Below are 144179 nucleotides of genomic sequence, written 5' to 3'. Positions count from 1 at the left end.
ACTTACTCACGTAATCTACCGCTACCAATATGTACTCATACCCGAAAGAGGATGGATATGGGCCTTGATAGTCAATTCCCCAAACATCAAAGATTTCTACTTTAAGAACATAGTTCATGGGCATTTCATTTCTCTTAGAGATCTTTCCCATCCTTTGACATCTATCACACCCCTTCACATAAAGAGTAGCATCATTGAACAAGGAGGGCCAAAAGAAACCGCATTGCAACACTTTAGCCGCGGTCTTCCTAGCACTAGCATGCCCTCCATAAGGCATATCATGGCAATGAGACATTATAGAATTCATTTCTTCATTGGGAACACACCTCCTTATCATTCCATCCCTACATGACTTATAAAGGTAAGGTTCATCCCAAAAGTATTGTTTAATATCATGGAAGAACTTCTTCTTCTTATGGGAGTCATAGTCATGTGGGATAACGCCGGATACCAAGTAGTTGACATAATCCGCGTACCAAGGGACATCCATTAGAGCAAGCGCGAACAATTGATCATCCGGCAAGGAGTCATCAATCGGTAGCCCATCCTTCACATTCTCATGGAATAGCCGAGAGAGATGGTCGGCTACTACATTCTCCACACCCTTCTTGTCTCTTATTTCGATGTCAAACTCTTGAAGCAAAAGTATCCACAGGATCAAGCGGGGTTTTGATTCCTTCTTGATTAGCAAATGGCTCAACGCCGTATGATCGATATGTACTATTACTTTAGAGCCCACCAAGTAAGAACGGAACTTGTTCATAGCGTAAATGACCGCCAAAAGCTCTTTTTCGGTGGTGGTGTAGTGTGCTTGAGCTTCATCCAAGGTTTTGCTTGCATAATATATGGCATGAAGTTTGCCATTCTTCCTTTGTCCAAGCACCGCTCCCACCGCTACATCACTAGCATCGCACATCAACTCAAAAGGTTCTCCCCAAGTGGGAGGTTGCATAATTGGAGCGGTTATGAGAGCTTCTTTCAACCTATTAAAAGCATTCAAACATTCATTAGTAAACTCAAAGGGCACATCTTTGCCAAGTAACAATGTTAAAGGTCGGGCAATCAAGGAAAAATCTTTGATAAATCTCCGGTAAAAACCGGCATGCCCAAGAAAACTTCTAACTCCTTTGACATTCGTGGGAGGGGATAAAGTTTTAATCACTTCAATCTTGGCTTGATCAACTTCCAAGCCTTTACTTGACACAACATGACCCAAAACAACCCCGGATGTCACCATAAAGTGACATTTCTCCCAATTCAAGACTAGACCGGTTTCTTGACACCTTTTCAAGACCTTACTCAAATTAGCTAGACATCCATCAAATAAGGTGCCTACGACGGAGAAATCGTCCATAAACACCTCCATTATATCCTCAACATATTCGGAAAATATAGCTAGCATGCATCTTTGAAATGTGGCCGGCGCATTGCATAGCCCAAAGGGCATGCGCCTATAAGAAAAGGTGCCAAACGGGCACGTGAAGGTGGTCTTTTCTTGGTCATTAGGGTGAATCGGGATTTGAAAAAACCCCGAAAACGCATCAAGGTAGCAAAAGTGAGAGTGGTGGGCAAGTCTTTCCAACATTTGGTCAAGGAAAGGGAGGGGGAAATGGTCTTTCCTAGTCGCCTTGTTGAGGCGTCTATAGTCTATACACATTCTCCACCCGATTGTGATTCTTGTTGGAATTAGCTCATTCTTGTCATTGGTGACTACCGTGACACCGCCCTTCTTTGGCACAACATGCACCGGGCTCACCCATGCACTATCGGAGATAGGGTAAATTATACTTGCATCATAGAGCTTCAACACCTCCTTCCTAACCACTTCTTTCATTGCGGGGTTAAGGCGACGTTGAGGCTCAATGGAAGATGCACCCTCATCCTCCAAATAAATGCGGTGAGTGGAAAAAGAAGTCCTTGGATAAATTCACCGTGGTTGTCGGGCTCAAGGAGTTTTTGTTTGAGATTATCTCCTTCAAGAATTTCTCATAGCTTGGTATCTCCTTGACGGCATCAATGAAGGGCATGGTAATGTTGATACCCTTCATCATGTCCATGAACTTTCCATATTTTTGTTCAAGTTTAGCTCTTGCCAACCTTTGTGGGAAAGGAATTGGTGGAACATAAGTCCTCACAACTTGTTGCTTTGGCTCTTCAACAACTTTTGTTGGTTCATCAATCACCTTTGGAGTCTCCACAACAATTTCCACAAGTTCATCCTCAACCCCTTTTTCTTCAACTACCTTAGGAGGTTCAACTACAATTTGAGGTTCAACCACAGCACCCGGTCTACTACTCTTCCTCTTCTTGACAAATGCCCGTTCCTCCAACTCTCTACCACTCCTCAAGTGGATAGCATTCACGGTTTTCGGGTGCTCCTCGGTTTTACCCGGAAATTTTCCATGAAAGGCTTGTAGTTGGCTCATTTGGGAAGCCAATTGGGAGATTTGATTGTCCGTCATCCGTTGAGAAGCTTGCACTTGGGTTCTAAGTTGGTTGATGGATGAGGTTGTCTCTTCTTGTTATTGAGTGGAATGGTTGATGAATTGTGTTTGAGTATTGACAAGTTGGTTTTGGGAAGTCATCAATTGTTCCATCATGAGTTCCATGTTTGACTTTGGTTGGGTGGATTGTTGGAAGGGTGGGTTATTTGGTTGGAAAGGTGGGTTATTTGGTTGGAAAGGTGGGTTATTTGGTGGGTTGAGTGATTGGAATTGTTGTCTTGGTTGGAAGGTTCTTCCTTGGAAACCCGGTGGACCTTGATTGAATGTGGTGTTTGATTTTTGAGCTTGAAAGTTTGGTTGTTGTGATTTTTGTTGGAAGGTTGGGGTTTGGACATTTTGAGAGCCATAAGAGAAGTTTGGGTGGGCTCTCATTCCGGAGTGATATTGGTTGTTGTTAAATGCTTGCTTGGCCGGACTAGACTCCCATATCCCATTCACTTGCTCCATGGAATTGCCCTCTCCCACCATCAAAGGACACTCATTGGGTGGGTGTCCTTGGTCCCACAAATCTCACAACTATAAACTTGGTTCCTCATAGAAGATGTGTTGCTAGATGTGTTGCTTGAACTCATCAAGGCAACTTGTTGTTTAAGCTCTTATATCATCTCTTTTACCTCAACATTGTTGGCCGATTCAACCGTTGACTTTCCTTTCCTCTTGTGCCTATCATTGTTCCAATGAAAGGTACGAGAAGCCATCTCTTCAATAATCTCTTTGGCCGTCTTGTGATCTATCTTATCCAATGCTCCCTTTCCCGAGCCGGAATCAAGGTTCATCTTCATTTCATTGTTCAACCCTTCATAAAAGTTGTTGATTATCTCATCATCCCCAATCCCGTGGTGAGGACATAGCCTTTGGAGGCCCTTGTACCTCTCCCATGCTTCGTAAAGGGTCTCATCTTCTTGTTGAGTGAAGCCTTGAAGCTCACTCTTGATTCTTGCGGTTCGTTATGGTGGGAAATACTTGTTTAGGAAAGCCTTAGAGACATCATCCCAAGTCCGAAGAGAGTCGGGTTCACAACTTTTAAGCCATTCCTTGGCACTTCCCCTCAAGGAGTAAGGGAAAAGCCTAAGGCATACGGCATTCTCCGACACTCCGTTGGCCTTGAACATGTCACAACTATCCAAGAACTCGTTGAGATGCTCGTTGGGGTTTTCGGTGGCTCCCCCACCGAATTGATTCCCTTGGAAAAGTTGTAGCAAGGTGGCTTTCACATCAAAGTTGTTGGCTTGAATAGGTGGCTTGACTATACTCGGATTCACCACCTTTTTCGGAGCCAAGTTATCTCGCATAGGAACCGCGGCCATTGTCACTTTTTCTCCCGGAGTTGCAAAGGGATTCTCAAAAGTTTCAAAAGCACTTGGTTCTTCTTGAAAGTCTTCAACTACTAAATTTTCTTGGGAAGTTAGTGTTTCTATAAGCCCTTTTCTACGGAGTGAATTTAGTCTTCTTGCGGTAGCTTCAATCTCGTGGTCAATCGGATCAATTGGTTGACCTCTTCGAGTTCTCCTACTCATGCAAAAAGTCCTACACACTCAAGAGAAGGATTAGTAACACAAAAGACTTAGTCTAAAATAGAACGAAAACAATTAATATCTAGCCGAACTCCCCGGCAACGGCGCCAAAAACTTGATGGTTATCAAATTAAACCTTGCAAGTGCACGGTTGTCGTCGCGCAAAATTGAGGGTCGATCCCACGAGGAGCTAGGAAGATTACTAATTGTTTATAGTCTCTTGTTTAGCTAAGTCGATAGAAATTAGAGTTTGATATTTTAACTAAACAACTAAACTAGTCAAATTAAAGTGCTAATAAACTAATTATGAAAATTGAGCAAGTGAGATTGTAAAAGATGTAATCAAGGTTAAGGAAGGCCTAGTATCCGATCAAGCCCTTAGCAATGAGTCATAGTGGCAATTAGTCAATCAACAAGTAATGGGTTCATGGGGTCAAGAGGGATAATGCTAGGTAAACTAACCACCCAACCCTCCCGAGTATAGATAGTCTCTTGAGTCGGGTAAAGGTCCCACTTCCATGGATGACCAAGGCCGAGCCCAAGGAATTAAGGTCAACAATAAGTCCCAACTAAGTCCTTCCCCACTCCCATGGATGGAATTCCTTAGTCAATTGGTTAAGTCTCTTTAGATGGGTCTCACTCCCGTGTATAACCCGCCTAGAGTCGATTTCCGAAGTATACCGGTACCTGCTACCATAAGTCCAACTCCCATTGATTGGCTAGGTAGCCCAAAATTGGCCCAACTTCCATTGATAGCCTCAAAAGGTTGGACAAGAGTAAAACAAAGGGTCAATTCAAATCACCCAACCAAAATCAATTACCCATAACACCACAACTTGTCAAAAGCGACTAATCACCAAAATAAACTCATCATTTAGGCTTAATCGGACCCTAGAAGGGTTAGTACTCACTAATCATGCTAATTAAACTAAGACAAATGATAAAGATTGACACTTTAGCAATTGACATGTTATAAAATCGATTTCTACTATTAATCATGCAATTAATAACTAAGATAATGATAATTAACTAATTAAATTATAATTGAGATGAAATTAAGCTTAATGGTGGTAACTTTAACTACAAGAAATGTAAAAATTCAAACTAAGAAATAAATAAAAAGCAAACAAGTAACTAATAAAGATGAAGGAAAGAGAAAAATACCAACACTTAAAGAACAAGGAACAAGGAACAAGGAAGAACAAAATTGAATAAGAAACTTGAACTTGAATTATATGAAGAATGGATGAAGATTTGATCTCCAAAATACAAAGGAAATTTCTTGTGTTTCTCTCTCTACTTTGCATAAAATGAAGCTTAGGGTTTTAAGATATGGATTTGGGGTATTTATATGACCCCATAATAGTCCATTACAAATTTCAGCCCAAAAAGGAAGAGAGATGAGGGGGGAAAACGAGTAAGATGAGGTACGTACCTCATCTTACGTTCCTCATCTTCTTCTTATACATCAAAAGTTGGTACAAAACTCAGTAAGATAAGGTACGTTATGGGCAGATGAGGTACATCCCTTGTCTTACGCTCCACATCTTCTTCAATAGTACCAAAGAATAGGTCCAAATCAGCCGGATGAGGTACGTTCTGGGAAGATGAGGTACATCCCTCATCTTATGCACCATATCTTACAATCTAACTAATGTTCCTAGCTTATAAACTTCATGTCCGACTTCCAAATCGCTTCGTTCTTCTTTTCCCTTGTCCAAAACTTGGTCCACCAAGGTACCTACATAAAGAAAGCACCAAGAGGAGTACCATTGACTCGAAATATGCACATAACAAACCGGGAAAATAGCCAAAAAGAGAACAGAGAACAAGATTTGCAAAAGTGGCCGAAAGTTAAGCTTTTTGGCAATGTAAGCACTCAAAATTGGGACTAACAAGAGTCTAGAAGGTAGATAAAACACGTGAAAATATAGAATTAGGATCACATGAGTCCACTCTATCTTTTTGAGTCCGTGAGTCCATGATACAATATCACACGTCATATTAAACAATATCACAGTTTATACTACACAAAAAAAAAAAATTCGTGATATTTTTTGTAATACTATATCACATGTTATGCTAAACAATATCACAGCTTACAATATCGTACGTTATACTAAACAATATCAAAGCTTACACTGAAAAAAAAAGTTTTCGAAAAAAAAAAATCGTGATATTGTTTTGTACTACAATATCACATGTTATGCTAAACAATATCACACATTATACTAAACAATATCACAACTTACACTAAAAAAAATGATAGTTGAAACAGTAGAGTAAGTAAAATGATAATAATATTAAAGGCACAAAGGGTTAGTACAAAGCTGTGAATACAGTAACAAAATTATATAATCAACCATTGATGTTGTTATATACGGAGTAGTATTCATTTTCCTTGTAGTATTTTATACTCGTGCGTTTTTCCAACAATACGTACCTTCAATGCAAGCACCACCAAGATCACCAGCCAGCGCTAGGGCGCTAGCAATCATTAACCTCACCATTGGCAACTTAACACCGACTAGCCTATATGTATTACTCTAGACAATCCGTATTTGACACAACAGAGGCAAGAGTCAATCCCCGGCGAAGTTTCAGGTATGATCCCTTCTTATGGCTGGCGAGCTTATATACGCAAGTCTAATGGACTATAAACGACCCGCAGAATCCTCAGGTCGAAAGGGACCTGGGGTATACTTTGACTTTCGCCTTGTCCAAGCCTCAGTCAAAGTGGGGGCTCTGTAGATACCCGTATCCGTCAATATTGGAATTTATAGAGAACCCGACAAACACCCGATGATGATAGGACACATGTATTCTTTAGTTGTCATTGTCATTATTTGGGTTCGTTTTACGATGTAGAATGAGCGTTGTCGACGGAGTATTTTATTAATTTAAATGATATTTAAATTAAAGCTTTTTTAAGGTGAATTCATTTTATTTTATTTTGAATTTATTTTCTCAAGTTTATTTTATTGAAAATAAAATAAATATTTGATTTGAAAAATCATTTTATGAGTATATTTGATTTGAAAAATCATTTATTTTAATGTGTTAATCGATTTAAAAAATCGATTTAAAAATCGAAAAAAACTCGTTTTAACCACGCGTTTTGGAGCTCGATTATAGCTCGGTTTTTGAGCCCGTTTTCTTTACGAGTTGGCACGAATCTCGAGTACACTAACCAACCTAGGCCTCTACCCATCCAACCCCAGTTCGAACCCCCATAACCACGGCCCAAATCCGTCCCAAATACTCCCCAACAGCCCGCATAACAAGCAACCCCCCCTGTTTTGCGTGCCAAATCCCGAGCCCAAAACCCGCTCCAAATACCACCAAAACCCGTGCCCATTAACCCTAACCCATACCCTAGTATCCTACCCATATTTCCTTAGCTTAATCACCAAGAAAACCCCTCACAAAACCTCTCAAACCCTCACAAAAGCTGCTGGAGAGCAGCTATGTGCAAACCGAGCCCGTCTGCCTCTCCCCTCTAAAACCCTACCTTAACTCCTTATAAATACCCCCCCTTCACCATACATTCATTCCTCTAAGTTCTCCATACATACTACCGTCACTTACAAGCTTTAAACTCCAGAAACAAACCCTAATTGCCTCTCAAAAACCCTCGACAAAACCGACTTACAAACCGAGAATCAGTTTGTGTCCTCTTTGAAATCGTTCGTTCAACCATCAAACCTCCATTAAAATTCGAGTTTCTTGTTCCTAATTAACCATACAACATCCATCTACACATTAGACAAAGATTTACGAGCCAAATTGCCCTTGAGAGTACACGAATTCCCTCGAAAAACAGAGTGTTATACACTCTTTTTTGACTTTTCTGTCTGTCCATTCTGTTTGTGCTCGTTTTTCGTGCCCAATAACTCAAAACGAGAAGGGATTGTTTTAAGATCTCTGTTCTCCTCTCTTTCTAGTTTTCAAAACATCTTTTAAATAGAATTTTCACCGTGAAACGAGAGAGAAATCGCAGTTTGAAAGTTGATGTCCAGATTCGCAAAAAAACGTGTTGTTTGCTTTGTTTCTTCGTCGACGACGGCCTCTCGAGATAAAATCTACCATCGATTACGACCCAAGACGGTGTCAACAATACATGTAGGTTGAGGGTGCATCAAATCCTCCTCTTTCTCCCTTTTATTTCGTTTTTTTATGTTTGTTTTTTTATTGTTTCGTTTTATTTTGTTTATCGATTGTTATCATTAACTACGAAACTAGTTTAGTCCGAGTATGAGTTAAAGTACCACCATGAACACCCGCGTTGACTTGAGATGGGAAAGAAATCCGCTACATCAGTCGGTCGTATCCCCCGTCTCATTTACATATCCTCGTGTTCAAGGTAGGGCATTAATAAAACGAATTCTAACTTCGCTCTTCGCTTTTGACCCCTCTCTTGTTTCGTGTAATTCGACCCACCCTAGGACCCTTCGCTTGTTAGTATGACCTCTGATTGTTAACATATAACTCGTTTAGATGACATTAGATCAATTTAATAACCTAATTAGACACGTTAGGTGGCTTCGACATAAGCATTAAAATCGATCAACAATTCTCTAATCTAATTGAACGCATCTCTCTTTTCACATGGTTTCTCGCTAGTATAAGAGTGCGTGATTAGCACCTTCTTATTAACACTCGATGAGTTAAATTAATTAGCGAACTTGACCTAATTCGACCCTTTAGGCCGTGTAGAGCATTCGGTTTTAGGCGAAGCTTTCTGACTTATTTTATCATCGTTTTCTAATGTGCATCCCGCATCGCTTTGCAAATCTATCTAACCTAATGAATCTAACCTAGGAACTAGGGTGGCCGTGGCTTTAGGCCGTGAGGGTGGCCGTGCCTCTTCTTGTTTCGTTTGTTTTATATCATTTGTTCTTTGTCGTTTCGTAGCTTGTAATTTATAGTTTGTTCATCGAGTTGTAACTTTCAAGTTTGTTTTACTTTTATCGAGTCAAAAGCTTCTTCAAAAACCTTAGTCTTATTTGGGTAGATGGTTGTGCTCCAATTCATGTAAGAGCGTAGTAAATCGCATGTTGTTTAAAGCGACATGGCCCGATTTATGCTAATGCATGCTTTGGTGTGTGGCCCTATGTCTAATTCGATAAGATTAAGTGAAAGCACGCATTACGAGGAGTGACCCAAGGCCATGAGTCATGTAAGCCGTGGGCCACCTCCCCTTGTGCACGTTTCCCTAGGCCGAATTGGCCGTGTAGTGTGTCGTGTATGTTTTTGTGTATAGCGTTGTATTTTAGATCGAGTTGTATCTTTAATTTCTCGTCGTGTCGGCATGAAATGCCTGGGTTGTAATAGGGTAGATCCCAACGGCTCCCCCATTCCCCTTAAGCCTTGTTTGCTTTGTATGTTGTTAGATCAATCAACCCACATGCTAAATTACAACTTTGACAAAGTTAGTTTAGTTGCATCTAAATCGACATAGGAACTTCACATGTTAGGGTTTTCGAAAACGATGTTTGCATATCATATATCGTAGTAGCTATGACCTTGTTTGAAATCCGATACTTGACTTAGTAGAGGCCGTTATCGACGGGCGGGGTTAGGTGTCCTTATGGGCTTCCTAACACGTACCCTCACCCCTTACTCAAGATCTATGGTTTGTGGATCCGTCTAAATACCATTGGATTACGAGAGTCATTCAAATCGAGTGATATAGGGTACAAGTCTTTATCTTTAATCACTCGTAGTCGTTTGGCTTTATGCTTTTCGACGAAAGGTGTAAAGTTGACTTGAACGGTTCCAAGTTCCCAAAAAACTTGGTGGCGACTCTAATTTGTCTTAATTCGATTTGAAAGAACCTCGAGTCGATTATGCCTAGTGTGGATCCCGCGGACGCAGCGATTCCCGCGGCGTTGTCCACGATTTGGCGACTCTCATTGGAAAAGAGGACTAGTTACACTTTGTTTCTAGGGTCTTTTCCTCCGAGGTGAAACTTGAAAAGAAAGTGTTGGAAAGTAAAACATTACTCATAGTGCTACGATTCATGCATAAACCCTTAAGGACTTTCCCGGGCCGTCCCAGCGTTTCTTTGTGATGCGTGGGGGGCGACGTCCCACTATGCTAGGAACTCGCACATTGCTTGCTTCCGCTCCGCCTCGCGTGGTTCTTGATGGTGGGGATGCTCTTCTAGGTACTCTACCTAAAGGCCCTTGCTCTATAAGACCGCAAAAGTATGGAGGGCATAGACCTTCTTGTAGAAGACTTGCCGAGACTTAGAGATGTCTAGGAGCATACATCCTTATAACATGAGAATGACAATGTGCAAGGTGTTTTCCCGAGTCTTTTCAAAATTTTCCATATTGATTTCAAAACCGAACTTTTGAACAACTTACTTTCAAAATAGCATGGTTTTAAAAACGCGGAATGCTGCCCAAATAGGACTAGATTTTTCGGTCCAAAATGATCTTTTATAGCCGGCATGCTGCCCATTTCAAAACTCACTTTCAAATCAATCCTTCGTTTTTCAAAATCAATCCAAAATGCCTCTCGAACCTTAACCAAGCATGAAATGCGTCGAGTCGTGTCCAGGTCCTGGCCGTGTTTGGCTAGTTGTGTCTCGTCTCAAGTGTCTAGAACACGACCTTGTCGGGTCGCCCAAGCTCACCTCTTGGGCTTCGAGTCATGTGGGTCGACCAATTGGTCTAGGATAGTCCACAGAAACGTCCAAGCTAGGCCATTTAGGGCATTTTCACTCGAACCTAAGGACTATGTTGGTCCAACCACGGGTTTAGTCACACCAAGTCCGGTTTAGAATCGAGTCATGATGGTTTGGGTCGTGTCGTTTTGTCGATCCCAAAATGAATCAAGGTCTAAATCCAACCGTGAGTCGAACCTTTTGGTTAGTCAGTCATAAGTCGAGTCTTTGTTTGAGTCAAGTTGGTGTCGTGTCCTTAAGTGTGCAGGGGCTCTTACTTTAAATATTGACTCGGTTCGGGGTTTTCTTGTAGAAAGGCCGCCAAAAACCCGACGTCAAGCAATGGAAGATGTTGTTAACAAGCTCACTGAGGCCGTGAACCTCATGATGACCCGCATGGATGCAATCGAATCTAAGCTGGGTGAAGATTCCCCTCTATCTACCCCACCTCTGACTGATCTGGAGAAACGGTTCAAGTTCATTGAAGACCGTCTGAAACTCTCCCAGGGGAAGAACATCCACTACGAGAATGCTAGGGCCTATGCCCCAGTACAGGATAATTTGCCTACAAACATGGTACTCACTGATATCCCAAAGTTTAAGGGCACAGACGATCCAGTCCACCATGTTAAGGCCTATAATGGGTACTTAGCACTGAAGGGAGTACCTGCTGACATGCTCTCTGAAATTTTCGCTCAATCTCTGGATGAACACCCGAAGGCGTGGTTCTACAATCTGGACCTTAAGAACTTCCCTACTTTCGAAGATATCACGGTGGAGTTCTGCAAGCACTATGCTAATAATGTCGAGATTCAAACCAATATAAGAACATTGGAGGTGATGACACAGAAAGACAAAGAAGGCTTTACTGAATTCCTTGCAAGATGGCGCGCTGAAAGCGTGAAATTAGCCAAGAAGCCTGATGAAGTTGAAATGGTAGATAAGTTCGTAAAGAATCTACGACCTATTTACCGCAATGCTTTGAAATACCAGAATTTTGGCTCTTTCAAAGAATTGATAAGAATCGGGATAAAGGTAGAAGATGATGTCATAAGGGCAGAGGCTGAAAAGCCGAAAGGATACCAAGGGGCCTCATCGTCTAAGGGCAAGGCCCCAGCAATGGCCCATATTGATGAAGCCATCAATCTATTAGAAGGGCAATCGAAGAAGTCGCAGCGCCAAACGCCTAGGGCATTCACCGATATCGGATGCACTTATACATATGCTCTCCAAAGGCTCATAGCCCAAGGAAAGCTGAAGCCTATTGGTCCAACTCCGGACCCTCCCGCTGATCAACAAGGTAAATGGTATAAACCAAATGCCTCATCGTGCCTTTCATCAAGGGAAAGGCCATGATACTTGAAAGGTGCTATCGATCAAGCATGAAATCCAAGACATGATTGAGAGTGGAACACTCCCGATCCCAACTGTTAAACCCAATAACATCACCAATCCATTTGGCGATCACGCTAACTTTGTTTCTGTCGAAGACAATGTCGATTATTCCCATCTTATCCGCCCATGTCACTTGAAAGGGGTGTTTATCGGGAAAATATTTTTGGATTGCTCTGAATTCTTGCCAAACCCGAAGAATGAAATTCAAGTCGGGAGTCTTGCTCTAGAATGTACTCCTCTCGTTAACGAAGTTAATAAAAGACAATTCGATTCACCAACCTTCATCACTGGCATAGGTCCTCAGAGGACTATCTCGGGATGGAGGCCGACCATCAAAGGGATCAAGGACAAGAGCCGAGCATCTAGGCTGACAGCTGAACAAGAGAAAGCTCAAGACCAGATTTGAAAATTATGAGCCGGGATCTGTTTTCTTATCTTAGTCGAGTCGAGTCTAGGACTTTCTTTTCTTGAAGTTGAGTCGTTTGTTCCACGATGACCTAGGGTGTGTCCTAGGAATCGTTCCTTTGAGTCTCTTAAGCATGTGTCATTCCAATAAAAGTTGCAGTTCGTTTCCAAATATGTCTTGTTTCCAATCCTCAATCATTCCAAAACATGATAAAATGCACAACACACTCAAAGGCATCCCTGGGGTAGAAATATGTCCCGTTTCAAAACGTAAGGTACAATAGGATTCCGTGTTTGATTCCTTTACCTATTCCATGTCTGGTGGTAGAAAACCTCCATCTGAACCAATGTTTATGACAAGCTTTTAGATGATTCTATAACGAACCCGGACTAGCTCCTTGTTTCCCCTATCGATGACGGAAGGCAAGCCTTTTCCCCAACAAAATCATCCCATCTCGAAGAGAGAAGAGACCAACCCATTTTAACAAGGAATTGTTAGTTCTAACCCAATTTAGTTGGCGAAGCCCAGTTTTCAGTGTGAATTCAATGGTAATAAGCAGTATGGGTGGAAGATCATTTTCAGAAAGAAAACGAAAAAAAAGAAAAAAAAGAAAGAAAAGGAAAAAGAGAAAAAAAAAGAAAGAAGAAAAAGGAAAAAAAGAAGAAGAAAAGAAAAAGAAATGTCTGGATGTTGATCGAATTTCAAAGGCGAAGCCAAAATGGTCAGGTAGTGCCATTTCCAGTCATCCATACCCCTAAGTCCTTCCCGAGGCATTTACGAGGGAATAGTTAGGGATTCTGAGAATCAGTCAGCTTGTGTTAGTACACCCAAGCCTTTAGGGTCCAGACATGGAAATTTGAAACCACATCGTTTCCCGACTCATTTGCACTCGGGTTTCATCAAACCTGAGACAACATTTCCAACCACGTTATAAGCCATAGCCCTTGGCCTTAACACCACAAAACAAACCTTCAGAATGATGGTTTACCTTACGTACCTATTTTTACCACATCCCAAAGAATCAAAACCTTTTGTACCAACTCTAGACACGGGATACAACGGTACCTTACAGGCTAGAATGGGATACGACATGATACCTTAGGTGAAACCTTTGAGTGTGTACACACAATCAAAATGCCATGTTTATGCACCATGATCGAACTACGTCGGATTTGATTTCGCTCCACGCGAATACGTAGGCAGTCCTTCAGAATAAGGGATTCAATCCACTCATCAACCAAGTTGTCATCTTGTCGGTTTATTACGGGTCTTAACCAAGTCCAAATGAAGCCACCTTTGTTTGAGTCGGTCTTAGCAGTCGATGTAGGCTAGGATAAGGATATAGGTTCAGATGAGTAGTGTCAAGTCTCATAATAAGCTTTATCTAACGGTGTAAGAAAAGATGCTGAGTCGATGTGAGTTTGTGTTGGGAACAGAAAATATGAAAAACCCGCTGAAAAGAAAGAAGGCGTGGAAGAAAAACAGTAAAAGCCCGCTGAAAAGAAAGAAGGCGGTGGCAAGAAATGATGAAAACTCGCTGAAAAGAAAGGAGGCGAGGAGAAGAGTCACAGAATGTTCCCAACAAGAGTGATGTGTGATGTCTAAGTGTTCTCGTAAAGTCAGTCTGTGTTTAGTGTCTGGGCGAAGCCAACGTTGTTGCTCTGTGAGTTTAATCCTCCTTGTCAATGCCAAGTGATCTTGATTCCCATGTGCCCTCGGGAGCACGCCCATGACATACGATATCTTCGTCCCAAGTTCGACGACCTTGTGATTCCCGTTTGCCATCTTTTGGCGCCGGAATGGCCAATTTACATTTCTACCCCTCAACAAGTCAATAATTGAATTAAAACCCGTGCACACTTACGGTTTTATTTTCCTTTTTTGTTTTACGGTAGCGGGCTACGCCCACGTTGTTTACGGGTCATATAGGGTGTCTGAGTCGTATTTCCTGCTCACCTATCAAGGTTCGATTTCAACATGCTAAATATTTCAAAATTTCAAAATTCCAAAAACTTTTTGCGAATTGTGGATAGATGGTCCAAGTAGTAGAAACTTCGGGTCGATGGCCCAATTATTCAAAATTTTCAAATTCAATTTTCGGGTCGATGGCCCAATCATTCAAAATTTCAAATTCAATTTCGAAGGGTAGATGGCCCAACACACCAAGTGATGTCAAATTTAAACTTCGGGTCGATGGCCCAATTATTCAAAATTTTCAAATTCAATTTTCGGGTCGATGACCCAGTATTTCAAATGATCCAATTTCAAGATCGATGATCCAAATGTGCTTATTTGATGATTATTGCTAGTACGTTTTTGTGTTTCAAATGTAGCAGGATATGCTTCAACTGGGGGCTCTAAAGTCTTCGACTTTAGAGCCATTACAAACTGGGGGCTCTAAAGCCGTTGGCTTCAGAGACCATTATCAAGATGAAATGGATGACATCCACTCAGAATTCAATTCAATACCAGAGTATGAAACGGAAGAATTCCGCAGCTGAAAGCAAATGATGAAAGTGGCGGCAACCTCATCGGAAAGTCCCGTCCCATTCGGACAAGCGCCAGCAGATGATAAATTTTGGGCAAATGTCAGCAGATGACGAATTTTGGACATACGCCAGCAGATGATAAACTTTGGGCATGTGTCGCGAGCTGCCGAACTACGACGCGGGTTTGATTCCGTCAGAAACGGATACGTAGGCGCCTAAGGATAAGGCTCAATCCACCATATATGCAATTTTATGGGTCGATGACCAACAATGATAATTTGACACAACAGAGGCAAGAGTCAATCCCCTGCGAAGTTTCAGGTATGATCTCTTCTTATGGCTGGCGAGCTTATATACGCAAGTCTAATGGACTATAAACGACCCGCAGAATCCTTAGGTCGAAAGGGACCTGGGGTATACTTTGACTTTCGCCTTGTCCAAGCCTCGGTCAAAGTGGGGCTCAGATACCCGTATCCGTCGATATTGGAATTTATAGAGAACCCGACAAACACCCGATGATGATAGGACACATGTATTCTTTAGTTGTCATTGTCATTATTTGGGTTCGTTTTACGATGTAGAATGAGCGTTGTCGACGGAGTATTTTATTAATTTAAATGATATTTAAATTAAAGCTTTTTTAAGGTGAATTCATTTTATTTTATTTTGAATTTATTTTCTCAAGTTTATTTTATTGAAAATAAAATAAATATTTGATTTGAAAAATCATTTTATGAGTATATTTGATTTGAAAAATCATTTATTTTGATGTGTTAATCGATTTGAAAAATCGATTTAAAAATCGAAAAAAACCCGTTTTAACCACGCGTTTTGGAGCTCGATTATAGCTCGGTTTTTGAGCCCGTTTTCTTTACGAGTTGGCACGAATCTCGAGTACACTAACCAACCTAGGCCTCTACCCATCCAACCCCAGTTCGAACCCCCATAACCACGGCCCAAATCCGTCCCAAATACTCCCCAACAGCCCGCATAACAAGCAGCCCCCCCCCCCTGTTTTGCGTGCCAAATCCCGAGCCCAAAACCCGCTCCAACTACCACCAAAACCCGTGCCCATTAACCCTAACCCATACCCTAGTATCCTACCCATATTACCTTAGCTTAACCACCAAGAAAACCCCTCACAAAACCTCTCAAACCCTCACAAAAGCTGCTGGACAGCAGCTATGTGCAAACCGAGCCCGTCTGCCTCTCCCCTCTAAAACCCTACCTTAACTCCTTATAAATACCCCCCCTTCACCATACATTCATTCCTCTAAGTTCTCCATACATACTACCGTCACTTACAAGCTTTAAACTCCAGAAACAAACCCTAATTGCCTCTCAAAAACCCTCGACAAAACCGACTTACAAACTGAGAATCAGTTTGTGTGTCCTCTTTGAAATCGTTCGTTCAACCATCAAACCTCCATTAAAATTCGAGTTTCTTGTTCCTAATTAACCATACAATATCCATCTACACATTAGACAAAGATTTACGAGCTAAATTGCCCTTGAGAGTACACGAATTCCCTCGAAAAACAGAGTGTTATACACTCTGTTTTCGCGGCTTTTCCTGTCTGTTCAGTTCTGTTTGTGCTCGTTTTTCGTGCCCAATAACTCAAAACGAGCAGGGATTGTTTTAAGATCTCTGTTCTTCTCTCTTTCTAGTTTTCAAAACATCTTTTAAATCGAATTTTCACCGTGAAACGAGAGAGAAATCGCAGTTTGAAAGTTGATGTCCAGATTCGCAAAAAAACGTGTTGTTTGCTTTGTTTCTTCGTCGACGACGGCCTCTCGAGATAAAATCTACCATCGATTACGACCCAAGACGGTGTCAACGATACATGTAGGTTGAGGGTGCATCAAATCCTCCTCTTTCTCCCTTTTATTTCGTTTTTTTATGTTTGTTTTTTTATTGTTTCGTTTTATTTTGTTTATCGATTGTTATCATTAACTACGAAACTAGTTTAGTCCGAGTATGAGTTAAAGTACCACCATGAACACCCGCGTTGACTTGAGATGGGAAAGAAATCCGCTACATCAGTCGGTCGTATCCCCCGTCTCATTTACATATCCTCGTGTTCAAGGTAGGGCATTAATAAAACGAATTCTAACTTCGCTCTTCGCTTTTGACCCCTCTCTTGTTTCGTGTAATTCGACCCACCCTAGGACCCTTCGCATGTTAGTATGACCTCTGATTGTTAACATATAACTCCTTTAGACGACATTAGATCAATTTAATAACCTAATTAGACACGTTCGGTGGCTTCGACATAAGCATTAAAATCGATCAACAATTCTCTAATCTAATTGAACGCATCTCTCTTTTCACATGGTTTCTCGCTAGTATAAGAGTGCGTGATTAGCACCTTATTATTAACACTCGATGAGTTAAATTAATTAGCGAACTTGACCTAATTCGACCCTTTAGGCCGTGTAGAGCATTCGGTTTTAGGCGAAGCTTTCTGACTTATTTTATCATCGTTTTCTAATGTGCATCCTGCATCACTTTGCAAATCTATCTAACCTAATGAATCTAACCTAGGAACTAGGGTGGCCGTGGCTTTAGGCCGTGAGGGTGGCCGTGCCTCTTCTTGTTTCGTTTGTTTTATATCATTTGTTCTTTGTCGTTTCGTAGCTTGTAATTTATAGTTTGTTCATCGAGTTGTAACTTTCAAGTTTGTTTTACTTTTATCGAGTCAAAAGCTTCTTCAAAAACCTTAGTCTTATTTGGTTAGATGGTTGTGCTCCAATTCGTGTAAGAGCGTAGTAAATCGCATGTTGTTTAAAGCGACATGGCCCGATTTATGCTAATGCATGCTTTGGTGTGTGGCCCTATGTCTAATTCGATAAGATTAAGTGAAAGCACGCATTACGAGGAGTGACCCAAGGTCGTGAGTCATGTAAGCCGTGGGCCACCTCCCCTTGTGCACGTTTCCCTAGGCCGAATTGGCCGTGTAGTGTGTCGTGTATGGTTTTGTGTATAGCGTTGTATTTTAGATCGAGTTGTATCTTTAATTTCTCGTCGTGTCGGCATGAAATGACTGGGTTGTAATAGGGTAGATCCCAACGGCTCCCCCATTCCCCTTAAGCCTTGTTTACTTTGTATGTTGTTAGATCAATCAACTCACATGCTAAATTACAACTTTGACAAAGTTAGTTTAGTTGCATCTAAATCGACATAGGAACTTCACATGTTAGGGTTTTCGAAAACGATGTTTGCATATCATATATCGTAGTAGCTATGACCTTGTTTGAAATCCGATACTTGACTTAGTAGAGGCCGTTATCGACGGGCGGGGTTAGGTGTCCTTATGGGCTTCCTAACACGTACCCTCACCCCTTACTCAAGATCTATGGTTTGTGGATCCGTCTAAATACCATTGGATTACGAGAGTCATTCAAATCGAGTGATATAGGGTACAAGTCTTTATCTTTAATCACTCGTAGTCGTTTGGCTTTATGCTTTTCGACGAAAGGTGTAAAGTTGACTTGAACGGTTCCAAGTTCCCAAAAAACTTGGTGGCGACTCTAATTTTTCTTAATTCGATTCGAAAGAACCTCGAGTCGATTATGCCTAGTGTGGATCCCGCGGACGCAGTTCCCGCGGGCGTTGTCCACAGAACGCTTTATTGTTATGTTGTAAGTTACTACTTTTGCCTATTGTTTTATTTTTCCATTATTGTAACTTGTTTAACTCTTTAATTTTCATATATGTATAGTTTCTATTCTTACCAGCTTTGAGTTCAACATGACAAACAAAACCTTATATTTCACCTCATTCATAAATTTTAAAAAAATAATTAAAAAAAATATAAGTTGCAAACAAAAAAAAAAATGATGCAAACCTTTTATCTCCCTCCCATAACTTTGGTTATCAATTTACCCTATTTATTTAACTTTATTATCTTCTTAATGATGATCTTTTTGCTTTCCCCTCACCATTATATAACAATAATCATAATTTCCATGTTATTCAAAGAATTGGTATGTAAAATACAATATTATAAAATTGCAAGACTAAATATTTCACTAAGTCATCTCACTAAGCCATGTGTCATAAAAACATTATTTTTTATTATCATGTGCCACATGCTTATTAGTAAAAAAACTTAAAAATATAAAGTCTAAAACATACAAAATAAATTAAAAAAAATTGATTCAAACTTTTTATCTCCCTCTCATAACTTTAGTCATCAATTTACCCTATTTATTTAACTTTATTACTTTTATTTAATGATGATTTTTTTGATTTCCCCTCACCATTATATAACAATCAAAATTTCCATTTTATTCCAAAAATTGGTATGTAAAGTTTACATAGATAAATAGAATATTTTTTTTACTTTTTTTTTCTTTATTGTATATTAAATTAATTAGAATATTATTTTTTATTACTTTTGTGTTTTCAAATTGCAGGAGGATGATATATACTCACATGTCAAAACAACTGTTACCTTAAACAACTTTTTATTAGTTGAATATGCAACTCTTTTCACTATGAAGTTTCATGCGGCAGCCCTAAAACCCCATTTATAATTTATACAATCTAATCAAAGGGGTACTTAAAATGACAAATTTAATTAAATGTAACATGGAAATTTTAATGTGACATGGATTATCAATTTATAGTTACATGGCATTGATTTCATTCACTCATCTATAAATAAATCTATACAATTTAATTAAAGGGTTATTTCATAACAATAATCCATCCTATTGGTGGTCTGCAATAATCACTTCATCCTATCAATAATCCCAATTAAATCCAACCTAAACACCATACCTTCTACTAACGATCCAAATTGACATTTTTTAAGTTTATGTTGGAATATTTGATAGTTTTTGGACAACCTAGCTGGTATATGTGATGTTTATGTGTAATATTTTCAAGTGATGAATCAAGAACTTGGTTTATTTGATACACATAAACATCATAAAATATCAGATGGTTCGTTATTAGAAGGTATGGTGTTTAGGTTGGATTTAATTGAGATTATTGATAGGATGGAGTGATTATTGCAGACCACCAATAGGATGGATTATTGTTATGAAATAACCCTTAATTAAATGGTACCTAAAATGACAAATTTTAATGTGACAAAAGAATGTTAATGTAATAAACTTTTTAGTTTCCTCTTATTTTTATACCTATTAATAATTAATACATTTTACTAATTTAACATCTAACTTTTTTTTAAAATGATGAATTTTTGGCTTCCCTCCTCATTTATACTAGCTATACACATTGTCATATTTTTGTCTATGATTATCATCTCTTGTGTTATCACAATATCTCTACTTATCTACCTTAAACACCTTTGAGATTTTATTTTGTCAGTCTAAACACTCCAACTCATTCAATCAATAAAGAGAACTTAAAATAACGCCTAAATATTTGTTGGAAGATAAACATTCATAGTCCTATAATCTTTAAGCTGATTAAAATAATAAATTACTAACGATCCCGTGATTTTCACGGGCTCTAAAACTAGTTACCTATTAAGAAGGTTAAATAAATCACAAAATGGAGTAATAATTATGATAATGAACTTCATTGTTGTTTATTTACATTTACATATTTTCGAGGTACTGTAAGTGACCGCTCTCTTGACTCAGGTTTGGGCCGGGATGTTACAAATTGACAAGTACTGAAGAAGTTTTGTTTTTTCTATAAGGACGCGTAGATATGAGTTTTCTCGTTAATTGTTTTTAAGTTGCACTAATTTAAGGTAAAACATTTGAATTAAAATTTATAGTGAACGTTGAGGAAAATCATTAACCCGTAAACTATGACCCAAAACTTGCTTGTTCGACTATTGACCCGACTTAATCACCCACTGGAAATAAGACAAACCCGATTAAGGTGTGTAATTAAAATTACCCATACCTAAGTCGAATTGAAACGAAATCAAATATTAGCTGATATTCTTACTTTAAACCCATTCGTTGTATAAAAGAATATCATAGTTTCAGAAAAAGGGAACCTTTCATCTCCCAATTATTTTCGTCTTTTTATTAAAACTACCGATTTCTAAAAAGATAATTAGTAACTACATAAAAATATATCAGACTATTTTAAATATGAAGACAAGATAATTAACTCCATTATCAAATTATACGGATATATAAATGGGTAGAATAAGTAAAACTACAGTATTTATTGCGTACAATCATCTCACCCTATGAGACAACCCCTTTATGTAAAAACATAACCCATTTATTAATAATAAATGAACAAAATTTTTTTATAAAAGTGATCGTCTCACGATGTGAGATCGTCTTATATTATAAGTTGTGGTAAAACAATCTCTCACAAGCGTGTTATGTGAAAACATCACAAGTAGATTTTTGCAAAACACGGTATATCAATGAATGAAGTGTTACGGAAGATGTCTTAGTCTAATGGTTAAAACGGAGGTATTGTAAATAATAAGTTCCATGTTCGAATCCCCCCTCCTCTCTATTGTAATGCGACTAAGTGCGCGCTTCGATTAAAAAAAAATGAATGAAGTGTTAGGCATTTCGGAATCATATGCCATATGAGTGGATTCACTATATGATCCAAAAGGGATTGAATCTACCATATGCATTAGTACGTGTGTGGATATGTTTTGAGCGCAGATTGGTTGTCAATGGCCATATAGGGAATAAATTCTCCACTAAAATGATAAAATTCTCGATTAATACGAAAAAAGAAAGTAAATATTCTTATGAAAAGTCATATTTAAATCAGCTACATTGTACATTAAATAAAATCAAGCAACATAAGTAAGAATAACTCACTTAGAGAAATCACGGATTTTAACTATTTTGCTAGTATTACACACTAGCTATATTATCTTTGTGAATGAAAATAAAGGTATACCCACAAATACTATCCTACAACTAGTTGTATAATAGCTATGTACAACCGCGTCAAAGTTATCGAGCTCTCACACAAAATTGTTGAGTTATTTTACAAGTTATTGAGTTATTTTACAAAGTTATTGAGCTTAATAATTATTCTGTTAAGCTCAACAACTTTGTATCATAACTCGATAATTTTGTTAATATAGCTCGACAACTTTGTAACAAAGCTCTACAACACTGGATAAGTTGTATATACAACCGACTGTATAATAGATTAACTGAGGTATACCTCTTTTGAGAAATCGGTTGGTCTATTTGATAACCGTCAACAAACATGAATGTCTTTATATCTTCAAGACAATTACGAAGGTCCTAAAAATGGTCCACATCAAATATATTAAGTCCCATATTAATAGTAGACTAAACGACTTAGAGTAGTATATCATCTTTGTATATGTTATTTGGATTTTATATATGAGTTCATATCATACACAACATGATTTAAATAACCTTTCTTATAGGGGTTAAAAAATTACAATGACCCCTTAAACACCCATTGTAATACTACGGTTTTATGAGTCTATGAGTACTCTATCGAGTGGTGCTTACTTTGTCGAGTAACTAGTTTTTGACGCAAAGCAGTAGTCTGCCTGTAGGGTACTCGATCGAGTAAATTGGGTACTCGATCGAGTAGGGGGCACTCGATCGAGTAAGTGCCTTACTCGATCGAGTAAGTTAATTTACGGGCTGAGTTTTGACAGGTTTTGTTAATGATGCGAGATTAATATATAATGTTTACCGTCACTTTTCTTAAACCTTTTTAACAAATCTAAAAACCTAATTAAGAAGAAAAGAGTTACGTAAGTGGATTCATCGCATCATTAGCAAATCCCCAAGGCTAGGAGAGTCGAATCATCTTGTTCTTTATACCGTTGTGATCCTTGCGTCGTGGGTAAGTTCTACATATCATTTTTATATAATTTGGTTAATATTGGTTAAACCCTAATTTAGGGATTTGATGCGCTAGAAGATGCCGAGGAGGTCACGGTTGGGCCAACTGATGAACATGGGCTGGTTGCTACTAATTCTCGAGTGGTGGATTACTTGGGCTCGCATTTCCAAGTCCAGGGAGTCGGAGTTTTATTTGTTGGGGATCCGAGTTGAGCTAGGCGTGGAGTTGAAGCTTGGAGCTGATTGTTTATTTCCAATTCCGTTATTTCCTTATTTCTTATTCTGTTATTTCCTTAATCTCGTTTAGGATATTTTATTTACTGCTATTTTATTTTTAAGCAAGAATAATATCTCATAGGAGATACTAGGTCAAGTTTATTAGTTTATTTGTAAGCCTATATAAGGCGTGACAGGCTGCTGCGTTTTGATTCATTCATCGTTTAATAAAAACTCAGAAAACCCGATTAAGTTTGATCACCAAACCCTAGATTTGAGAACGTACTTCAAGTCTTTCGCGATTGTTGTTCGGGCTCCGAACTCCTTCGTTATTAGCTGGGAATTCAGGTCGAATCTCAAGGCTAAATATCCCTTTCTTGTTTCGTGATTGTACTGTTCATTCGTGTTACTGTTCACCGTCATACTATTCATCGTTACTGTTCACCCGTCACTATTCATTCGTTACTGTTCACCCGTTGTTTTGTTAGTATTGCTGCTGTTATTACGTCATAAAATCACAAAAACAAGCCTTTTGTTTTCGCTATTCTGTTTTTGTTAGTTGCTGAAATTCAAGTCTTAAATCGTCACATTTAATTTGTTAATTGCTTCGGCGTTTTATATCATTTGTGGTAATCAGAGCAAGGACGATGGGAGACAACGCCAATCTATTGCAGCAGTTGCGTGAATTGTTTCGTGCAAACCCTGACTTAGGGACTCGCAATTTTGGTAATGCTAGGCGTTTTGAGAGTGCAAGGCCTGTGGATGAATTTAAGATCACGGAGTTACCAGAATTAGATGGTAATACAGACCCGGAGGTGTACCTTGAATGGGAACAGAACATAGAGAGGATGTTCGAGTTCAAGGATGTTCCTGACGAGAAGCGTTGCAAGTTCGCTATTTTGAAATTGGTGAAGAATGCGTCGTTGTGGTTTGAGAATCTTAAGGCCAAACGAGCAAGGGATGGCAAGGAGAAACTGAAATCTTGGGATGCCCTAAAACGAAAACTCAGAAAGAGGTATGTTCCGAGAAGCCATAAAATCGATCTTTATAGAAAAATTGCTGAATTGAGCCAAGGGAGTTTGTCAATTGTCGATTACATTGCTGAATTTGAAAAACTCTCTTTGATGAGTGAAATGGATGAATTAGAGGAACAAAAATGGCTAGGTTTTGTAGGGGACTGAACAAGAACATCGCTTTCACGGTGGATTTACAGAGTTATGATTCGTTTGATATGCTATGTCAATTATGTTTGAAGGTTGAAAGACAGAATAAAGTGAGTCGTTCTAGCACAAGTTTCACCCCGAAAAATAATGCATGGTCTAAACCCGAGGGAGCTAGGTCTGGTGGTTCCGTGTCTACAGTAGTCACGCCTACCCCCACACTCAAACCGCTCATTCGTGACAAACCAGAGGCGAGTGGCAAAGAGAAAGACCTGGACAAGGTCCGTTGTTTCAAATGTCAAGGGTTTGGTCACTTCCGAAGTGATTGCCCTAATAAAAGGATTGTTACTCTACGAGAAGCCATGGATTTGCGTGATGAGCTATCGTATGATTTGGCTGTTGAGGAGGAGGGATTGTTTGTGTTGAACGAAGAGGAGGAGGCCGAGAATGAGGATTTGTCTTATGAAGCTCCTACATATGATACTTTGGTCTTACGACGTATGTTGCACTCTAAGATTGAACCGGTAGTTGTCGAGCAACGAGATCAGATTTTCACACAAAATGTCAGGTTGGTGATAAGTGGTGTAGCGTAATTGTCGATGGTGGGAGTTGCACCAATGTTGCTGCTACGGAGTTGGTTGAAAAGCTTGCTCTTGTGACTATTCCCCATCCAAAGCCCTATACTTTGCATTGGCTTGATGACGGTAGTAAAGTGAAAGTTTCGAAACAGGCCCGAGTTAATTTTGCTATGGGTCCTTACAAGGACGAGGTCTTATGCGATGTTATACCCATGGATGCGTGCCATTTGCTTTTGGGACGTCCTTGGCAATTTGATAAGGATGTAACGCACCATGGGAGGAGCAATGAGTACACTCTGTTCTCTGATGGTAAGAAGGTAACATTGAAGCCTATGACCCCGAAGGCTATTCGTTCCATGTATTCGGGCAGAGGTAAGAAGCCAAGTTTAACCATGTTTGCGAATGAAAGAGAGGTTGAACAGGTGCTCGACAATGGTGGGTGTGTTTATGCGCTCATAGCCTTAAATCAGCCCCAACCACAAGTAAGTGAGCACGGTGCTATCAACGAGTTGCTTCTTGAATTTGCAGATGTATTCCCGGATGATTTACCTTCTGGTTTGCCGCCATTAAGAGGAATCGAGCATCAAATCGACTTGATTCCAGGAGCTCCATTACCTAATAAGGCTGCCTATCGAAGTAATCCCGAGGAAACCAAGGAGATGCAGCGCCAAATTGATGAATTACTACAACGAGGTTATGTGCGTGAAAGCTTAAGTCCGTGTGCTGTTCCGGTCTTATTAGTTCTAAAGAAAGATGGTTCGTGGCGAATGTGCATCGATAGTAGGGCTGTTAATAACATAACTATCAAGTATCGATTTCCTATCCCGAGACTTGATGATATGTTGGATGAGCTTCATGGTTCAGCGGTGTTTTCAAAGATCGATTTGCGAAGTGGATACCACCAGATTAGAATGAAGGAAGGAGATGAATGGAAAACCGCATTCAAGACAAAACACGGCCTGTACGAGTGGTTGGTAATGCCCTTCGGACTCACTAATGCACCAAGTACTTTCATGAGACTAATGAACGAAGTACTCAAGCCTTTCCTTGGTAAATTCGTTGTTGTTTATTTGGATGATATACTTGTGTACAGTAGAAGCATAGCTGAGCATTTGCGTCATCTAAGGGCTGTTTTCGAGGTGTTAAGGGCTCAAAAATTATATGGCAAAACCGAGAAGTGTTCGTTTCTGGTTGAGGAGGTTGTCTTTCTTGGTTATGTCGTTTCTAAGCATGGGGTGTCCGTGGATAAGACGAAGGTTGAAGCTATTCGTTCCTGGCCAGTACCTACAACCGTGACTGAGGTACGTTCATTCCATGGGTTAGCTTCCTTTTATCGACGTTTTATTCGGGATTTTAGTACCATTATGAGTCCTATTACCGAGTGCTTGAAGAAGGGCTCGTTCGTTTGGGGTACAGTAGCCCAGCGAGCTTTTCGAGTTGATTAAACAGAAGCTATGTGAAGCACCGATTCTTGCACTTCCTGATTTTGCAAAACCATTTGAAGTTGAGTGCGATGCTAGTGGTGTCGGAATAGGGGCTGTTCTTGTCCAACAAAAGCGTCCCATAGCCTATTTCTCAGAGAAATTGGGTGGAGCTCGCTGTAATTATTCGACATACGACAAGGAATTCTATGCTATTGTTCGAGCCTTGGATCATTGGAGCCATTATTTGAGGCCGAGTCATTTTATATTGCATTCTGATCATGAATCTCTGAAATACATTAACAGGCCGCAGAAACTTAATCCGCGACATGCTAAATGGGTCGAGTTTCTTCAATCGTTTCATTTCTCATCCAAGTACAAGGAGGGTAAAAGTAATGTGGTAGCTGATGCCTTATCTCGCAGGTATGCATTACTTACAACTCTTGGAGTAAGGCTACTTGGTTTCGAGATGTTGAAAGAGTATTACCCAAGCGATGCTGATTTTGGCGAGATTTTTAATGAATGTACTGCTGGTTCATTCAAGGATTACATACGGCACGACGGGTTTCTCTTCAAGGGAAATCGTTTATGCGTTCCTAAGCATCCAGTTAGAGAATTGTTGGTTAGAGAGGCTCATGGTGGCGGCATTGCTGGGCATTTTGGTACTCAAAAGACGCTCGAAATCTTACACGAGCATTTTTATTGGCCAAAGATGTTGGGTGATATAAAGAATTTGTTGAGCAAGTGTGCTACTTGTCATCTCGCAAAGAGTAAGTTCAAGCCGGGTTTATATCAGCCCTTACCAGTTCCTAATCGGCCTTGGGAGGATGTATCAATGGATTTTATCATCGCGTTGCCAAGAACACAGCGAGGTAAGGATGCTATAATGGTTGTGGTTGATCGCTTTTCAAAGATGGCACATTTCATACCATGCCACAAGACCGACGATGCTGCGAATGTGGCTGATTTGTATTTCCAAGAAATAGTGCGTTTACATGGTGTCCCAAAGACAATTGTGTCCGATCGAGACTCGAAATTCTTAAGCTATTTCTGGAACACTTTGTGGAGGAAATTGGGTACGAAGTTGCTGTTTAGTACCTCGCATCATCCCCAAACCGATGGGCAAACCGAGGTTACTAATCGTACTTTGGGGACTATACTTCGTGGGCTGGTTAGCAAGACACAAAATGATTGGGATGTGAAGCTAGCTCATGCCGAGTTTGCATACAACCGTACTCCAACCATAGCCACGAAGCACTCTCCTTTTGAAGTAGTATATGGCGTTAATCCGTACCTGCCCATAGACTTGATTCCGCTTCCTAGTGATGAGTTGGTACACAAGGATGCTGAATCGAAGCTTAAATCGATGTTGAAGCTACATGAGCAGGTAAAAAGGCGATTGAAACGGTAAATGAGGCTTACAAGAAAAGATCGAACAAAAACCGTAAGCCTAGGCTCTTTGAACCGGGTGATCTGGTTTGGTTGCATTTAAGGAAGGAACGTTTTCCAGGAAAGCGCAAGAACAAGCTCATGCCTCGAGCCGAGGGTCCTTATAAAGTAGTTGGGAAAGTGAATGACAATGCTTACAAGCTCGAACTTCCCGGAGACTATGGAGTTCACGCCACATTCAATGTGGGAGATCTTTCGCCATACTTAGATGATGAGGGGCTATCCGAATTGAGGTCAATTCCCTTTCAAGAGGGAGGGGATGATGCGCTAGAAGATGCCGAGGAGGTCACGGTTGGGCCAACTGATGAACATGGGCTGGTTGCTACTAATTCTCGAGTGGTGGATTACTTGGGCTCGCATTTCCAAGTCCAGGGAGTCGGAGTTTTATTTGTTGGGGATCCGAGTTGAGCTAGGCATGGAGTTGAAGCTTGGAGCTGATTGTTTATTTCCAATTCCGTTATTTCCTTATTTCTTATTCTGTTATTTCCTTAATCTCGTTTAGGATATTTTATTTACTGCTATTTTATTTTTAAGCAAGAATAATATCTCATAGGAGATACTAGGTCAAGTTTATTAGTTTATTTGTAAGCCTATATAAGGCGTGACAGGCTGCTGCGTTTTGATTCATTCATCGTTTAATAAAAACTCAGAAAACCCGATCAAGTTTGATCACCAAACCCTAGATTTGAGAACGTACTTCAAGTCTTTCGCGATTGTTGTTCGGGCTTCGAACTCCTTCGTTATTAGCTGCGAATTCAGGTCGAATCTCAAGGCTAAATATCCCTTTCTTGTTTCGTGATTGTCTTGTTCATTCGTGTTCTTCACCGTCATACTATTCATCGTTCTTTCACCCGTCACTATTCATTCGTTCTTGTTCACCCGTTGTTTTGTTAGTATTGCTGCTGTTATTACGTCATAAAATCACAAAAACAAGCCTTTTGTTTTCGCTATTCTGTTTTTGTTAGTTGCTGAAATTCAAGTCTTAAATCGTCACATTTAATTTGTTAATTGCTTCCGCGTTTTATATCAGGATTTGGGGGTTTTTATGATTATGTGGTTACAGTAGTGATAATATGTGTGTTTGTATAGGAGGAGGGTTCGTAGAAGAGAGGTTTTGAGACATCTGCTAGATCGTCTGATTCTGTGATTGCATTCTAGGTAGGGTTTCCCTACTCGGTATTAATTACATGATTTGTGGTGATTGTGTTGTAGTTAGTGATTGTTGATTGATTCAGACGGTTGTGATTTCATATTGTTGATTGTTTCAGACGGTTGTTGATGTTGTATTGTGGTTACTGTTTAACCTGTCTGTGTTCTTCTGGTGCGTCCCCCGGCCGAGTGGAGTCACTTGCGGGAGTGGCTTCACGCCCTTGATTCGCCTTCTGTGGAACTCGCCACAGAAGGGATGTGCACATTAATGAACTTGGGTTTATCGCTCGATGGAGATGAGCGGGGATTTGGTGGGTACGGCTGCAGTCCCCACTGGCGGCGTGGAGTACTTGTTGCGATGGGTACTCTGGCAGGGCTACACACTTTAGTGTGTAGTCAGTTGTGTAGAGATTGGAGATGGAGACTGGAGATTGGTTTGAGCTATTTGAGATGTTTCTGTTTCTGTTACATTGTGGCTATTGTTTTTGTGTAATTAGTACTGACCCCGTTTAAATGTTTTAAAAACTGTGGTGATCCATTCGGCAGTGGTGAGCAGTTATTGAGCAGGTATGATATGACGCGTATGGGATAGCTGAGATGAGTCATCACGTGGCAGTTAGAAGTCTTCCGCTGTGTCAGAAGATGTTTTATAGTTTTGACGCTTTTATCGATGAGACCGTCGAGAACCTTGTATTTCAGTTTAACAGTTTTGGTTTTGAACATGTAATCACTTTAAACTATATTGTTATTTAAATTATGTTTCTTCATTGTCATTTGATTATCATTGCCTCGGGTAACCGAAATGGTAGCACTTTCATGCCTTAAGTGGTCCTGGTAAGGCACTTGGAGTATGGGGGTGTTACACCCATTAACTCACAATTAAGATGAATGTCAATCTAGTCAACTTTAGACTATTATTAATCTTATACATTATTATCAGGCAATCCATCCGTGTGAATCAATTTTGTGTCGCTGGCTGATTTAGTTTGTGTTTCGATTTGTTCAAAGAAGTTTAATCCACATATCGATTTAACCTTGAGTCGGGTCATTTTGGTTTACTCTACCAAATTTTGAGTTTTACTAGGTGGTTTTAGAATGGTGCAGATCGAATATCCTAAAATCATACAACCTTTTGCTTGTTATAGTCCAAGTAACCAAGACACCAACTCAATACTTTTCCCGAGAGTTATGTTTTGCTCTTTTTTCTAAAATTCTAGGGTAACTTATCTAACAAATTTTCAACTATTTTTTATGAACTTAGTTCATTCTATCTTAAAATTGGATTAATATGCCCTCCGTCCTGGTCGTTTGATTACTTATTTCATTTATGTGTGTTTCATTCATTTGTTTACTTCCTCCATTGGAAATATTTCTGGTGGGTAATGTGATCATCCTCATATCCTATTGTCCATTTATCACTCAATAATAATACCCACAAATTATTGGAAATATAACTGCATTATTTTATGAGTTATCCACTCTTATCTTTTTGTATGCTCTAATAATAAATGTCCATATAACATTCCGTAATTTGCTTGTACACAATCTCCATTAATGACTGTATGTTGCGGCTAGGTATAGGTCTCTTAGGCTCTTAGCTTTGTCAGTTAAGCTTGTATAAATAATGTCGACTTTTACAAAAAAAAAAAATTCAAAAATTATCAATTCATTTCATTAGAAAAGAAATTACATTTGCAAAAACTAACAAAACAAAATATATCCTGTCAAAAACAGGATAAAACCGAGATATATGTTATAACTAGGAACGTAGATGATTTATAAGCAAGCCTATGATGATCTTTCTGTTTAGTTTTCATGAACATTCAAATAGCCACCAGATATTAATTGGATTTTCCTTTGGACAACAATTTTGCTTTCGTGCATGCTTGTTCACTATATTATTTATTCAATTCTTTCTTCTATTACAAATAGTCTCCTACTCTTTCCGTGCTCTTTGTGCCAATTTCAAAGGTAGCCAATTTCAAAGGCAGCAAATGATCGGGATGGAGGGAGTACCACATTTAATGATTGCACAACTTTTTGTATTTGTACCGTACTTACAAAAGTATGTGGAAAATAACTGTTAGCTATTTAACTTGAGTCCCGATTTTTTTACGATTATCATAAGGTAGTCTCTTTAATTTAGATAAAGAAAAGAAATGAAGAATATGATTCTTGTTTTAAAGGAGGTGATAGAAAATTCTTACGTTATGGTGTAAATTAGAATATTGAATCTACTTTTTTATATCCGTTATTGCGCATAGATGTTTTGCACTATATAAATAACTTAGGTGGTAGTATGGTTGGGGCAAGCAAGACGCAACGTTGAAATCATTAACATCTTCAAATATTCAAGATAAGAAGACTTTTGGTGCAGAAAACTAATTAGTAGTGTGCTTGTTATTTATTAAATAAATTACATTTTATTTGATTTTTTTACTACTTTCGCCGTTTTGAATGAAACTAAGGGATTTAAATTTCTTATACTTGTGTAATATGTACCATTAAAGCTCGATATGGCTACGATGCAAGAAGAAAATGTCACGGTTTGCGAGAAGACAGTCAAGCAACCACAAAATGGTACCCAAGCTACCATGAATAACCAGACCCATTTTGCTATGACCTTAGCTAGATCTCATAACTGGTCAGGCGCTCCGCTTGGCACTTTTCCGGCCATAATTTTTCCCAATAGCAGTTCCATATTTACCCACTTGAAGGGAAACTTTTTTGGTTCCAAAGCCGCAGTGGTGTATAATGGGAAAAATGCATCAGGCACGGACTGTTCTTGGGTTTTGGCATGACATGCACCTGCAGATAACACAGCCCAGATTCCTAATAGGGTAAATATGAATTATTTTAAAAGCACGCACATATTTATATTGGGTGATGATACGCTCATTAATCATTTTATCAGGTTGCAGTTTATTTTCCTCGATTCTTATTTTTTTTTGCTTTGTTTAAATGCAGGTATATGTTGTATGTGGTCCAAAGCAAGTCATTGCCAATCTGACCTTTGATCAAATTCAGCAAAAGTTGGACACTTCGTTAACTTTTGATACTTCCACCGATGCGGCTACCAAGACACGTGCTGACGGCAACATCAGTGACGCAGTCCCAGAGATTGCTACTCTTATCGCCGACTTTAAAGTCATGAACCCATAGTTGTCCATATATATAAAGTATTGTAATAATAAAGGTCGAAAAATTACCGTGTAATTTATGCTTTCATGTTAGCTACCAGTGCATGTACACTGGTTGCTAATACTATTACCTATTAAGAAGGTTAAATAAATCACAAAATGGAGTAATAATTATGATAATGAACTTCATTGTTGTTTATTTACATTTACATATTTGCGAGGTACTGTAAGTGACCACTCTTGACTCAGGTTTGGGCCGGGATGTTACAAATTGACAAGTACTGAAGAAGTTTTGTTTTTTCTAAAAGTACGCGTAGATATGAGTTTTCTCGTTAATTGTTTTTAAGTTGCACTAATTTAAGGTAAAACATTTGAATTAAAAATTATAGTGAACGTTGAGGAAAATCATTAACCCCTAAACTATGACCCAAAACTTGCTTGTTCGACTATTGACCCGACTTAATCACCCACTTGAAATAGGACAAACCCGATTAAGTGTGTAACTAAAAAGAAATTCGAATAAAAAAAACCCTAGAGAGCGATTTCCATGCACGCATAGAGTATGTGCCGCCGTTGATTTCTGGCCCATGGCCAGAAAGTCAATTCAGCAGAGACAAAGAGAGATGACGTTGCGAGGGAGGAGCATCCCTGCTACGAATGAGGTGGAGAGTTTGGAGGAAAATGGTGAGGAAAGTATGGTTTCAGCAAGCCCTAAAAGTATACGAACTGGTCCTAATGTTGAAAATGAAGGAAAAACAAGGAATATTCATGAGGTAGTAGGCATACCAGAGTTGGTAGTGGAGACAGGTAATGAATCAGAAGATGAGGATATCAGTGAAAGTGAGAATGAGGAAGGGAAGGAGGAAGCAGAATAGGGCAATGATACCTGATACCCGTCGTTGTGAGTACCAAAGATAAAATTTATAATCTCCTATTAAGACTAACCTAGGCTAGTGGCAACAGGGTCGAACCACAAGGAGGCAGTTGTAAATTTTAGTTGTTCTATGATCAGTCAAAGGTAACTATTATGGGGGTTGGTTGAATTGGTCTATAACTAATAACAATAAGAAGAAAATAAACTAAAGATGTGGATTAAACAGATAAAAGAAAGGTACTAGGATGGTCGGGTCATTACAAATGGCTTCCTATGGCAAAGAAACTAAGTCGGTCAATTAAACACGGTAAGGCGGGAAATAAGAGGTCCTCTCGGTCCACTCCTAACAAATAGCATCTCTCGATCTCACTATAGGTCCCTAATGTCACTAATACTAACTTCCGTCCTGAAAAGTGACTAATGGTCCAAACTATACCTATCTTTCGATCTTAGCACAGTTTAGTCGAGTTAATTGACGGTCACATAACCTACCCTACCTTTCGGTCTAATGGGTCGGTCACAAAATAGGTATCTAACTGGTCGCATGCATTCGATTTGTTAAATACAAGTTTAAAAACAATTAAAACGAAGATAACCTTACAAGGTCAGTCGATCGACCAACAATGTCAGTCGATCGACTGACACGCGGGTTCAGGCCGTGTCTAATCTAATGCCGCCTAGCCATAAATCGCCTACATCCTAGCACAAGCTATTTAGCTACTCATGGCAATGATGAAAACTATAACAACATTAAAGATTAAGACTAAAGAATTCATGCTTTGAATTGACAAAGAGAACAATAAACATAAACAATAAAACGGCTTAGGGAATTAACTAACAATTCTATACTAACGAAAATAAAGAAGAACAGGAATTAGGGCAGAGGAATACCGAGATTTCAAAGGAAGATTAAGATTAGGAACTGAAAGATCCGATGCTCAATAATAACCCAAACCCTAATTATTGAACTTTGCACAAAACTAAGTATTACTTTATGAAAACTTAAGTAAAAATTGATATAAAGCTTGATTCCCTATTCTGATGTTCTTAGGTTACGTTATATAGAAACCAACGCAACAATTATTTCCTAAAACCTAAACTTCACGGGCCTTGAGTTTCTCAATCTTTTAATTCCGTCTGGAATCGAAAGTCGTCGATCGATCAAGATGCTTTGGTCGATCGATCGCTCCTCAAGAATAACGCTTCGAAACCGAGCCTTGGTCGATCGATCGACTAGGTTGGTCGGTCGATCGACCGGCTAAGCTGCTACTTGACTTCTTTTAACTCGTGGACTTGTCTTTCGGGCCTTGGATTGCGCACCAAGCTCGTTCCTTAAGCAACTCCTTTACGTCATTTGCAATGCAGCTTACTCGGGGACAGATTTGGCTTGATTTCCCGTCGAATTCTTCACATTTCTGCAATAAAGTACAAAATACGGAAGTAGATGGAAATAGGGAGAAAAGCAGCAAATAGTACACAAATGAGCTCTGAAATGCGTGTAAAAAGAGATGTAAAACATCATATAAATGACACGCATCAAATCTCCCCAAACCAAACCTTGCTTGTCCCCAAGCAAGAACTAGACTCGATCTAATGACCTAATGGAACGAGTTCAATCTCGTGAGTGAATTGACAACTCGTAAAGCCTAAACCAATTTAATGCATAACCAACAATCGATTAGAAATGTGAATCATGCAAACGAATTATAAAGTCGTCAAAAAATCTATTTGAACTGTCGACTATAGGGACTTATCAAATTGGACTCTCACGGGTCGCTCAAATCACTCAATTAAGCACAGGTGATATATTTGTAAGATAGGAAGAATTAATTTTGTAGTGACTCTCACCTAACTACGACCTATGAAAACATGCCAGCAATAAAATATGAAAATGATCTCTACGACCGTACATATGCATTCCAACCAACAGATGACCAAAGACACATGCCGAGGTATATATATGGAAATGTGAGGTATGGGTAAGAAGAGGCAAAACATTTTATGGTGAAGTGGAGGTACAGGTGATCAAGCTAGTACCAAAACGGAACCAAGTGACAACATCCAACTTCTTGCTCAATAACAAACGAAACGGTGCTATAACGAGCACAAAACTCACAATCTCCAACCATCAAATCAATAAAACTCCCCATAGGATATAAATGAAACATGGGAGAAAAAATCGCCAAAGGATAAGGATTAAATCATGCGAATTGATTTTTTTTTCTTTTTCTTTCACGGACATCAGTCGATCGACCATATTGGGCAGTCGATCGACCTCCTTGAACAGTACGGAACTCTTTTTGTTTTTTCGAATCATTTTTTCATCTTTTTTTTTTCTTTCTTTCTTTCTTTCTTTTCATCTTCCCAACTTCATCTCAAAAGAGCAAATGCCACCAAAAATGAGTAACAATCCCAGAAACCAGACTACTAGCTTGACAGAGGTAGGCTATATGTAGGATGTAGTAAATGGGACAAAAAGGATATTTTTGGCAGTGTGGAGCTTATGGGCAAAAATGAGAAAAGGAAACCTCTACCACATGTGTCGACAAACCACAACCCGAATGCATACAGGTATTAAGTAGATCAAGTTCATATTCATGCAAATTTAAGGAAACATGTCTCATAAGGAGTACTACTCACATTCCTAAATAAACCGGTCATGAATGACACCGGTTATAAGCTCTAAACCTCAGAAATATGATGTAGCTTGCCAATTTTTAAAGTCAAGTCCAAAGTTCAGCAAATAGTTCAACGAAAACTCGTAGATATGCATTTACGATTCTACTAATAACATGTTAATTAGCAAGGCTTTAGGCAAAACAGGTGCAAATGCAAAATCATCCTTGAAATACTACCGTTCCGACTCGACCTATATGCTAAAATAAACATGCATTTTATGGGAATTTTTTTTGAAATTTTTTTTTTTTTTTTTTTTTAGATTTTCTTGTATATATAAGAAATGAAATAAACGATGCAAGGTAAGAAAGTAAACGTGAATGCAAGCAAATGAAATGCGACGCAAAACCCTTCCCCAAACCAAATCGCACAATGTCCCCATTGTGCAAAATCATGTAATGAAGAAAAATGGAAAACGGGAATTTGCGAGAAAAGGGAAATAAAACACAATGACATAAGGTAAAGACTTGGGAACTCACAAGACTTTAAGCGCAGAAAAGAAACCTCCCAAACCAAATAGCGTGAGCTAGGAGGTTTCAAGAGCAGCAGTGCCGATAAGTGTGCCTGAAAGACATAAATTACCACGCGTAAGACCGAAGAAAACAATTTTGAAACGTAAAAATTGTGCATAAATGAGACAAAAGAAGAAATAGATAATGCGACGGAAAATGAAGTGGAGTAGAAGACTCCCTTAGATCCGCATATCGACCAAACACAGCAGGGGAGAGGTCGTGAAAGAATATAGCAAAGAGCAGCAGCCGATCGACCTAAAGAGGCGATCGATCGACTGATGGTCGTGAACAAGAGCTCCTGTAACCCGCAACTCGCCGATCGACCAATGATACCAGTCGATCGATCAAAAACATCATTGCAGTGTCTTATTTCTTCGTAATTGCTCAATGATTTGAGCTAATAAGCTCTAAATACCTGCAAATGCACAATAGTACGCGCCAAAATTGCGCAAAAACCCAGAACGAAGTCTAAAGTACTTAAAAATCCTAAGCAAACAAAATAAAAGCGAAGTTTTTGCGCACACAAAAGCAATAGAAAATAGTTCGAAAGCAATAAAATGAAGTTTATAACGAACTCGATCAACTAATAGTTGATCAAAAAGGACCACGGTATGGCCCACTTTCGGCTTCGGCTACTAGAGGTAGCCTCAATGGTGCTCATCTTATCGGTTGCACCCTTCCCGGCTTGACAGACGGAGAATTCAAATGATCGGCGTCGTCATCTTCCCAATCAAGGACTCCCTCGTAATCATCGGAGTCCAAATCAGCCCATCTCACCTTGGCCGGCTCATCCTCTACTTCTTCATCAGTCCCATAGCTTAAGCATCCTAGGCCTCCTCTTTGAATGATCGGCTGCTTTACAGCTGGCGCAACTTGTAGTACTCCCTTCCCTAAACCAGCTCCTGCATTATTTAAAACACAGATTCTTCCTCCATATTGCTCCCAATCCGGGCGGAGGGGTTAATACAAACAAGAGTAATAGGCATGTCGGAAAGTACAAAGTACGATCTCTTTTCAGAGACCGTATTACAAGTGACGGGCCACATGGGATCCTTTTTCTTAGCCGGCTGGGCAAAAATAATAGAGTGCTTTCCTACTTTGAAGGTCAAGGTACCTAGACCGACATCGATGACCGCACCAGCAGTGTGCAAAAATGGCCTTCCCAAAATGATGGGACTATGGTCATCCTCAGGCATGTCAAGGACAACAAAGTCGACAGGGAAGAAAAACTTCCCTATCTGGACGGGTATATCCTCTAGGACTCCTATGGGCTCGACCGCAGATCGGTCACCATCCGGATCGTCATCTCGGTAATAGCAAACCTGTCGCTTTAAGCTTCCTAGCTAGACTCAAGGGCATGACACTTATGCTAGCTCCCAAATCACATAAAGCCTTTTCGATAGAAAAGGTACCTATGCTACAAGGGACGGAAAACTGCCGGGTCTTCTAACTTAAGGGCGCGAGTGAGACAGATAGGAACAAGACTCCTTGGTGAGTGCGACAGTGTGCACTGTTTCAAGTGACCGCTTTTTAGACAACAGTTGTTTCATAAATTTGGTGTAAGCGGGTACTTGGTTAACTAGCTCAAGGAAGGGGACTTGCACATTCAGACTACGGATAACTTTCTCAAACTTACTGAAAGATACCTGTTCCTTGGTTGGCACGAGTCTCTCCGGATATGGGGTCATAAGGAGCACCTTAGCCCTCTCCTCTAATTCGCGCGCGGCGCCCTTGGACTTTGGCTGGAAGTCCGTTACCTTTTCTTTGTTGAAGCTAGATCCCTCCTCCGACCGTCTCAAATGAGACCCATTGACCGTCATTGGATCGAACTTGAGCCGGATCGACCCATCAGCATTCGGGTCTGCCCCTAAAACTTTCGGGACGGTGGTACCCCGAAACAAGTGGTCTCGTAGATTAGTTGGCATTAAAGGACGAAAATCTTCAGCATCAGCAGTGATATTGGTCGATCGACCACCCTCCTCGGCGATCGATCGAATGCACAGTTCGAAGCTCCTGAACCCGTAAATCGATCGATCGACTAGGTATATCGATCGATCGATTTTCCCTCTGACGTCTTTTTCTTTGAATTGTTTGATGCTTTCTCTTGGCTTGTTTCTGGCTCATCTTTCTCGACAGCATCCTCAACCATGGCAGGACCGTCAAGGGTGGACCCGCTCCTCAAGGTGATGGCATTTAGGGTCTCCTTTTGTTCGGGTTGAGTGGGTAGGTGTCCGGGAGCTCGAGTGTTACTTTTACTAGCTAGTTGAGCAATTTGGCTCTCAAGTAACTTCATCCCGGCCTCTCTTGCTTGGGACTCCTTTAGCAAATGATTCTTAAGCTCGAAAACTCGAAATTTTGTGATTGTTGTTTCTTTGCTTTGCGGCACATAAGGAGGCTTAAATGCATCGCATTGTTGCTTTTGATGAGGCGGAACATACGGGCCTTTGTGGCGGATGTTGGGTTGGATTTTGGACATTTTGGCTTCTCCAACTCAAATTCGGGTGGCTTGGCTCAAAGTAGGTGTTTGTCTGCCTATAGTGTTGGAAGGCAGTGCAAGATTCAAATGGACTAGGGCAATTTTTTGAGACATGGCCCTCAACTCCACACCTTTCACGAGACGAAGGGACCGTCACACAAAGATTGACTTGGTATATCCCACCCTTAGAGACTCCTCCTAGCTCATACTTGTCAAATCTTGCAGTAAGAGCCTCAAGTGCAAAGAACAGAGGAAGATTCAGCAGCTCTCCTCTGGTTCCCTCTCGAATTCCCATACTCGGCCTTGTGGGTAGCGAGATCATCAATGATTTTCCACCCTTTGGTTGCTCCCAAATTTTCAAATGAATCTCCCATTGGCAAAAGATCCAAAATGGCCCTCTGATCGTCGTACAACCCATTGTAGAAATGATTGCACAAACTCCACTTTGCAATCCCATGGTGCGGTATGGTCCGCACCAACTTCTTGAATCGGACCCATGCCTCGTGGAAATTCTCATCCGGCCCTTGTTTAAAGCCCGTGATTTGAGCTCTAATAGCGATCGTCCTTGAAGCGGAGAAGTACTTCTTGTAGAACGCCAATGCCAATGTATTCCAATCAGTGATCTCCAGAACGGTCTTGTCCAAATCCCTATACCATTCCCTTGCGGCATCACGAAGGGAAAAGATGAACATGGTCTCCTTGATTTGATCCTGGGTCACGCCAGCTGGTGGGGGACTGGCGCTGCAGTAGTCAATAAAGGTCTCCATGTGCTTAGCCGCATCTTCATTTGCAGCTCCCAAACTGGTTTCTCTCAACCATAGTAATGTAAGCGGCTTTGGTTCGAATTTCTGGCTTCTCCGGTAATTCGAACCCTTTGTACAAGTCGGCGGTACTGTCGGCTCGGAAAAACTAGCTATACTCGCTTCCTCGACCATGACCGAGATTTCGGAGAGGTAACTGTTTCGGCCGAAGAGGTGGGTGAAGACTGTTGGTCTTCCTCAAACAGATCGTGCTCGAGATAGCTTGACAGAGTACTCGCTCTTCCTCGTCGACAATATCCTTCGTGCTCGTCTCAACCCGCGCAAAGATTTCTCTATCTCAGAGTCAAATGGTAATAATTCTCCACCCTGTGACCTGCGCATAAGATGAAACTACAACAAGAATATAAGAAAAGTTTAAGGAACAAAAGTCCCTTAAACTGAGAAAGACTGAAAATAAAAGCAACTAAAATTAGGACTATTGCCTCCCCGGCAACGGCGCCAAAATTTGATACCCGTCGTTGTGAGTACCAAAGATAAAATTTATAATCTCCTATTAAGACTAACCTAGGCTAGTGGCAACAGGGTCGAACCACAAGGAGGCAGTTGTAAATTTTAGTTGTTCTATGATCAGTCAAAGGTAACTATTATGGGGGTTGGTTGAATTGGTCTATAACTAATAACAATAAGAAGAAAATAAACTAAAGATGTGGATTAAACAGATAAAAGAAAGGTACTAGGATGGTCGGGTCATTACGGCTTCCTGGCGGCAAAAACTAAGTCGGTCCAATTAAACACGGTAAGGCGGGAAATAAGAGGTCCTCTCGGTCCACTCCTAACAAATAGCATCTCTCGATCTCACTATAGGTCCCTAATGTCACTAATACTAACTTCCGTCTGAAAAGTGACTAATGGTCCAAACTATACCTATCTTTCGATCTTAGCACAGTTTAGTCGAGTTAATTGATTTGTCACATAACCTACCCTACCTTTCGGTCTAATGGGTCGGTCACAAAATAGGTATCTAACTGGTCGCATGCATTCGATTTGTTAAATACAAGTTTAAAAACAATTAAAACGAAGATAACCTTACAAGGTCAGTCGATCGACCAACAATGTCAGTCGATCGACTGACACGCGGGTTCAGGCCGTGTCTAATCTAATGCCGCCTAGCCATAAATCGCCTACATCCTAGCACAAGCTATTTAGCTACTCATGGCAATGATGAAAACTATAACAACATTAAAGATTAAGACTAAAGAATTCATGCTTTGAATTGACAAAGAGAACAATAAACATAAACAATAAAACGGCTTAGGGAATTAACTAACAATTCTATACTAACAAAAATAAAGAAGAACAGGAATTAGGGCAGAGGAATACCGAGATTTCAAAGGAAGATTAAGATTAGGAACTGAAAGATCCGATGCTCAATAATAACCCAAACCCTAATTATTGAACTTTGCACAAAACTAAGTATTACTTTATGAAATCTTAAGTAAAAATTGATATAAAGCTTGATTCCCTATTCTGATGTTCTTAGGTTACGTTATATAGAAACCAACGCAACAATTATTTCCTAAAACCTAAACTTCACGGGCCTTGAGTTTCTCAATCTTTTAATTCCGTCTGGAATCGAAAGCTGGTCGATCGACTGAAGATGCTGGTCGATCGACTGCTCCTCAGCAACAGTAGCTTCTGGAAACCGAGCCTTGGTCGATCGACTGACTAGGTTGGTCGGTCGACTGGCTAAGCTGCTACTTGACTTCTTTTAACTCGTGGACTTGTCTTTCGGGCCTTGGATTGCGCACCAAGCTCGTTCCTTAAGCAACTCCTTTACGTCATTTGCAATGCAGCTTACTCGGGGACAGATTTGGCTTGATTTCCCGTCGAATTCTTCACATTTCTGCAATAAAGTACAAAATACGGAAGTAGATGGAAATAGGGAGAAAAGCAGCAAATAGTACACAAATGAGCTCTGAAATGCGTGTAAAAAGAGATGTAAAACATCATATAAATGACACGCATCAATACCCAAGAGGATGTTCCTGAAATAGGGACTGAGGAGATGCTGCAGTTAGAACAGGGAGATGTTGAAGAGGAGATAGAATACTGGAAGCAGGCTGTTGTATGTTTTATCTTAGGGGCCAATCCACCATGGGAGGTAGTTGAAGGCTTCATTAGACGAATATGGACAAGGTATAACATTGACAAGATCTCATTCATGCCTAATGGGATCTTTCTGGTTAGGTTTAAGACGATGGAAATGAAGGAAAAGGTCCTTGCGTCTGGACACTATCTATTTGACAATAAACCTATGATTGTTAAATCATGGGAATGGGACCTGGAGATGAATAAAGAGGGTGTGAAATGTGTGCCTGCGTGGATTAGATTGCACAAGTTGCCTCTAAAGTTTTGGGGAAAGGGATTACCAAAAATTGTAGGCATTGTAGGCAAATATGTCAAGAGTGATACAGCAACTGAGGAGAGAACTAGGTTAGGGTTTGCACGAGTAATGGTGGAGCTGGTAGTGGATCAGGATTTGCCAGCTGAAATTGCGTTTAAGGATGAACAAGGGATAGTGGATCATATAGAAATTGAATATGAATGGAAACCAATCAAGTGCAAGAAGTGTCAGGGGATGGAGCATGAATAGGAGCAATGCAGGAGAGACAAAATGATAAAAGAGAAGGCTGTTGTTAAGAAAGTCTGGAGGCCAGTTGTGCAACCTGCTAAGATTAAGACTTTCAGTCCGGCAGAGCAAGTGATCCCCAGTAAACCTGTGAGTTCTCCATCAAGGGTACTACATACTCCAGTCAAGAGACTAGTCATATTGAGAAGGGGTGGCAACTCACTGGAAGTAGCTAAGGATGGTTATAGTAGGGACTCTTTTGGAGCTCACTCGTATAAGGAGGTACTCAATTCTCCTGGAAAGGAAGGTGCTGTTGAAAATGGTATTGCTAATCCCCCTAATTTATCTAATGGATAGTTTAGGATTTTGGAATGTGAGAGGCATGAATAGAGAAGGTAAACAAAAAGCTATTAATTTCTTTTCACAAAATAAAGGTGTTGGTTTGTTTGGTTTATTCGAAACTAAAATAATGTGTAAAGCTTTTCATAAGGTTGTAAATAATTTCAATAATTGGTGTAGTTCTACTAATAGTGGATATCATAATGGGGGAAGAATTTGAATTTTATGGCAGCCTAAGTCTTTTAGGGTTCAGTTCCTGGAATATAATGCTCTATTTATTCACATGAAGGTAGAATCTTTGGTGAGTAGGACTACATTCTTTTTAACTATGGTGTATGCTTTCAATGGGGTGAATGATAGAGCTCCCCTTTGGGGGCATTTGAGGAGGCTAGCAGGAAATATTGCAGGACCATGGGCTATAGCAGGAGATTTTAACTGTGTTTTGTCTGCAACTGAAAGGGTTGGGGGCAATGTACCTTCTTTTGAGATGGAGTCTTTTAGGGATTGTGTGGCTGATTGTGGAGTTATGGACATTGCTGCAACTGGTGCTCTCTACACTTGGAATAACAAACAAAAGCCTGAGGAGAGGATTTATAGCAGGTTGGATAGAGTGCTGGTAAACAAAGACTGGTGTGATCATCTACATGACTTATATGCTCAATTTCTTCCCGAGGGGATGTATGACCATACTCCTTGCATAGTGAGCAGCACCAAACAGATGCAGGGCAAGCGTTGCTTCAAGTAATTTAACATGGGGGGTGGTTCTAAAGAGTTTATTCCTATTATGAGAAGTAACTGGCAGGTTAATGTGGTTGGGACTCCTATGTTCAAACTAGTGAAAAAGTTGAAGCTGCTGGAGCCTGCCCTTAGACAGTTGAATAGGGAGAAATTCAGTGATATTGAGAATGTTGCCGATGTCAAGCAGAAACAGATGGAAGAAATACAAGCCCAGTTAGGAAGGGACCCCTCTGATATGCAGTTGAGAGCTGATGAGTTTGATGCAGCTGCACAGTTGAAAGACCTTGCTGCAGCAAGGGACAATTTTCTTTCTCGAAAAGCCAAGCATAAGTGGATACAGGATGGGGACTCAAATAGTGCTTTTTTTCATGGCTTACTTAGGCAGAGAAAACATGGGAACAAGGTCTTCAGGGTGGAAGATACACATGGCAGAGTTTGTGATACACCTGGCCAAATTCAAAGTGCCTTTCTAGAATACGATAAAGGACTACTTGGGACCAATCACAGCACTGGCAAGGTTCACAGAAGTATAATCGCTTAGGGACCTAGCTACAGTCCCGAGGATTGTGCAGAACTGATGAGGCCTGTCAGTGGGAATGAGGTAATTAAGAGATGATTTATTCAGTATACCAGACATCAAGTCCCCTGGACCTGATGGTTATACCAGTAAGTTCTTCAAGGATGCGTAGGGGGAGATACGGGGAGATGTGATTGGGGAAGTCCAGGACTTCTTTTTGCAGAGGAGACTGCTAACTCAAATTAATGCCACAACCCTCACTCTTATACCTAAATCTGATAGACCTCAGAATGTCACCCAGTTTCAGCCTATTGCTCGTTGCAATGTTGTGTACAAAGTTATATCCAAGCTCATATGTGCTAGACTTGCTGCAGTGTTGTCCAATATTGTAGATCAGAACCAAGGTGCCTTCATTCAGAATAGGAGTATTCAGGAGAATATCTTGATCTGTCAGGACCTCATAAGACTTTATGAAAGACCTAATGCCTCAGCTAGATGCCTGCTCAAGATTGATTTGCAGAAGGCATATGATACTATGAAATGGCAATTTGTAGAGCAGCTTTTAAGAATGCTTAAGTTCCCACCTGAATTCCAAAGTCTGGTAATGCAGTGTGTTACTACTGCCTCTTTCTCTTTGTCTCTTCATGGAGAAATGTTTGGCTATTTTACTGGCATGAGAGGGCTCAGACAAGGTGATCCTGTAGCACCCCCTCATACAAAGGTACCTTACCAAGGACTATCCTAGCATGAAAGGCTGTTACCATCTCGGTTTCCCGAGGTTAGTATATCGAAGTTACAAATTCCAAACAACATTTATTAAAGTATAAAGAGTTAGCGATTACATTATCTCAGACCAACTCAAACTAAAAGTGTAAGGACTTCAATACAACTGAAATCAAAGACAGCTAAACTTGTAACAGCGAAAGCTAAACTCGAAGTGATGACTCCCCATGATTATCCCATAGTTAAACATCTGCATTACCTGTCATAATCTGCTCACCATCCCCGAATGGATCACCGCAGGTTTTACAAAACAAAAACACGGGGTCAGTTACTGCATAATTCAAATAAGACAAGTGCATAAAGCAAACAGCTGATCATCCTCCAATCCCAGTCTCACGATCTCATACAGTATCGGACTACACACCGAAGTGTGTAACCCTGCCAGACTACCCATCGCAACAGGTAGCCCTCGCCACCAGTGGGGGACCGCATGCAGCCAATCCCCACCTAAGTCGCGCTCATCAACGAGCGATAACCCTGTCCCTTAATGTGCACATCCCCTCCCATAACGGGTTCCACGGAGGGCGAACTAGGGCGTGAAGCCACTCCCGCAAGTGACTCCACCACAACCATCACAACACAATCACAATCACAATCACAATCACAATCACCACACCACCACCGCACCAACACTCCGACAATGATCAGCAAACAACCAATATACACAATACAACAAAGCATCTTAAATCAATTAGCCAGAAACTGAGTAGGGAAACTCTACCTTATCGCAATCCGCTTACGCTGCAATCAACCATACAAATGCATAACAAATACCACATCGTCACCTACAACAACAATCACATAATTCCAATAACTAACTGCAAAACCCCATTTCCCCCAATTCATGATTAAAGGCAAACCCTAGAATTAATCATCAACAAACATGGGAATAAAGACTTACCGACGAAAGGATGAAGGATTGAATGCGATTGCTAAGATTGTCCACACATACACAGAGGAGAGATTGGGAGTGATTAGAGCGTCGTACGTTTGATTAGGTTTTGTAAAATAATGTTTAGAAACTGATTATCGAAGTTATATAACCTCTAATTACTCCCAAATCAACCGCTAAAATATCACTCGCGGACCGGATACTCGGTCGAGTATTGAGTATACTCAGCCGAGTATCCTCTACTCGATCGAGTATTCTGAAAGATCATAGATCCATATTAGACTCTCTAATAAAAATTAAATTATCTCATAATTTATCATTTTAGTGATCTATGTAACATGCATGCAAATATAAAAGCATAAAAATGAAAGTTAAAGAAAAACAATTTCCTTACATAGATTTTTATGGTAATATGGGCACAAACTATATCACCTATCTAGTTTGTTCTTGAGCTAAAAAGAAATGGATGATTCTCCTTGAAAAACCTTCAAAAAGAAAGTCTCCTTCAAGTTGCACCCAAGAACAACACCCAAAATAATCTTACAAGTATTAACTAGATACTTGTAAAATTAACCCTTGATAATATTTGAAATATTACTAACACTCTTAGTAATAATATTTTTGATTACTAACTTCTTAGTAAATGATGTATAATAATTTTAGAGAGATAGACCAAGTTTTGTTCACATGTAAAAGTGAAGTAATGAAGTAAGTAAAAAATGAACAAAAGATAAAGTGTAAGTAGAGGAAGTGGCGGGTGGAGTAAGGTGGAGTGAAAGATTGATTTTCCTTATTTTTTTGTCCAATGCATTATGACACACATAATGATTACATGACAATTATGGAAGAAAAATAAGAAAACTGTAATGATCATGATCATCCACTACACTCCATTTACATGGTCCAATGTCACATTTACGGGTCCATTTTGGTTCTTATATTTGTCGCACAAATACGTGTAAATTTTATTTAAACATCGTTTCATGTTTAAATGCTTCCAATTAATTTCGTCCAAATCATTTCGTAAATATACATGTACCGCTACACATATTATTTACGTACTAATATTAATCACATTAATCAATTAGTACAATTTTAGTGAATTCACAATTAATTAACTAAAACCCGACTCCCAAAATTTATTATTCAATTATCGCATAATTAAATAATAACTGTCGTGCCTCGAGTTCGCAACTCGAAATCTCTCTAAATTAATCGACTAACTTCTTAGTCTATAAATCAAGGGACTAAATAAATTGTATCTCATACAATTAATTAGTTATCAATTGGGGTTCGTTCCTATAGGTTTGACCGAAAGGGGTCAGTTGATCACCGCCGTCTCACGAGAATAACATCAAACTCTAGTCAGCCAACCATTATAGATTTACGTTAATCAGCTGACGAGGATCAAATAATTAAATATCTGATGATATTCCCTTAATGAGATTTATTATGTAAATGCACTATTGTGGAGGACACTAACTCCAAAAATCTTCCACTTGTCCGACACAAGGTGTGCGCTACCAATTCTCTTGTCCGTTTTAATCTCCCACTCAATGCAAGGTGTCTTTCAGGTCGCACTTGCACATGAACATATCGCGAGCGGTTTTCTCGATCGGGAGTATGACTACCTGACCGGAAAAATCTCTCACATATTACTTCCGAGCGTGGCCACGCAATTGTAGTCATTAAATCCTCGAGTGGCCTTGAGATATAGTTACCCAACATGGGTGGACAATTCATGTATGCCCTATCTATCTTTGCCCAATACAGCTCATCATGACTCAGAAGATGTCCTTTTGGCCTCCTTTCACGGCATGACCTAGGACAAAAACCAAAGTCACTCAGAAACTGCATTGACTTGGATAATAGTCTCCAGTTAAAAGAATCGACTCATAGGAACGTCTTAGAGATCCCTGCCACGACCAGGCGTCTATAATAGAACTTAGGGACTCTCTAAATGGTCACTGTCCGGCAAAGTGTCACACACTCTGCCTATGTAATCGACTAGTCATCACGTATGACCTTATGGTGTTGAACAACCATCAATTGACTTACAATCTAGTCACTCCGAGACGTCACCTCATTAAGTGACTAGGGACAAAATACAATGTTCATCTTATTCACTTGAATATTGTTCAACATTGTTTCCACAACTTATTCAGATAAACAAGGTATTAAAAATTTAGTCATACTAAATAAAAGATTCAAAAATGAATACAAAAACAATGAATGCGATTATCATATATATAATAAGAGATACACTATCCAATTCTTACATATCCATAATCTAAAGAAAATCTGGTACTCGTCTCAATCCCATTGTGACGACATGACCATCATGCTTAGCCTTTGATAAAGGCTTGGTTAAAGGATTAACAATATTATCATCTGTCCCAACCTTACAAATGTCAATTTCCTTCCTTTCCACATAATCTCTAATTACATGGTATTTCCTTTCAATGTGTCTAGATTTGTTACTAGACTTCGGCTCTTTGGCTTGAAAAATAGCTCCACTATTATCACAATATAGAGTGATCGGATCTTCGGCGGAATGGACTACTCCTAGTCCCTCCATGAATTGCCTAATCCAAACAGCTTCCTTCGCAGCCTCAGACGCTGCAAGGTACTCAGCCTCTGTTGTAGAATCCGCAGTAACGCTTTGCTTGAAGTTCTTCCAGCAAACACCTCCTCCATTTAGCATAAACACATAGCCGGATTGGGATTTCATGTCATCCCGATCGGTTCGGAAACTTGCGTCCGTGTAACCTCTTACACGCAACTCAGTTTCTCCTCCAAACACTAAGAACGAATCCTTAGTCCTTCTCAAGTACATAAGGATGTTCTTTACGGCTATCCAAGGACTCTCACCAGGCTTGGCTTGATAACTGTAATACTCCGTATTTATAAGTCTCTGGGTACTCTATCGAGTAGGCCTTACTCTGTCGAGTAAGGGTGAGTTGCGTTTTAAAATAGTTTCTGACCTGTTGGGTACTCGATCGAGTAACTATGATACTCGATCGAGTAAGGGGGCACTCGATCGAGTACCTTAGCTACTCGATCGAGTAGCCGGTTTACGGGGAGTTATTTCTCGGGTTTTGTTAATTATGCGATTAAGGTATATAATATTTTCCGTCATCATTCTAAACACTTTTCAAAACCTAAATTACTGTCAAGAGAGAAAGCAAAGTACGTTCATCACCTTAATCGCATTGTTAGCAAATCCCGGAGTTTGGAAGGTCAGTTTTCATCGTTTGTTATACCGTCGAGATCCTTGCGTCGAGGGTAAGATCTATGTACCCTTTTTACTGTTTTTCCTTTAAGTTGGTTAAACCCTAATATGGGGATTTGGGGGTTTTTGTGTAGATTGTGATTTGGTAGTGTTTATATGTTTGTATGATAGGAGGAGGTTTTGTAGAAGAGGCTTTTTGATACAGCTGTTGATACCGTCTGACTGTTGTGTTTTCCAGGTAGGATTTCCTACTCAGTATTAGTCCCATAATGAGATGATTGTTGATGTGTTGAGATTGATTGTTTAATATCGTAATTGTATTGTGACGGTTGTGATTGTGATTGTTGTCTCTGGTTCTCGAGATGCGTTCTCGGCTGAGTGGAGTCACTTGCGGGAGTGGCTTCACGCCCTAGTTTCGCCTCCTGTGGAACCCGCCACAGGAGGGATGTGCACATTAATGGACAGGGTTATCGCTCGGTATGATGAGCGGGGCTTAGGTGGGAACGGCTGCGCCCATCGCGTGGTGGTCCAAAGGACGATCGGTGATTGAGATTGATGGGATTTGTGTGATTGTGTGTATGTGTGACGGTTAAGTCATCTTTATTTATCTTCTGATATATATAAGTTGTGTGATTAGTACTGACCCCGGTTGTTGTTTTGTAAAACTGCGGTGATCCATTCGGGGATGGTGAGCAGTAATTGAGAAGGTTTGAGTTGAGTACTGGGATAGCTGGGATGTGCCACCGTCTGACGATAGAAGTCTTCCGCTGTAGTTTTATTAGTTTTATAACATTTCAGTTAACTCAGTAGTTGGTTTGAGAACTTGTACCCGTATTTTAGGATTTGGTTTCAGTTGTACTTTTCACTAAAGTTATATTATTTAAAGTTGTTTCGTTATTGTCTTATGAATATCATGCCTCGGGTAACCGAGATGGTAGCATCCTTATACCTGAGTGGTCCTGTTAAGGCACTTGGAGTATGGGGGTGTTACAAATGGTATCAGAGCGACGATCCTGAAACCTGTAACCAATAAATCTAATGAATATAGGGAGTCAATTAAAATGAACCCGGGGTAAAGGTTGTAGGAGCTAAGGCAAAGGCTTGGGAGACGTCCTAAAGTCGCGAACTTGCCCTACAATTTTGAACCGGTCACATGGGTGGTATATGTCAAGTCGTATGCGTTGTTTGTTAGCTTGTGTGTGGATGTGATGAAGTATGTGTAATTGTTGGATGTTTGGAGTAGAAAGTTGAGAATATGAAAGAAAGATTGGTGAGGCATATAGAACCGTTGTTGGAATGAAAAGTATGATGAATGATTCATAATGTGACATAATAATAACATGTGAATAGAAATGTTGTGTAGTATACGTATATTTTGTTTGCATAGAGTTGTATGATAATTTTATGTACTTGTCCACGATTGTTCATGTGTATATGTTGTAAGAAGTGTGTAGCTGTAATGGATGAATTGGTTGGAAGAGATTAAGTAAGTAATTGCATAAGAATATGAAATTCATGTGTGGAGCATGTTTATGTGGGTAATGGATTGTATAATGTTGCAATGTTAGTAACATGTGAATAGGGGTTTTTATGTCGTATATTATGTTATTGTGTACGTAAAGTTATAAAATAAAAGCATGTGGGTAAATCGTGATTGACGAGTTAAATAATCTATGTGTATGATGAATGTTGTGGCTTGGCTTTTGAAAATAGTAACATATGATTAGGAATACTAGTGTTATGAGTTTTGGATTGGTTTTGTTTGCTTGGTTGTTGTTTAAGTTGTTTGGAAGTAAAAATCAAATAGTTATGTCGTCTGATTACAGCAAAGTTGTCTTTAAACTGTTATAACTTGAGATGCATAAATGATTTTAATGTGATTCCAATTGGAGGTGATAGCTTGTTCTTTTACGATTCTAACGATAGGTCACACGCCCAAAACGACTAAGAAATGAGTGAGTTATGACTGTTTTACAAAAACTGGACAGTGCTGAGAAATGCGTAGGTACTCGATCGAGTAGCCTTGGCACTCGATCGAGTAGGGGGGAACTCGATCGAGTACGTCAGTTACTCGATCGAGTGGCCCTGGTAATTTGTTTTACGTGCTTCCGATCTTCACCTACTCAATCGAGTAAGTCACTTACTCGATCGAGTGGACTGTACTCGGTCTAGTGACCCCTGTTTTGGGTCATATGCTTATGTTTTGACTTCGTTGCATATTATGTTTAATTCAAAGATGTTATTTTACTTCTTTATGCATTGTTTTACATGTATGTTGGTCTTGATACGTAAGTTACCCAATCTTATGGTGAAGTGAGTGGCACCTGTGGTCAGTAGGAGTTCAGTGGGAGGACATAAGTTATATGTGTTGTGATAGATAGTGGAAAAAGAAAAGGAAGATTGGTATGGTTTATTGAGACATAGAGCATGTTTTGTGAGATGAGATGAGCGATATGTTTGTATGTTGAGTAATGTAAAAGTAAATGAATGTGGGCAAGGGATGATGTGAGTTTATGGAACGTGAGAATGAAAAGATTGAAATGAGGGACACAAATGGTGGCAGCTTGAGATGTGCAAAGAATCATGGAGGGGGATGGTTAGGAGTCGTGTGGGTTAAGAATATACATAGTGAAAGTTCGTTTTAAAGGGGTTGAGAAGAGTGGTATATAGTGAACTTTGTGGAGACATGTTGCGAGGTGGATTTGTAGACAGTGAGTGAGTTTGGGGAGATTTGGTTTATTAAGAGGTGAAACCACTGTGGGATTTCCTTGGGCAATTAACGGAATGAAAGGAATTTTGATTTCTAGAGATGTACAAAGGAGATGCAATTGTCAAACAGTAAACGTTGATTCTATGGATGGATTAGTGGCAAGGGTGATTAATGGCATAATAAGAGAATATTTTATGGTAAGAAAGAGTGAGATGATATCGATATGAAATAATGAGATGTGGGTGTTGGAGCAATGAGAAAGTTACCGGAACACTAAAGAGTTAGGTAGAAGGGATAAGGAGTTGAATGGTTAATTGATTTTGTCGAGTGTAAAAGAAAAGAATGAGGGGAGTAAAACTAGGAAAATGTTGACCGGAGTTATGTGACATAAAAGTAAGGAATCGTCGAGATGTATGATACTATCAAGAGTAAGTAAGTTAATGATTATACAAAAGTTTCAGGACAACATGATTAATCCTGAGTGATACCCGTCGTTGTGAGTACCAAAAATAAGATTTATAATTCCTATTAAAACTAACCTAGGCTAGTGGTAACAGGGTCGAACCACAAGGAGGCAGACGTAATTTCTAGCTGTCTAATTCTAGTCTAAGGTAACGAGTGTAGGGGTTGAGTTGAATTGGTCTATAGCTAAGAGTAAATAAAGGCAATAAACTAAAAAGACGGATTAAACAGATAAAGAAGGGGTACTAGGATGGTCGGTTCGCTATAGTTTCGGCGGCAGCATACTAAGTCGGTCTGAATCAAACACATGTGAGGCGGGAAAATAAGAGGTCCTCTCGGTCCACTCTCACAGGTATCATCTTTCGATCTCGCTACAGGTCCCTAATATCACTAATACTGACTTTCGTCCTGAAAAGTGACTAATAATCTAAACTTTACCTATCTTTCGATCTCAGCATAGTTTAGTCATTTTAATTGGTGATCTAACAACTGTCCCTATCTCTCGATCTAACGGGTCAGTCAAATCCTAAACATTCAACTAGTCGTGTGCACTCGATTCGTCGAATAAAGAATTAAAACAATTAAAACGAAGGTAAAACCCTACGTGGCCAGTCGATCGACCAGGTATGGCGGTCGATCGACTGACATGCGATTCAGTCTACTATTTTCTAATGTCGCCTAATTCTACAGTTCCCCTACATCCTAGCACGAATAATTTAGCTACTCATACTAAGAATGATAACGAAAATAAAATTGATTAATAAACCTACTGAATTCATGGTTAAAACGGTAAGATAAACAATTAACATAAGATGATAATTCGGCTTTGGGGAAACTGATCTAGCAATTCTACAACTATGAATGAAAGCAAAATAACTTAACAAAATAACTGAGTACCGTGTGAATTGCGAAGGAAAAGAAAAAAGACGATTATCAAAGCGAATTGTATTCAATCCGAAATAATCCTTGAACCCTAATTATTGATAAACTAAAACTGACGAAAACTGAATGTAAAACTCCTCCTCTATTCTGAAATCCTAAGTTACGTTATATAGGAATATACGTAACACACTTATTTCCGAAACCTAAAAACTATGGGCTTCTTAATTCTCGATCTTTTATTTTGCGTCAGACCCGTTGTTCAGTCGATCGACCATAAGCATCAGTCGATCGACCAACTTGCATTGTACAGGAGCTGCTGATTATCGCGCTCTGGTCGATCGACCATCATCATCAGTCGATCGACCAAGGGTGCTGTACAGGAGTGCATTCTGACGAATTCTGCAGCGCGCACCGATCTTAAAACAGCTGCCATTTCTTCGTTCCTTGGTCAAATCAGGCGTTCTATGCAGCGTTGGAAAGCTAAGAGGATAAGATTTCACCTCCAATTGGAATCACTAGATTATCAGCTCTAGAACTCGAGATATTGCCATCTGAAGCAGGCTGCAATATCGTGAAGTGCTTCTTTGCTTGTTAAACTCGTACGCACCCGTGCTTTTGCTATTTTTAGGCCTTGAAACGCGCACCAAGTTCGCTTCCCGAGTCTTTATCCATGTCAAATGCAATGCTAGGTACTCGGGGACGGATTTAGCTTGATTTCTACTCATTTCCGCATAAATCTGCAATATTACATAAAAATACGAAAGTAGACGAAATGGGGCAAATAGTAGCATAAACTACATAATTGAGCTCTGAAATGCGTGTAAAATAGGGTGTAAAACATCATATAAATGACACGCATCAAACTTCCCCAAACCAAACCCTTGCTTGTCCCCAAGCAAGAACTAGACTCGATCCTAAAACCTAATGGAACGAGTTCAATCTCAGAGCGAAATGCAACATGTAAAGCCTAAACCATTTTAATGCAATAACCAACAATCAATTAGCAATATGAATCATGCAACCGAGTTATGAAGTCGTTCAAAAACTGCTGAACTGTCAACTATAGAGACTTACCAAATCGGACTCTCACGGGTCACTCAAATCACTCATAAGCACAGGTGAATATATATAAGAGGATAGAAAGAATTCATTTTGTAAAGACTCTCACCTAACTGCGACCTATAAGAACATGCCTGCAATATAATGTGAAAGTGATCTCTATGACCGTACATATGCATTCCAACCAACAAATGACCATGACACATGCCGAGGTAAATATGGATATGTGAAGTATGGGTAAGAAGAGGCAAAACACTTATGGGAAAGTGGAGGTACAGGTGATCAAGCTAGTACCATAACGGAACCATATAACAATATCCAACTTCTTGCTCATAATCAACAGAAACGGTGCTGTACAAGCACAAAACTCACAATCTCCAATATAATTAGCCAATCAACTCCCCCTAAGATACAAATGCAGCATGGGAGCAAAAATCGCCATTTGAAATAAAACCTCGAATTATGCGAATTGACTTTTTCCTCGGACTCCAGTCGATCGACCAATATGGGCAGTCGATCGACCGTCCTCTACAGTACACATGCGTTTCTTTTTATCTTTTTCGAATCATTTTTTTTCTTTTTTTTTCTTTTTTTTTTTCAGTTCTTTTTCCTCCTTCATTCTTTTTATCCAACAAAATCTCAATAAGAGCATATGCTACCAAAACGTAGTAACAATCCCAAGAACATAAACTACTAGCCTGACAAGGGCAGGCTAAATGTAGGATGTAGTAATGGGACAAAAAGGCTATTTTTGGCAGTGAGAGGCTCATGGGTAAAATGAATAAAGGGAAACCTCTACCACATGTGTCAGCAAACCACAAACCGAATGCATACAGGTATTAAGCAGATTAAGTTCATATTTATGCAAATTTATGTAACATGTCTCATAAGGAGTACTACTCACATTCCTAGATGAACTGGTCATAGATGACACCAGTTATAGGCTCTAATAACTCAGAAAATATAAGTAGCTTGCCAAAATTCTAAGCCAAATCTCAAGTTCAGCAAATAATTTAACGAAAAACTCGTAGACTATGTAAATGATTCTACTAATAACATGTCAATTAGCAAGGCTTAGGCAAAAACAACTGCAAATGCAATGTCATCATGGAATTACTACCGTTCCGACTCGACCTATATGCTAAAATAAACGTGCATTTTTCTGAAATTTTTCTGAAATTTTTGAAATTTTTCAATTTTTTGGTATTTTTGATTTATATGAAAGTGAAATAAACAATGCAAAACTGAAATGCAATAAGCGTGAAACAGAAATGCAATAAAAACATATGAATGCGACGCAAAACCCTTTCCCAAACCAAATCACACAATGTCCCCATTGTGCAAAATCATGTAATGAAAGAAAAGAGAAATGGGAATTTGCGTAAAATGAAATAAGACATGAAGTAAAGACTTGGAAACTCACAAGACTTTAAGCGCAGAAAAAGGAAACCTCCCCAAACCAGCGTGAGCTAGGAGGTTTCAGTAGCTAGCAGTGCTACCAAAAATTACCTGAAAAACAAACAAAACCACGCATAAAATCGAGAAAAACAATTTTGAAGTGGTAATTATGTGCAAAATTAAGAATATGGAAGAAATCAGAAATAAGATGGAAAATAAGGTGGAGGGAAGACTCCCTCAATTCCGCAAAACGATCAAACACAGCAGGGGAATGATTGAAAATAGGTACAGCAGCGAACATGGTCGATCGACTACATCACCCAGTCGATCGACCAGGTGAACAGGAACAGAAGCTCCTGGAGATCGCAGCTCAGTCGATCGACCATACTAGCCAGTCGATCGACTGGAATAACTGCTGTAACTTTCTGATTTCTTCGAATTAGCTCAATAACTTGAACTAATGATGGTCTATAAACCTGTAAATGCACAAAATAACGCGCCCAAAATTGCGCAAAACCCAAATGTAAAGTCTAAAGTATAGCTAATTATTGGAGCACACAAAAACAAATAAAGCTAAGTGTTCCAAAACCAAAATAAACGAAAAGTTTCAAACTCCGGGTTGCCTCCCGGTAGCGCTAGATTAGACGGTCCTAGCTCGACCCACTTTTCGATCATCAAAAAGCACAAATCACTGGCCCACTACTAGGCTTCTGACTGAACGCAGTGGCTTCAGCAACTGTCAAATCTAATCCCGGCCTCCACAACATGGCAACGGAAGAACAACGTCGTCTCGCAGCATCCGGATCCCAATCTTTCACCGCAGCGCACAGCTTCTTCTTAGACGGCATATCCTCATCAAGACCTCCTCCTGGATCATATATCCGGGCAGTGCCAGACTTCAAGCTAGGAACACCCAACTCACCTCCGGGGTCTTTGAACTTGCCAAGACCTGTAGAAAGAGAAACAAAGCGATGTTCCTCCAATTTGTTCCCAAACTGGGGCGGAGGCATCAATTCTACAGCAGCAAATGGTTCAACAGAAGGAGTAAGAAGGTATACATAATCGACTAAAGGAGTGGAATTACCTCTAATCGAATAGGAGTGGTCTTCATTTACCTTTTCATCGTCATCCGGAATAGGCGTTGGTGACGATTTAACAATTCCCAGGCTGCAGGTATCAATCGAACATCGTCACTACTCGATCGAGTAGTTTCCTCCTCCAGCATAACTGGTCGATCGACTACTGGTTCCAGTCGATCGACCGCTCTTCCTTCTGCAATGTCATTCGTTCGACCACACAAATCTGCTTGATCGAATTCTTCATGTGGCACAGCATTGAAGTCTTCAATTGACGCTTCATCGTCCTCCAAATCATCATCCTCCGAGTCATACATATCATCATTTTTCTCGGCAGCTACTTGAGCCAAGAGAAGCTCAAGTCTTTTGAAAGAAGCTTCTCTCTGTTCAGCCATTTCTTGCATTTGGAGTTTAAGCATCTCCACCATAGACTTCAATTCCGCACTCTCTTCAGAAGGAAGAGGGTCTTGCTGATGTGGTGCAAAGGAATATGAAGGCTCTTGGAACCCTTGCTGATAGTACGGATGTGGTGGCGTATAATGACCTTGTTTACAGTACCAGTAAGCATAGACTTGGTCCATATCTACTCGGCACATAACAGAATCATGCCCCTTAGCGCCACATCTCCCACAAATCTCCACTTGCTGCTCCCAAGGATGGAACATGAGTGGACTCTCCTGAAGTACTGCAAATAAACAATACTAAAGAAGAAGATGAGAACTGCCTCAAGGTACTCAGTCTTCCCTTGAGGCGAAAAACAGACTAAAATAAAACAACTAAAAATTAGAACAATTTCCTCCCCGGCAACGGCGCAAAAATTTGATACCCGTCGTTGTGAGTACCAAAAATAAGATTTATAATTCCTATTAAAACTAACCTAGGCTAGTGGTAACAGGGTCGAACCACAAGGAGGCAGACGTAATTTCTAGCTGTCTAATTCTAGTCTAAGGTAACGAGTGTAGGGGTTGAGTTGAATTGGTCTATAGCTAAGAGTAAATAAAGACAATAAACTAAAAAGACGGATTAAACAGATAAAGAAGGGGTACTAGGATGGTCGGTTCGCTATAGTTTCGGCGGCAGCATACTAAGTCGGTCTGAATCAAACACATGTGAGGCGGGAAAATAAGAGGTCCTCTCGGTCCACTCTCACAGGTATCATCTTTCGATCTCGCTACGGTCCCTAATATCACTAATACGACTTTCGTCCCGAAAAGTGACTAATAATCTAAACTTTACCTATCTTTCGATCTCAAAGATAGTCTAGTCATTTTAATTGGTGATCTAACAACTGTCCCTATCTCTCGATCTAACGGGTCAGTCAAATCCTAAACATTCAACTAGTCGTGTGCACTCGATTCGTCGAATAAAGAATTAAAACAATTAAAACGAAGGTAAAACCCCACGTGGCCAGTCGATCGACCAGGTATGGCGGTCGATCGACTGACATGCGATTCAGTCTACTATTTTCTAATGCCGCCTAATTCTACAGTTCCCCTACATCCTAGCACGAATAATTTAGCTACTCATACTAAGAATGATAACGAAAATAAAATTGATTAATAAACCTACTGAATTCATGGTTAAAACGGTAAGATAAACAATTAACATAAGATGATAATTCGGCTTTGGGGAAACTGATCTAGCAATTCTACAACTATGAATGAAAGCAAAATAACTTAACAAAATAACTGAGTACCGTGTGAATTGCGAAGGAAAAGAACAAAGACGTTTATCAAAACGAATTTTATTCAATCCGAAATAATCCTTGAACCCTAATTATTGATAAACTAAAACTGACGAAAACTGAATGTAAAACTCCTCCTCTATTCTGAAATCCTAAGTTACGTTATATAGGAATATACGTAACACACTTATTTCCGAAACCTAAAAACTATGGGCTTCTTAATTCTCGATCTTTTATTTTGCGTCGGACTTTGTTCATCGATCGACCATAAGCATCGATCGATCGACCAACTTGCGTTGTACAGGAGCTGCTGATTATCGCGCTCTGGTCGATCGACCATCATCATCGATCGATCGACCAAGGGTGTCTGACAGAGTGCATTCGACGAACTCTCGCAGCAGCGCACCGATCTTAAAACAGCTGCCATTTCTTCGTTCCTTGGTCAAATCAGGCGTTCTATGCAGCGTTGGAAAGCTAAGAGGATAAGATTTCACCTCCAATTGGAATCACTGGATTATCAGCTCTAGAACTCGAGATATTGCCATCTGAAGCAGGCTGCAATATCGTGAAGTGCTTCTTTGCTTGTTAAACTCGTACGCACCCGTGCTTTTGCTATTTTTAGGCCTTGAAACGCGCACCAAGTTCGCTTCCCGAGTCTTTATCCATGTCAAATGCAATGCTAGGTACTCGGGGACGGATTTAGCTTGATTTCTACTCATTTCCGCATAAATCTGCAATATTACATAAAAATACGAAAGTAGACGAAATGGGGCAAATAGTAGCATAAACTACATAATTGAGCTCTGAAATGCGTGTAAAATAGGGTGTAAAACATCATATAAATGACACGCATCAAACTTCCCCAAACCAAACCCTTGCTTGTCCCCAAGCAAGAACTAGACTCGATCCTAAAACCTAATGGAACGAGTTCAATCTCAGAGGGAAATGCAACATGTAAAGCCTAAACCATTTTAATGCAATAACCAACAATCAATTAGCAATATGAATCATGCAACCGAGTTATAAAGTCGTTCAAAAACTGCTGAACTGTCAACTATAGAGACTTACCAAATCGGACTCTCACGGGTCACTCAAATCACTCATAAGCACAGGTGAATATATATAAGAGGATAGAAAGAATTCATTTTGTAAAGACTCTCACCTAACTGCGACCTATAAGAACATGCCTGCAATATAATATAAAAGTGATCTCTATGACCGTACATATGCATTCCAACCAACAAATGACCATGACACATGCCGAGGTAAATATGGATATGTGAAGTATGGGTAAGAAGAGGCAAAACACTTATGGGAAAGTGGAGGTACAGGTGATCAAGCTAGTACCATAATGGAACCATATAACAATATCCAACTTCTTGCTCATAATCAACAGAAACGGTGTTGTACAAGCACAAAACTCACAATCTCCAATATAATTAGCCAATCAACTCCCCCTAAGATACAAATGCAGCATGGGAGCAAAAATCGCCATTTGAAATAAAACCTCGAATTATGCGAATTGACTTTTTCCTCGGACTCCAGTCGATCGACCAATATGGGCAGTCGATCGACCGTCCTCTACAGTACACATGCGTTTCTTTTTCTCTTTTTCGAATCATTTTTTTTCTTTTTTTTTTCTTTTTTTTTTCAGTTCTTTTTCCTCCTTCATTCTTTTTATCCAACAAAATCTCAATAAGAGCATATGCTACCAAAAACGTAGTAACAATCTCAAGAACATAAACTACTAGCCCGACAAGGGCAAAGCAAATGTGTAGGATGTAGTAATGGGACAAAAAGGCTATTTTTGGCAGTGAGGGGCTCATGGGTAAAATGAATAAAGGGAAACCTCTACCACATGTGTCAGCAAACCACAAACCGAATGCATACAGGTATTAAGCAGATTAAGTTCATATTTATGCAAATTTAAAGAACATGTCTCATAAGGAGTACTACTCACATTCCTAGATGAACTGGTCATAGATGACACCAGTTATAGGCTCTAATAACTCAGAAAATATAAGTAGCTTGTCAAAATTCTAAGTCAAATCTCAAGTTCAGCAAATAATTTAACGAAAAACTCGTAGACTATGTATATGATTCTACTAATAACATGTCAATTAGCAAGGCTTAGGCAAAAACAGCTGCAAATGCAATGTCATCATGGAATTACTACCGTTCCGACTCGACCTATATGCTAAAATAAACGTGCATTTTTCTGAAATTTTTGAAATTTTTCAATTTTTTGGTATTTTTGATTTATATGAAAGTGAAATAAACAATGCAAAACTGAAATATAATAAACGTGAAACATAAATGCAATAAAAACATATGAATGCGACGCAAAACCCTTTCCCAAACCAAATCACACAATGTCCCCATTGTGCAAAATCATGTAATGAAAGAAAAGAGAAATGGGAATTTGCGTAAAATGAAATAAGACATGAAGTAAAGACTTGGAAACTCACAAGACTTTAAGCGCAGAAAAAGGAAACCTCCCCAAACCAGCGTGAGCTAGGAGGTTTCAGTAGCTAGCAGTGCTACCAAAAATTACCTGAAAAACAAACAAAACCACGCATAAAATCGAGAAAAACAATTTTGAAGTGGTAATTATGTGCAAAATTAAGAATATGGAAGAAATCAGAAATAAGATGGAAAATAAGGTGGAGGGAAGACTCCCTCAATTCCGCAAAACGATCAAACACAGCAGGGGAATGATTGAAAATAGGTACAGCAGCGAACATGGTCGATCGACTACATCACCCAGTCGATCGACCAGGTGAACAGGAACAGAAGCTCCTGGAGATCGCAGCTCAGTCGATCGACCATATTAGCCAGTCGATCGACTGGAATAACTGCTGTAACTTTCTGATTTCTTCGAATTAGCTCAATAACTTGAACTAATGATGGTCTATAAACCTGTAAATGCACAAAATATCGCGCCCAAAATTGCGCAAAACCCAAATGTAAAGTCTAAAGTATAGCTAATTATTGGAGCACACAAAAACAAATAAAGCTAAGTGTTCCAAAACCAAAATAAACGAAAAGTTTCAAACTCCGGGTTGCCTCCCGGTAGCGCTAGATTAGACGGTCCCAGCTCTACCCACTTTTCGATCATCAAAAAGCACAAATCACTGGCCCACTACTAGGCTTCTGACTGAACGCAGTGGCTTCAGCAACTGTTAAATCTAATCCCGGCCTCCACAACATGGCAACGGAAGAACAACGTCGTCTCGCAGCATCCGGATCCCAATCTTTCACCGCAGCGCACAGCTTCTTCTTAGACGGCATATCCTCATCAAGACCTCCTCCTGGATCATATATCCGGCAAAGGCTGCAGTTCAAGCTAGGAACACCCAACTCACCTCCAGGGTCTTTGAACTTGCCAAGACCTGTAGAAAGAGAAACAAAGCGATGTTCCTCCAATTTGTTCCCAAACCAAGGAGGCATCAATTCTACAAGAAAAATGGTTCAACGAAGGAGTAAGAAGGTATACATAATCGACTAAAGGAGTGGAATTACCTCTAATCGAATAGGAGTGGTCTTCATTTACCTTTTCATCGTCATCCGGAATAGGCGTTGGTGACGATTTAACAATTCCCAGGCTGCAGGTATCAATCGAACATCGTCACTACTCGATCGAGTAGTTTCCTCCTCCAAAGATAACCGGTCGATCGACTCATCGGTTCCAACGATCGACCGCTCTTCCTTCTCGCAATGTCATTCGTTCGACCACACAAATCGCTTGATCGAATTCTTCATGTGGCACAAAGATTGAAGTCTTCAATTGACGCTTCATCGTCCTCCAAATCATCATCCTCCGAGTCATACATATCATCATTTTGCTCGGCAGCTACTTGAGCCAAGAGAAGCTCAAGTCTTTTGAAAGAAGCTTCTCTCTGTTCAGCCATTTCTTGCATTTGGAGTTTAAGCATCTCCACCATAGACTTCAATTCCACACTCTCTTCAGAAGGAAGAGGGTCTTGCTGAGGTGGTGCAAAGGAATATGAAGGCTCTTGGAACCCTTGCTGATAGTACGGATGTGGTGGCGTATAATGACCTTGTTTATAGTGCCAGTAAGCATAGACTTGGTCCATATCTGCTCGGCACATAACAGAATCATGCCCCTTAGCGCCACATCTCCCACAAATCTCCACTTGCTGCTCCCAAGGATGGAACATGAGTGGACTCTTCCAAATCTTTGCAAATAAACAATACTAAAGAAGAAGATGAGAACTGCCTCAAGGTACTCAGTCTTCCCTTGAGGCGAAAAACAGACTAAAATAAAACAACTAAAAATTAGAACAATTGCCTCCCCGGCAATGGCGCAAAAATTTGATACCCGTCGTTGTGAGTACCAAAAATAAGATTTATAATTCCTATTAAAACTAACCTAGGCTAGTGGTAACAGGGTCGAACCACAAGGAGGCAGACGTAATTTCTAGCTGTCTAATTCTAGTCTAAGGTAACGAGTGTAGGGGTTGAGTTGAATTGGTCTATAGCTAAGAGTAAATAAAGACAATAAACTAAAAAGACGGATTAAACAGATAAAGAAGGGGTACTAGGATGGTCGGTTCGCTATAGTTTCGGCGGCAGCATACTAAGTCCGTCTGAATCAAACACATGTGAGGCGGGAAAATAAGAGGTCCTCTCGGTCCACTCTCACAGGTAGCATCTTTCGATCTCGCTACAGGTCCCTAATATCACTAATACTGACTTTCGTCCTGAAAAGTGACTAATAATCTAAACTTTACCTATCTTTCGATCTCAGCATAGTTTAGTCATTTTAATTGGTGATCTAACAACTGTCCCTATCTCTCGATCTAACGGGTCATTCAAATCCTAAACATTCAACTAGTCGTGTGCACTCGATTCGTCGAATAAAGAATTAAAATGAAGGTAAAACCCCACGTGGCCAGTCGATCGACCAGGTATGGCGGTCGATCGACTGACATGCGATTCAGTCTACTATTTTCTAATGCCGCCTAATTCTACAGTTCCCCTACATCCTAGCACGAATAATTTAGCTACTCATACTAAGAATGATAACGAAAATAAAATTGATTAATAAACCTACTGAATTCATGGTTAAAACGGTAAGATAAACAATTAACATAAGATGATAATTCGGCTTTGGGGAAACTGATCTAGCAATTCTACAACTATGAATGAAAGCAAAATAACTTAACAAAATAACTGAGTACCGTGTGAATTGCGAAGGAAAAGAACAAAGCCGATTATCAAAGAGAATTGTATTCAATCCGAAATAATCCTTGAACCCTAATTATTGATAAACTAAAACTGACGAAAACTGAATGTAAAACTCCTCCTCTATTCTGAAATCCTAAGTTACGTTATATAGGAATATACGTAACACACTTATTTCCGAAACCTAAAAACTATGGGCTTCTTAATTCTCGATCTTTTATTTTGCGTCAGACCCGTTGTTCAGTCGATCGACCATAAGCATCAGTCGATCGACCAACTTGCGCTGTACAGGAGCTGCTGATTATCGCGCTCTGGTCGATCGACCATCATCATCAGTCGATCGACCAAGGGTGCTGTACAGGAGTGCATTCTGACGAATTCTGCAGCGCGCACCAATCTTAAAACAGCTGCCATTTCTTCGTTCCTTGGTCAAATCAGGCGTTCTACACAGCGTTGGAAAGCTAAGAGGATAAGATTTCACCTCCAATTGGAATCACTGGATTATCAGCTCTAGAACTCGAGATATTGCCATCTGAAGCAGGCTGCAATATCGTGAAGTGCTTCTTTGCTTGTTAAACTCGTACGCACCCGTGCTTTTGCTATTTTTAAGCCTTGAAACGCGCACCAAGTTCGCTTCCCGAGTCTTTATCCATGTCAAATGCAATGCTAGGTACTCGGGGACGGATTTAGCTTGATTTCTACTCATTTCCGCATAAATCTGCAATATTACATAAAAATACGAAAGTAGACGAAATGGGGCAAATAGTAGAATAAACTACATAATTGAGCTCTGAAAATGCGTGTAAAATAGGGTGTAAAACATCATATAAATGACACGCATCAATGAGTTTCGAGGAATTAAGGGAGTATGAAGTTGGTAGAATATCTGCATGATATGAGGTTTTGAGTAGAGAGTTAGATGATGACACAATTAAGGATAGTATTGGGAAGAATGTTGAGGTAGTGTGGTTGATGGATTTAATGTTAGTTATTTGGGATGCTAACCACAGATAGGAAAGAAATCGTGATGTTTAGAGATGAGTATAAGAGGTTTGATGCCCGGACAGTGGTAGTGTTATGGTTTGTGACTAGTGGTTAAGGGTGACGGTATATTAGAAAAGCAGCAAATCTAAAGAGGTTGATTTTGTAGGGACCAGATTGATAAGTATGGTTATGAAAGAGTATAAGATGTGGTTATATGAGGCGGTTGTTAGTAGTTTAGTATTAATGGAGTGGCTACATTTGGCAGAGGGTGATGGATATGCGAATGGGAGAATATGTTATGAGGTGTATACGAGTTAAGCTCGGGTGAGAGGTAACTTTTATCAGGTGGTAACTTACGTGATCAGGATTGACTGGTTGGATGTGATTACGGGTCTGTGATATATAAATGTTTGTGTGAGGTTTTGACCTCACAAGACGTGGTATGGTGTGATTATCATAAAGTTGTTATTTGAATGTTCTGTAATGCAAGTTGTTACTTGCGTGAAAGTCAGGCAGTGGCGGAAGTCGGGCACCCCTAACAACAGTAGGTAAGGGCTCTAGACGGGGGAGAGTCTCACAAGGTAAGTCTACAGACAGGAAGCCGTCTATCTTCCATGTCTGGTAGTCTGGGGTAAGCCAATGCTGAGAAAGCATGGCATCCAGACTCAGTAGCCTCTCTCCCTCGAGGTACTGCAAGTCACGAGGCCAAACGGGGAAGAAGGCACGGGCAAGAATGGTGGCTATGCCACCGCAAGCAATAGTTCCCGTCTCCTTCAGCCCCTGGCCCTGAAGGTACTGGGCGGTCAAGTAGGCAATGTTGAGGGTAAAAGGACCCTCACAGTCGATGTTCAGGTAACCGCCCAGGATGGAGAGCTCGGTGTTTGTGATGTTGTTCGGCTCCTTTCAGCCGAAAATAGTGCTCCCCATCAATCTAAGAAAACAACGGACAGGGGGAAGGTGGACCTGTTGGAGCTTTCGCTCCGCAAAAGTGGTCTAGGCCAGGGTCCGCCAAAGCTGACGAAAGACCCTCCTAGGGGCTGCAGTCTCGCCCGTAGAGGAGAGACCAAGTCGCCTACCAAACTCCTCTAAAGTCAACGGAAAGGTCCGGCTAAACAACCGGAAGGACACTGAAGAACTAGTGGGGTCAGCCTCGTGTGCCCCGGAGGAGAAGGTAAAGGAGCTGAGAAACTCAAGGCTCAGCTCCAGAAAGGTGCGGCCGCTCATAGTGATGAGTCCGGCCATCCCCGTGCCCCATAGTAAGTCACAAACCGACTCGTAGATACCGAGTCTCTCAAGTGCCGATTTCTCTAGAAATCGGGAAGGTACAAACACACAGCCTAGCAGGTTATAAAATTTCTTACAATGTAAAGCGTTAACAAAATGTACCTGCGGATAGTCTGGGTGAGGGTCGAGGGAAGTGTCCCCTCGAACTGTGACCGTGCTAGAAGTAGAAGGAGCAGCAGCTGAAGTAGAGGTGGCTGGAGCTGGCGTAGAACGGGACTGTCTACGACCTCGGCCTCTGGAACCCAGCGTAAGCCCGTGCAAGGATTTGGTGAGAGAACCGTGGTCTGCTCTAAAGGCATTCGTTGCCGCGAGTCCACCACAGGTGTAAAAGCGGCGGCTGGTGTAGAGGTAGTGGCTGTTGTGGCCACCACTGACGAAGAAAGGCTAGCAGTGGTGGTGGCCGTAAAGGAAGTGGCAGCCGAAACTGAGCTAGCAGCTGAGCTAGCTGGAGTGAAAACTGTACCTGCAGCTGAAACTAGGAACACTGGGGCTGCGGTACTCACTAAAGTGGAGACAGTGGCAACAGCAGGGGCCACTGTCTCAGACAGAGATGGACTAGAGGACGAACTAGTAGAGGGTAAAGAGCTAGAATCCATCCTGTATACAAAGGGCAGGGGACATGATAAGAAAACAGCGGCTAAAGGTAGCTAAAAACAGCAAGAAACCAGCATGTGACATCATTACAGTCCCCAAACAGTCGAGAAAAATCGACTCCAGCCCGAAAAATTCCCAAATTCCTCAAAAATTTCGAATGACAGCACGTAAATGGTGATAGGGAACGGGATAGCAAGTATTGACAGCCGTAATTAAACAACAACTGAGGTTAATTAAGTCATGAAAGCATATAAACCCGTCTGACAGTCGAAAAATTCGACTGAAATAGCCCTAATCGCGAAATCTCACGCAATATTCGAATTAATCATGCAACAACAGCGAGGAATGGGGATAGATCATCAAGTAAGACAGAGAAGGGCAAGCAATGACAAATTAAGTCGAAAAGTTCGACTAACAGTGGATTTCGAACCCTAATTCCAAATTTACCTCATAAAATTCAAAATAATCGAAATTAAAATGCATAGAGGATGAAGGAATTACTTACTTGACGAGAACAACCTACAAATTGAAAATAATCTTCAAAAAATCAAGCAAGAAAAGGCGATTTTTCGATCTCAAAATCGCGAACCCTAACCCCTCTTTAAAACCGTGTAAAGGAGCACGAATCAAGAAGAAAACAAAGGGCTTTGAAGGATTAAGTAGCAAGTAACAATATTTAGGAGACGGATTTGGTGATTGGGCAAGAAAAATGGGGATTTGGGGGATTTTTGGTCGCAATTAGGGAAGGGTTAGACGAAATTAGGGGAAAATGAATTAGAAATAAGAACAAAAGAGTTTAAGGAAGAAAAGCTCCCTGCGTCCTTTTGCATTTACTCGATCTAGTGGTTTTAAACTACTCGATCGAGCACTTTGATGCTCCATCTACTCGATCGAGTAGAATTCTACTCGATCGAGAACTCCCCTTTATTGCTTTACTCGATCGACCGGAAAGAAACACCCGATCGACCATTTTTCACTTGATCGAGTACAAAAAGTACTCGATCGAGCTCTTTTTTCGCGTAAGCTCTTGAATTTCGTCTTTCTTCCTTTATATTTGCGTAAAACTTCCCCAAACCTGCATAAAAACACGTGCAAAAATATCCCAAAATACCAAATACGCATAAGAACAGTCTATAGTCTTAAGTCTACGCTAAAAACTGTCTAAAAACTAATTGTCCTAATTAAAAGCAATAAAACAAATTCAACGGAAAATTCAAAAATTATTTATTACAAGGTGTTACACGGGCATTTCCCCGCTCAATTCCCAATGCAATTCAGTAGCCCCTTGGAGGGCTCCCCGACGGAGGACGCATCTCAAAGAACATTGATTGTCCTCTTCAGCTTCCATGAGCATGAATTTGAATCATTTAAAACAGTAGGAGGGGAGTAGTTCACATCCACGTAAGCGCGAACTTTCCTCGTCCTTGCTCCTTTATCACCAGCTGTAGCGTCATCATCTCCAATTTGATTGACAATAATTGCACACTGTCCTTTGACAGCTCCTTCATTGCTTTCATATGTACCTGCAGCAAGGAAAACAGACAAACTTTCCTCCTTTTTGCTCTCAATCTGAGGCGGAGGGGTAACAATAGCAGCACAATACTCCAAATTTTCATCTGGAGTGTCAATAATAGGGTCAATAGAAGAGAGGGCATTGCAAGGCTGAGCTTGCATGGGAGCCCTCCGGAGCTTAGACTGATGGAATATCAGTTCCTCATCCCCTACCTGGAAGGTCAAAGTCTTACCCCCGACGTCTATTACTGCACGGGCAGTAGACAAAAATGGTCTCCCTAAAATAATAGGGGTGTGTGCATCTTCGGGGATGTCTAAGACAACGAAATCAACGGGAATAAAGAACCTCCCGATCTTCACAGGTACGTCTTCTACTACACCTAGTGGCCGTGATATACTATGGTCGGCCATCTGGACAGTCATGTTGGTGCAACTCAGCTTTGTCAAACCAAGTCTCTTGGCCAGAGACAGCGGTAAGATACTCACGCTAGCGCCTAGATCGCATAACGCGTTATCAATCAAATGAGTACCGATATGACATGGAATTGAAAAACTACCCGGATCTGACTGTTTGGGAGGTATCTTATTTTGAAATAGGGCTGACCCTACCTCAGTCAAAGCTACGGTCTCATTATCACTAATACTCCTCTTACGCGATAAAATTTCTTTCATAAACTTAAGATAAGAGGGTACCTTTGTCAGCAATTCAGTGAACGGCACAGTGACTTCTAAGCTTCTCAGAAGTTCGAAAAATTTGCCGAATTGTTGATTAGCTTAAGTATTCTGCAGCCGCCTCGGGAAGGGAACCTTGATGGGTATCTCGAGCCCCTTGTTTCTCTCTTCCAATGTGTCACCCGGAGCAAGTTCTGTATCCTTTGGACGCTTCTTACCTCTCGAACGAGGTCTTTCCGGTGATTTCTCGCTTAATCGAGCACTAGCAGGCTCTCGAACAAGCTTCCCGTCATCAATATTACTCGATGACCAAATTGCTCATTCGATCGAGTAGAATCTTCAACAATATCACTCGATCGAGTGGAATTTTCACTCGATCGAACAGTTCCATCTTCCTGTTCACTCGATCGAGTAGAAAACCCACTCGATCGAGCACTTTCATCACCAAATCTGCTCGATCGACCTCCAGAAACCAGTCGATCGAGCACCTTCTTTGCCGTGAGCTCATTTTGTTCGCCAGAACACTGTTCATCATCAGTTATAGCCTTCCTCGGGTCTGATTTCAACACTAGCGGTCCCTCATATGAACGACCGCTTCTCAAATTTATCAAATTTACCGTCTCATGTGGATTCTTCTCATTTTGAGTCGGTAAATGACCCTGCTTTCTTGTGGATTGATTCGTGGCTAATTGGGCAACTTGAGTTTCAAGTGCCTTAATAGACACATCTTTCTGTTGATCACTCAGCTGCCACTGCTTTGTAAAGGACTGAAACATGGACTTTAGCTCACCAATTTCACTCACCCCACTGGAAGATGATGCACCGTGATTAGGAGGAGTGAAGGAAGAAGGCTTCTGAAAGCCTTGTTGATTCTTATGTGGAGGAACATAAGGCTGCTGCTGGTGCGGAGGAGGAGTAGGATTGAGCACATTTTGACTAGTCCACCTCAAATTGGGATGGACTGCCCCTTGATTGTTGTAATAGGAACCCCCTGAAGGAAATGTAGATCTATATACATACTAACATACTCATATATGTTAAAATTAATTTGTCATAAAATTAAATGTGGATTTTATGCATGCAAACATTAATAAAATAAGATAAGAAAACATTTTCTCACCATAAAGATTTCGGTCATAATGGGCACTAACAAGATCTCCTTCTTGTTAGTTCTTGAGCTTTCCATTAATGGATGAACATTCTTGACTTCAAATTAGAAGCCCTCCAATTAGTAGCACCCAAGACAATCCCTTAATCCCACAAATAAACATGTACTAGATGTTTGTATTGTAGTTTACCTTAAAATCTATTACTAATACTCATATACTACTTCTAGTAATCTTAGTAATTTATATGAACAATTTAGATTAAAATCTCATCCTTTTTGATGAAGATGGAAGAGAGAGAAGAGAGGAAATTCTACATGAACATCTTGCATGTTTTATGAATGGTAGTATTTTAAGAAAAATAAAGCAACCAACACTACTCAATTAAGAGTGTGTGCCGCCCAACTCTAGCCCAAAGGAGCATCATTGCTTTTCTTTTTCTCTTATCAAAAATATAGGTGTGTAAGAAAGTGGAGTAGGTTGTAAGGCTAGTCAAGAGTAGTCATCATGATGTTTATTTTATCAAATAAAATAAAACAACCAAAACCCACTAACACACCCACTATTTTCGGTCCATTATGTATAAAATGGACTACCATTTTATTTTTGTCAATTTGTCATTTGTCACACAATATGTCACATGTAGTATGATACATGTTACTAATTAATTAAATGCATATTTATCACATAAATATCATTTTATAAATTAATTAAATTACATTCAACAAATTGACTAGTGATGCTTGATCACTTAAATAAAATGGGTCATACAGTTATAATTCACAACTTCTTGTAATTATAATTAACCATTCATTCTTATCTTTATTGTTTCTCAAACAATAAATAATTTTAGCAACAAAGCATTTTATTACTAAAATAAATCTTATTTAATCCCATTACAATAAGATATCAATATTTTCTTTCTCACAAATCGAATTGTTCAATTTTAAGGAATTAATTAATCAGACGGTATACAACTAATTAACCTTTTCAATTAAGGGAATCGTCCTTTAGGTGTGACCTCAAGGGATCAACTGATCACCACCGTCGCACGACAGTAATGTCAAACTCTAGCCAGCCAATCATTACCGATATGTGTGGACCAGTTGACTATATATATGTAATGTATCATCCCTTCCGTATTATTGAAATGAGATTTAATAATGATATTTAAATCATGTGATCGCACTATTGTTGAGGACACATTTCCCAACAATCTCCCACTTGTCCTCGACAAGTGTGCGTCACCAATTCTCTTGTCCTATTACTATCTCCCACTCAATGCAAGGTGTCTTTCAGGTCGTACTTGCAAGTGATCATATCGAGAGTGGTTTCCTCGATCTGGAGAATAACTGATTGACCGGATTTATCCACTCTGGATACCTTCCGAGCGTGGCCACGCATTTCCAGTTCATTACTCCTCGAGTGGCCCTGAGATATTGTTTTAACCCTGACAAGGGGATGGACAATTCCTATTGCACTCATTCCCTTCGACTAGCCACAGCCATCATAACCCAAAATATGCCCATTTGACCCCATTTACGAAGGTCGTAGTAACACAAATCAAAGTTAATCTGAAATCGTGCCATCTTAGGTGAATAGTCTTTAGTCAAAAGAATCGACTCATTAGAATACTATAGTAGCTCTCGCCACGACCAGGCTATATAAATTGCCCGAACTCTATAAGCGGTCATAAGGCCCGACAAAATGTTCCTAACATGATCACCGCCTATGTGATCGACTAGTCATCTCACATGACTCTATGGCACTTGAACTTGCCATCAATCGCCTCACACTCTAGTCACTTCGAGACGTCACCTCATGCAAGTAACTATGGGCAAATACAATGTTAATCCGTGTTCACTTTAACGGGGTTCAATTGTCTCCACAACCCGTTTGGATGTAACAAAGTATAATAAAAGAGTTTTAAAAATAAAACTCGAACGACAAATGCGATTATCACACATGAATAGTCAATGCCTGATTACTATTTCATGTTCTATAATCTAATTTGATCTTGTACGTAGTTGTTCATTTCAATTCAATTGAAATGACATGACTCATCATGTTTAGCCTTTGAGAATGCTTTGGTTAGTAGGTTTTATCAATTTCTTGCACCTTACTCAACCTCACTACATACTCGTTTTCCTTTGTAATGTATACATTTGCATCACAAAACTTTCTGAGTACGTGTCGAGATCCAATCAAGACATAGGCCTTTTATCCTTAGAATAGCTCCCACTGTTTTCACAGTGTGCGGGACTCATCCTTCTTGCACATCTCATGATCGTAAGTGTACTCAATTTCCGTTATAAATATCTCTCATTGTTCTTTATTGCCTAGAACGATTCTAGAAAATCTACTTCTTAATAAACATTGCCACAATGGTATCTTAACCATCTTAATGTGTTTTGATTATGGTTTTGTCGGAAACCATGCGCAATCTCAATTGTCAATTGTCACTTGTGTAACACCCTTACACAATATTGCATCATAAACACTTTGCATCATAGCCTTAATGCTTCTGCAAGCACTTAAGGGTAATCTTTATAGCTCACTTGGTAAAGATTACTTAAATTCGATTTTGAAAACAATTCATCATACTTAAAGCATATGAAGTGTTATACATCATTTCTTTTTAATTGATTCGCAAAATGCGGAAGCAAATGAAATCAATCAAATATGTTCAATTTAATTGAACTAGTCATGAATCTTATCAACATAAGACTTCTTACTGACTCTAATATCATGTGGATTTATCTTCATAAATCCGGATATTCAAGATGTATTATAATACTCCAAAAGTCTTAAATCATTCCTAATGATCAATATGTCATCCACATATCAGACTAATTAAAATTTTCGTAACTCCCACTAAACTTCATGTATAACCACAACTTCTCGACTTATCGAGAAATATTTTATCACATGATCAAAATGTTGATTCTAACTCATTGATGTCCTACTTAAGACCCTCTCTTAAGTTTCACATTATCTTAGGATTGCAAGAATCTACTAAACTCATGATATGTATTGAATACATTCCTTCTATTGAAGAAGTGGGTTTTAGATTCATTCGCTATGTATTTCATAATATTGAAACACAATCCCTAAGAAGATCCAAATATACTTAAGCATTTCAATTAGTGCAAAACTCTTTGCAACCAATCTTGCTTTGAAATATCTCTTTATTAGTGCAAAACCCTTTGTCACTAATCAAGCCTTTTATTTCGGATTCTCATGGCTCTAAGCCTTGTATTGAGTTGTGACTTAATCACTCTTATGTAAGTCATACGTTCATTACTTTCTAGAAGTAATCAACTTGAATCAAACAATTTCTTTTGTAAGTTATAAGCTCTTTGCTTTCTTAAAAGTAGCATGAATTCATCATTTTTAACAAGTGACGAATTTAACCTCCTAGGTTTTGAAGAAACAATGTCTTACACAAAACGTCTCATGTAGCCAAGAAAAGACCAGTTTCTTGCGACATAACATTCTCTGTGGCTCTTGAATAATTTCTCCCACTCTGTCTTCTAGAAATAAACTTGTATTTTAGAAAGACAGCTTCATGAGCCGCAAACCCGTCGAGCTCGTGATAATTGCAAGGGAAAAATGAGCATTTGTTTCTTGTGAAAACTTACAACCATGGTACCCTTACCATTTCATATCTCATATGATTCGATTTAGTGGAAAAATAATTTAGACAAAAATGATAAAATCCCCAAAAGGATCAAGTAACTCAAAGTAACTTGATTGAAGTCCAAACCATATCGAATAGCGTTTGATCTCTTATCCATCCACACATTATTTCATAATGCGTGCTAAGAGAGATTAACTTGTGATACTATATCACATTTCCTTTGGCTTATATCAAAGTCTTCACTTTGATAATCCCATCACGACTAAATCGTGATTCCTTGAACTCTTTGAAATTCTTCAAAGATTTCTCTATTTACCTTATTAAGTGAACATACTAGCGTCAACTTAAATCGTTGGTAAAAGAAAATGATCAACCTATTTTGGATCGATGATTTACAACCCCGATCTCCTTTTCAACCAAAAAGCACGAGACATCTTGCTTTGAATACAAGATACGCATATACCATTAACAATCTAATGGTTTCAAGAGTACTCGATAACTCTTTGCGTTCATCATTCCAAAATTTAAGGTTTAATCTTGGGTTACCAATTTGAGTCTTACATCATCTTCATGATATATCATTCTAGTTTGGTTTAGAATATAATCACCTTGATGATGGGCTAGCCATACATCAAATCATGGTGTATAGGGTCACAAAAGTGAAAACCTCTTTTGTATCTTAACAAGTTTATATTCTTATTTAGAGTTAATGCACTTAATAGTCATAATTAAGTACAACTTTAAATCCAAAAACTAGATTGAGTACACAATTACTCTATCTCTCGACTTCATTGTTGCTAGTCGTCATATTCTAATCATCCTATGTATCAAACATAATGATGAAAACCACCACCGGTTTCTAATATTGACGGAGTAATACTAGCAAAATTTATGTTTAATCAAATAAACATTTAAAGAAGAAGGTTCAATTAGATGTCCCACAACTAACTTGTTGATTCTTCAATAATTTGGGGTAGTTTCCTTTCTCGTGTCTAACATTTAAGACAATGGAAACTTTATCGGTCGGGTTTGATAGGTTTAGTATCGTCATTCTCAACAACTTTACCTTTAACATTACCTTGTATCAATTCCATTATAATCTTTACTTCTTGAACCTCGTCCTCATCTTAACGGTTTAAGAGAATGCTCCCACTTAATTCAATGAGTCTTTGCTTTGAGAAGCAAAATTGAATTCATGAAGATTCACTCTTCATTTGTTCGTTTTAGTCTTAAAACTTTCATTGAAGTGGTTGCGTTATTTTGGTCAATTACGAATTCTGACAAAACTAATTACCAAAACAATTTATCGCTTCAAGGTACTTAATTCATTTAAGTACATGAAAAATAATCCATTGTAAGTAGATGTGTTAGTCAAGAATCAAAACCTGTTTGATAATGAATAACTTTAATCTATACTCTTAACAAGAGATCCTTAGCAATGGTTCGTTTGAGGTTTTAGAAGCAAATTCAAATTTTGTCTTTAGTTACGATGTTTTAATGGAGATTTGAATCAAAACGAAATGATATCGTATATGAATTGTGGTAAAGAAATAGAACAATATAACAACGGAATAGTGGAAAACTTAACATTTATCGTTTTATTAATACTTGAAAAACAAGTAAAGCATTTACATAGTGACCTCTACCCAACTATGATAAATGATTCCAAGACCCAAATTCATATCGACTTAGGCACGGGGTAGCCGATGAAACCTTCATCAATATAACTCGGTGGATTAACCTTTTAATCGATTCTACTTTTAGAACTCTTGGTCGATAAAATTACTCTAATATTTATCTATAGCCCAAAACACATCAACAAGGGCACGGGGTAGCCGATGAAACCCTCATCAATTACTTTTGTTGAGTTCAATCCAAATTTCGAATAAATGTGTCCATTATCCAAACCCACATTAACTTAGGCACGGGGTAGCCGATGAAACCCTCATCAACATGAATTCGGTGGATTAGACATTTATCACCCACTTCCCCTACGTAACAAGGTTTGTACCCCGGGGTAGCCGAGTGCACTCTCTCGCGAAATAGGTTTTCATGGTTTCTACTATTTGGTAAGGCTATGTCTCAATTGTTTGTTTTAGCGAGAGGTCATGTCAATTTATTATCTATCACGTTTTAAGTGAACTAAAGCGGTGAACTATGATAATTCTAATTGACACGGTCGATAAACTCGATAAAAAAAAAAAAAAAAAAAAAAAAAAAAAGGGGATGCATGTTTAGTTATGGCGATTTAGCGATGCATGCGACATAAAATAAAATGCAAGCATAAAAATAAATAAATCCTAGTATGGCCTTTCCTAAAAAAGAAAAACTATTAACCTATTACACATTCGGAAACCAACTCCATTGGTCCCTTGAACTTCGGTTGTGGCACGCATCTCTAGGTAACACCGTCTTTATGTATCGCCATTCTTGAAGAAATCCATCTTTTGGAACTCCGGAATGAATAAAATTACATAATAAATTACATAATTTCCTATTATACATTTGTAACTTAAAATAAAATAAATCTATTAAATTACAAAACGGTGATACGAGATCACAATAAAAATTACAACCGAATCGGTATTCCCATACATTTCGGGAAATACCAATTAAAATCTAAGGCCATACTAAGTAAAATTACATAATTCAAAATTACATAAATTAAAATTATGACAATCATAAAGAAAAATGCATCATTATAATATGTATGAACATGCTCAATTTTATGCTAAATCGCCTTTAATTAGCCAATATCGTATATTACTCGGTTTTTACGGTTTGCGTGATTTCAACATTTTATAATCACAAAAATACATAAACTCATATTTATGCATAAGTTAATTACCCTAACCTCTTAGGACTCAAAATATAGTCTTCACTAATAATTTGACCATAATTAACCTTTATTTACAAAATTGTTCATAAATGGACCAAAAATTACAAAAATAAGCTATTAAACTTCAAATAAATTACAAAAAATTCAAATAAATTCAAAATTTGAAATTTAAACTCATGAACATTCTGGAAAAATTCCATGACACTCATAATGTTCAAAATCTTAGGTTAAAAATTTCGAAATTTTTCGGGAAAAACAATGTTGCGGTTTATCGATTTATAATAAAATAATCATAAAAACATGGAAAAATTATTTTCACTAAATTTTCAATTTTAGATCTGAAAAAGATAATAAAATGCAACATTAGACGTTTTTCCTAAGTCATAGATTATGTTTTATTAATTTTCACTAATAATGTCACTATTTATGCTATTTTTCTTCAAAAATTCATAAATCATGCTAAAAGACTTCTTTATAGCCAATTATTTTACACACATCTTGTAAAATTGCATGTGACAACATATTAATTTTCTATGACCAGATTCGAAATTTAACTCATATTAACCTATTTTTCTCTTAAATCCGTATTTAATAATGAAAAATTCATTTTTCGAGCATAACAAGTCCAAAAATTATGAAAATTTACAGGTTATCTCAAAATAATATATGTAACAACATATCCAAAAACCAACTTAAAATTCGAAGTATAGCTAATTTTCGACCAAAAATGACATTTTTACTCATAAAATCACATTTAAATGTCATTATAGAGAAATATGAACAATAAAAATCCGAAAAAAATTAACCAAAATATCCTAAAACATTTTAGGACCAGAAATATTAACATGCATGGATTAATTTAGTGATATCTCATAATAACACAAATTTTACAAGTTTTATTTGTTATTCTTATAACTTGGAAAAACTTTTAACCAATTTGCATGCAAACAACCGTGGCTCATGATACCGATTGAAGGAAATGTAGATCTATATACATACTAACATACTCATATATGTTAAAATTAATTTGTCATAAAATTAAATGTGGATTTTATGCATGCAAACATTAATAAAATAAGATAAGAAAACATTTTCTCACCATAAAGATTTCGGTCATAATGGGCACTAACAAGATCTCCTTCTTGTTAGTTCTTGAGCTTTCCATTAATGGATGAACATTCTTGACTTCAAATTAGAAGCCCTCCAATTAGTAGCACCCAAGACAATCCCTTAATCCCACAAATAAACATGTACTAGATGTTTGTATTGTAGTTTACCTTAAAATCTATTACTAATACTCATATACTACTTCTAGTAATCTTAGTAATTTATATGAACAATTTAGATTAAAATCTCATCCTTTTTGATGAAGATGGAAGAGAGAGAAGAGAGGAAATTCTACATGAACATCTTGCATGTTTTATGAATGGTAGTATTTTAAGAAAAATAAAGCAACCAACACTACTCAATTAAGAGTGTGTGTGCCGCCCAACTCTAGCCCAAAGGAGCATCATTGCTTTTCTTTTTCTCTTATCAAAAATATAGGTGTGTAAGAAAGTGGAGTAGGTTGTAAGGCTAGTCAAGAGTAGTCATCATGATGTTTATTTTATCAAATAAAATAAAACAACCAAAACCCACTAACACACCCACTATTTTCGGTCCATTATGTATAAAATGGACTACCATTTTATTTTTGTCAATTTGTCATTTGTCACACAATATGTCACATGTAGTATGATACATGTTACTAATTAATTAAATGCATATTTATCACATAAATATCATTTTATAAATTAATTAAATTACATTCAACAAATTGACTAGTGATGCTTGATCACTTAAATAAAATGGGTCATACAGTTATAATTCACAACTTCTTGTAATTATAATTAACCATTCATTCTTATCTTTATTGTTTCTCAAACAATAAATAATTTTAGCAACAAAGCATTTTATTACTAAAATAAATCTTATTTAATCCCATTACAATAAGATATCAATATTCTCTTTCTCACAAATCGAATTGTTCAATTTTAAGGAATTAATTAATCTGTATCGGTATACAACTAATTAACCTTTTCAATTAAGGGAATCGTCCTTTAGGTGTGACCTCAAGGGATCAATCGATCACCACCGTCAAGACGACAAAGAATAATGTCAAACTCTAGCCAACCAATCATTACCGATATGTGTGGACCAGTTGACTATATATATGTAATGTATCATCCCTTCCGTATTATTGAAATGAGATTTAATAATGATATTTAAATCATGTGATCGCACTATTGTTGAGGACACATTTCCCAACACCCCTTCCTTGCCTGTATTGTTGAAAGGCGAAGGACTTGTTCCTTCTCCACAAGACAGTCAACAGCAGTGTGGCCATCATTACTTCCATATCTTTCACATGAAACGGTCTCTCCTCTAGTAAGAACATGGACCGTCTGAGGTTCCCCAGCTGCTTGTAACTCCAACTTGTCAAATCTAGCATTCATGGTTTCCAGCTGAGCCACAACCTGCTTATCTATCGCATGAACTGTCCTTATACTATCCCTCGGGTTTCCATACTCAGCACTGTGATTCGCCATCTCTTCAATAAGGGACCATCCCTTATCATCATCTGTATTCTCCTGGAATCTACCACTAGATGACGCATCAAGTATGGCTCTGTGGTCGTCATACAGTCCATTGTAGAACTGATTAGCTATGAACCATGGGTCAAAGCCATGATGAGGAATAGACCTCACCAATTTCTTGAATCGTGACCACGCCTCATATAAACTCTCATCGGGATTCTGTCTGAAACTAGTAATCTTGGCCCTCAGTAGATTGGTGCGCTGTGGAGGGAATTATCTCTTGTAAAAGGCAAGAACAAGAGACTCCCAATCTGTAACCCCATCACCGTGCGGTCCAAGTCGATCGACCACTCCTGGCCGAGTCGATCAAAGAGAAAGGAAATAGAACCTCCTTAATCTTGTCTTGAGTTACCCCCTTAGTGGCGGGGATAGTAGAACAGTAATCGGTGAAGGTCTTCATGTGCTTCCTCGGATCTTCACCTGCCACACCTCTATAAAGGTTTCTCTCCACCAGATTTATGTAAGAAGGACGGATGTCAAATGTATTCCCATCCTCCGTCTGAAGATTGAAACCCTTTGGAATTGAGGTGGCTGATAAGTATAATTTTAGTGTCATTATACCCCATATTTAATCCTTTATTACGACTCAATTTTGTATGCTTTATTGATAAATAGCTCATTTATTAGTTTTATTAGTTAACTAGTAATTATTTATTTTAATTATAAACAATATGAATAATGATTATTTGCTACCGTTTTGTTTTTGTTTTAATCTTTGTAGGTACCTAGTTGATTAAAGACGGAATAGATAAAGCGGATGTTGACTATGAGTCAAATCTATTTGAGACAAGGTCAGCACTTTGACCTTGACATTGGCAGAATTAATTGAACAAGGCCACACCAATTCATCATCATCGCACCACCATTCATCACCATTTAAGCATGTTCATCATTCCCCCTGCCTTCATCGTTCACCATTAACATCAACAATCCGAGCTCCATCTCCATTAAACCTGCAACAACAACAATGGCAGCAACCACATTCACCATTTTCACCCACCATTCCCATTGTTCCTGCACTTCACCTCCTTCACCATTAACAAACCACCATTTCATCAGTCCGACCTACAAGCAACAACTCCGTCATAGACGAGCAAAGAATCAACCGAAAGCGGCCCATCATCAAGCATGAACTCGGGATCGAAACCGAGTTAATTGGAATAGAAGCAATCGTTCTCTGAGTCGGGTCACCGGCTGCCGCCTACCCAACCGGCTGGGAATACGCAAAGAATTGACTCCATTTTCCGAGAGAACTCCCAGCCGGCCTTGTCACCGGTGGCAGCCCACCGGCTCGCAACACCCACAAAACGCAAATCGTGCTCCTAGACGGGTGACCGTCTGCCGCCCCCCAACCGGCTGGGAATACACTGATTTTCACCTCAAGTTTCCGGAGACTCCCAGCCGGTGTCAACCCCCGGCGGCCGGTGGACCTACTGGGCATCACTTTTGGCGTGTTTCAGATCCCGTTTCTTCCTTCTTGTTTTCTTTTTTATTTCTGTTTTGTACTCCGTATAAAACAATCCCCTTCCCCTTTTTTGTGTTTTTGTTGAGTCGGTTATTTGGGTCATAGTGGGAGATTAATATTATTATTATTATTAGATTATATTTTAATATTATTATTATTAGTAGTAATTAGTAGATTAGTACAAGTGGTATATAAAGACCACATTAGACCTTACACATTACCATACCTTGGAATTAAATTAGACTAGTTCATCTTATTCTCTCTCAATATTGTAAAACCCTCATATTTCCTCTCTTATTTTCATTCAATAAAAAGTTGTTATCTTTCTTTAATTATTAGTTTAATTCTTCTTTTGTTCATTCAAGTTCTTCTCTTTTCATTAGTTTACAATTAGTAATTTTGGGTTGTATTTGGAGAATTGAAGAATCCTTCCATATTTCAATCCAAGTTCCTTTCTTTGCTATTGAGTGGGTATAATTTCTCTTCCTAATTTCATTTGTTTACATTTATTTTTCTTTCAAGTTTAATCTTAATTGTTTATGTTAGATTGTTGTTATTCTCTCTCTTGTTCATCTTTTCTCTTCTCACCATTGTTGTTTACAAGATTGAATCTTTGATTTCTCATGTTAAAGATTGAGTCTTTGAGTTTATTGAGTTAAAGTTTGTGCCTTTAGTTTAATCTTCATTGTCTCTTGAATTAAATTGTCTTTCCTTATAATTTAAGTTGGATTGTTGCATGATTAGTAATAAAATTTGTACTTCCATTATGATTATGCATAAAGATTCCATCTTTATTGTCTCTCTTGCAATTAGGAACATGATTAGTGAGTAGTCTTCTACTAGGACTCGGTTTGACCCGACATGAGTAGTTTCACTAATTGAATCTCATAAAGGCTAATTATTTGGGGAAATTGGTGAGGGTAGTTTAGAGGATTGACTTGACTTATGGATCGATTTTGGGTAGTGTCGACTTGTAACCCTTGTCCACCAACGAGAGTTGGTTAGGTTGGGAATCGGGTACCCGGAATTTGGTCTTATCGCTAACCTTAGTTGAGACCGAAAGGGAGAACTAAGGGAGGGTGCCTCTAGACTAGCGTTTGAAATCGACCCTCGAGAGAGGGAGTGGGATGACCCGGAATACGATGGGGGCTTAATGACCTTGACCAAGTTCTTGACCTCCTCGGAATTGTGCATGATTTTGGGGTAGTTGAGTGTTGAGTTAGGGATTCCTACCTTCGAACCCGAGAGGGGGGTTGGTGGGTAGTGCTAGTGTCTTACTTCGAACCCGAGAGGGGGGTCTTAGGCGAATTAGAGCCATCTCCTCCTTACTTGTCTACCCGAGTGATTAGCCTAGGGAATTAATTGTGTGAAGTTATGAATTGTTGTGGGAGGACCGAGTTCTAGGCCTTTATGATTCACGTAGCTAACTTATAATCTAAGACAAAACTAGTACTCAATCCTTGATCTCCTTGTGGTTCGACCTCGACTACCCTACTACATTAGTTGAGTTAATTTGTTTGATCGGGTACGACGACCTCTACCCGCATATCAAAATGGCGCCGTTGCCGGGGAGCATTGGCATGATATTAGTTGTTTTGTTCTAGTTTAGACTAGGTCTTTCTTTGTTACTAATCCCTTTGTTGAGTAAGTGGAAGGTGTTTTAGAAGAACCAACAATGGCCGCGGTTCCTATGAGGGATAATTTGGCTCCGAAGAAGGTGGTGAATCCAAGTATTGTCAAGCCACCTATTCAAGCCAATAACTTTGATGTGAAGGCTACTTTGTTGCAACTAGTCCAAGGAAACCAATTCGGAGGGGGAACCACCGAAAACCCCAATGAACATCTTAATGAATTCTTGGATAGTTGTGACATGTTTAAAGCAAATGGAGTGTCGGAGGAGGCAATCCGCCTTAGGCTCTTTCCTTATTCTTTGAGGGGGAGTGCTAAGGAATGGTTGAAGAGTTGTGAGCCCGATTCATTTAGAACTTGGAATGATGTCTCCAAGGCCTTCTTGAACAAGTACTTTCCACCACAAAGGACCGCAAGAATCAAGAGTGAGCTCCAAGGCTTCACCCAACATGATGATGAGACCCTTTACGAGGCATGGGAAAGGTATAAGGGACTCCAAAGGTTGTGTCCTCACCACGGGATCGGAGATGATGAGTTGATCAACAACTTTTATGAGGGGTTGAGCAATGAAATGAAAATGAACCTAGATTCCGGCTCGGGAAAGGGGGCATTAGACAAAATTGATCACAAGACGGCTAAGGAGCTTATAGAAGAGATGGCATCCCGTACTTTTCATTGGAATAATGATCGCCACAAGAGGAAAGGGAAGTCCAATGTGGAATCAACAAACAATGTGGAAGTCAAGGGATTGATAGAGGAACTCAAGCAACAAGTTGCTTTGTTGAACTCTAGTAACACCTCAAGAAAATCTTCATCAAATTGGTCTCAAATGTATTGTTGTGAGATTTGTGGAGATCAAGGGCATCCACCAAATGAATGTCCTTTGATGATGGGAGAGGCAAATTGTATGGAGCAAGTGAATGGAGTGTGGGAATCAATTCCGGCTAGACAAGCATTCAACAACAATCAATACCATCCCGGAATGAGAGTCCACCCAAATTTTTCTCATGGCTCACAAAATGTCCAAAACCCCACTTTCCAACAAAATCCACAATTTACACCAAATTTCCAAGCCCAAAAGCAAAATACCACCTTTCAACCAAGACCACAATTCCAACCACTCAATCAACCAATCAACCCACCATTTCAACAAAATTCCCAACAATTCCAACAAACTTCTCAACCCTTTCAACAATCCACCCAACCAAAGTCAAATGTGGAGCTCATGATAGAGCAATTAATGAGTTCTCAAACCCAATTCATCACTCATTCCAACCAAATGCAAGAGGAGGCAACATCCTCTATCAACCAACTAAGGACTCAAATGCAAGCCTCCCAAAGAATGACGGATAATCAAATCTCTCAATTGGCTTCTCAAATAAGTCAATTTCAAGCCTCGAATGGAAAATTTCCGGGTAAAACCGAGACCATTAATGCTATACATTTGAGGAGTGGTAGGGAGTTGGAAGATCGGGTGTTCGTAAAGAGGAAAAAGAGTCGCAAACCGGAAGTTGTGGTTGAACCACCAAAAGTGGTTGAAGATGATCTTGTAGAGGTTGTTGTAGAGACTCCCATGCTTGTTGATGAGTCCACCAAGGTTTTTGATGAACCCACCAAGGTTGTTGAGGAACCCAAGCAACAAGTCGTGAGACCATATGTGCCACCAATCCCTTTCCCTCAAAGGTTGGCAAGAGCAAAGCTTGAGCAAAAGTATGGAAAATTCATGCACATGATGAAAGGTGTGAACATCACCATGCCTTTTATTGATGCCATCAAGGAGATACCCGCATATGGAAAATTCTTGAAGGAGTTGATTTCCAACAAAAATTCATTGGGTCCAACTACCATGGTCAATTTATCACAAGAATGTAGTGCTATCCTATTGCACAAGATGCCACCAAAGCTTGAAGATCCGGGTAGTTTTTCCATACCATGCACAATTGGGACCGTTCATATTGAGAGAGCCTTGTGTGACTTGGGGGCAAGCATTAGCCTCATGCCTCTCAATATCTTCAAGAAATTGAAGGGTTTTGAACTTTCACCTACAAGAGTATCTTTGCAACTTGCGGATAGATCGGTGAGGTATCCAATTGGCCTTGTGGAAGATGTACCACTCAAAGTGGGAAAGCTTGTGATACCTTGCGACTTCTATGTAATGGATATTCCCGAGGATTCCAAAATTCCAATCATCCTAGGGCGCCCATGCCTTGCTACCGGGGGTGCAATGATTGATGTTAAGAATGGGAAGTTTTCCCTTCAAGTTGGTGATGACAAGATGGAATTCTCGTTGGAAAAATCCATGAAATCTTCTTCTATAAGTGACTCTTGTTGTAGAGTGGATTTGTTGGAGGATTGCTTGAATGAGCATAATCTTGAGCTTTCATATTTGGACCCATTTGAAGTTTGTCAAACCAAGGAGGGGGATGGAGTTGATGATGTGTTGGGAGTTGATGTGAAGGAAGACTTGGGTAAAGATGACTCAAAAGAAGATGTATTTGAAGACCAAATTAATGATGAGATTGAATCATTCTTGAACTCCCCGGATTCATTTAATCTAAGCCCTTTAGAAGATGCACCTTGGTTGGATAACTCTTCAAGTGATTGGGAAGCTCAAATTGATGCCTTGGAGGCGGCCCTCAATGGAAATAGTTCGGTTCAAAAGGAGAGTCAAGAAAATGGGGATAAAAATGACATCATCATGAACCTCAATGTTGAGAAGTTGACTCCTCCACCTACTATTCCCAACCAATTTCCTTACCTTGGTGACCAAGAAGAGGGTTGTCCAACAAGTGAAACTTATGAGATTCTGTTCCTCCTACCACCTAACTACCATTCCAAGTTTAAGGGGTCTAACTATCAAAGAGACCCAAGAAAGGGAGCCAAGGAGGGTAAGAGGAACTATGAAAAGAAGTGTTGGAAAAGAAGATGGTTGTGGTATGCTATAGCTTGGTGCTATTTGTGCTTGTTTGAGGCTTTTGCTAAAGTTTTTGACCGGTTACTACGTGCCTTGTGTGACATGGATTGCTTCAACCAACAAAATTTTGGATGAGAGGTTTGGTGGAGTCCCTTAAGAACCATCGCATAGTATAAATTCTCTTCCTTTGCTTTATTTGTTTATGTTTTGCTTGCATTTGCATTTAGTTTACTTAACCGAATAAGAGTTAATCCAAATTAGCTCTCTTTGCATTCATCTAGTGTAGTTTGCATTATCCTTTCAATTTAGCTTATAGAATAATTCATGCATTACATTCATTAACCAAAAACCAAAAAAAAAAAAAAAAAAAAAAAAAAAATTGAAAAATCAAAAAAATCTTCAAAAAACATGTATTTTATTTTGAAATTTCCTCCACACATTTATTTCCATTTGAAATATGTAAATAAATAAGTGTGGGGAGGAAATTCCTTCATTCAAAAATACCAAAAACATGTTATTTATTTTCAAATATTCAAAAAAAAATTAAAAACATGTTCTTACATTTTGGAAAATTCAAAAATCAACAAAAATATGTTATTTATTTTTTCTTATTCTCTCCCTATGCTTTGTTCCATTGAGGACAATGTAAATCTCAAGTGTGGGGAGGGAAATATCCACTTTGTGCATATTGTTTATATTTGTATGTATTTGCTTGTTAATTTGAGAAAAATACAAAAATGCCTAAAAATTGAAAAAATTGAAAAATTTCAAAAAAATATTGCATTGTTTATATTATATATATTGCATTTGTCCTAACCATTTTGATAGGCAACACATGAATCATCGGAGAAGACGCTTGGTAAAATTCTTCCAATTCTTTTCTCCTTTATCCTTCCTTTTCTTTTTGTATATAAGCATGGAGGAGGACGGGATATGTGATGTGGGTGTTCCTTTTGGGAACCGTTTTGGATATGCGTGTGTTGTTGATGTGTTGTTAGGACTAGAACTTGTATGCATTTAGATTAGACATGTATATACGTGTTCACTCTTGCATTCACGTAGATTGTTCATATGTGTAGTTTGCATCCATACACTTTGCATCGTGTTTGTAAATAATTGTATAGAGGGTCTTAATGTGGAGGGCATATGTTGCCAATGATGATAATTTGTTTTGCCCGTGTCATTTCCCTCTTGATAGCTCGTGCCTTTTGATGACACATGTTAGGGTTTTTGCTTGCAAAAACCCGGAAGTCTAGCTTAACAACCAAGTTGCGACCACCTTGTGAGACCGTATTAGGCCCGAGACTTGACCTAGGTCCGATATAGCTACTAAAATGTGAGGATAGAGCCTCCTTATGGCCGGTCCATCAAACCGGTCCTGTTTAGGTCATGAGAGTAGTTCTCCTTACGTGGTATGTCATGTCAAAACGCACAAGTATGGTGCTCATTCCTTACCGTAGAAGTGTCGGTGTGCATATTGAGACATATTTATTCAAATAAAGTAACCTCACAATAGCCAAATAAGCTTTTGTTATGCCCTTGAGTCAATTGTTTCCTTTTGTTAACCCATTTTGAGCCTAAACCATATCGTTTCTATTGCCAACAAAACAACTACATCCCATAAACAACTCACCTTGGTTGAGTAGTTCGTCATTGTGGTTCTTTTGTGGAGTATATTTGGGTTGAAATTTTGACTCTCCTTGAGGTGTATGATCTTAATGCCACATGAGTGAAATGCAACTTTGGCTACTTTTGTTTAATAAGAGGTGAACAAGTCGTGAAAAATGCAAGAAAGAAAATCAAATAGAAAAGAAAAAAAATGAAGAAAAAAAAAACAAATAAAAAAAGAGAAAAATGAAATGAAAAACAAAAAGAAAAGAATGTATATTTTGTGCCAAATAAAGGGTTGATGGATTTGCAATTGATCTTGTTTTGAAAAGAATGAAATGAATGGATAGAAATGGCAATTTTTGCCAAATTTTGTGGAGGAATTGTTTTGCATTGGTACGATTTAGTGAATTGGTTAGATGTGGCGACTACTCGATCCGATAGCCTCACATGTCATAAAACGGTGCTTGCACCGATCCCTTTTCACCTAACCCAACCCCATTACAACCCGGTTGTCTCTCTTGTATGTGCATCATTTGGCATTTCTCTTGCGGATTTTGGATGGAGTACCATATTAGATTGCGGGCATGCCTCGCAAGTCGAGTTAGGAGAGTGATTTTGGTTACATTTTGTCACAAAAATCACCCCGTTCTTTCATTTGAGTGACTAGTGAAACCCGTGAGAGTCGGGCCTTGGTCTCCTTTGGTCAAAGGTTTGATATGGAGTCGAATCTTGTGTGTGTCGTGTCATTCTTGGGAGTATAGCTTCATACTTCCCCTTTCCCGCCTAGAATTTGTTTCTTTGGCACCCCGTGTTGTCAATATTGGTTACTTGAGCTAGAATTAGGGAGTCGACACCTTGGTAAGACCCGGAGATGACATCCTCCACTTATGACTCTCTTTGTTCGGTTTTTGAAAACAAAACGGCCGCTTAGATGAGGAAAGCGGTTTGACTTTTTGTAGATGCATCTTATGTGCTATTTTGTGCTTAAATGTTTGGATGTGTCAAAATTTTTCGCAAGCCCCCACTTGCCTTGCAAGGAAGCACATACCTCATTGTGTTTCGTTGTGAGTTGAAGGGACGGAGAAGGGCCGTTAATTGCCTCTCATCGGATTTTATTAGTTTAGCTAGTCTTTTATATTAAGGGTCTCGGTTTAGTTTAAATGAGCTGCTGAGGGACGAGTAAGGTTTAAGTGTGGGGAGATTTGATAAGTATAATTTTAGTGTCATTATACCCCATATTTAATCCTTTATTACGACTCGATTTTGTATGCTTTATTGATAAATAGCTCATTTATTAGTTTTATTAGTTAACTAGTAATTATTTATTTTAATTATAAACAATATGAATAATGATTATTTGCTACCGTTTTGTTTTTGTTTTAATCTTTGTAGGTACCTAGTTGATTAAAGACGGAATAGATAAAGCGGATGTTGACTATGAGTCAAATCTATTTGAGACAAGGTCAGCACTTTGACCTTGACATTGGCAGAATTAATTGAACAAGGCCACACCAATTCATCATCATCGCACCACCATTCATCACCATTTAAGCATGTTCATCATTCCCCCTGCCTTCATCGTTCACCATTAACATCAACAATCCGAGCTCCATCTCCATTAAACCTGCAACAACAACAATGGCAGCAACCACATTCACCATTTTCACCCACCATTCCCATTGTTCCTGCACTTCACCTCCTTCACCATTAACAAACCACCATTTCATCAGTCCGACCTACAAGCAACAACTCCGTCATAGACGAGCAGCAATCAACCGAGCAGCAGCCGCCATCATCAAGCATGAACTCGGGATCGAAACCGAGTTAATTGGAATAGAAGCAATCGTTCTCTGAGTCGGGTCACCGGCTGCCGCCTACCCAACCGGCTGGGAATACGCAAAGAATTGACTCCATTTTCCAGAGAACTCCCAGCCGGCCTTGTCACCGGTGGCCGGCCCACCGGCTCGCAACACCCACAAAACGCAAATCGTGCTCCTAGACGGGTGACCGTCTGCCGCCCCCCAACCGGCTGGGAATACACTGATTTTCACCTCAAGTTTCCAGGAGACTCCCAGCCGGTGTCAACCCCGGCGGCCGGTGGACCGGCTGGGCATCACTTTTGGCGTGTTTCAGATCCCGTTTCTTCCTTCTTGTTTTCTTTTTTATTTCTGTTTTGTACTCCGTATAAAACAATCCCCTTCCCCTTTTTTGTGTTTTTGTTGAGTCGGTTATTTGGGTCATAGTGGGAGATTAATATTATTATTATTATTAGATTATATTTTAATATTATTATTATTAGTAGTAATTAGTAGATTAGTACAAGTGGTATATAAAGACCACATTAGACCTTACACATTACCATACCTTGGAATTAAATTAGACTAGTTCATCTTATTCTCTCTCAATATTGTAAAACCCTCATATTTCCTCTCTTATTTTCATTCAATAAAAAGTTGTTATCTTTCTTTAATTATTAGTTTAATTCTTCTTTTGTTCATTCAAGTTCTTCTCTTTTCATTAGTTTACAATTAGTAATTTTGGGTTGTATTTGGAGAATTGAAGAATCCTTCCATATTTCAATCCAAGTTCCTTTCTTTGCTATTGAGTGGGTATAATTTCTCTTCCTAATTTCATTTGTTTACATTTATTTTTCTTTCAAGTTTAATCTTAATTGTTTATGTTAGATTGTTGTTATTCTCTCTCTTGTTCATCTTTTCTCTTCTCACCATTGTTGTTTACAAGATTGAATCTTTGATTTCTCATGTTAAAGATTGAGTCTTTGAGTTTATTGAGTTAAAGTTTGTGCCTTTAGTTTAATCTTCATTGTCTCTTGAATTAAATTGTCTTTCCTTATAATTTAAGTTGGATTGTTGCATGATTAGTAATAAAATTTGTACTTCCATTATGATTATGCATAAAGATTCCATCTTTATTGTCTCTCTTTGCAATTAGGAACATGATTAGTGAGTAGTCTTCTACTAGGACTCGGTTTGACCCGACATGAGTAGTTTCACTAATTGAATCTCATAAAGGCTAATTATTTGGGGAAATTGGTGAGGGTAGTTTAGAGGATTGACTTGACTTATGGATCGATTTTGGGTAGTGTCGACTTGTAACCCTTGTCCACCAACGAGAGTTGGTTAGGTTGGGAATCGGGTGCCGGAATTTGGTCTTATCGCTAACCTTAGTTGAGACCGAAAGGGAGAACTAAGGGAGGGTGCCTCTAGACTAGCGTTTGAAATCGACCCTCGAGAGAGGGAGTGGGATGACCCGGAATACGATGGGGGCTTAATGACCTTGACCAAGTTCTTGACCTCCTCGGAATTGTGCATGATTTTGGGGTAGTTGAGTGTTGAGTTAGGGATTCCTACCTTCGAACCCGAGAGGGGGGGTTGGTGGGTAGTGCTAGTGTCCTACTTCGAACCCGAGAGGGGGGTCTTAGGCGAATTAGAGCCATCTCCTCCTTACTTGTCTACCCGAGTGATTAGCCTAGGGAATTAATTGTGTGAAGTTATGAATTGTTGTGGGAGGACCGAGTTCTAGGCCTTTATGATTCACGTAGCTAACTTATAATCTAAGACAAAACTAGTACTCAATCCTTGATCTCCTTGTGGTTCGACCTCGACTACCCTACTACATTAGTTGAGTTAATTTGTTTGATCGGGTACGACGACCTCTACCCGCATATCAAAATAGCGCCGTTGCCGGGGAGCATTGGCATGATATTAGTTGTTTTGTTCTAGTTTAGACTAGGTCTTTCTTTGTTACTAATCCCTTTGTTGAGTAAGTGGAAGGTGTTTTAGAAGAACCAACAATGGCCGCGGTTCCTATGAGGGATAATTTGGCTCCGAAGAAGGTGGTGAATCCAAGTATTGTCAAGCCACCTATTCAAGCCAATAACTTTGATGTGAAGGCTACTTTGTTGCAACTAGTCCAAGGAAACCAATTCGGAGGGGGAACCACCGAAAACCCCAATGAACATCTTAATGAATTCTTGGATAGTTGTGACATGTTTAAAGCAAATGGAGTGTCGGAGGATGCAATCCGCCTTAGGCTCTTTCCTTATTCTTTGAGGGGGAGTGCTAAGGAATGGTTGAAGAGTTGTGAGCCCGATTCATTTAGAACTTGGAATGATGTCTCCAAGGCCTTCTTGAACAAGTACTTTCCACCACAAAGGACCGCAAGAATCAAGAGTGAGCTCCAAGGCTTCACCCAACATGATGATGAGACCCTTTACGAGGCATGGGAAAGGTATAAGGGACTCCAAAGGTTGTGTCCTCACCACGGGATCGGAGATGATGAGTTGATCAACAACTTTTATGAGGGGTTGAGCAATGAAATGAAAATGAACCTAGATTCCGGCTCGGGAAAGGGGGCATTAGACAAAATTGATCACAAGACGGCTAAGGAGCTTATAGAAGAGATGGCATCCCGTACTTTTCATTGGAATAATGATCGCCACAAGAGGAAAGGGAAGTCCAATGTGGAATCAACAAACAATGTGGAAGTCAAGGGATTGATAGAGGAACTCAAGCAACAAGTTGCTTTGTTGAACTCTAGTAACACCTCAAGAAAATCTTCATCAAATTGGTCTCAAATGTATTGTTGTGAGATTTGTGGAGATCAAGGGCATCCACCAAATGAATGTCCTTTGATGATGGGAGAGGCAAATTGTATGGAGCAAGTGAATGGAGTGTGGGAATCAATTCCGGCTAGACAAGCATTCAACAACAATCAATACCATCCCGGAATGAGAGTCCACCCAAATTTTTCTCATGGCTCGCAAAATGTCCAAAACCCCACTTTCCAACAAAATCCACAATTTACACCAAATTTCCAAGCCCAAAAGCAAAATACCACCTTTCAACCAAGACCACAATTCCAACCACTCAATCAACCAATCAACCCACCATTTCAACAAAATTCCCAACAATTCCAACAAACTTCTCAACCCTTTCAACAATCCACCCAACCAAAGTCAAATGTGGAGCTCATGATAGAGCAATTAATGAGTTCTCAAACCCAATTCATCACTCATTCCAACCAAATGCAAGAGGAGGCAACATCCTCTATCAACCAACTAAGGACTCAAATGCAAGCCTCCCAAAGAATGACGGATAATCAAATCTCTCAATTGGCTTCTCAAATAAGTCAATTTCAAGCCTCGAATGGAAAATTTCCGGGTAAAACCGAGACCATTAATGCTATACATTTGAGGAGTGGTAGGGAGTTGGAAGATCGGGTGTTCGTAAAGAGGAAAAAGAGTCGCAAACCGGAAGTTGTGGTTGAACCACCAAAAGTGGTTGAAGATGATCTTGTAGAGGTTGTTGTAGAGACTCCCATGCTTGTTGATGAGTCCACCAAGGTTTTTGATGAACCCACCAAGGTTGTTGAGGAACCCAAGCAACAAGTCGTGAGACCATATGTGCCACCAATCCCTTTCCCTCAAAGGTTGGCAAGAGCAAAGCTTGAGCAAAAGTATGGAAAATTCATGCACATGATGAAAGGTGTGAACATCACCATGCCTTTTATTGATGCCATCAAGGAGATACCCGCATATGGAAAATTCTTGAAGGAGTTGATTTCCAACAAAAATTCATTGGGTCCAACTACCATGGTCAATTTATCACAAGAATGTAGTGCTATCCTATTGCACAAGATGCCACCAAAGCTTGAAGATCCGGGTAGTTTTTCCATACCATGCACAATTGGGACCGTTCATATTGAGAGAGCCTTGTGTGACTTGGGGGCAAGCATTAGCCTCATGCCTCTCAATATCTTCAAGAAATTGAAGGGTTTTGAACTTTCACCTACAAGAGTATCTTTGCAACTTGCGGATAGATCGGTGAGGTATCCAATTGGCCTTGTGGAAGATGTACCACTCAAAGTGGGAAAGCTTGTGATACCTTGCGACTTCTATGTGATGGATATTCCCGAGGATTCCAAAATTCCAATCATCCTAGGGCGCCCATGCCTTGCTACCGGGGGTGCAATGATTGATGTTAAGAATGGGAAGTTTTCCCTTCAAGTTGGTGATGACAAGATGGAATTCTCGTTGGAAAAATCCATGAAATCTTCTTCTATAAGTGACTCTTGTTGTAGAGTGGATTTGTTGGAGGATTGCTTGAATGAGCATAATCTTGAGCCTTCATATTTGGACCCATTTGAAGTTTGTCAAACCAAGGAGGGGGATGGAGTTGATGATGTGTTGGGAGTTGATGTGAAGGAAGACTTGGGTAAAGATGACTCAAAAGAAGATGTATTTGAAGACCAAATTAATGATGAGATTGAATCATTCTTGAACTCCCCGGATTCATTTATCTAAGCCCTTTAGAAGATGCACCTTGGTTGGATAACTCTTCAAGTGATTGGGAAGCTCAAATTGATGCCTTGGAGGCGGCCCTCAATGAAAATAGTTCGGTTCAAAAGGAGAGTCAAGAAAATGGGGATAAAAATGACATCATCATGAACCTCAATGTTGAGAAGTTGACTCCTCCACCTACTATTCCCAACCAATTTCCTTACCTTGGTGACCAAGAAGAGGGTTGTCCAACAAGTGAAACTTATGAGATTCTGTTCCTCCTACCACCTAACTACCATTCCAAGTTTAAGGGGTCTAACTATCAAAGAGACCCAAGAAAGGGAGCCAAGGAGGGTAAGAGGAACTATGAAAAGAAGTGTTGGAAAAGAAGATGGTTGTGGTATGCTATAGCTTGGTGCTATTTGTGCTTGTTTGAGGCTTTTGCTAAAGTTTTTGACCGGTTACTACGTGCCTTGTGTGACATGGATTGCTTCATCCAACAAAATTTTGGATGAGAGGTTTGGTGGAGTCCCTTAAGAACCATCGCATAGTATAAATTCTCTTCCTTTGCTTTATTTATTTATGTTTTGCTTGCATTTGCATTTAGTTTACTTAACCGAATAGGAGTTAATCCAAATTAGCTCTCTTTGCATTCATCTAGTGTAGTTTGCATTATCCTTTCAATTTAGCTTATAGAATAATTCATGCATTACATTCATTAACCAAAAACCAAAAAAAAAAAAAAAAAAAAAAAAAAAAAAAAATTGAAAAATAAAAAAAATCTTCAAAAAACATGTATTTTATTTTGAAATTTCCTCCACACATTTATTTCCATTTGAAATATGTAAATAAATAAGTGTGGGGAGGAAATTCCTTCATTCAAAAATACCAAAAACATGTTATTTATTTTCAAATATTCAAAAAAAAATTAAAAACATGTTCTTACATTTTGGAAAATTCAAAAATCAACAAAAATATGTTATTTATTTTTTCTTATTCTCTCCCTATGCTTTGTTCCATTGAGGACAATGTAAATCTCAAGTGTGGGGAGGGAAATATCCACTTTGTGCATATTGTTTATATTTGTATGTATTTGCTTGTTAATTTGAGAAAAATACAAAAATGCCTAAAAATTGAAAAAATTGAAAAATTTCAAAAAAATATTGCATTGTTTATATTATATATATTGCATTTGTCCTAACCATTTTGATAGGCAACACATGAATCATTGGAGAAGACGCTTGGTAAAATTCTTCCAATTCTTTTCTCCTTTATCCTTCCTTTTCTTTTTGTATATAAGCATGGAGGAGGACGGGATATGTGATGTGGGTGTTCCTTTTGGGAACCGTTTTGGATATGCGTGTGTTGTTGATGTGTTGTTAGGACTAGAACTTGTATGCATTTAGATTAGACATGTATATACGTGTTCACTCTTGCATTCACGTAGATTGTTCATATGTGTAGTTTGCATCCATACACTTTGCATCGTGTTTGTAAATAATTGTATAGAGGGTCTTAATGTGGAGGGCATATGTTGCCAATGATGATAATTTGTTTTGCCCGTGTCATTTCCCTCTTGATAGCTCGTGCCTTTTGATGACACATGTTAGGGTTTTTGCTTGCAAAAACCCGGAAGTCTAGCTTAACAACCAAGTTGCGACCACCTTGTGAGACCGTATTAGGCCCGAGACTTGACCTAGGTCCGATATAGCTACTAAAATGTGAGGATAGAGCCTCCTTATGGCCGGTCCATCAAACCGGTCCTGTTTAGGTCATGAGAGTAGTTCTCCTTACGTGGTATGTCATGTCAAAACGCACAAGTATGGTGCTCATTCCTTACCGTAGAAGTGTCGGTGTGCATATTGAGACATATTTATTCAAATAAAGTAACCTCACAATAGCCAAATAAGCTTTTGTTATGCCCTTGAGTCAATTGTTTCCTTTTGTTAACCCATTTTGAGCCTAAACCATATCGTTTCTATTGCCAACAAAACAACTACATCCCATAAACAACTCACCTTGGTTGAGTAGTTCGTCATTGTGGTTCTTTTGTGGAGTATATTTGGGTTGAAATTTTGACTCTCCTTGAGGTGTATGATCTTAATGCCACATGAGTGAAATGCAACTTTGGCTACTTTTGTTTAATAAGAGGTGAACAAGTCGTGAAAAATGCAAGAAAGAAAATCAAATAGAAAAGAAAAAAATGAAGAAAAAAAAACAAATAAAAAAAGAGAAAAATGAAATGAAAAACAAAAAGAAAAGAATGTATATTTTGTGCCAAATAAAGGGTTGATGGATTTGCAATTGATCTTGTTTTGAAAAGAATGAAATGAATGGATAGAAATGGCAATTTTTGCCAAATTTTGTGGAGGAATTGTTTTGCATTGGTACGATTTAGTGAATTGGTTAGATGTGGCGACTACTCGATCCGATAGCCTCACATGTCATAAAACGGTGCTTGCACCGATCCCTTTTCACCTAACCCAACCCCATTACAACCCGGTTGTCTCTCTTGTATGTGCATCATTTGGCATTTCTCTTGCGGATTTTGGATGGAGTACCATATTAGATTGCGGGCATGCCTCGCAAGTCGAGTTAGGAGAGTGATTTTGGTTACATTTTGTCACAAAAATCACCCCGTTCTTTCATTTGAGTGACTAGTGAAACCCGTGAGAGTCGGGCCTTGGTCTCCTTTGGTCAAAGGTTTGATATGGAGTCGAATCTTGTGTGTGTCGTGTCATTCTTGGGAGTATAGCTTCATACTTCCACTTTCCCGCCTAGAATTTGTTTCTTTGGCACCCCGTGTTGTCAATATTGGTTACTTGAGCTAGAATTAGGGAGTCGACACCTTGGTAAGACCCGGAGACGACATCCTCCACTTATGACTCTCTTTGTTCGGTTTTTGAAAACAAAACGGCCGCTTAGATGAGGAAAGCGGTTTGACTTTTTGTAGATGCATCTTATGTGCTATTTTGTGCTTAAATGTTTGGATGTGTCAAAATTTTTCGCAAGCCCCCACTTGCCTTGCAAGGAAGCACATACCTCATTGTGTTTCGTTGTGAGTTGAAGGGACGGAGAAGGGCCGTTAATTGCCTCTCATCGGATTTTATTAGTTTAGCTAGTCTTTTATATTAAGGGTCTCGGTTTAGTTTAAATGAGCTTACTCGAGGACGAGTAAGGTTTAAGTGTGGGGAGATTTGATAAGTATAATTTTAGTGTCATTATACCCCATATTTAATCCTTTATTACGACTCGATTTTGTATGCTTTATTGATAAATAGCTCATTTATTAGTTTTATTAGTTAACTAGTAATTATTTATTTTAATTATAAACAATATGAATAATGATTATTTGCTACCGTTTTGTTTTTGTTTTAATCTTTGTAGGTACCTAGTTGATTAAAGACGGAATAGATAAAGCGGATGTTGACTATGAGTCAAATCTATTTGAGACAAGGTCAGCACTTTGACCTTGACATTGGCAGAATTAATTGAACAAGGCCACACCAATTCATCATCATCGCACCACCATTCATCACCATTTAAGCATGTTCATCATTCCCCCTGCCTTCATCGTTCACCATTAACATCAACAATCCGAGCTCCATCTCCATTAAACCTGCAACAACAACAATGGCAGCAACCACATTCACCATTTTCACCCACCATTCCCATTGTTCCTGCACTTCACCTCCTTCACCATTAACAAACCACCATTTCATCGATCCGACCTACAAGCAACAACTCCGTCATAGACGAGCAAAGAATCAACCGAGCAAAGAAACGGCCATCATCAAGCATGAACTCGGGATCGAAACCGAGTTAATTGGAATAGAAGCAATCGTTCTCTGAGTCGGGTCACCGGCTGCCGCCTACCCAACCGGCTGGGAATACGCAAAGAATTGACTCCATTTTCCAGAGAACTCCCAGCCGGCCTTGTCACCGGTGGCCGCCCACCGCTCGCAACACCCACAAAACGCAAATCGTGCTCCTAGACGGGTGACCGTCCGCCCCCAACCGGCTGGGAATACACGATTTTCACCTCAAGTTTCCGAGACTCCCAGCCCGTGTCAACCCCGGCGGCCGGTGGACCGGCCGGCATCACTTTTGGCGTGTTTCAGATCCCGTTTCTTCCTTCTTGTTTTCTTTTTTATTTCTGTTTTGTACTCCGTATAAAACAATCCCCTTCCCCTTTTTTGTGTTTTTGTTGAGTCGGTTATTTGGGTCATAGTGGGAGATTAATATTATTATTATTATTAGATTATATTTTAATATTATTATTATTAGTAGTAATTAGTAGATTAGTACAAGTGGTATATAAAGACCACATTAGACCTTACACATTACCATACCTTGGAATTAAATTAGACTAGTTCATCTTATTCTCTCTCAATATTGTAAAACCCTCATATTTCCTCTCTTATTTTCATTCAATAAAAAGTTGTTATCTTTCTTTAATTATTAGTTTAATTCTTCTTTTGTTCATTCAAGTTCTTCTCTTTTCATTAGTTTACAATTAGTAATTTTGGGTTGTATTTGGAGAATTGAAGAATCCTTCCATATTTCAATCCAAGTTCCTTTCTTTGCTATTGAGTGGGTATAATTTCTCTTCCTAATTTCATTTGTTTACATTTATTTTTCTTTCAAGTTTAATCTTAATTGTTTATGTTAGATTGTTGTTATTCTCTCTCTTGTTCATCTTTTCTCTTCTCACCATTGTTGTTTACAAGATTGAATCTTTGATTTCTCATGTTAAAGATTGAGTCTTTGAGTTTATTGAGTTAAAGTTTGTGCCTTTAGTTTAATCTTCATTGTCTCTTGAATTAAATTGTCTTTCCTTATAATTTAAGTTGGATTGTTGCATGATTAGTAATAAAATTTGTACTTCCATTATGATTATGCATAAAGATTCCATCTTTATTGTCTCTCTTGCAATTAGGAACATGATTAGTGAGTAGTCTTCTACTAGGACTCGGTTTGACCCGACATGAGTAGTTTCACTAATTGAATCTCATAAAGGCTAATTATTTGGGGAAATTGGTGAGGGTAGTTTAGAGGATTGACTTGACTTATGGATCGATTTTGGGTAGTGTCGACTTGTAACCCTTGTCCACCAACGAGAGTTGGTTAGGTTGGGAATCGGGTACCCGGAATTTGGTCTTATCGCTAACCTTAGTTGAGACCGAAAGGGAGAACTAAGGGAGGGTGCCTCTAGACTAGCGTTTGAAATCGACCCTCGAGAGAGGGAGTGGGATGACCCGGAATACGATGGGGGCTTAATGACCTTGACCAAGTTCTTGACCTCCTCGGAATTGTGCATGATTTTGGGGTAGTTGAGTGTTGAGTTAGGGATTCCTACCTTCGAACCCGAGAGGGGGGTTGGTGGGTAGTGCTAGTGTCTTACTTCGAACCCGAGAGGGGGGTCTTAGGCGAATTAGAGCCATCTCCTCCTTGCTTGTCTACCCGAGTGATTAGCCTAGGGAATTAATTGTGTGAAGTTATGAATTGTTGTGGGAGGACCGAGTTCTAGGCTTTCCTTTATTGTTTAAATCACTTTTCATTACTTGTTTTCTTAGTTTAGTAGTCTTAGTTTAATTTATTTTTAGTTTAGCAATTACTTTAATATTAATCAATTCCATGATTCGCGTAGCTAACTTATAATCTAAGACAAAACAAATACTCAAACTTGATCTCCTTGTGGTTCGACCTCGACTACCCTACTACATTAGTTGAGTTATTTGTTTGATCGGGGGAGTGCGACAAACCCCGTCTATCAGTGGCCTTGGGTACCGAATGACTAGAAAGTTTAGGCATCTTTACTGGTGATAACGGACTGTCTTCTTCGAAAAGAGAGTGATGTAGCTCTGGCTCGAAAGTACTCAAGTCTTCCTTTCGTGATTTTCTCTGCAGACGGAGTCTATGCCTGAATAGTCTCTCTGGCTCTGAATCAGCTGAAACTAATTCAAACATGTCTGACCTGGGCATAAACAACACTGAAAGAAAATAATAAGAACGGCCTAAAGGAATAAAAAATCCCTGAGACGGATAAAATAAACGAAACGAAAACAGATAGGGCAATTGCCTCCCCGGCAACGGCGCCAAAATTTGACACGTCTGTCGTGTACCTGTCAAAAATAAACTAACTAAACTAACTATATAGCTAGGGAAGTCAGGTCGATCTCCTCAGGGAGGCAAGATATCTGTAGAAGTCCGTCTATTTGGTCACAAATGGGGGGGGGGGGGGGTTGTTTGATTTGGTTTCTAAACTACGAAGTTAAAGGAAGAGAAATAGAGACAAGAGCAGTAAAGGCAAGAAATAAGTTTTAAACTATCAAGAGAGAGGAACATGTCGGGAATTCGGTTCACTACGGTAGTCCAGTGACTCAGCTGTAAGTTACTCAGACGAATTAATATAAGACGGATACGGAAAGGTCCTTTCGGTCCACTTTCTATCCTAAAATACCGCTAACTTAACTTTCATTCTCGTCAGGGTAGTCTACTGTTCATAGCAGGCCTATTTAGTCCAATCTTTCGATCTAGGATTAATTTTAGCCAGATTAAAAGGTGACTCAGAAGTGTGCACTCAACTAAGTCGATAAATACAATTAAATTGCTATGGTGACAGAGTCTCACAATTAATTCACCTAATTCATTTACTACATCGTCACATTCCTACCGCAGATCCCCTAATTCCAACATGAAAGGGGTTTAGCTACTCATAACGCTAATTAAATTATCAAAATTAACAGCAGACAAATTTCCAGCAGTAAACATTAAGAAATAACAAATAAATTGCATAAAAGAGTAAATTAGGGCAAGGAATAAATGAAGTAAAACGAATGATTAAAGCAAACAAATGATTAATTATTATTAAGAGAAGAGAAATGAATTACAATCTTGCGAATCCGGCGTAAAGAACAATCGAATCCGAGTAAAAATAATCCCAAAGTAAGGTTACAGTGAATAGCCAAAGCAACGCAGTAAAGTTTTGACAGTAGGAAAATTAGATAATGAAAAAGATAGATCCTAATGACCTAGTAAAGCGTGCTTAAATAGAAAAGTAAATAAGTTTAACGAAATAAAGCACTCACGGGCTAATTTAAATCCCATAATAGCAGAAACCACTCGATCGAGTGGAATAAAACCACTCGATCGAGCAAAACCTCAACATAATCTACTCGATCGAGTAGATAGTTACTCGATCGAGTAACTCAACTTTCAGCAACTTAAGGATCGAGTAGAAAACTACTCGATCGACCAACCATGGATGCAGAAACCGTTCGATCGAGTGAATAAACCACTCGATCGAGTCTTCTGTCTTCATTTCAGCTTAGACTCGTGCCCGACTGCCTCGTAATCCGTGCCTTGACGCTTCCAAACGCAGTATCTCACTCTGGAAAATCCCGTCTCCTCTAAATGCATGCAAAAAGGACGAAAAAGGGTACGATTCCACTACTTTCGCGTTCATTTCTACAAAATGGACAAAACGAACCAAAGTAGCCAATTCGGGGCAAAATACTATAAAAATAGTATAAAAATGCATAGAAATACGTGCTGAAATAGGCTAAAAAGACTATACAAAATGCACGTATCAGCCGCATCGTATTGACGGACTTTAGGTGTTTCTGAAAACATAGTAATCATACGAGTGAATATCTCGTACGCATTTAAAGAAATGCATGAAAGCTTGAGCTTTAGGGACATCGACCATATCAACACATTCTTGATATCATTCGACATCCTCACGTGGTCATCATAGGCGGTCTGCACCGCCGATGAAGCCCTTGGACCGGGCTCGATGGGAGGAGCTTCGGTCAAGTAAGTGAGCACATTGTCGGACAACGCGACACTTTTGATGTTGGATTCCCATTCAAGAAAGTTACTACCGTCATCTTTTAAGATACATTTGTCCATTACGGACCTTAGCCATGAATCTTTGCCTAGTGAAGTAGTCGATGAAGTTGAAAAAGTTGCCATTGCAAATTAAAATGCTACAACAAATAAGGAAAAATTAACATCCATTGTTTTAAAATACTTGTGAAAACATGTTTAACAAGTTTTAACATTTATATAATGATCTCCCACTAAATTATATAAATGATTCCAAGACCCAAATATTAAACAAAATGAGCATCGCTTGGGCGAAACATCCCATAATAGTGTAAATTCGGTAAGTCACATTGACTAATTCTACCTCTAGAACTCTTGGTCGACGAATTTCCTTAAATCCATCTACTAGCCCCGGAACACAAGACCGTCCTATATCCCGTTGATTCCAACCAATTTTGGCGTGTGATAACCGGTTACCACCCTACTTACTCAAGGTAAAAAGAGAACACCCCGCTTGGGCGAGCGTGACTCTAATGAACAAGAGATTCATAGGTGTTACTAATTGGTAAGGCTAATCTCAATTTTAGTTATGTGAGAGATCTTGTCAATTTAGTCATAAATTCCCTATAAGTGAACTAAGTCGGTGAATGTAAATGACGTGAATTGACAACCGCGAAGATAAAATGCATGTGAATGGCGATTTTGGCATGCGCGAAAATAAAACAAGCAAGCAAGTAAGCATATGAAAAATCCTAGTATGGCCACCTAGTTATTAAAAAACTAGTCTATTACATTTCGGAAACCAACTGCTTATTCCCTTGCCTCTTCATTCCAAAAGTGGCTCCTTCGTGTGGGATTTGGAACACCTTCCAAAAATAGACTCCGTCTCGATGTAATCCGTCTTTTGGAAACGCCGGTACGAATAACTATTACAATTTAATTACATAGCTATTCCTATTATACATTAATTAATAAAATAAATAAAATTATTAATTAATTACAAATCGATGATACGAGATCGTATTTAATTACAAACAAATCGCTATTCCCATTCATTTCGGGTAATAACGATTAAAAATAAACTAGACCATACTAAGTACAACAAGATAAATAATTTAAATAAATGACAATCATTCATTCAACTTAAATAAATATTCTTAAAATGTTGTAAAATGATGCCAAAATCTCCCTATCTATCAATCGTTGGTATCCATCTCGGTTTTTGTGGATTTAATCGACTTTTAACATGTAAAAATCAATAATCAACTCTTAAATCTCATTTAAGTCCAAACTAATTATCCAAAATGTTTTAGACCTCAAAATTAGTCCTCAATAATTTTATGATGAAGAATTAGTTTGATTTGGTGATATTTTGCTAATTTAATCGGTAAAATCATAATTTTTAAGAAAAAATCCAAACTAATTGAAAAGTTATCCAAAAAATTGAAACAAAAATTTTGAGTATTATGGAACACTCCCAAGAACACCAAAATGTCAGAAAAATTGCCCCAAAAATTCGGATAAAATTTATGAAGAAAAAGATTGATATTTATCGGTTTTTAACCACTAAAACCAATAAACATCAAAACAAGGTGAAACCACATTTTAAATTTCACTTTTAAATTAAATAATATTTTTAAATGTACATAAATTTATCAAGGGTAGAATCAATCGTTCAAAATTATGATTAATTTATTTCACTTTTATCGACTTTTATCTCATAAATTCAATAAACATGCAAAACTTCAAACAAACCTTCAACATTTTGCATACAATAATTAGAAAACGTGCATGAAACACCATAAAAATTCCATGACCTGAATCAAATTTTAACTATTTTTAGTAAATTTATAACTAAAATACGGCATTTTGACTCGGTTTTTTACTAAAAATCATTAAAAATAGCAAAATAACTTCATAAATCACCAAACTTTATCACAAATCTTTTGAGATCAATAGGTGTGCATGCCCCAAAAATTTCGTGCTACAACCTCATCTAACACAATTTTTGTGTTTTTATAAATCATCTCATAATTTATTAATATGCTTAAAATCAACATGCAAACTACAAGCCTGAGCTCTGATACCACTTGAAAGATCATAGATACATATTAGACTCTCTAATAAAAATTAAATTATCTCATAATTTATCATTTTAGTGATCTATGTAACATGCATGCAAATATAAAAGTATAAAAATGAAAGTTAAGGAAAAACAATTTCCTTACATAGATTTTTATGGTAATATGGGCACAAACTAGATCACCTATCTAGTTTGTTCTTGAGCTAAAAAAAAATGGATGATCCTCCTTGAAAAATCTTCAAAAAGAAAGTCTCCTTCAAGTTGCACCCAAGAACAAATCACCCAAAATAATCTTACAAGTATTAACTAGATACTTGTAAAATTAACCCTTGATAATATTTGAAATATTACTAACACTCTTAGTAATAATATTTTTGATTACTAACTTCTTAGTAATTGATGTATAATAATTTTAGAGAGATAGACCAAGTTTTGTTCACATGCAAAAGTGAAGTAATGAAGTAAGTAAAAAAAAAGAACAAAAGATGGAGTGTAAGTAGAGGAAGTGGCGGGTGGAGTAAGGTGGAGTGAAGGATTGATTTTCCTTATTTTTTTGTCCAATGCATTATGACACACATAATGATTACATGACAATTATGGAAGAAAAATAAGAAAAGTGTAATGATCATGATCATCCACTACAGTCCATTTACACGGTCCAATGTACCATTTACGGGTCCATTTTGGTTCTTATATTTGTCGCACAAATACGTGTAAATTTTATTTAAACATCGTTTCATGTAAATGCTTCCAATTAATTTCGTCCAAATCACTCCGTAAATATACATGTACCGCTACACATATTATTTACGTACTAATATTAATCACATTAATCAATTAGTACAATTTTAGTGAATTAACTAAAACCCGACTCCCAAAATTTATTATTCAATTATCGCATAATTAAATAATAATTGTCGTGTCTCGAGTTCGCAACTCGAAATCTCTCTAAAATAATCGACTAACTTCTTAGTCTATAAATCAAGGGGCTAAATAAATTGTATCTCATACAATTAATTAGTTATCAATTGGGGTTCGTTCCTATAGGTGTGACCGAAAGGGGTCAGTTGATCACCGCCGTCTCACGACAATAACGTCAAACTCTAGTCAGCCAACCATTATCGATTTACGTTAATCAACTGACGAGGATCAAATAATAAATATCTGATGATATTCCCTTAATGAGACTTATTATGTAAACGCACTATTGTGGAGGACACTAACTCTAACATATTCATCATACTCGGCCGAGTATTCCTCGGCAGTAGCCAAACAGACCCCACGACACACACTACTCGACCGAGTAGGCCATACTCGGTCGAGTACCAGCCTATAAAATCCGTAGTATTACAGTTTTCCCCCCTTAAAAAGAACTTCGTCCCCGAAGTTCCAACCCAACCTATAAAACCTGGACACCTAACACTAAGTCTACCAACCACACTTACTTCCACAACATGACTCACGATACCGTCCCAACTACAACATAGCCTCTCAATACTAACTCCATAATATTACCGAATAACCGCAATATAATGTTGCCAACTCTGTGTCACTTCTATAACGCTTACTAGCACCTCAATACCAAGACAATCCACAAAATAAGATCAACCATCAAAACGGAATGTTACATTCTACCATCCTTAAAACGAACTTCGTCCTCGAAGTTTACTCACACACATAAACATCCTCACACAATCCGTTACTCACACTCCTAAACATCATACTTCTACGAGCACTGCCATTACCTGTAATAAAATCGACCATCACACAAATCCATCCTTATTCTACACCAACACTCAAACTTCCCATTGCAACCTGTATGACCATCAAACTCTCTTGTCGCATCCTACTCCTCTTAAGATAAATGTTACGTCCTCGTAACTCACTAATACTAGGTCCTTTGCTATACCTCCCATAATCCTCATTACTACCGCATGACAACGATAACCCACTATAACCTCAATACCTACAACCATTCCTATATCCAGGACTCTCTTTTTTTAACAGTTCTCGTGCCTCTAATTATTCTGTACTCCCATGACATATATCATAAAATCCTCGTGTATAACCACTACTCCATCTCTGCTACATTACCACAAAAGAACATACTTCTATATACATATACACTCATCTCCACAATCTTATCTCACAATCCTCAAGTGTTACACACACTTACATTAGCTTCTCAAGTTCCTTTCTTTTATTACCACAAAACTCACCCTTGACTTGACATGATACTAAGTCCTAAAACTCCGTACTCGTTGTCCCAAGAAAAGGTGTTAAACCACATGTAGTTCCAGTTCAATACCACACATGCTCCTCAATTATCTTACCACAACTATGTCCACCAATGCCTCATCTAAAACAACATCAAAAGTGCTCCAACAACCTCTCACAACGTTGTCCCATTATCAGAATATTACTTTACCATGACAACAACAGAACCATACCCAACTCTCTTTCATATCATCCTCTATACAAACCAATAGGAACATACCCATACCGACACTGGTAAGAAACATCGGTAAACAACACAATGGTCTATACGCCCCGACTGACACTGACAAGAAATAGCAGTAAACAAACAACGATCTATGACAACACGAAAAATACTGTAGATACCCAGTATCTGCACCTTCCAAAAACCACCCGATGATGATCGGACTATAACGTGTTTTTGATATGCGTACGTGGATTGACTATACATGAGAAAGTTTAATGCACTACTCGGATATGAAAAATGATTTCGAAAGTTTTCTAACTTCATTTGCATTAAAATAACACTATTTAGAGTTAAAACCGTCTTCGGACCCAAAACCGACTCAGAAACCCGCAACTCGAGTCAACCTGAGTCAACCCGAGTCAACCCAAATCTCTATGATTCCTAAATAATGCCATGAATGTTTTCATCATGTCATTTCCATTAAAATGACCCTAATTAGAGTCAAAACCGTGTTCGGACCCAAAACCGACACAGAAACCCGCAACTTGAGTCAACCTGAGTCAACCCGAGTCAACCTAAATCTCGAATGTCAAAAATAATGCCATGAATGTCTTCATCATGTCATTTTCATTAAAATGACCCTAATTAGAGTCAAAACTGACACCGAGCCAAAAACCGTCTCGAAATTCAAATCCCGACTCACACGGGTCAAACCCGAGTCAAAGACACAAAATACCTACCCCAAATATCACCTAAGATGAAGCTTACACGGCTAAGAAACCATCAAAGACCACAAATCACAACCAACAAAACATTGGTTAGAACAAATGCAAAATCCAAATTTGCGAAAGGGACAGTACACCCCATTGAGTCACGGTGTGGTTCGCGCCTCAATGGGGTGTCTCCTTAGCCTCCATGCAAAATCGACCGACCTACCATCCCACATTTCTCTATAAATACCCACCATCACACACCATAAACTTCACGCGAGTGTCCGCCCCCTCACCTCTCTCTTAAACTTCTAGACTCGACTTCCTAAGTCACAAAATCGACACGTGTTTACGACCTACCGATCGTAAACACAAGCCTTACACATATTGTTTGATACCGTCGCCGTGCATTCGACCAACCCATTCGACCAACTCATTTCATTAATCAACATGTTTTAATTAACATACTTTCAACATATTTTCAAAATCAAATCCTTTTTTAAGGCACTCTTTTAAACTTCTTTGATCGCGATTAGTCACAACGAGAAAACCGTCTTAAAGTCATCTACTTCGCAAACATCAATACACATAAGTTTGAGGGTGTAAATATCCCACTTATTTCATGTCTTTACTGTTTTCATAACTTTATGAACATGAACAATGCATAACACGATTCAAATTTAGGCTAGACGAGCCAAAACTGAGTTTTGGCTTGAGACAGAAGCTCCTTGCTATGCAAGGGAGCTCGCGCCTCTTGTGGGTCTCGGGTCAGACTCGTCCGTGTTTGAGTTCGTCTTTCCTTCAACACTTTCTTTTATTTTTACTTCTTTCCTTTTACGGTTTTTACCATTTTAATTCATTTTTATGATGAACATATTTTGACCATTATAAAAATCATCCTTGGTTCCTTATACCATGACGGTTTATTCCGTGACTCGATGATATTATTGGTTAATTACATTTTAATGGGTATTTTAACACACTTTTCTTTTATTTACCATTTTTCTCATTTGTTTACATTTGTAAATATATTAGTCATAATTCATAATCATCCTTGGTTCTTTATACCATGTCGGTTTAATCCGAGTACGATGACAAACATGACTAATTACAAATAATTGAACTTAACATAATTAGTTCAAATCAAACATTTTACATTTTTATTTGTAAACTATGCTTTCCAAACATGCAAATCCGACAACGAATATTACTAACATAATAGTAATTATTTCGAGTCATGCAAACAACATTTGCAAATTATTTAATCACAAATACGGTTTTAAATAACCTTTTCAAGAACCAGGAGACACCCCCTTGGGTCGCCTCATGGCTCGCTCCCCAAGTGGCCGCCTGTTTTCATACTTTAAAACCTGGGCAGAGCCCCTTTCTTCGCCAATAGGCTCGCGCCCCAATGGGGCTGCTTGGCACTGGTCTGCCTCGTCTTTAGCATTTATCTTGGATGATCCCAATTACGGTTAATCCGAATACATGACGGATCAGATTGACAAGCTTATGTTTTTACACTTTGTCATTTGACATCCTTTTTCAAATAAATGGATCGTGTTAAGCATCATAGCCCGAATTTGGTAAATGGATGTTTAATTTCCGTTTTCACATGCAAATCAATCTAAATCCAACTTGACATCTTATGCTTGATATTTGGATTAACAAACCGACTTAGAAAGCTCACATGTTAGGTTAAACTTTTGGATGTGCATTCATGCATTTACACCGTTTTATCAAATCTTGCACTTAAACAACCACGATCGATCAGTAGAGGCCGCTAACGCGGGCATGATTGGGTGTGCGATTAAAGGGCTTCCCAATACGTACCCTCACCCCTTACTTAGAACCTTTGGATAGTGGATGGCCTTATCCAGGGCGTATGAGAGTCATTTTAGGCATAGAATGCTAAAAGGGGGACGAGTCCTTATCTTTAGTACCTATGTCAAACACTGCTTTGTGCTTCGTTTGACCGAGGTATAAAGTGGATTCGAACGGGTTCCAAGCATCCCACAAATGCTTGGTGGCGACTTCGAACATCTCTAATCGTTTCGAGACCCTTACCGAGACGAAACCGACCGATCTAAAACGATCCGGTCGAAAGCATTTTTACGCCGCCGAGCGTGGATTTCAAGAGACCTCTGGACGTCCACAGATTGGCCTGGCGTGCAGGTGGCCCGTGACCGCGGACGGGTAGGCGGCCTAAATCCGCAGACCAAGGCGTGGCCCATGTCCACAGTTTGGCGACTCCGCTGGGGAAAACTATGACATTTGTGTCTTTGTGATCCTTAGAGGTGAAACTCGAACGAGGTCGTGGTTAAAGTGCATTAATTGATATTACGGTCATAAGTCGGGTTCCTTGTCCGGGCCCACAACCTAACCCTTTTCGACCAATTGGCTCGTCTCGTCGGCGTGAATTTTCTCATCCCCGCAATTCGAATCCCGATTGAGTCAAGCATACCATTGACGTTACACATTTCTGTTTCGTCAAAGAGCTTTCATCACTTTCGAGCACGAGGCTAGGGCACCCTCCTTACACATTTTGTTTGGATTGGTATCCCTCTCGCAAATCGGGTTTTGATTGCTTGGTGTGTAACAAACCCTTTTAAACCAAAACCCATGTCAGCATTATGCATAATATAATGAACTGTGAGTGCTTATGTGTTTTGTGATCATAAGTCCTTCCGTGTCATTTTAAACTTTCAAAAACACATTTCGCGCCGTTATAATGGCCATTTCAAACCTCGGTCTTTTGCCGACCGTTGCACGCCTTTCTAGGCCGTCGTAATGACGATTTTCAAATCTGGTTTTCTATAACCATTTCAACACGCCTTTCTAGGCCGTCATAATGACAATTTTCAAACCCGATTTTTATAACCATTTCAACACGCTTTTCTAAGCCGTCGTAATAACGATTTCAATTCTCACACTTTTCGATTTGCATACCGTCTTTCAAAAGTTAAACGGTTTTCTAACCCGTCGTAATGACGAATTCAATCCTCACGATTTCCAATTTCAAATCTTGAAAACGAATTTAACCATTTTCAAATTCTATTCAAAATCAAATCATTTGAAAACGAATTTAACCGTTTTCAAATTCCAATTCAAAATCAAATCATTTGAAAGCCAATTTCACCGCTTTCAAATTCCAATCAAAAATCAAATCATTTGAAAGCCAATTTAGTCGTTTTCAAATTCCAATCAAAAATCAAATCATTTGAAAACGAATTTAACCGTTTTCAAATTCCATTCAAAATCAAATCATTTGAAAACGAATTTAACCGTTTTCAAATTCCAATTCAAATCAAATCATTTGAAGGCCAATTTAACCGCTTTCAAATTCAAATCAAAAATCAAATCATGTGAAAACAAATTTAACCGTTTTCAAATTTCAATTCAAAATCAAATCATTTGAAAATAAATTTAACCGTTTTCAAATTTCATTTCAAAATCAAATCTTTGAAAACAAATTTAACCGTTTTCAGATTTCAAATCCAATTTCAAATCATTTAAAAACAAATCTAACCGTTTTCAAATTTCAATCCAATTTCAAATCTTTGAAAACAAATTTAACCGTTTTCAAATTTCAAATCCAATTTCAAATCTAACCGTTTTCAAATTTCAAATCAACCTTCAAATCATTTGAAAGCAAATTTAACAGTTTTCAAATTTCAATTCAAAATCAAGTCTTTGAAAACAAATTTAACCGTTTTCAGATTTCAAATCCAATTTCAAATCATTTAAAAACAAATCTAACCGTTTTCAAATTTCTATCCAATTTCAAACCATTTGAAAACAAATTTAACTGTATTCAAATTTCAATCCAATTTCAAACCATTTGAAAACAAATTTACCCGTTTTCATGGCCATTGTGATGACGATTCCAAATTATTCGATTCTCGATTTTCTAATCCGTGATTCGGAATTCCAAAATCCGTCTTTGGAAACAACACATTGTTTTCAGAGCCGCCGCAATTTCAACTCAAATCGTCTTTTGAAAACAAACTTAAGACAACTCTTTCAACTGCCCGACCTTTTGAAGATCCCTACTCTTTGGAAACTGTCCATAAAACGACAAATGAATCTTTTTGAAAATTTCTATTTTCGAAAATTTCAGTCCACCTTTCCGATTCAGCCTCGAGTCGATTAGAGTCCAGTCGATTTAAAGTCAAGTCGTCTAGATAATGTCGAGTCTCCGCCGAAGTTAGTACCTACCTTCTGGTCTAGGTCGTGTCGCCTAATTGTCGAGACATATTCAATGGCGTTAGCAGAGTCAAAACCTCTCGGCTATTAAACCCGTCTTTCCCCTACATTACGGGTCAAAGGTGAAGTTTGTGTACATGTCTTGTCCAACGACGTCACGCCAGTAACACACATCCAAACAGAGTCAGAAGTAGTCTGTCTAGGCATCACTATGCCAAAGTCGACACTCGAGTCTAAGTTCAATGTCATGCACCAAGGGTTCAAACACAAAAGGTCATTCATGATCTTTAATGAACTCATAACTTAGTCACACCGTCGCGTCTTCACGACGTATTTGTCTTTTATACATATGTGTCGTACTTGCCTTTGTTTGTGCAATCCCTTGCCAAGACAAGTTATAACGCCTATCGTTATGTCAATAGGAATCCCTTGGGTGCCATCAATCGCCAACCAGGAACTCCAGAAGCTGATCAACCTTCATCAGCCATGACTTCTGCTGAAACCAACAACATGGTCCTTCGACTCATAGCTACCGTGGAAAACTTGAGCACTCGTCTCTCCCAAGTTGAGGACAAAATGATAACCGGGAATTCTCCCTCTTCCGATATTGAACAAAGGATTAAGCTCCTTGAAAGACGACTACTTGCCAACGACAAAACCAAAACCAGACGACCTCATATGTCCTTCCCTGATTTGGGTATGCCTTATGCCACAGCCTTGGAAAGGCTAATCTCCAATGGAAAACTCCAACCAATTGGTCCAACTCCCGACCCTCTTCCAAACCAGCGAGGACGTAGATGGGACCGAAACCTGTTTTGTCAATATCACCAGGGTCATGGACACGATACTGAAATGTGTCTCCCCCTAAAATGTGCCATCCTTGATATGATCGAAAAGGGCGAGTTACCATTACCTCCCTCAACAAACCACAAAAACAACCCTCCAGAAAACCCAGTTGGACACAGTCAGGAATCTTCCCTAGACTGCTCTCACCTCATTTCTCCTGACGATGAGAAAATTCATGCAATTTATGAGGATGGCATACAAAGCGGTGTAATCATGCTCTCCGTCTCCATCAACAACATATTCTCAAGGCTGCAACTGGCTATCGATGATTTGAACACTCGGGTGGCTAATTTGGAGAAGAGGTTTGGTAGTACTGAAAATGAACTTGACCATCAAGGAAACCAACCCTTGGTTCACCAACCAACGACTGTTGAAAATGAGGAGTCATCCGATGGTTCCCACATCCATGAACCCACCAACAAAGAACGTGAAATCACCTCACCAAGATCCCCTTCAAAATACCAAGCAACATCCCCAAAATTTCCCATTGACAACAACCAAATCCTGTTTCCGCCCAGGATTGACAAAATCAAAAACAAAAACAAAACTCACAAAAACATCCAAAAAAACACCAATGTTGGAATCGTGGGAAAACATCAAAGGGTATTCACAGATCTGGGGATAACATATGCCACCGCTCTGGAGATACTTGCTTCAGAAGGAATGCTGCAACCCATTGGTCCGACTCCGGACCCACCCGAACACAGAAGAGCCCGGTTCTGGGATGGTAATGCCTATTGCCAATACCATCAAGGCAAGGGCCATGACACCGAATCCTGCTTCAAACTCAAGAACACCATTCAAGATATGATCGAGGCTGGCAAGATCATAATTGCACCTCTCAGTCAAGATAATCCTCCTGAATGTCTCAAGTCAAACAGCAAGGTTGAACGTTCTCAAAGGACATTCACTAGGCTCAACACAACCTATGCCGCAGCTCTTCAAAAGCTCATGACTGAAGGGAAGCTACAACCAATCGGGCCCACTCCGGACCCGTCTGAATGCAAGAAATCCCGTTTCTGGGACGGCAGTGCCTATTGCCAATATCATGAAGGAAAAGGTCATGACACTGAAACATGCTTCAAACTGAAACATGCTATTCAAAATATGATCGACAACCATCAACTGATAGCTTCATCCCTATTCCAACCAAGTGATGAAGACAACCCTAATGAACATCTCATTCTGCAAGGAGATAAAAGCCTCATAGACTGTTGTCCTCATATCATCCCCAACAACGAGAGTGAAGTGCTCAAGTGGGTCAATGCTCAAAACAAGACGATCAAGCCGCTGAATGCTGCGAAAGAAACCTTCAAGGAGGAACATGATGATTAGGAGTTCGTATCTACGATTAAGTCCGAGTCCGAGTCTTAGTCTTTCTCATATCTATCCTAGCGTCTGTCCTTTTATTCCTAAGAGACAACTGGGGGCTGTCCCCATGAGTCACATGTATTCATCGAGTCTGTGCTAACCTCTTATTTATCTAAATAAAAGCACGATTTCCATCTATCATATATTCTCTCATTTACCATTTCCCGTTGACAACGAGAATTGATTTGAGAATTGATTTAAAACAAACAACATGCTCCAATTCAATGTGAGTACACTCGAGTGACGTTCCGTATCGAGTAAGCAGAGGACCCGAAACTCCGTGTCCATTTTCTTTACCTATTCCATGTCTGGCAATAGAAACCTTTCATTAGCACCCAATTTAGAACGAGCTTCAATCAAAGGGATTCTACGACGAACCTAGATAACAAACCTGGACATCTCCTTGTTCATGTTCAATGACGGAAGGCAAGCCCATTCCCCACAAAAAATATCTCATCACCAATTATCAACCTTTCACCAACGGGTACATCCCCGTCTGCACCTTTACCTGCCTCGAACGAAGGATGGCAAAGAACCAATAAATCAAAAGCCAAAGCGAAAGGCCAAAATCAAAGGCCCAAGCCAATAGCCATTCACTCAAAGCCAAAGCGAAAGGCCAAAATCAAAGTCCCAAACCAACGGTCATTCACCCAAAGCCAAAGCTCAAGGCCAAAATCAAAGGCCCAAGCCAATATCCATTCGCCCAAAGCCAAAGTTCAAGGCCAAAGCAAAAACCAAAGCCGAAATCAATTCGCTCAAACCAAAAAAACCAAAGCCAAAGGCTACTCACCCAACGTCAAGGCTAAGACTCAAGCCAAAATCAAAACAAAACAAGATTGAAACCCTTTTCCCAAGAAGGCCAAAATCCAAAGAAAGCATCCAACACACAAAATCCTGGACAAGTTAGTCCAAAATACCAAGTCCAGGACCTACAGGTCCAAAGCCCAGGACCCATGAGTCCAACATATAAAGTCCAGGACCAACAAGTCCAAAGCCCAGGACCCATGAGTCCAAAACACCCAGTCCAGGACCAACAAGTCCAAAGCCCAGGACCCATGAGTCCAAAACACACAAAATCCTGGACAAGTGAGTCCAAAATACCAAGTCCAGGACCAACAAGTCTAAAGCCCAGGACCCATGAGTCCAAAACACACAAAATCCTGGACAAGTGAGTCCAAAATACCAAGTCCAGGACCAACAAGTCCAAAGCCTAGACCAACGAGTCCAACACATCAAATCCCGGACCCACAAGTCCAAAACACCAGACACTAAAACCTCAACCAACACTGCTTCACCCTTAAGTCCTTCAACAGACTATTACAGGGAGACCTATCTAGGATCCTGGGGATTCCCCCTCAAGATCATAACCAACACTGCTTCACCCCTAAGTCCTTCTAGAGACTGCTACAGGGAGACATATCTTGGCTTTTGAGGATTCCCCTCAAGCTCGTAATATCACACCTTAACCTTTAAGGTCCAGACATGGAAATCTGATCCCATGTTATTTACCAACCATTTCGTGCTCAGGCCACATCAAGCCGGAGACCCCATTCCGCACCACACTACAAGCCGTTACCCATCGGCCTAAACACCACAAAATTCTTGCTCCAGATTTTTATCTGTTAAGCAAACCCATTATTACCAAGCTCCACATTCCCTAATGTTGAAGCCATTTTTCACCACCATCCCCACGGAGTCCTCGAATGCTTTGCTATCGAGAACGGGACATACCCAATCTACCCTTAGAGCCTGATACGTGCCTAATGTATAGCCTTTTTGGCCTATTTCAGCACGTATTTCTATGCATTTATATACTGTTTTTATAGTATTTTGCCCCGAATTGGCTACTTTGGTGTATTTTGTCCTTTTTGTAGGAATGATCGCGAAAGTAGCGGAACCATGCTCTTTTCTGTCCTTTTGCATGCATTTAGAGGAGACGGGACCATCCCAGAGTGAGATGTTGCACTTAGAAGTGTCGCTGCACGCTTTACGAGGCATTTTGGTGAAGACGTGAGCTGAATTGAAGACCCAGGTGGTCTATCGAGCTGTTTGATGGTCTATCGAGTGATTCCTAAGCTTCCGAAGACTCGATCGAGCTACTGCTTACTCGATCGAGTGATCCACACATGACCAGTCCTCGATCGAGTTCCCTGAAGGTCGATCGAGGAGTTTCTGCTGAGCTGATGGTCGATCGAGTAGTCTAATCTACTCGATCGAGAGGCTTTTGACTTCGTGGGCTTAATTAGTCCGTGTTTTAGTATTTCCGCATAAACACTTAGGGGTTTTGGCTATTTAACCTATGTTTACTAGGTTAATTAGGATCATCTTTTACTTAATCTTTTTATCTATCTTTTTACCTTCCTTCACTGGAGAACTAGTTACGTTGCTTAAACCTTCTACTGTTACTTTCGTTTTCGGATTGCTTCATCGGATTTCGTGCTCTTTACGCCGGAAATTGCTGGATTGTAATTCTCTTCCCCTTTTTAATAATAATTAACCTTCCTTTGTTGTTGAATTCTTGTTTTATGTTATTGTCTCTTTCTGCCCTAATTTCTATTAGCAATTTTTATTATCATTTCATTATGTCATCTGCTGGAAATTTATCTGCTGTTAGAATAGTTATGAGTATGAGTAGCTAAACCCCTTCATGTTGGGATTAGGGGATCTGCGGTAGAATAATGACGACGTAGTGAATGAATTAGGCGAATTGACATAAGAGACTCTGTCACTATAGCAATATAACTGTAATCACCGACCTAGTTGAGTGCACGCTTCTATGTCACCCATTAATCTGGCTACAATTAACCCTGGATCGAAAGATTGGATTAAATAGGCCTGCTATAAACAGTAGACTACCCTAATGAGGACGAAAGTTAAGTTAGTGGTATTTTAGGGTGGGAAGTGGACCGAAAGGACCTTCTAATATCCGTCTCGTATTAGTTCGTCTGAGTCATTTACTGCTAAGTTGTTGAACTACCGTAGTGAACCGAATTCCCGACATGTCCCTCTCTATTTGATAGTTTAAAATCATTTTCTTGCCTTACTGCTCTGCCCTTATTTCTCTTCCTTTTACTCCGTAGTTTAGAACCAAAAATTAATCAAACCCAATTGTTACCTTAGAATTAGAAATAGATAGCTGTAGTTACATTCCTCCCTGTGGATTCGATACTCACGCCTCTACTACATATTTAGTTGAGACCGTTAGGTTTTATTTTTGACAGTGCGCGACAGACGTGTCAAATTTTGGCGCCGTTCTTGGGGAGGCAATTGTTCCAATTACTAGCTGTTTTATTTTTAATTCTCCTTTTTAGTTTAAGGAACATCGTTCCTTAGACTGTTCTCATATCTTGTTTGTAGTTTCGTCTTATGCGCAGGTCGCAGGGTGGTCCACTACTACCTTTTGATCCCGAGATTGAGAGATCTCTGCGCGTAAAAAGGAGATTATTTCAAGAGCAACAGTCGAGGAAGAGCCCGGTTCTCGTGGTAACTTTTACGAGAACGAGCTTTTCGAAGACAATCCACCATCTTCTCCAGTTTCCAATTCATCACTTGAGTCTATCACTTTCCCGGAATTTCCCGAAATGGCCGAGGAAGCTACCATTGCTAGTCACTCCGAGCCCACCGTGACAATCTTTATAAAGGGTTCGAATCGCCGGAGATGCTAGGAAGTTCGAGCCTAAGCCTTCTTACATTAGCATGGTCGAGAAAAATCGGTTCGGGAGTCTGCGAAGGAAGATGCGGCTCAACATATGGAGACTTTCATTGATTATCGCTGCTCCATACCACCTCCCACTTTGGCGTGACAGTACCACCAAATCAAAGAAACTATGTTCATCTTCTCACTCCGCGATCTTTGCGAGGGAGTGGTACAGAGATTTAGACAAAGTCCGCTCACGGCATAACAGTTGGAATTCGCTAGCATTGGCGTTTTATAAGAAGTATTTCTGCGCTTGAGAACCATCGCCATTAGAGCTCGGATAACCGCCAAACAGGGCCCGACGAGAACTTCCACGAGGCATGGCTGCGATTTAAGAAATTGGTGCGGACCATACCGCATCACGGCTTCGAAAAATGGAGTCCGTGCAACCATTTTTACAATGGTTTATATGATGATCGAGGGCTATATATTAGATGCGGCAGCCAACGGTCGATTTTCTGACAACTTGGGGCCGACGAAAGGATGGAAAATCATAGATGATTTAGCCACTCACAGGGCCGAATACGGGAATTCAAGGGGAAACCAAAGGAGAGTCTGCGAGTCCTCTTCGGTGGGTGCGTTAGAGGCCCTTACTGCTAGGTTCGACAAGTACGAACTAGGGGGAGCTCTAAAGCCAGGGATGTACCAGGTTAATGCCATGACAGACGGTCCTTTCGTCTGTACGAGGTGCGGGGTAGACGGACATGTCGCTGATTATTGTCCTAGTCCTTATGAGCAATGTGCTGCCTTCCAACATTACAGGCAAAACAACACTCATTACGAGCCAAATATCCACCCCAACTTGAGGTGGAGTAACCAGAACAATGTACTCAATCCCACCGCCCCTCCAAATCAGTCGCAACAACCATATATCCCTCCACATCAGAAGCAACAAGGCTATCAGAAGCCTCCGTCTTTCAACCCTCCTAACCACGGTTCATCTTCAAGTGGGGTGAGTGAAATGGGCGAGTTAAAGTCTATGATGCAAGCCATTACAAAGCAGCTTCATGCGAGTGATCAACAAAGAAGCACAAGTGATCAACAGAGAGACGCGACCATAAAGGCACTTGAGACTCAAGTTGCCCAACTCGCCGCGAATCAATCCTCGAGGAAGCCCGGTCATTTGCCAACTCAAAATGACAAGAACCCAAATGAGACGGTGCATTTGATAGAGTTGAGAAGCGGTCTTTCTTATGAGGGACCAGAAATGAAGAAATCAGACCTGGGTATAGCTGCAAATGATGATGAACAAGTTACGTTAAGAAGAAGGGACTCACGACACAACAGTTACTCGATCGACTGAAATCAGGTGTTCGATCGAGTGGAAATGGTGAAGAATCTGGTCGATCGAGTAGTCTTCCTACTCGATCGAGTGAACTGGAAGCTGAAGATGGTCGATCGAGTGGAGTTGCTGAAGAAGTAGCTCGATCGAGTGACCACACTGCTCGATCGAGTAACATTGATGACGGGAAGCTTATTCGAGAGCCTGCTAGTGCTCGTTTAAGCGATGAATTACCAGAAAGGCCTCGTTCGAGAGGTAAGAAGCGCCCAAAGGATACTGAACTTGCTCCGGAAGACACTTTGGAAGCGAGGAACAAGGGACTTGAAATTCCAATTACGGTTCCCTTCCCAAGGCGGCTGCAGAACACCAAGATTAATCAACAGTTCAGCAAATTTGTTGAGCTTTTGAAGAGTTTGGAGGTTTCCGTGCCGTTCACTGAATTGCTTACTAAGGTACCTTCTTATTTACGATTTATGAAGGAGATTTTAGGTCGTAAGAGGAATATAAATGATAATGAGACCGTAGCTTTGACGGAGGTGGGGTCACCCCTATCTCAAAATAAGCTACCTCTTAAGCAATCAGACCCGGGTAGCTTTTCGATCCCTTGTCACATAGGAATGCAATTGATTGATAATGCACTATGCGATTTAGGCGCTAGTGTAAGTGTTCTACCTTTGTCTCTAGCTAAGAGACTTGGTGTGACAAAGCTGAGTTGCACCAATATGACTGTCCAGATGGCCGACCGTAGTCTATCACGGCCACTAGGTGTAGCGGAAGATGTACCTGTTCGGATCGGGAAGTTCTTTATTCCCGTCGATTTTGTCGTCCTAGATATCCCCGAAGATGTGCACACCCCTATCATTTTAGGGAGACCATTTTTGTCCACTGCCCGTGCAGTGATAGACGTCGGGGGGAAAACTTTGACCTTCCAGGTAGGGGATGAGGAGCTGACTTTTCGTCAGTCCCAATTCCGGAGGGCTCCCATGCAAGCTCAGCCTTGCAATGCCCTCTCTTCTGTTGACCCTATTATTGACACTCCAGATGAAAGTTTGGAGAATATTGCTATTATTGCTAACCCTCCGCCTCGGATTGAGAGCAACAAGGAGGAAAATTCGTCCGTTGTCCTTCTGCGCAGTGCAGATGAAGGCAAGAAAGGAGCGATCAAAGGACAGGTGGAACCATTGTCAATCAAACCGAGCCAAGAAGGCTAAGGAAGGCGACAGAGGGGCGAGGACGAAGACGGTTCGCACCTACATAGATGGGAACTACATTCCTCCTACTGTCACAAACAGCAATTCAAGCTCATGGAAGTCAAAGAGGACGGTCAGTATCGCTGAAGTGACGTCCTCCAGTCAGAAGCCCACCAAAGGGCTACTGAAGGCTAATGGGAATTAAACGGGGAAATGCCCCGTGTAACAAAGTGTAATAGACAAGTTTTGAATTCCTTTTGAATTTCTTTTATTACGTTTTTAATTAGGACAATTAGATTAGACAATTTTTTTTAGCGTAGACTGAGACTATAGACTGTTTTGCTGCGTATTTGGTATTTGGGATATGTTTGGAATTGTTTTACGCAGGTTTGGGGAAATGCACGCATTTCGAGGAAGAAAAGGTAGAAATTCAAGGAAATATACACGAGGAAGTCCTCGATCGAGTACTTTTGTACTCGATCGAGTGAAAGATGGTTCGATCGAGTCTGCTGGCTACTCGATCGAGGAAGACCACGGAGGAACAGGTCGATCGAAGGTTTCTTATTCGATCGAGCAAAGGGGATATCAAAAGTCCTCGATCGAGTGATTAAAACCACTCGATCGAGTGGAATGAACAGTAAACGACGGGAGTTTTTCTTCTTAAAACTCTTATTTTTTCTAATTCATTTCATTTCACCCCTAATTTGTCTAACCCCCTCCTTAATGTGCGGCTAATTTCACCCCCAAATCCCCATTTTTTGCCCAAAATTATCGAATCCACCACCAACATCTTATTGCTAGCTAATTATTCTTCAATAGCCCCTTGTTTTCCCCTTATTTGGTGTTCATTTTCACGGTTTTTGAGGGAAATTAGGGTTTGCGGTTTTTCAATCGAAAAATCCGTCTTGCTTGCTTGTTTTTGAAGATTAATTGCTTGTTTTAGGATAATCATCATCAAGTAAGTGTTTCTATCACACTCTTTGCAATTTCTCTTGATTTAATTCGCATTTTTGAGGTGATTTTGAATTAGGGCTCGAAAATTCCATGTCTAATTGAATTTATTCGATTAAATTGTGTTTAATTGCCCTTGATTAGCTTGATGATGATATTTTGGCAATCCCTCACTGTGTTTGCATGTTAAATTCGAATTTTGCGCGATTTTCGCGATTAGGGTCCCTGTGAGTCGAATGTATCGATTGTTAGACGGTTGTCTCGCTGCCACGCTTTGTTATTTGCGGTTATTGCCTACTTGTTACTGTTGTTAACCGCTGTTAACTGCTTTCCCGTCCCCTATCGCCATTACATGCTTTGAATTATTAGGAATCTCGCGCTGTGAATGGTTATTCTCGACTGCCCGGAGTGATACATGCCCCATTTTCGGTTTTCATGCTGTATTCACCCTTTTGCAGTCACTGTTTTATCATATTATCACCACTCGCATGCTGTTTTTCGAAAATTTTTGAGGAATTGCTTGGTTTTGTATGCTGAAGTCGAATTTTTCGACTAATAGGGCCATTCTTTTTGCTGTCACATGTTGGTTAGCGGTTGTTTTAACCACGGTTAGCAGCAAATTCTCTTATTCATGCCCTTTTGACACTTTGCAGGATGGACGCGAGCTCTCTTTCTTCTACTAGTACGTCCTCCACCCTTCTTCGAGCGAGCCGAGTGGTCCCTGCTTTGTTGCCACCACTCCGCCTTAGTCACTCTTTGCTGACACCCGATTCTACTTGTCTCACAGCGGGGACGATTTCCTCGCGGCTAGCACACTGGGAGCTCGGTTCGAGCTTCACAGCCATCACCCTCACTCCCACCAGGCCTTTCTCTTTCTTTGGATCGTGGACGGACGCCCGTTTCCAGCGGCTGGTATGTCGCCACCGAGACCACACCGAAAGAAGCTAGCCAGCTAGCCCTCACTTCCGGCCCGTCGAGGTCATTGTTACGGGAGAGGGCGCTTTCACACCTGCATCAAGATGCCCACGATGCGTTTCACTTCGAGGCTCACCGGACACGGTTAGTCTCTTTACTTCGTGCCCCCTCTCCTCCACCCGTTTCCTTGCGCGGATCGACCTAGAGACCTTAGGCATTTACGCGAGGTCCGTAGTTTGTTGAACGGGACGGGTATGTCGGGTTTGATCACCATGCAGGAGGCTACCATTCGTACCCTTACGTACGAATTCTTTAGCTCCTATTCCTTTGACACCGACTCTTACGCCGCTGACCACTCCAGCTCCTGCATTCACTTTCGACTCCGCAATGAGTCGCACACCGGTGTCTTTGGCCAAGTTTGGCCAGGTTTTAGGCCTAGTCGGTGACGGTCCCACCGCCCCACCTCGAGACCTCCTTCACCACTTTGGGCTCGCGCTTACTCACACTCCCTTCCACTCACGGAAGGGAGCTCACATTCACTTACCTGCGCCCCATTACTACTTGCGTCATTAGGAGAGACCATTTTTGGGCGCCCCGAGCCCAATAACGTGACCAACACTGAGCTAGCGATTCTCGCTGGGTACCTCAACATTGACTACGGTACCCCGTTTGTTCTAAACATTGCCTATCCGGTAGCTCGGCATTGGAACGGGATTGGGACTCGGGTCAAGACCGCTATTGTCTGTGGCGGGCTAGTGACTAGGATCGCCCGCGACCTTTACCCCACTGACCCTTCACTCACTGCACCTGCTGAGGTGGATCAGCTTGACCTGGATGCCATGGCTGTCTTGACCTGGTTCCCAAAGGCGAAGGGGAGTGCGAGGACGTGGAAGATCCGTGGTTCCACGTCCTCATTACCTTGCCGTGCTCTACCCTTCCGCCACTTCTACCGCTCTCTCGGCTGCCGAGGGAGCGAGGCCACCTCCACCTACCTACCACCTTACCTTCACCCCTCCTCCTTCTTCTAGGAAGAGGAAGAGGGAGGCCGGGCGTCTTCTAGCTCCCGTGGCCCCGACTCGGCCCAGGCCGGGACCGACACACCCACGCCTCGGCCCTACACCTTCACTCACTCCACCCCCACTTGACCCTCCTTCCTCGGTTCGGCTTTTCCGGCCAATTTTGTCCGCCTCCCGCTTTAGAGGCGCCCGAGGATATGTGCGGTACCTTCTTTTGAGATGAGGCGGGATATGGCTTTAGCTGTATTCCCGCTTTACGAGTTCCATATCCGAGCCCGGCGACCGATTCCAGAGGGGTGGCCGCATCCTTCCTTCTACCGATACCCGGCGGACGGGTACCCTCCGTTTTCTTCGACTCGAGGAGGAGCCGGAGGAGACAGCGAGTAGCACGAGAGGTGCGATTCTGGGCGGAGATCGGCGAGCGAGAGCGCCGAGAGGAGCAGAGTGACCCTCCGTTCGTACCCCGTCCCGGAGGATCAGCCTGGAGATGACGACCGAGTCTCCCCCTTGTTTGTTGCTGGTTTGGGAGACTGTTTTGTTGAGTCGGAGTACACGAGAGACGGCGGTGCCGACGACGAGTAGCTTTTGGTCTACTCACTTCCCCGCTTTTCGGCTGGTTTGGGGAAGTTCGTGCTTTGTATGTTTTCTTACTCTTTTTATTTCGTCTCCTTTATTTTTATTTTATTGGTTGTATACCCCCATCCCCATTTTTCTCGTTTGGTGTATCTTTGGAGGACAACGAGGGCGTTGTCCGTTTTGGTTTGGGGAGGGTATTGCATCCTTTTGAGTCTGCATCTGCATTTGTTTTGCATTCACGTTTAATTTTTCAGTTTGCATTTGTTGTTTATTTTCATAAAAATCAAAAATCAAAAAAAAAAAATTTAATTTAGAAAATGTTAAAAAATTCAAAAAATTTCACGTTTATTTTTGCATTTAGGTTGAGTCGGAACGGTAGATTCCCGTGATGAAATTGCACTATAGCTTGTCATATTACTTGAGCCTTGCACTTCAATTGATGGTTTTAGCTTTGTCATACGCATAGTCTACGAATTTCTGTTCAAATAATAGCTGACTGTTTAGACTTGACCTAATAAACTGGCAAACTACTTAAAAATTCTGAGTTTTAGAGCCATAACTGGTGACATTCATGACCAGTTCATTAGGAATTTTGAGAGTAGTACTCCTTGCATAACATGTTTGTCTCATTTGCACATTAATGACATTCAATTTCTCGTCAAATGCACATATTCGGGTTTGTGGTTGGTGTCACATGCAGGGAGGGTCTTGCAATTCCCCTTTCTTTACATTTTACACCCATTTAGCTCCACATTGACCAAAACTTGCCTTTTGACCCATTAGCCACATTCCAAACTAAGCCTGCCTAGTCAAGCTAGTTAGTCTGTTCTTTTGTGGTATGTTTTCCATTGCAGTTTGGTCCGTAATTTCTGTTTGGAGTTGGTGTTTGTGATAAGAAAGGAGGAAGAAAGAAAAAAGAAAAAAAAAAGAGAAAGGAAAAACGTGAAAGAAGAAGAAAAAAAAAAAAGAAAATGAAAAGAAAAAGATGATGAGATTCACGTACAAAAAAAGAAAAAAAGTTGTGAAAAAAAGTTGGACCCTCTTGTCAGAGTTGAGAAGATGTTCGAAGATGTACAATCGACAAGAGGGTTGATTGTTTCAGTTAAGTTGTTTCAGACAATGTGTTTAAAAAAGGGAACTTTGTGACCGTCTGACTCCTCCACTCTTATTCCACATTTTTTGAGGAGATTGTGCTTCCAGTCTAGTGAGTTTTGTGCCAAGTGAAGGGCACCTGTGTTAGTCTTTCGGTCGGTTTGAGATCCGGATGGTTTATTATGGTCCTGTTAGGAACTAGCTTGACGCTTTTACCTCCACATTTCCATAACTTGTTTTGCCTTTTCTCACCTGAACCTCACTATTCCCATACTATTTGCAAACCCTCACTTTGTGACGGACATTATTGGTTGGAGTGTGTGCATTAGTACTTGAATTGTCTTTCATTTTTGTTGCATGCATGCTATGTAGGTCGCAGTTAGGTGAGTGACTGCCTTTCTTCTCTCTTTTACATATAACATTTGCCCTTTGCTTCATGAGAGAAGAGTGACCACGTGAGAGTCCGGTTTTGTTGGTCTTGCAAGGTCGATAGGTCGACTTTATTTACGAAATGACTTATAATTCGTTTGCGTATTGACTCGCCTAGCTTTAATCGTTGATTTTTGTTGCATTAAAGTGGTTCAAGTAGACAAGTTAAGTTAGCTCTGAGTTATCATTTCCGATCCATTAGTTTAGTTTTGAGTTTACTCGAGGGCGAGTAAAGGTTTGGTTTGGGGAGATTTGATACGTGCCTAATGTATAGCCTTTTTGGCCTATTTCAGCACGTATTTCTATGCATTTATATACTGTTTTTATAGTATTTTGCCCCGAATTGGCTACTTTGGTGTATTTTGTCCTTTTTGTAGGAATGATCGCGAAAGTAGCGGAACCATGCTCTTTTTCTGTCCTTTTGCATGCATTTAGAGGAGACGGACCATCCCGGTGTGAGATGTTGCACTTAGAAGTGTCGTCGCACGCTTTACGAGGCATTTTGGTGAAGACGTGAGCTGAATTGAAGACCCAGGTGGTCTATCGAGCTGTTTAATGGTCTATCGAGTGATTCCTAAGCTTCAAGACTCGATCGAGCTCGCTTACTCGATCGAGTGATCCACACATGACCGATCCTCGATCGAGTTCCCGAAGGTCGATCGAGGAGTTTCTCTTTGGTGATGGTCGATCGAGTAGTCTAATCTACTCGATCGAGAGGCTTTTGACTTCGTGGGCTTAATTAGTCCGTGTTTTAGTATTTCCGCATAAACACTTAGGGGTTTTGGCTATTTAACCTATGTTTACTAGGTTAATTAGGATCATCTTTTACTTAATCTTTTTATCTATCTTTTTACCTTCCTTCACTGGAGAACTAGTTACGTTGCTTAAACCTTCTACTGTTACTTTCGTTTTCGGATTGCTTCATCGGATTTCGTGCTCTTTACGCCGGAAATTGCTGGATTGTAATTCTCTTCCCCTTTTTAATAATAATTAACCTTCCTTTGTTGTTGAATTCTTGTTTTATGTTATTGTCTCTTTCTGCCCTAATTTCTATTAGCAATTTTTATTATCATTTTATTATGTCATCTGCTGGAAATTTATCTGCTGTTAGAATAGTTATGAGTATGAGTAGCTAAACCCCTTCATGTTGGGATTAGGGGATCTGCGGTAGAATAATGACGACGTAGTGAATGAATTAGGCGAATTGACATAAGAGACTCTGTCACTATAGCAATATAACTGTAATCACCGACCTAGTTGAGTGCACGCTTCTATGTCACCCATTAATCTGGCTACAATTAACCCTGGATCGAAAGATTGGATTAAATAGGCCTGCTATAAACAGTAGACTACCCTAATGAGGACGAAAGTTAAGTTAGTGGTATTTTAGGGTGGGAAGTGGACCGAAAGGACCTTCTAATATCCGTCTCGTATTAGTTCGTCTGAGTCATTTACTGCTAAGTTGTTGAACTACCGTAGTGAACCGAATTCCCGACATGTCCCTCTCTATTTGATAGTTTAAAATCATTTTCTTGCCTTACTGCTCTGCCCTTATTTCTCTTCCTTTTACTCCGTAGTTTAGAACCAAAAATTAATCAAACCCAATTGTTACCTTAGAATTAGAAATAGATAGCTGTAGTTACATTCCTCCCTGTGGATTCGATACTCGACTGCCTCTACTACATATTTAGTTGAGACCGTTAGGTTTTATTTTTGACAGGTACGCGACAGACGTGTCAGAGCCCACTTTTTAGTGTGCTCAAATGATAAGGAACTTTTTCACAAATTACACCTCTTCGATTCATGATCAAGAGGTATTTATCTCCAATCAACCTTCGAGTCATCGAACGGAATTTTCCGTCGTGACGCTCAACTCCAAATTTTTATCTGTCAAACAAACCTGTTATTACCAAGCTCCACATTCCCTAATGTTGAAACCATTTTTCACCACAATCCCCACGGAGTCCTCGAACGCTTTGCTACCGAGAACGGGACATACCCAATCTACCCTTAGGGTCCACTTTTTAGTGTGCTCACATGATAAGGAACATTTTCAAAAATTACACCTCTTCGATTCATGATCGAGGGGAATTATCTCAAATCAATTTTTCGAGTCACCAAACGGCTTTTACCGTCGTGACCCACACACTTAAAGGTCCTAACATCTCGCTTAGGCACACGCAGTTCTGAACTACGATCTGGTTTGATTTCACATCACGTGAATACGTAGGCAGTCCTTCAAGGACACAACCATACACTTCAAAATCACTTCAAGGTCCTAACATCTCACTTAGGCACACACATTCTGAACTACGATCTGGTTTGATTTCACACCACGTGAATACGTAGGCAGTCCTTCAAGGACTCAACCATCCACCTCAAAATCACTTTAAGGTCCTAACAACTCGCTTAGGCACACACAGCTCAGAACTACGATCTGGTTTGGTTTCGCACACACACGAATACGTAGGCAATCCTATTACAAGGGCACAACCGCATACTCCTTGCACAACCCTTTCAAATTTTCAATCCTCAATAACCAGCTCAGAACTACGATCTGGTTTGATTTCGCAAACACGCGAATACGTAGGCAGTCCCCCAACAAGGACACAACCGCACACCCATTTAAATCTCAACCATCAACATCAATCCTCAAAAGCAGCCCACCCAGCTGCCAAAATTAATCTTATACCTCTTTACTGGGGGCTTCTTCCTTAAGACGTCGCCCATTCCTTCTTTTGTCAAATTCTTACCTTCCCACTCTGGGGGCTTCTCTTTCGAGACGCCACCCATCCTTTATCCTCAAGCATCTTTTGAGTCTCAACTACAGTCCAAAATAAACCACCTTTAGCCTAGTGCTCGATTTGGACGATGACATGGTCTTGGTTCCGCCCTCCGAATCATCATACCTCGAGAAGGGATCTGAAGTAAGCAGACAGAGGCGAAGATGTCTGGAGAAGATCATCAATTCATATTCCCCAGCTGAGCGGACCGTCTACTCCAAGGATCTGATGCGCGTTGTCACCCTTTCTTGGCTAAGGAGTTGCGCACACATAAGCAAAGTCTGTTAGAGTCACCCCCGTGTCGTGTCGATATTGGGTTTGTATCACGTTCACGACTGGCCATTTGTCAGTCTGTCAATATGCGTCTGTGTCAGTCAATGTCGCAACGGTCACGTTTCTCCAATTTATCAAATCACAGATCTACGAGTAACAAGACTCGCATTTAAGTTTCACAACATTCAAAAATTCTATCTCCCTTCGCGTGAGATAATACATGCTAGTTGCTTATATGCTAATTGCTCACATTCTTATGTACTTATGTGCTTATATGCTTGCGTGCCTACATGTGTGTCTATGCGACTGCAGATTTGTGTGGCCACTAACCATGCAGATAATCTTGAGAAGACAAACTCACTCCAACTGAGTACTGGGTTCTTCCCAACAAACGGCGACCCGTCAAGTCCAAGGGCTTTAACCACGTCGATTACATGGCATACGCTACCTCCCAGCGAGCAGTAACTCATATCCCCGACGAGTCCTGAGAAGTTTCTAACTCCCCAGCGAGTGCCGATTTTCAAATGGATGTCACACATGCTATTTCCCACAGTCGATCTTTCGACCACCATGGCTGGCGAGCCTTTGTCCGCAAACAAGATACAACTCAAGTACGTATCCCGAAGATGCCTCGGGTACGACTCCTTTTCACAAGCTGGCGAGCCTTTGTCCGCAAACAAGATACAACTCAAGGACGTATCCCGAAGATGCCTCGCGTACGACTCCTTATCACATCTGGCGATCCTTTGCACGCACACGAGATACGACTCAAGGACATATCCCAAAGATGCCTCAGGTATGACTCCTTCCTATGGCTGGCGAGCCTCAAAACGCACCACCTTCAACACCAGCTGGCGAGCCTTTGCACGCACACGAGATACGACTCAAGGACATATCCCGAAGACGCCTCAGGTATGACTCCTTCCTATGGCTAGCGAGCCTCAAAACGCACCACCTTCAACACCGGCTGGCGAGCCTTTGCTCGCAAATGATTGAAGGACGTATCCCGAAGATGCCTCAGGTATGATTCCTTCTTATGGCTGGCGAGCCTTTATACATAGTCTAATGGACTTTAAACGACCCGAATCGGAAGTCGACAGACTCTAAAATGTTCCCGACGCCAGGTCCTTGACTCGAATCCTCGAGTCGCCTCGACGTCGCCCTTCCCGACGGCAGGTCCTTGGCTCAAATCCTTTTGAGTCGCCTAGATGTCGCAATGGTCTTCAGGTTGTAATCTTAGATTGACCTAGAGATCATACTTTGACTTTCGCCCTGTCCAAGCCTCAGTCAAAGTGGGGGCTCTGTAGATACCCAGTATCTGCACCTTCCAAAAACCACCCGATGATGATCGGACTATAACGTGTTTTTGATATGCGTACGTGGATTGACTATACATGAGAAAGTTTAATGCACTACTCGGATATGAAAAATGATTTCGAAAGTTTTCTAACTTCATTTGCATTAAAATAACACTATTTAGAGTTAAAACCGTCTTCGGACCCAAAACCGACTCAGAAACCCGCAACTCGAGTCAACCTGAGTCAACCCGAGTCAACCCAAATCTCGAATGTCAAAAATAATGCCATGAATGTTTTCATCATGTCATTTCCATTAAAATGACCCTAATTAGAGTCAAAACCTTCTTCGGACCCAAAACCGACTCAGAAACCCGCAACTCGAGTCAACCTGAGTCAACCTAAATCTCGAATGTCAAAAATAATGCCATGAATGTCTTCATCATGTCATTTCCATTAAAATGACCCTAATTAGAGTCAAAACTGACACCGAGCCAAAAACCGACTCGAAATTCAAATCCCGACTCACACGGGTCAAACCCGAGTCAAAGACACAAAATACCTACCCCAAATATCACCTAAGATGAAGCTTACACGGCTAAGCAACCATCAAAGACCACAAATCACAACCAACAAAATATTGGTTAGAACAAATGCAAAATCCAAATTTGCGAAAGGGACAGTACACTTCATTGAGTCACGGGGTGGCTCGCGCCTCAATGGGGTGTCTCCTTAGCCTCCAAGCAAAATCGACCGACCTACCATCCCACATTTCTCTAAAAATACCCATCATCACACACCATAAACTTCACGCGAGTGTCCGCCCCCTCACCTCTCTCTTAAACTTCTAGACTCGACTTCCTAAGTCACAAAATCGACACGTGTTTACGACCTACCGATCGTAAACACAAGCCTTACACATATTGTTTGGTACCGTCGCCGAGCATTGCACCAACCCATTCGACCAACTCAACTCATTAATCAACATGTTTTAATTAACATACTTTCAACATATTTTCAAAATCAAATCCTTTTTTAAGGCACTCTTTTAAACTTCTTTGATCGCGATTAGTCACAACGAGAAAACCGTCTCTAAAGTCGTCTACTTCGCAAACATCAATACACGTAAGTTTGAGGGTGTAAATATCCCACTTATTTCATGTCTTTACTGTTTTCATAACTTTATGAACATGAACAATGCATAACACGATTCAAATTTAGGTTAGACGAGCCAAAACTGAGTTTTGGCCTGAGACAGAAGCTCCTTGCTATGCAAGGGAGCTCGCGCCTCTTGTGGGTCTGGGGTCAGACTCATCCGTGTTTGAGTTCGTCTTTCCTTCAACACTTTCTTTTATTTTTACTTCTTTCCTTTTACGGTTTTTACCATTTTAATTCATTTTTATGATGAACATATTTTGACCATTATAAAAATCATCCTTGGTTCCTTATACCATGACGGTTTATTCCGTGACTCGATGATATTATTGGTTAATTACATTTTAATGGGTATTTTAACACCCTTTTCTTTTATTTACCATTTTTCTCATTTGTTTACATTTGTAAATATATTAGTCATAATTCATAATCATCCTTGGTTCTTTATACCATGTCGGTTTAATCCGAGTACGATGACAAACATGACTAATTACAAATAATTGAACTTAACATAATTAGTTCAAATCAAACATTTTACATTTTTATTTGTAAACTATGCTTTCCAAACATGCAAATCCGACAACGAATATTACTAACATAATAGTAATTATTTCGAGTCATGCAAACAACATTTGCAAATTATTTAATCACAAATACGGTTTTAAATAACCTTTTCAAGAACCAGGAGACACCCCCTTGGGTCGCCTCATGGCTCGCGCCCCAAGTGGCCGCCTATTTTCATACTTTAAAACCTGGGCAGAGCCCCTTCCTTCGCCAATAGGCTCGCGCCCCAATGGGGCTGCCTGGCACTGGTCTGCCTCGTCTTTAGCATTTGTTTAGGACGATCCCGATTACGGTTAATCCGAATACATGACGGATCAGATTGACAAGCTTATGTTTTTACACTTTGTCATTTGACATCCTTTTTCAAATTAATGGATCGTGTTAAGCATCATAACCCGAATTTGGTAAATGGATGTTTAATTTCCGTTTTCACATGCAAATCAATCTAAATCCAACTTGACATCTTATGCTTGATATTTTGATTAACAAACCGACTTAGAAAGGTCACATGTTAGGTTAAACTTTTGGATGTGCATTCATGCATTTACACCGTTTTATCAAATCTTGCACTTAAACAACCACGATCGATCAGTAGAGGCCGCTAACGCGGGCGGGGTTGGGTGTCCGATTAAAGGGCTTCCCAATATGTACCCTCACCCCTTACTCAGAACCTTTGGATAGTGGATGGCTTTATCCAGGGCGTACGAGAGTCATTTTAGGCATAGAATGCTAAAAGGGGGACGAGTCCTTATCTTTAGTACCTATGTCAAACACTGCTTTGTGCTTTGTTTGACCGAGGTATAAAGTGGATTCGAACGGGTTCCAAGCATCCCAGAAATGCTTGGTGGCGACTCCGAACATCTCTAATTGTTTCGAGACCCTTACCGAGACGAAACCGACCGATCTAAAACGATCCAGTCAAAAGCATTTTTACGCCGCCGAGCGTGGCTTTCAAGAGACCTATGGACGTCCACAGATTGGTCTGGCGTGCAGGTGGCCCGTGACCGCGGACCGGTAGGCGGCCTAAATCCGCGGACCGAGACGTGGCCCATGTCCACAAATACTCGTATCACAACACGAATTACCGTGCACAGTGCACAACAACCACATCGATAGCCATCTTAACTTTTACAATCTCATAACACTAACTCAGCACAACTTTCTTAACCACAAGACTTTCTTAAAACTGCTCTACCAGATCACGACGCAACATATTAGATGGGATCACAAATACCAACCTTATGAATATTATCCATACCATGACTCTTGAGGTCGGAACCTCACACCATTACTTACAAATATCATACATACAGATATAAGTATAACATATGACGCGGAACGCACATATAACAACTCATAACTATCACTCCACACCATTAATCGTGAGGCCAGGATCTCAAACAAAGTTTTACACACCTCATGGACCCATAATCGAATCTAACTAGCCAATCCTGATCACGTAAGTTACCACTAGACAATGAATACCTCTCATCCGGACTTAACTCAGGTGCCTTTCATAACATATCCTCTCATACAAACAATTATCACCCCTCCGGCAAATGTAGCCATAACATCAGTACCCAACTTCCAGCGAACACCTCATATATCCACATCTTATACTCCCTCACAACCAAACATAGTAATCACCTCAAAAAAATCAACCTCGTTAGAACAACTAACTTTCCTAAAGTAACATCATCCTCAACCACTAGTGACAATACTATGACACCAACATCCTTCATGTGACTACTCTCTTACTATCACTTCTTAATATAACAGTCCGTTTCCTCTCTTTGGTTATCATCCCAAATAACGAACATCCAATTCATCAACAAAATCTACCTCAACAATATTCCCAATTCTATTCTTTATCATATCGTTACCTAACTCTCCACCAAAATCTCAGATCTTGCAAACACTCTACAAGCTTCTTATTCCCTTAATACCTCGAAACTCACGGCTAACATGTCGTCCTGCTCTCCTATATAACCATTAAATCACACCCTCTAGTGAGGCTATCGTACATTTCCATAATTTCCTACCTTCATGCTCCTTAACTTCGGTCAACGTTCTCTCAACCTACTTTCATCCCTCTTTCCCCCTTTTTACTCAATAATACCAATTAATAATTCATCTCCTTTCTCTTTCTACCTAACTCTTTAGTAATTTGTTTATTTTCGCATAACTCCACAACTCTAATTCCATTAATTCGTATCAATATCTTATCACTCTTCTTATCATTTATCCTCTCTCATCTTGCTTCTCACTCACCCTTGTCACCATCCAGTTCACACACTAACATTTACTCTTCAATTAGTCGTATCTCCCTTTCGTATCTCTAGAAAACCAAAGATTTACCTCATACCGTTAATTTCCCAAAGAATTACACACTAGGCTCACCCCTTGATATTCCAAATTCCCAAACTCCGTCACTATCTACAAATCCACGTCGCGACATAACTCCATCTACGTTCACCAAATACCCCTCTACTTCATCCCTCTAAAGCAATCTTTCATTACATATATCCTTAAGCAACACAATCCTAACCGTCTCCCTCCATAAATCCTTACACATCTCAATTTGCCACTATTCGCATCCCTCATCTCGATCTTTCATCCTCACATTTCTTTACACTTATATCACTCTTGCCCATAAACACTGACTTTTATATTACTAAACACACGACTATATCACTCACCATATCTCACCAACATGTTCCTTACCTTGATTAGCTCATCATTCATCCCTTTCCTTTTTCCACTATCCCTCACAACCATATTAACACATGTCTTCCTTACCCAACACATGTCCTTCAAAAGCCGGAATTCTCCTTGTCATAGCCTTTGGTAACTTACGTATCCAGACCGTCACATATATAAAAGAACGCTTTAAGACCCAAAACATACATGTGTACATACGCTATGACTCAAAAAAATGTAAGAACATAGCCACCGACTCAAAACAAAAGTAAGAACATAGCCACCGATTAAAAATTAAGGTAAAAACATAGCCACCGACTCAAAATGGACGCCCCTGAGGTACTCGGCCGAGTTCACGACTCCAGAAGCTAAAAAGGATTATCACAGAGAGATTACTCGGCCGAATATGGAATACTCGGTCGATTATCAAAAAATTCTCGGCCGAGTAGGGACTACTCGGTCGAGTATCGGCACAGTTCTCAGCACTGTCCAGTTTTCATAAAACAGTCATATCTCACTCGTTACTTGGTCAATCTGAGCATGTGACCTATCGTTAGAATCGTAAGAAGACAAGCTATCACCTCCAGTTAGAATTACAGCATTATCATTTCTAGAACTCAACTTATGACAGTTTTAAGACAACCCTTCCAAAATCGGTTTGCGTACAAATCAATTTTTCTAAACCAAAACAATTTGAACATACATAAGGCAACAACAACAACTCAATACTTCAAGAAATCAGTACATAATTGAACTATTATCATACCCACATTAGAATTTATACCCACATAAGAATTTAAACACGACATTCATTTATATAGACGCATGACCTTAATCCCATGCTACTACCAACAAATCACACATCAACATCATCATGATCATATACACATGTACCACTATCCTTTTGAAAGCCACATAATAAACACTTAACATGCCAATCATATTTTATGCTCAAAGTTTAACATCAAAAATTTTCGATACATCTTGCAACAACCATCACATTCCAGTTCCTTCATCATTTCATTCATCCATGCACAACACTCATGCCACAAGTACTACACACACATGACTCGACATACAACAATTTCCAAGACTCTCCCATGTGGCCGGTTAGAGATCGTAAGGGCCTCAATGCAACTTCGGAACGTCTCCCAAGTCTTTGCGGTAGCTCATAACAACTCTCCCCGGGTTCATTTTATTCAGACTCCCTAAGTTCATTGGATTGATTAGTTTTAGGTGCCAGAATCTTCGGCTCTGATACCACTTTGTAACACTCCCTCGTACCAAGGTACATTACCAAGGACTACCCTAGCATAAAAGCCTGTTACCATCTCGGTTTCCCAAGGTTAGTATATCAAAGTTACAAATTCCAAACAAGATTTATTAAAGCATAAAGATTTAGCGATTACATTATCTCAGACCAACTCAAACTAAAAGTGTAAGGACTTCAATACAACTGAAATCAAAGACAGCTAAACTTGTAACAGCGGAAGCTAGACTCGAAGTGATGACTCCCCATGATTGTCCCATAGTTAAACATCTGCATTACCTGTCATAATCTCTGCTCACCATCCCCGAATGGATCACTGCAGGTTTTACAAAACAACAACACGGTGTCAGTTACTGCATAATTCAAATAAGACAAGTCCATAAAGCAACCAGCTGATCATCCTCCAATCCCAGTCTCACGATCTCACACAGTATCCGACTACACACCGAAGTGTGTAGCCCTGCCAGACTACCCATCGCAACAGGTAGCCCTCGCCGCCAGTGGGGGACCGCAGCCAATCCCCACTGTTAGGCCCAGTATAGCCTGGTCTGATCATAGCCTAGCCCGACCCTACTAGGCTGATTAAGGCAACCTAGGACCGGACAAGTCTTACTACTATAAAGCCGTTAAAGAACATCACAACAAGAAGGCTACTAAATCCTGGCAGAAAGGCTTGATGGTAAGCACGGAATAGCCTGGTAATACTCCTAGACAGGCTGGATTGAGTTGAAAAGCAGGCTAACGATTACAACAAGATTAATGATCATGTCCTATTATCAAGGAAGACCAAGTCTAATCACGAAGCTATATTACCAATGAACCTGGACATACAAGAGGAGGATGAGTTGCTGAAATATTCAAAGGAGAACGAGTCAACCGAGTTAATAGGGAGTGTGCCCTATTAATCCGGTAACAGCTCCAACAAAAGAGGGGAACGTTAAAGATGAATCCAACGTTATCATTTGAGAAGTATAAATAGAATGGAAACACAATTGTAAAGGAGATACACATTTTTGCTTATTAATCAATATATATCACAAATTATCCTCTATTTTCTCTCTGGTATTTGAGTTTAGGCGCCTGTTTGTATTTAGCCTATATTAAAAACGTAATAACACAATTTATATTATATTCTCTTCTGTCATCCGTTCATACTTATATTTCTAATTTATAGAACTAGATACCCTGACTACTCTATAATTAAGCCGGATCCTTTCAGGAAAATCCTGCTAAAACAATTGGCGCCCACCGTGGGGCATCTAGTTCTTCAACCAATAAAATTCCCTTCATCATTTAATATTCACACACAAAAATGGTGGAACTCACCGCAGAACAACAATTAGCGGCTGCCCTGGCCAAGATCAAAGAATTGGAAACAATCCAAGAGAAGGCAGCTCAGTGAAGGCAAATCAATAGGTCAAGGAATCGAGTCTAGCTCAAGAAGAAATTGGAAAATCGGGCTTCGGGCTCCAAGACCAGATTCGAACCAGGAACCCCATTCTCATCCATTATCAAAAACATTGACTTCTCTAATTTTGGAACCCCGAGAAGGACACATTATCCGACCCCAACCATTCCCAATGATGAGACAAACAAAATGAAGCGGAATAATGATGGCTATGCTTCAGAAATCCAAAACTCCACAACAAAATAGAAAATATACCCGGAGTGCCGGACCACTCGTGGTCAAGTAGAAGTTGATGACTTTGCGATTCACCCTTTGCAGATGAAATTGCAAAGATTGATCTCCCAAGAAATTTACTTGTTCCATCCATGAGAACTTATGATGGAACCTCCGATTCACAAAATCATGTTGCCATATTCAAACAAAAAATGTTGGTCGCCTCAATACCCAGTGAACTCGAGCAAGTCCGCATGTGCAAAGGCTTTGGTACAACCCCGACCGGAGCGACATTACAATGGTTCATCAATCTCCCAAATGGAGGTATCAAGAATTTCGCAGAATTGATCAATGCCTTCAATCAACAATTCGCAAGTAGCGAGAGATATGGCCAAGAGACCCGTAAACTGTTCAGGATAAAGCAACTTCCTGAAGAATCTCTCAAAGAATTCCTGGCCGATTTGTCAAAGAAAACGTGGCCATTCCCAGGATGCGATGAAGAAACAATGGTAGAAGCATTCGGCAAGGAGTCCTGCTTGACAGTGACATCTATGCGATCGACCAAGAAAGCATGTCCAACCTTTGCCACTGTTCAATCCATCGCTTTAGAGCATGTCAGATTGGAAGAAGACCTCAACTTCAGAACGAACTCATCCGGAGGAAAGCAAGGCTATGGACACACTAACGAGGAAAAGTTCCTACCGAAAGGAAGCAATCCCAGATCAAGACCCTATTCCAGGCCCGAACGATCCAAGTCAATATGGCACAAGAACACAAAGGTAACCTTTCTAGCCTTCCAACTATTCCCGAATATAACTTCTCTATTAATACTGCAGGATTAATCAAACGCTGGAAAACCTGGGAGATACGATTAGATGGCCAAAGAAATCCGATAACCCCAGGAAAGATCCAACAAGATGGTGTGACTTCCATCGGGACATCGGACACACCACGAAGAATGCATCCAACTCGGAAACAGTGGCATATCTTCTAAAGAAAGGCTACTTGAAAGACATAATCCAGCAGCCAAAGAACAAAGATGAAGGATAAAACAAGAGAGACCCGAGGCGGCAGAGACCCTCCTCCTCCTCCCCCCCATCTATGAAGTCAAATTCATAAATGGAGGATCGAAATCGTGGTCTAACCAAATCGGCCGCCAAAAGAATATCCAGGGAGTCCAGACTCCAACCTCCTCCCTGGCCCAAGTCATTGCCTGCTATTACCTTTGATGACTCGGATGCAAGGAATATCGGATCTACAACATGACACCTGGTAATCACCATGCAAATCGGCACAAAGAAAGGTGTCAAGAATCCCGATAGACGGAGGCGCTTCAATCAACCTGGTGATGCTTGACGTCCTTAAAGCTATGAAGATAGACGAAGGGAAGATCATCAAGAAATCCAGCGTCCTGGTTGGATTCATGGAGAGACAAAGAACACCTTGGGAGAAATCAGCCGCCTACCTATGTAGAAGGCGTGGCTTCATATGAAAGATTTGGAGTAATGGATTGCCTATCCTCGTATAATGTAATCCTGGGCGGACCATGGATCCACAATGTCAAAGCAATCCCATCAACATACCATCAATGCGTGAAAATTCCAACAGAATGGGGATAACCACCATCGAGGAGAACAAAGGACGGCTCGAGTGTTACACTCGGGCTTTGAAACCCTCAAAGTCGTAAGTCCTTGCATAGCAATTAAAGTCACCTGTCAGGGAAGAATATATAGCACAATCACAGATGGAAACAGGAGAAGTCACATTAAACCCAGAATTCCCTGACAGGAAAGTACTTGTAGGGTCAGATGCACCCGACTCAATCAGACCAAATCTGGTCAGCTTTCTCAAAACTAAAATGTCTTGTTTTGCTTGGTCACATTTTGATATGACTGGTATAGATGCTGATGTTATTACTCATAAGTTAAATATTGACAAATCCTTTAAGCCTGTACAACAAAAGAGAAGAAAATTCGCTGCAGAGAGGCATGAAATCATCAACCAAGAAGTTGACAAGCTACTAGACATGGGAATGATCAGGGAAGTAATGTACCCTGACTGGCTTGCAAACGTAGTAGTCGTCCAAAAGAAAAATGGCAAATGGAGAGTCTGTGTAGACTACACCGACTTGAACAAAGCCTGCCCAAAAGATCCATTTCCCCTGCCACACATCGATGCAATGGTAGATGCCACTGCAGGACACGAAATGTTAACATTCATGGATGCCTCCAGCGGATTTAATCAGATAAAAATGCATCCAGCAGACCAGGAAAGCACAACTTTCATCACTGAAAGAGGTATATATTGTTATACTGCTATGCCCTTTGGATTAAAAAATGCAGGTGCAACCTACCAAAGGCTAGTCAACATGATGTTCAAAGACCAGATAGGAGACACCATGGAAGTCTATATAGATGACATGGTAGTCAAGTCAAAAAAGGCAGAAGACCACGTCAAAGACCTGGAAGTAGCCTTTCAAATACTGGAGAAATTCAATATGAAGCTCAACCCACAAAAATGCCACTTCGGAGTCTCAGCAGGCAAGTTCCTGGGCTACATGGTGACAAAAAGAGGAATAGAAGCCAGCCCTGAACAGATCAAAGCTATTCTGGAGCTAGAACCACCAAAGACAGTCAAAGACATACAAAACCGACGGAAGAATAGCGGCCCTGAACAGGTTCATTTCAAGATCATCAGAGAGGTGCAAATCATTCTATAACCTACTAAGGAAAAACAAGGACTTTCAATGGACCCCTGATCATCAGACCGCCTTTGAAGACCTAAAGATATATCTATCCTCTCCTCCCCTGCTGGCAAAACCAATCAAAGATGAACCCCTGACAGTATACCTGTCAGTCACAGAAACTGCTGTCAGTGCAGTCCTGGTCAAAGAAGCAGACGGACAACAGCACCCTGTCTATTATGTAAGTAAAAGTCTACTGGACGCAGAGATCAGGTATGGCCTACTTGAAAAATATGTTTTAGCTTTAATTATGAGTTGCACAAAATTAAGACCATATTTTGAAAGTCACCCTATAATAGTCAGAACCAATCTCCCTATCAAGTCTGTACTTAGGAAACCAGAATTATCCGGACGAATGTGTAAATGGTCAGTACAGCTAAGCACATACAACATAACATTTGAACCAAGGACAGCAATTAAGTCACAAGCATTAGCTGATTTTGTGGCTGATTTTAGTCCGACCCTAGAACCCGACCTAATAAAAGAAGTGAATAAACTGACCAGCGACCAAACAGACCTAGAATGGACCCTATTCGTCGATGGTGCAGCCAACATGAGGGGCACAGGACTGGGGTTAGTACTAAAATCGCCACAGGGGGATAAGATAGTACAGCTATAAGGCTGTGCATTTGAGGCCACCAACAATGAGGCAGAATATGAAGCCCTGATAGCCTGATTAAAGGTATGTATTGACCTTGGTGTGCAAAACCTAAAGGTACGTACTGATTCCCTTCTTATCTCCAACCAAGTAAATGGGATATATACTGCAAAAGACTCCAAAATGATGCTTTATCTGGACGTTGTCCAAATTTTAAAAGGAAAATTTCGAAATTTTAATATTGACCAAATTCCCAGGGATTTGAATACCCAGGCCGATGCTCTAGCCGGCCTAGGATCCAACTTTAGTCCCCTTGACTTCGACAAAATACCCATCGTGCATTTATTAGAACCTGCAATAAATAAACAAGATGAGAGTTTCCCAATCTACATTGCTAATTCTTGGACAAAACCTTACTATGACTGGCTACAACAGGGAATCCTTCCCTTAAATAAGCAAGATGCCAGAGCACTAAAAATAAAAGCTGCTTCATATACTATTATTGACAACGTGCTTTTTAAGAAATCGCAGGCCGGGCCGTACCTCGGATGCCTGGAACCACAAGAAGTCGAAAGGATACTATCAAAATCCATGAAGGATACTGTGGAAATCATAAAGGTAGAAGAAGCCTGGCAAGCAAAGTACTCGAAACAGGTTATTATTGGCCTACCCCCGAGAGCCGATGCCTGGATTTTAGCTCTAAATGCAAAGCTTGTCAGATTCACGGACCATACATCCATCAGCCATCCGAGGAGCTACATTCCATATCCGCACCCTGGCCATTTATGAAGTGGGGCATGGATATAGTAGGAAAACTACCTCAAGCACCCGGACAGAAAGTTTTCATGCTAGCAATGACTCGATTACTTCTCCAAGTGGATAGAAGGCGAATCATACGGGCAAGTCAAGGAGAAGGATGTCATAGCATTCATCAAACACAACATCATATGTAGATATGGCATCCCCTCTGAAATAGTATGCGACAATGGCACACAATTTGTGGGAAAGAGAACAAGAAATTTCTCGTGCTCAATGGAACATCAATCTGGTAACATCCACACCAGGATATCCAAAAGCCAACGGTCAAAATGCGTAATCCATAATAAAGTGGTAATCAGCTGCATAAAGAAAAAGCTGGAAAGAAGAAAAGGTAGATGGGTTGAAGAGCTCCCCACGGTCCTTTGGGCCGACGAACCACGCCTAAAACATCCACCGGCCAAACCCCTACTCCTTGGTCTATGGATGTGAAGCGATAATCCCGGTACCGAGGTGGACATTCCATCACCAGGATGTAGCCTGAACACAACAACAAACAATATACCTCTAATGGAGGATAGCCTGGACTTAACGAAGAGCTAAGAGATGCAAAGAAGCATCGATTAGCGATATATCGAAAAAGAGTTGCGAGAAGCTACAACAAGACTCACAAAGCCGGGGTATTCGGGGTAGGAGATCTTGTTCTCAGGAAAGTATTCCAAAACACAAAAGAAAAGAATGCTGGCAAATTGGCCCCAACCTGGGAAGGTCCCTACCTAATTGACTCAATAGTCGGCCAGGGAGCCTACAGATTACAAACCCTGGAAGGCGAGATGATCCCAAGAGCTTGGAACATTGCACACCTAAAATTATTTCACATATAAAATATATCTCCCGGTTCAGGTATAATTTTCGTGTTCACATTTCCTGTCTAGCTTGATATGAAATTACATGTATGATACTTGCCATTACGTGAATAAATGCAATATATGATTTCTTCAAAATTGCGTGCTAAAGTACTGATCTATGTTCCCATATCTTTACCAAGTAGAATCTCCAATACTTGTTTTTACATACTGCATTTTATTTAAAACAAATCTTAAAGATTGGGGGCTACCCCCACCAACATTTAACTAATACCCAACTGATATCCAAAATTCAGTTGCAAAACAGGCCTTATAATACTGAGCTCAACATAACATACAAACCTGGAAAATCTATTCCTGGACTGTATGACATAAATGGGTCATAAGCCCTCCAGACAGGCAAGGGACATAAGCCTTCCAGACAGGCAACAACCCCACCCATAACACATTAAACTGGCCAGATCCAGCACAAAAACTGGCCAGATCCAGCACAAAAAATGGCCTCACCACACACCTAAAAAACATCCATTCCAGGGACATCCCCCCTGGATGGGTCAAAAAAAATGTTTCTAAATATTCATTCCAGGGACATTCCCCCTGGATAGACCAAAACCTAAAAGAAAAACAAAACTAAGTTATTTTTGAGCCAGTAACCGACTCACAACCATCCGCCATTTCCTGGTCACCAGACTTTGCCTTGGAAGGAGGAGAATCCACTTCTTCTTCTTGACCCATACTAGCCAAATCAGGATACTGAGCGTCCAAAGCTATCTCATCCCGGTCCGGATTCCAATTAGCCCGGTCAGATTCTGGATCCCTCATAGCATCAACCCGGCCTTTCCCGAAGAAGTATTGAGCTGCATCAGCCAACCTCGCCTCCACCAATTCCTTTTCAAGAAGAAGCTCCTCATTCTTTCTCAACGATCTGCATTGCCTGCTTCTCGGCCTCCCAACTCCACTCGACCCTTCTCGGCATTTTTCGCAGCCACCTCACAAACTATAGCGCCCCTGGTTGACTCCTAGAGTTGTCCCCAACAGAGATTGAAGTACTACTTCATTACCCCTGGATGTGTGCAGGTCACGATTAACTTTATCCGAGTTTTCCTCCAAACTAGAAACCCTGGCCTGGCGTCCCTAAGGCCGACAAGCGTAGCCAACCCGGCATCCAACCCCTACATACATACAAAATCAATCAACCAAATACAAGGCAAAACAAAAAACACATGAACAATTAAAAATATCCCTTTACAACTAACCTCCCTAGCCCGGGAAGCAAGTTCAGCAGCCCTTGTTACAAGAGAAGTCGAATAGAAACCACTCGGTAGACGACTCAAGGGTACTAGCGCACAATAGCTAGTCGCTCATCTTTGCAGAAAACTCATCTATCCGTGCCAGGGCATCATCCATGTCATCAATCCTAGCGGGCACTTGCCTTATACTCCCGAGTGGGTTTGAGCCGGGATAGGCTGTTTCTCTCCTTCCTCCTCTTCCAGGATAACATCTTCCCACTTTCTTTTTTGAGCCGGACGATCTCCGGTGACATTACCCTGGTGGATCTTGAGGAGGTGAACATCGAAACCAGGATATCAAGCGTTTTGTCACTCCCACTAGCCTCCTGGCTCTTGGGTATCATTCAAAGAATCCTAGCCACCCCAGCCTTCAAATCCTTTGCGAAAAGCTGGCCAGCCTAGCGAAAGACCTAAATACTGAATATATAAAAAATATACGTGAGTATCAAACAAAGAACGACAGAAGATAACGGCCAACATAAAAGCATACGAGAAGACGTACGGAAAGAGCGGAGAACTAGGCTTGTCTTTGGGTACTCGACCCCAGTCGGCTTGGTCTTCATATACCGGGGCAACAACTCCCTGCCCAAACTAGCTGGCCAGGTCCTCTCCTCCTCGGGAATAGCAAGGAAAGCCTCTATCCCGAAACAGCCTCCTCATCAAGAGGATCACAACTCCAATCGGGAGCCGCAAAAACCGTCAAAGTTACACAGTAAGAATCGAAATCCATTAATTTCATATAATATATATTGCAAAATAAAAAGTACAAGGAACCTACCACTCTCCAAGGAGGATATCTCGATAATCAAAGCCCGATCCCAAAGTCTCGGTCCGGACAAACAGAAAGTCTTTGCCCAATTTTTATCATCTCCAGAGTCCAGGTTAGTAATTAATGGAGACATTTTCGATTTTATTCTCAAATTAAAGCGACCATCAACAGGATTTTTCATATGATATACTGCCTTGATATCATTAATAGTAATTACAAGATTATGTTTAGCACATAAATTTTCAATAGAATGGACAAGTTTCCAAACCATTGGCATAATCTGAAAAGGTGACACCTCCATAGCACGAATGGTGTCAATCATTAAGGGAGTAAAAGGTAACTTACACTGCTTTGAACGCCCATTCAAAAATACAGAACCAGACCAGGTGATACCCGATTAGCCCCGACCGGACAAAACTCGGGATCCATACCTCGGTAGATTCAGAATTATTTTCTTCTCCATTAGAATCTTGTCATAGTTTGTTTTTAGTAAGTTTTCCTCAGGGAAAGAAGAATCCAGAGATTGAAGAGCAGTAAAAACAGAATCCTGATACTTGAAAGCCACAGCACGAGCAGGAGGATCAATTTCCCTCACCTCTTCTTCTTGGATGTCTGTGGGTTCAGGCTCAACAGCAGCAGCAGCTCTTTGGGATGCAGGACGTTTCTTGGCTCCCATATCTCTGAACGTTCGATTTATTGTGATGAAATTGAAATTATTGAGAAAGTATAAATTAGCAGAACAAGGTTCCTGGGAAGTAGAGGAGAATTTCAGAAGAATATTTAGTAAAGAAAGTGGAGGAAATTTGGTAAAGAACAACCCCGCACCAAATACCGTATTTATAGGAGATGTATAACGGCATGAAAAACCTAGGAATTGCAAAACTGTCAGCATGACATCACTTAGCCGTTGCAGTGTTCAACGGTAAGTAGGAGTCTAAGAGTCACTGAATAAATATGACTCTTCTTATTGTTTAACCCGGTAAAGTTGACATCTCACCCCTGGCCAGATCCAGCATGGGTAAAATGTCAAGGGGCAATTGTTAGGCCCAGGTTGCTGGTCTGATCATAGCCTAGCCCGACCCTACTAGGCTGATTAAGGCAACCTAGGACCGGACAAGTCTTACTACTATAAAGCCGTTAAAGAACATCACAACAAGAAGGCTACTAAATCCTGGCAGAAAGGCTTGATGGTAAGCACGGAATAGCCTGGTAATACTCCTAGACAGGCTGGATTGAGTTGAAAAGCAGGCTAACGATTACAACAAGATTAATGATCATGTCCTATTATCAAGGAAGACCAAGTCTAATCACGAAGCTATATTACCAATGAACCTGGACATACAAGAGGAGGATGAGTTGCTGAAATATTGAAAGGAGAACGAGTCAACCGAGTTAATAGGGAGTGTGCCCTATTAATCCGGTAACAGCTCCAACAAAAGAGGGGAACGTTAAAGATGAATCCAACGTTATCATTTGAGAAGTATAAATAGAATGGAAACACAATTGTAAAGGAGATACACATTTTTGCTTATTAATCAATATATATCACAAATTATCCTCTATTTTCTCTCTGGTATTTGAGTTTAGGCGCCTGTTTGTATTTAGCCTATATTAAAAACGTAATAACACAATTTATATTATATTCTCTTCTGTCATCCGTTCATACTTATATTTCTAATTTATAGAACTAGATACCCTGACTACTCTATAATTAAGCCGGATCCTTTCAGGAAAATCCTGCTAAAACACCCACCTAAATCCCGCTCATCAACGAGCGATAACCCTATCCCTTAATGTGCACATCCCCTCCCGTGACGGGTTCTACGGAGGGCGAACTAGGGCGTGAAGCCACTCCCGCAAGTGACTCCACCACAACCATCACAACACAATCACAATCACAATCACAATCACAATCACAATCACCACACCACCACCGCATTAACACTCCGACAACGATCAGCAAACAACCAATATACACAATACAACAAAGCATCTTAAATCAATTAGCCAGAAACTGAGTAGGGCAACCCTACCTTGTCGCAATCTGCTTACGCTGCAATCAACCATACAAATGCATAAAAAATACCACATCGTCACCTACAACAATAATCACATAATTCCAATCACTAACTGCAAAACCCCATTTCCCCCAATTCATGATTAAAGGCAAACCCTAGAATTAATCATCAACAAACATGGGAATAAAGACTTACCGACGAAAGGATGAAGGATTGAATGCGATTACTAAGATTTTCCACACATACACAGAGGAGAGATTGGGAGTGATTAGAGCGTCGTACGTTTGATTAGGTTTTATAAAATGATGTTTAGAAACTGATTATCGAAATTATATAACCTCTAATTACTCCCGAATCAACCGCTGAAATATCACTCGCGGACCGGATACTCGGTCGAGTAGAGAGTATACCCGGCCGAGTATCCTCTACTCGGTCGAGTATTCATCATACTCGGCCGAGTATTCCTCGGTAGTAGCCAAACAGACCCCACGACACACACTACTCGACCGAGTAGGCCATACTAGGTCGAGTACCAGCCTATAAAATCCGTAGTATTACAGATCCATTGTCACCTCTTCCCTTTACACTCTGTATGGAGTATTTAACACGAACCTTAAAGTATGCTGCTGCTAAATATGAGTTCAATTACCACCCTATGTGTAAACAGCAAAGGTTAGCTTGCCTTATGTTTGTTGATGATGTGCTTTTGTTTAGTAAAGGAGATACTAAGTCCATGATGCTTCTGTTACAATGTTTCTCTACATTCTCTAAAGCATCTGGCTTGAAAATTAGTGCAGCTAAGTCCAATGCATACTTTAGAGGGGTGCATATCAGATTAAGCATGACATTT

The 144179-nt window shown here is 40.0% G+C and overlaps 3 protein-coding genes, 1 long non-coding RNA gene and 4 other non-coding genes across 8 annotated transcripts; 6 read left to right on the top strand and 2 right to left on the bottom strand.

Moving 5' to 3' along the window:
- The first annotated feature begins 3335 nt into the window (after positions 1-3335).
- LOC141658140 (small nucleolar RNA R71) lies at positions 3336-3442 on the top strand. Its single transcript, XR_012549044.1, has one exon. It is a non-coding gene; the product is annotated as a small nucleolar RNA R71 (small nucleolar RNA).
- A 27647-nt stretch (positions 3443-31089) lies between these two features.
- Positions 31090-32102, top strand: LOC141655919 (uncharacterized). Its single transcript, XR_012548242.1, has 2 exons — positions 31090-31597; positions 31725-32102. It is a non-coding gene; the product is annotated as an uncharacterized LOC141655919 (long non-coding RNA).
- A 9108-nt stretch (positions 32103-41210) lies between these two features.
- LOC141654864 (uncharacterized) lies at positions 41211-41849 on the top strand. Its single transcript, XM_074461978.1, has one exon. The coding sequence runs from the start codon at positions 41211-41213 to the stop codon at positions 41847-41849; it is 639 nt and encodes a 212-aa protein (XP_074318079.1).
- Positions 41850-42492: 643 nt separating this feature from the next.
- Positions 42493-42909, top strand: LOC141654863 (uncharacterized). The gene has a single exon (XM_074461977.1). It carries the CDS (start codon positions 42493-42495, stop codon positions 42907-42909), a length of 417 nt encoding a protein of 138 aa, XP_074318078.1.
- A 35248-nt stretch (positions 42910-78157) lies between these two features.
- On the top strand, positions 78158-78264 carry LOC141658229 (small nucleolar RNA R71). The gene has a single exon (XR_012549126.1). It is a non-coding gene; the product is annotated as a small nucleolar RNA R71 (small nucleolar RNA).
- Positions 78265-81581: 3317 nt separating this feature from the next.
- Positions 81582-81688, bottom strand: LOC141658241 (small nucleolar RNA R71). The gene has a single exon (XR_012549138.1). It is a non-coding gene; the product is annotated as a small nucleolar RNA R71 (small nucleolar RNA).
- A 7817-nt stretch (positions 81689-89505) lies between these two features.
- On the top strand, positions 89506-92016 carry LOC141654862 (uncharacterized). The gene has a single exon (XM_074461976.1). The coding sequence runs from the start codon at positions 89506-89508 to the stop codon at positions 92014-92016; it is 2511 nt and encodes an 836-aa protein (XP_074318077.1).
- LOC141658240 (small nucleolar RNA R71) lies at positions 89875-89981 on the bottom strand. The gene has a single exon (XR_012549137.1). It is a non-coding gene; the product is annotated as a small nucleolar RNA R71 (small nucleolar RNA).
- Positions 92017-144179: the final 52163 nt, after the last annotated feature.

Source organism: Silene latifolia, chromosome 5, assembly GCF_048544455.1.
Source record: "Silene latifolia isolate original U9 population chromosome 5, ASM4854445v1, whole genome shotgun sequence".
In the NCBI taxonomy this organism is placed as follows: domain Eukaryota; kingdom Viridiplantae; phylum Streptophyta; class Magnoliopsida; order Caryophyllales; family Caryophyllaceae; genus Silene; species Silene latifolia.
This window is presented reverse-complemented; position numbering and strand designations above follow the sequence as displayed.

Bases quoted from the DNA above. Each gene is read 5' to 3' on its own strand.
- LOC141654864 (XM_074461978.1), top strand. From the start codon at position 41,211: ATGACACGCATCAATACCCAAGAGGATGTTCCTGAAATAGGGACTGAG.
- LOC141654863 (XM_074461977.1), top strand. From the start codon at position 42,493: ATGGTGTATGCTTTCAATGGGGTGAATGATAGAGCTCCCCTTTGGGGG.
- LOC141654862 (XM_074461976.1), top strand. From the start codon at position 89,506: ATGGCCGCGGTTCCTATGAGGGATAATTTGGCTCCGAAGAAGGTGGTG.